General features: G+C 37.8%; 2 protein-coding genes and 2 pseudogenes across 16 annotated transcripts; 2 read left to right on the top strand and 2 right to left on the bottom strand.

Moving 5' to 3' along the window:
- The first annotated feature begins 33,863 nt into the window (after positions 1 to 33,863).
- On the top strand, positions 33,864 to 110,224 carry SUN1 (Sad1 and UNC84 domain containing 1). 13 transcript variants are annotated; one of them, XM_072597786.1, is made up of 22 exons: positions 33,864 to 33,992; positions 64,274 to 64,370; positions 68,392 to 68,577; positions 70,174 to 70,367; positions 77,976 to 78,002; positions 78,104 to 78,292; positions 83,025 to 83,222; positions 83,791 to 83,874; positions 84,202 to 84,312; positions 85,700 to 85,798; positions 86,420 to 86,513; positions 88,172 to 88,230; positions 88,398 to 88,543; positions 89,519 to 89,605; positions 94,776 to 94,819; positions 95,670 to 95,805; positions 99,910 to 100,161; positions 100,741 to 100,825; positions 103,886 to 104,001; positions 105,962 to 106,129; positions 107,114 to 107,206; positions 108,430 to 110,224. In XM_072597786.1, the coding sequence occupies exons 2-22, from the start codon at positions 64,294 to 64,296 to the stop codon at positions 108,541 to 108,543; spliced, it is 2,559 nt and encodes an 852-aa protein (XP_072453887.1). In that variant the 5' UTR covers positions 33,864 to 33,992; positions 64,274 to 64,293; the 3' UTR covers positions 108,544 to 110,224. The 13 variants fall into 13 exon arrangements, with proteins under 13 accessions (XP_072453887.1, XP_072453883.1, XP_072453885.1 ...); XM_072597782.1 differs by having other exon boundaries at positions 33,864 to 34,015; XM_072597784.1 differs by lacking the exon at positions 33,864 to 33,992 and adding an exon at positions 34,075 to 34,139.
- On the bottom strand, positions 48,132 to 49,937 carry LOC140532230 (transketolase-like; annotated as a pseudogene).
- Positions 110,225 to 111,849: 1,625 nt separating the features above from the next.
- GET4 (guided entry of tail-anchored proteins factor 4) lies at positions 111,850 to 134,674 on the top strand. 3 transcript variants are annotated; one of them, XM_072597795.1, is made up of 9 exons: positions 111,850 to 113,690; positions 121,761 to 121,839; positions 122,712 to 122,793; positions 123,783 to 123,932; positions 129,153 to 129,291; positions 130,981 to 131,121; positions 131,206 to 131,281; positions 131,552 to 131,624; positions 131,976 to 134,674. In XM_072597795.1, the coding sequence occupies exons 1-9, from the start codon at positions 113,533 to 113,535 to the stop codon at positions 132,062 to 132,064; spliced, it is 987 nt and encodes a 328-aa protein (XP_072453896.1). In that variant the 5' UTR covers positions 111,850 to 113,532; the 3' UTR covers positions 132,065 to 134,674. The 3 variants fall into 3 exon arrangements, with proteins under 3 accessions (XP_072453896.1, XP_072453898.1, XP_072453897.1); XM_072597797.1 differs by lacking the exon at positions 111,850 to 113,690 and adding an exon at positions 113,920 to 114,050; XM_072597796.1 differs by lacking the exon at positions 111,850 to 113,690 and adding an exon at positions 119,192 to 119,265.
- LOC140497166 (alpha-enolase pseudogene) lies at positions 126,458 to 127,882 on the bottom strand (annotated as a pseudogene).
- Positions 134,675 to 137,201: the final 2,527 nt, after the last annotated feature.

Raw genomic sequence — 137,201 nt, 5'->3', positions numbered from 1 at the left:
AATAACAACTCAGTGAAAGCATGAGTGGGTAAAGAACTTGAGCTATGAAAGCTTGGGTTATCAGCAAAGGCAATTGACTTCCCTGATCTTGGACAAGCCATTAACTCCTCATTCAATTTTGCCATTTGTTCCTGGAGCTGACACTCATTTATCAAGGCAGTATATTAACTAGTGGTTCCAAAAATGGTAAATACCGTAAAATATACTCTACTTAATATTAGTGGAATAAAATAAGTATTGAATATGCCCCAAATAGCCACTGTTTCAAAGAGTAAATGTGCCAAATTTCACAATCCTCCTACCCACACAGAAAAAGATGGACAATAGAAGAGAAGAAAAAAATAAGGCCAGCAAGGGAAAGTTGATAAACTAAGTAACTATTGGCTAATAAAAATCATTCAGATACAAAATGGGAGACTGTTAGAATTACCTACAGCACTTTCCTCCCTCTGTTATCTAAACAGATACCACAGTTCCCTATCTGGCCTAAAGAGAAAAAGAGTGGAATTGCAAAGAGGAGTATTATACCTTTATCACTAAAATAAGATGAGAGGATATAAAGTTAAACTGATGAACGCCAACCAACACCTCATTGCAACTAACACCTCATTTGGGTAGTTGCCCTCAGATGAAAGGTGGAGCTTATTTAAGGTAAAATGTTTACAAGCAGAATTCCACATGTAGCTGACTGAGAGAAGCAATAATAGAAAATAATGCCTTTAACTACCTTTTCCACAAATACGTAATTCTTCTTAATTTTTAAAACCAGCATAAAACTCCATTTAGAAAGGTAAAACAAAAAATAAACCCCTAAGCGCAAAATAAGTACCCTTGTCATCACTGAACTGCTATAAAGCTTCTCTTATCTAGCTATTTACTTTCTTTTTTTAACCAAAGGAAGTCAATTTTTTTTCTGTCTCCAGGATTACCCTTCCTCAGTTCTTGACCTTGTTTATTCTTAGCCCTTGGCTGCTCTTCAAAGGAAAGGTGTTAATTACCTCCTTTTAACACTTCTCTTTTTTCCTCTGTGAATAGTAACTGTTTTTAATTTCTCTCTAGCTGTTTTAGCTCATTCAGCAGACCCTTCCTCTTGGTGAATGGTTTCTTCATTTTCTAGTCTGACTTCTTTTTTTTCCTCCAAATATTATTATTTTTTAAATTATTTTATTTGTATTCAGTTTTCTACAATCACTTCCATATATCTTAGATTTTTTCCCCCCTCTTTTCCCTCTTCTTTACCCCTTTCTTCCCCCCTCCCTCCCCACTTCCTCCCCGAGATGGCATGCAATCTTATATAGGTTCTACACATACATTCTTATTAAATACATTTTCACCTTAGGCATGTTGCATAGAAGAATTAAAACGAATAGGAGAAACCATAAAACAAAACAAAACGTAACAGAAGAGAAAATGGTCCGCTTCATTCTGCGATCCAGTTCCATAGTTCTTTCTCTGGCTGTGGAAGGCATTTTGCTTCAAGAGTCCATTGGGAATTTTTTAGATCCTTGCATTGCTGTGAAGGACTAAGTCTACCAGAAAAATTCCTCACACACTGTGGTTGTTGCTGTGTACAAAGTTCTCCTGGTTCTGCTCCTTTCACTCATCATCTGTTCATATAAGTCTTTCCAGGCCTCTCTGAAGTCTTCCTGTTTATCATTTCTTATACCACAATAGTTTTCCATTACATGCATATACCACAACTTGTTCAGCCATTCCCCAATTGATGGGCATCTTTTTGATTTCCAGTTTCTGGCCACCACAAAGAGAGCTGCTATAAATATTTTTGTACTTGTTGGACCTTTCCATTTTTATGATCTCTTTGGGATACCATCCTAGAAGCGATATTGCTGAGTCAAAGGCTATGCACATTTTTGTAGCCCTTTGGACATAGTTCCAAATTTCTAGCCTGACTTTTTAATGGAGATAGATATCCTTTTTAAAAATATTTTTAATGTTCAATAAATGTTTTTTTAAATATCACCAGTATTTCCCAATGAATCATTTCCCCACTAGCCCCAGAGAAAGGAAACCTGTATGTTGTTGTTATTAAGTGTTTTTTCAATTGTGTCTGACTGTTCGTGAACTCATTTGGGTTTTCTTGGCAGAGATGCTGAAATGGTTTGCCATTTCTTTCTCCAGGTCATATTACAGATGAGGAAACTGAGGCAAACAAGGTTCAGTGAATTGCCCAGAGTTATATGTAGCTAATAAATGTCTGATGCCAAATTTGAACTCCGGAAGAGGAGTCTTCATGACTCCAGGTCCAGCATCTTATCCACTACATCACCTAGTAAGTCCTTATAACAAAGAAGAAACAATAGATCAGCAACATTAACCAACATATAGAAATATACAGAATATACATATATATACATGTATAATATTCTGATATTATATGCATTTTTTCCACACCTGTGTTCTCCCATATCTGAAAAGAAGAGGGAGTAAAGTGACTTCTCATATTTCCTGTTCCAGACCTGCTTGATTTTTATAAGTTTGCATCCAACTTCGATTTTTCTGTTTTTCTTTCTATTTAAATTTTTGGAAACATTGTACATATTTTTTACCTGGTTCTGCTTACTTCACTTTGTATCGTGTAGATGTCTTTCCATGCTTCTCTGTCTTCATCATATTTGTTGTTTCTTATTCCACTACATTTACAGGCTACCACATACTTATTCATTCTTCAGTCAACAAGCATTGTCGTTGCTTCCAATTCCTTGCTAGTACAAAAAGTGTTGCTGTAAATATTTTGCTGATTATAGAGCCCTTTTTTTGCCTCTACCCTCCTAGGATATATACCTAGCAGTGGAATCTCTAGGTTCAGCTGTAGGTATTTTAGTCACTGCACTTGCAAAATTCCAAATTTCTGTCCAGAATGGAACTCCTTTATCTTTTGAACATTAAAATTCACTAAGTAAATAGAAAATACTTTGGGAAAGGTTACCGAAGAATGATAGATTTTATAACTGGAAATAAATTGCTCATTTTCTAGATGACAGTCCCATTCTAGATCAGCTGCCCTGCTGAGTCAATTTTTTTTTTTAGAATGAATGCTTTATTTTTCTAAGTATTTATATTACTTTCTATTTTCTTTATCTGTTTTCAGAATATTTGTATTCAAAGTTACCACTTGGAGTCCCTTTAGTCTTTTTTATTAGTTAATTTATTTTTAGTTGTGTCAAATTTCTATGTTCACGTTTCACTAGGAAACTCAAAAGACAGACCCAACAATTCAGCTTCCACAGTGCCGTCTTTCCTAGTTAATTCCTCTGGAACTAACTACAGTATGGACTGCATTGCCATTATACTGCCATGGGACTTTGTCCTTCCCCATCCCTCACTGTAGTCACATTTTGTTACCTGAAGAGTCAGTCAAAGGGCCTCCGTCAGAAGGTGTTTCTTTTTTGGTTTGTTTTGAATCTTTTAAGGTTGGGTTCTCCCTTTCTCACTCAGGCTGGAAGAACAGGGGCTACTTATCCTTACATATCCCACTATTAAAACCAAGACCAGTTAGCCCTTTCTTAGGTAACTTGGTGGCCCCTAGTTCTGGGGCTTATCATACTGGTGCTGAATTTTGTGCAGACACCTGTCAGCACAGCCCACTGCATCCCAGAACTCCCAGGCTCAAGAGATCTGCCCGCCTCAGCCTCTGTGATCACGGGGTAAGCTGATAAGTCTTTAACAATCAGCCCTCCAGGAACAAGGAAATGTGCACTGAACCCCTTTAAGTTTAATGGGCTTTATTACCATTTTCACTATCATTTTCTTGTTGACAATCAACAAAACAATAAATCAAGCCCTGATTTGTAGCATTTAACAATTTACTCTCAAGAGCCAGTTAGAGCTGGCTTCAGCACACTCCTGGCTATGTGTCTGCCTTATTTTTAAAGGTTCCCCCTGGTTGTGATCCTATGTACTTTATTTCATACGTTAAAAATATTATTCTGAGAAGGGCTGACAAGATGGCCCAATAGTCCATCACATAAAAAGGATGGAGGCTCTTGCTCTAGTGCTAGTAGTTGGGGGAGGGAGAGGGTGTGTGGGTTTGGAAAAGTGAGCAGACGTTTAAGTGACCACAGTTAGTTTTCAGTTGCATGCTCCTAAGAAAATTGTCGATATGTCCAAACAAATTACTGGCATAGTGGACAGACAGATAGCCTCAAAGTCAGGAAAACTCCATGTTGTAGGCAAGGATACTATGAAGCAGATCCTGAGCAGCTCAAATTAACTTCTCTCAGAAGAGAGTTCTCAGGCCCACTCTACTATTGGATTTGGGTTTCTCAGACAATGTGGAATTTGTATCTGTGCTGCTTTGGGGGAGGGAGGGGTAGTCACTGAACATATTTATTCATAGACTAAAGATAGCTGGGGCAGCCCAGTGGTGCATGGCAGACCTGGATTCAGTAAGACTTATCTTCCAGGATTCAAATCCAGCCTCAGATACTTACTAGCTGTGTGACTCTGGGCAAGTCCCTTAACCCTGTTTGCCTCAATTCCTCATCTGTAAAATGAGCTTGGAAAAGGAAATAACAAATCACTCCAGGATCTTTGCCAAGAAAATTCCAAATGGGGTCACAAAGACTGGAACACGTGAACAACAACAAAGATAGCTGCGCTCAGCTGCTCTACTTAGTAAAATAATTGTTTACCTGAACAGTGGAAATAAGAAAGGTCCCCTGGGTCATCAACCCATCTAGCTCAGCGGCCAATCTTACTCAGACATTGCCAGACCTTGCTTATGGTTAAAAGAACCCTTCCTCCCTTTCCCCCAGAAACCCCATAAGATTCCAGAGCAAACTGGAAGCTGGCAGAGAATATACATGTTTTGTGTAACCTACCAGAAAGGGGAAATCTAAGCATGTTCCATGACCCCATTACAGTTAGAGCCACAGAGAAAAGCTGTCCAAGTTCAGATTAACATCCTGGAACCACATAATGGGATGTTTACCTTATGCAAAACTAACTGCCCCCAAGGGAAAGAGATAGGGATAAGGATAAGGAAAGGAAAGGGGATTAGGGTAGGGAAAAGGAAAAGGATAGGGTTAAGGTGTTTTCCATTGCCTCAAACTGAACTGACACTGCTGATCTTGGACTCATCAATACCAGTTCTGATCACAATGGACCCAACTAATAATGCTGGTGGGTCAAAATTTATTGTGCATCAAGATTTGTTTCTCAGATTTAGAAAGTCCAGAGTTCATCAAAAAAACCAATCAATTAGGCTAATGACACTTTATGAAATTGATTTATAAATCAGCTGATAGATTAGTCTGATTCTGGATTTCAATGAATAGAAAACAGAGCTGCAAATTCCTAAGAACTAACACTACAAAGTTCATTGATATAATAGACAAGCCACCAGTGATAAACAGGGAGGAAAAGGTACAATGTACAAGGATACACACATGTGCCAATCTGCTCAGCTGTCCTGAGAGTCAGGACAGTCAGCTGGCCCTGTGAGGCAAAATAGAGCACATTCTAGTTAGGTCCTGGAACAGTAGCCCTGTCCAGAGCTGAAGGGAATACTTAGGAACAGCATTGTTTTTTCTCAGAAAGTCAAAGGGAGACTGGTCTCTTTCAAATGCCCCAGAAGATATATAAAATTGATAAATATTGGTGGAATCCCTTCTGGGCCTTAGTCCTCTGAGGGCAACCTCCGTGTACTTTTCCCCTTTCCCCAGTGCAGTACTTTGTTCTGGCCTCTTTCCTCTTTTCAAAATCCCAAGCTGCAGCTCAGCTTCAGCTTTACACTCTACCCTGGCCCCTTGCCCTTTCACAGATCTGCCCTTACCAAACTGCAGCCCTAGATAACCCTGACTCCTACTCCTGCTCATGTGCTGAATGAAGAAATCACTCACCAGTGCCTCGGGTGCACAAGAAATATTGAACTAATCTCAACTGGCTGCTCTTTGCTCACCACAATCCTTCTGCCCTTCCCGGTAATCACACTTACTCAGTGCTCAAATGAATCCATAATCCCAATGATTTGGGAGTTTCCTCCAAGAACCTCAACTTATCCATGTCTACCTGTCCATGTTCTCCCCAAAGAAAATAGGAGGGGGAGGGATGATGGGAGAGGTTTACTTACTATGTGCTAGGCACTAGGCTAAGTGCCTGCCTATCTAGTATGACCCCAACCTACATTTTCCCAAAAGAACATGGTGGGGTAAGGGTGGTTTGGGTGGGGAGGGGTGCTAAGGATGTTGGAAGGGGAGATTTACTTCTTAGGTATCAGGCACTGGGCTAAGTGCTTGCCTATCCAATGTGACCCTAATCCATGTTGTCCCCAAAGAACATGGTAGGAAGGGGTGGGGTGTGATGGTGAAGATGATGGGAGGGGAGTGTCCTGGAGGTTTTTCTTGCTTTCTATGCTTTCTCTCAATATCGCAAAGTTTCCAGCACTCTGATTGTCCCTCTGTCATCTCCCACTTTTGCCATGAAACCTGTCCATCTTCTTTCCTTTTCATACAATTCCTTGATGACACTTACCTTCTCCTGGAATTCTTTGAAGTTCATTATATGTTGTAGCCTTTTGACATGCACAGAGGTTTCAAACACACAGTGGATAGAGCCCTGGGCTAGCACTCAGGAAGACCTGAGTTCAAATCTGACCTCAAACACTTACTAGTTGTGTGACCCTGGACAAGTCACTTAACATCTGTCTCCCTCAGCTTCCTGACCTGTAAAATGAGAATAATAAGAGCACTTACCTCCCAGGGTGTTAAGTGTCAAATCAGATGAGGTCATATTTGTTAAACATGTGGCCCAGTGCCCTGCACAAAGTAGGTGCTTAATTACAGCTTTTTTCCTTCCCTCTCCCATAGCAAGCTACCCTTCCAAAGAAGCAAGTGTGATCGTCTGTGTGGCCCTCTGATAGAGGCATGAGATATTGCCCCCACTTCCAGGATAAGCTGGGAAATTCATTCTCTGACATGACCCAGAATGTTGTCATCAATTGTCCTTACAAGCAAGCACATGTTCACAAGGCTCAAAGAATGAATAGGATTATTTACAGGTCAATGAAATTCCTGTAAGGAATCACAGGAAATAATGACACTTGTTTATGAGTAAGGCTTTCTGAGAGGCCTCTGTTGTCTCAGTCACTGACACTGCCCTGAGTAAGGTTTCCAGTGGGTACTCCTTCCAGTGCAAAGGTTCTTAACCTAATTGTCCTGAGATCCCTTAGGTTCATGGATAGATTTCAAAGTTTTAACTAATTTTTAAAAAATAGTTTGATAAATTGCTTGCCTTCTCAGGGAGGGGGAAGGGAAAGGAGGGAAGGAAAGAATTTGGAATTAAAAATTTTTAAGAAACAAATGTTTAAAAATTGTTCTTACATGTAAGTGGAAAAAATAAAATATTTTTAAAAATATTTTGATAACTGTATTTCAATATAATTGGTTTTCTTTGTGATTCTATATATTTTGTTTAATGCAATTTAAAATATTTGTAACCCACAGTTCCCAGTTTACCCACAGTGCAGGCTCCAGGAACTGAACCAGTGAGACAGCTAGGGCTTCCTTTCCCATTCTCCCTTTTATTCTGACTTCAAGAAATGACCTTTGGGATGCTTGTTTCTGTTCTGTATTGTTCATCCTCCTCAGTATCAGGAGCCAGGGGTCATCCCCATGGAAGCGGGCGTTCAAGCCACAGCAACCTTGGAGCCAGGATTATAGGCAGGATGGTGTAGCTAGCCTGCCTGGCCTGAAGCCTTGAGAAGCCAGGGTGCCTGGGACTTGATCTCAAGGAGATGAACCTGGAACTGGGACCTTCATCCTCTGAATCAAGCAAGAAAGAATAGTAGAAAAGAAGTGGCTGAAAAGAAAGCAGAAAAGTGATAGGAAAAATCGGCTAGAAGAAAGTGACCAGCTCAGTGTGGCCAGTGGCATGGAGCCAGTCAAAAGAGGCTACTCTTGCTCTCATAGGAGGGGATGAAGAGGCCTTTGTGTTATATGATCTGGACACAGGCAGCCAATCAAAGGAGGCTTCCCCCACCTGTGTGGTAGGGGATATAGAAGCCTCCAATGTCAGGCAATTTGGACATGCTTTAATGACCTCTCAAGGTCCCTCCATGTCAGGCAAACTGGACAAGACCAGACAAGCCCCTGTTGTTCGGTTCTGGCCCATTTTGGGTTTTCTTGGCAAGGATACTGGAGTGGTTTGCCATTTCCTTCTCCATCTCATTTTACAGATGAGGAAACTGAGGCAAACAGGGTAAAGTGACTTGCCCAGGGTCACTTATCTTTGCCAACTCCAGGAAGAGTTAGAGCTTAAGGAGTTTACAGTCTAGTGATTGGACCAGATCATATTAAAAATAAGAAATAACCAACTTTAAGTTATAATTGGAGTAGGATAAGGAAAAGGGGAACTCTGGGAGGGGACACTTCAGAGAAATATTTAGTGGTCTTGAAAATTATATTCTGGTTTAAACCACCCTAGAGAGTAAAACTTATGTCATTCTATTCAACGTGACAATGTTAGTCCCACTAAAGAGAGTCATTCTACATGACTTGACTAGGTATAAAAGAAAAGTGACATTTATTCCAGGAAGACAAAAAAAGGCTTTTGATATTTTTCTGGTATGAAATGATTCATCCATAAAACTGATACAATGTTGGGGGTGTAAGCTCAGTTTCACGTGGACAGTCTCGGGCAGGTAAAGGTGAGGACTTCTAAACCTCAGAGTTCTCATGAGGCCCCCCAGGGAACAGCTGGGAATTGAGGTGTGAGACATGGGCTATCTTGTGCATTTCTGCCTCTTCTCCGTGGGAAACTTGCTGGGGAGAGCATCCCACCCTTGAGATTGGTCCATGGTCTGAGCACACCTGTTGTTGACTAGCTAAGGGCTGAGAGCAGGCACGGTATTCACGTGCAAACTATGCGGCGGGAGAGCTTAAGTAGGGACAGGAAAGCCTGAAGGCGCTCTTTGTGCTGAGGGGCCCTTAGAGGGCAGAGGGTCCCTCCCCTCTCCCGCTCCCATCCTCTTGCTGTACGATCTTTGCCCCTTGGGAGGAGGAGGATTCCTCTCTCCTGAGGAAGAATTCACCCTGCACATGTAACTAAGATCCTGAATAAAGCCTAACCCTTGTTCGACTTTGGAAAGTCTCTTCTCTCAACACGTTTATCCGGTTGATCCCTGAAGACCTGGATGACAGGTAAGAAAAGGCTTGGGTAGCCCTTCGGCCTTAAGGCTGAACAATACAACACACAAGACGAACTAACAGCTAATTATGTGATGAGGAACACAAAATAAAGTTTGAGAAACTTAGAATTTAGCTATCATTTTTCAACTTTTTTATTGAGAACTGAAAAAGTTGTTATGAAGTAAAAGATTTTAAATAATTTGACAAAACAAAATAAAACCTGTAAAATAATGCCTTATCATGTGGATACTCAGTCAACATAATCTGAGGCCATTAAATGTCAAAGAGGATAGACTGCTGCACCTGGGATGGAGAGGATGAGTTCCAATCCAGCCTCAGACAGGAATTAGCTGTGTGATTCTGCGTTGTTGTTGATGTTTCATTCCTGAAGAAGACCAATGGCACCAGGAGGGGAATGTCTTGACTTGCGAGCAAACTGGATTGAAGTGAGGCAGGGCTGGGCTATGACACCAGCCTCACTCACTCTTTCCTCCAGAGTCATCGGAGTCCAGTGACAAGACATAAATCACCTAAGTGACTTATGTCACTTAAGATGAGTGGAGATGGCCCATAGTTACTGAACCACTGCCTGCCTCAGTTTGCTCATCTATAAAATGGGAATAATAACAGCGCCTACCTACTATGATGACAGTAAAATGAGATACTATTTGCAAAGCACTTGACAAAGCTTAAGGGTGAGGCTGACTGATGCGGTGGATAGAGTAGAGGGCCTGAAGTCAGGAAGACTCATTTTCCTGATTTCAAATCTGGTCTTAGACATTTACTGGCTCTGTAACCTTGGGCAAGTCACTTAACCCTGTTTGCCTCAGTTTCCTCACCTGTAAAATGAACCAGGGGAAGATGACTCCCATATCTTTGCCAAGAAAATCCCAAAAAGGGTCATAGAGAGTCAGAAGTGACTGAAACAACCGAACAACGACAACAGAAGGCAAAGCTTAAAGCTCTTATTTAATGATGGATCTTCACTGTGGATCCCTGAGGAGTGGGTGTAGATTCTGAAGATCAGGCCTGCAGGTCAGAGCAGAAATCCCCAGCTTCCCCTTACAATGAAGACAAATGCATTACACAGATGCTATAATATCCGAAAAGCTCGTCTCTCTCTCTCCTCCTTAGTGAGCATAGATGAGAGGCGATAAGGGGCAGAGGATGGGGCAGCCCCATACTATCTCATCAGCTTGGCTGTCACTGTCACAAGTGTGCTGGCAGCAGAGAGAATGCCAAGATGCTAAGACAAAGGCTTCAGCAGAGCTATTCAGAAGGCATGGAGAACAGATGCGGAGTAGATGGCACTATTCCTGTTTCTGAGAATAGAACTGGCAATGCCCTCCTTTCTAGTCCCTTGAATCACCCTGACTCCCATACTCTTCTGGGAGAGTATAGAACCTGGATCCCCAATCCTTGCTTCCTAGGAGCTGATTTTGTATTTTGTTTTGCTATTTGCTTAAAAGAAATCATTTTCCAAAAAAAAAGAAAAAGAAAAAAACAATTTGCATTAGATAATAGATATTGATTTGCGTATATCATTATGGGTACATTCAGTATAGAGTGAATCACTAGATGGTAAAGAATTTAGAGAAGAGATTTTCATAACTGCTAGGGTCTTCCCAGCAGGAAGTTTGAGCCGAACAAAACAATTCTTCATTCACATTTTTATAGCCTCCCCAAAGTAGGGAACAAGGAGACCTGAATTCTCCTAGGCAAAGGAGTCAGTAGTCCTGGTGGGGGAAAGTTTGTAAGTGAGATGGAGTTAAGCCTTTCCAGGAGCAGTGTACCTCAGGCACTTCCTAGTCCTATCCTTGGAGTGTTGTTTTTTCTTAATTTGGTCATTTTTCAGTCATGTCCAACTCTTTGTGATACCTTTTGGGGTATTCTTGGCAGAGAGATATTGAAATGGTTTTACATTACATTTATTTCACAGATGAGGAAACTGAAGCAAATAAGGTTCAAGGATTTGTGCAGAGTCACACAGCCAGTGTCTGAGGCCAGATTTGAACTCAGGAAGATGAGTCTTCCTGACTTTAGGCCCAGCACTCTATTCATTGCACCATCTAGCTACCCTCATTGTTGGTGCAGTGGGGGAGGTTAGGCAAAGAGCCTCAGTTATTATTTACAGAAAAAATTCTGCCTGAAGGGAGGAACTGGGAAAACGTGTCATCCAGGGAGCAAATCAGCTAAAAGATCCTCATTCAATCACCAATACTCCTTCCCTCTTCTCTCTTGAATCTGGGATCAAACATATTGGGACCAATCGACATCTAAATGTATTAATTACTTAAAAAATGGAATCCTTGCTTTTTGTGTTGAGACTCCTTTACACTGCAAAAATAACACTTAAAATCACATACTAAAGACATCGTAGAACAGAGCCTGGCTTGTTCTGCTTCCAAATACAAGCTCAGTCTGGGAAAGCTTAATTTTCCTTTCAAATACTTGATGGCAAAGAACAATGCAGAAGGATTCAGGTAGAAATCGCAATTTTCCAGAAATCAAACTATTACCCTACATAATTTACTTGATGACTTGTCAACATTTTCCCTATAATAAAGCGAGGCCTCAGAATCTTTATCTGCATTAGTTTCATAGTCGTTTCGGACGGTACTTTTCCAGCAGCAGATCATATTAAGATGGTGCTATCACTTACAAAAGTAGCATCAAAAATCCACCTCTTTTAGTTTTCCTTTCCAATATGCCACAGCCTTAATGTATAAGTGGGGATCATTATTAATAATTATTCACAATCCTTCAGAACAGGGATTCTTAACCTGGAGTCTATAAAACTTTAAAAATATTTTGATAGCTATTTCAGTATAATTGGTTTCCTTTGTAATCTAATGAATTTTATTTTCTGTCTTTAATACTTTAAGACATTACCCTGAGAATGGGTCTGCAGGTTTCCAGACTGCCAAAAAGGGTCTATGAAACAAGATTAATAATCTTTGATTTAGGGGCAGTTAAGTGGTGCAGTGGATAGAGCACTGGCCCTCGAACCAGGAAGACCTGAGTTCAAGTGTGGCCTCAGATACTTACCTAGTAGTGTGACCCTGGGCAAGTCACCTAACCCTGGTTGCCTCAAATTAAAAAAAAAAAAAAAAAGAAGAAGAACCTTTGGTTTAACACTTCAAAGTTTACAAAACCCTGCAAGGTAGGTAGCACAGTTGTTATTCTCACTTTATTGATCAGGAAACTGAGGCTCTAGGTTAAGTGACTTGCTCAAGGCCACATTAGTGAATGCCAGAGCCAAGATTCAGGAGTCTTTTGACTCTCTTTCTACCAATAAAAGAAAATTTTAACTTTTCCCCTAATTACATGTTTTAACAATTACAATTTTTTTAAATTTTTTTTAAATTTTATTTTATTATTATTATTTTTTAATGTTTTACAATCACTGCCATAAAATTAAGATTTTATCCCCCCCACACCTACCCTCCACTACCCCCCTCTCTCCCCACGACTGCATACAATTCTGTATAGGTTCTACATATACTTTCCTATTGAGTACATTTTCACTACAGTCATGCTATATAGTCGAACTAAAATAAATGGAAGAAATCATATAACAAATCAAAACATGATACACAAAAACACACACACACACAAACATGATCTGCTACATTCTGCGAATGACTTCCATATTTCTTTCTCTGAGTGTGGAAGGCATTTTGCCTTAGAAAACCACCATTGGGATTTTTTTTTTAATAAGTTCTTGTGTTATTACGAAATTCCAAGTCTACCAGAAAAAACTCTCACACACTGTGGTTATTGCTGTGCACAAAGTTCTCCTGGTTCTGCTCCTTTCACTCAGCATCAGATCATATAAGTCCTTCCAGGCCTGTCTGAAGTCTTCTTGTTCATCATTTCTTATGGCTCAATAGTACTCCATTACATTCATATACCATAATTTATTCAGCCATTCCTCAATTGATGGACATCCCCTTGACTTCCAGTTTTTGGCAACTACAAAGAGTGCTGCTATAAATATTTTTGTACATGTGGGACCCTTTCCCATTTTTATGATCTCTTGGGGATACAGTCCTAGTAGCGATATTGCTGGGTCAAAGGGTATGCACATTTTTGTAGCCCTTTGGGCATAGTTCCAAATTGCTCTCCAGAATGGTTGGATGCGCTCGCAGCTCCACCAACAATGAGTTAGTGTTCCAACTCTCCCACATCCTCTCCAGCATTTATCATTTTCTTGTTCTGTCATGTTTGCCAATCTTATAGGTGTGATGTGGTACCTCAGAGTTGTTTTGATTTGCATCTCTCTAATCAAAAGTGATTTAGAGCATTTTTTCATATGATTATAGATATCTTTAATTTCTTCTTCCGAAAATTGCCTGTTCATATCCTCTTGACCATTTATCAATTGGGGAATGACTAACAATTACAATTTTTAACATTTTTTTTTTAAGTTTTGAGTTCTAAATTCTATCCCTCCCTCCCTGAGATAATAAGAAATCTGATATAGGTTCTACTTGTAATAATTTATTTTTAGGTGATATAATTGGTAGATTGCTGGGTCTGGAGTCAAGATGGTCCCAAGTTCAAATCCAGCTCCAGGCACTTATTAGCTATGTGACCCTGGACAAATCACTCAACCACTGTTTGCCTCAGTTTCCTTTTCTATAAAATAAAGATAATAATAGAGCCACTTCACAGCACTCTTGAGAGGATCAAATGAGATAATAATTTTAAAAGTCTTAGCACTGTGCCTAGCACAAAGTAAGTGCCATATATAAATGTTAGCGATTATTACTATATTACTTTAAGGTTTAGAAAGTATTTTTTTCCACTATAACCCAAAGTAACCTATTGCTTGGGCCCCTTTTTCAAATATCCTGAGTTCCTTACTCAAAGGTGATCACTTTTTCTCTTTGTCTGATGCCTGGTTAAACTCTTGATACTCCAGGGAAATCTCCTAAAAAAAAAAAAATAAAAAGGTTAGGTTTCCCTAAATGTGGGCAAACAGAGATGGGGATAGACATTCAGTGTACAGTCTAGCTGTCAGGTGTGGGAGAGCATCTATTTCATCTGCTGCAGAAAATGCATAAACTGCAAAAAATTCACTAGGAGAATCACTGGACTCCTCCAGGAAGTTAGATGCCTCTCCGGGTTGCTGAAACAACATTTCCCATTCACCTTCTACTTGCGATGTCCAAATCTCAAATCTCAAATCTCAAGGGTCCAGAAGAGCCCTCAGACAGGGCCCCAGTGGAGTTCCAGTTTCAGAGTGCAGTAGGTTTAAGGTTTTGGGAAAGGACAGGACAGGAGAGAGGAGGGGAAAAGGGAGGGGAGGGGAAGGAAGGGGAGGAGAGGGGAGGGGAGGGAAGGGGAGGAGAGGGGAGGGGAGGGAAGGGGAGGGGAGGGGGGGAGCTTCGCTGTTTCCCACCCAGCCTGAAGTCTTTCTTTTTCTTGATCTCATTAAAGGGGCCATGCCCCTGTTCCTTCTTAAACAGGCCTATTCAATGAATGGGTGTGCCTCACCCCAAGTAAGTGCCTGCAAAGACCTTGGTCTAAAGGGCCCAAGGTCTCCCATTGCATCCTGGGCTGTCTCCAGTCATCCTGATGAATATCTGGTCACTGGATTCAGATGTTCTGGAGGAGAAGTGAGGCTGGTTACCCTGCACAGCCCTCCCTCACTCAGAACAAAGTCAAGTGCAAGTCATGTCATCATGTCTCTGATGGCATGGTCTTCTTTGGCAATGAGGGACAAACACAACAACAATGTCCAAGTAACTCAAGAGGGTCTGCAAGATCTCTGCTAAAGACCCTCCCTTCCTTCTCCAAGGATAACAGCTAGCATTTAAGGATTGCAAAATGCTTTATATATATATTATCTCATTTGAGAGATGTGTCATTACAGAAATCTACCTGTGGGAGTCTAGTGCCTGACTCTTCAAATCCAGATTACTCATGAGTTAACTACCAAGGCTAGAAACATCCATTTTAAGGACCACTAGTCTCTGATCTAAGCTCAGAAAAGAAAACATTGGCAGAAGGTGGTAGCCAGATCCAGGAACTCTTCTCTCAGACTTGCTTAACAAGGGCACACTCACCATGGGCTTCTCTTACAGGTCACCATTTTCTTTTTCTGGAATATTGTGGGGAATAAATTCTCTTCCCTCTCCTTTCCTCCCTAGTTATTTTCTGGTCTGGAAGTCCGAAAGAGATAGCATAGGGAAAAAAAAAAGATTGAGTCTCAGAGGTGGCAAAGGGAATGATAAGAGTCCTGGACTTGGACTAAGGAACATCTGAGTTCAAATCTTACCTATTCAATAGCTGTGTGACTCTGACAAGTTAATAAATCTCTCAGCCTCGGTTTCCTAATCCATAAATTGAAAGGTATTGGACTCAATATCCTCTAAGATCCCTTCCAACTTGAAATCTTTGATCCTATAGGATTCTAGATCATAACTCATTTTATTACTACTAGATATTTGTTACCTGTAGCACTCTACACACAAGCCCCTTAACCACTTTGAGCTCTCCATGTCCTCAAGGGTAAAATGAGAAAATTTGACCTATCTGCCTAGTCTACCTATATCACCTATGATCAAGGGAGTTCGCTGATCATGTTAATAAGTTTTCCTCTCCTCCCAGTCAACTTGATGAAATTACAAGGTGCCAGTTTTGCCCTTCGCTTCTGAAGGAGACTGCCCTGATTGAATTTAAGAGATTGGGTTTGACCCCTGATGACTGAGACTCAAGAATTTGGACCCTTATTAAAAGATTTGTCTCCCACCTCCACCCTTATTTACCCCATGATTTCTATCAGAGTTAGGATTTAAGTCCAAACATCCTGAATCCAAGTACAACTATCCTTTCACATCTTTTGGGGGGTAGGGGTATAGTGCTTCCATAATAGTAAAAGTAAAAACTTTTGGCCCTCCCTTCATACCAAAGGAAAAGTTTGAATTAAGATGATACTAAAAGATAAAATATGTTGATCTTATATAATACTATACATATATTTTATCCATTTGTGAGTTTCTAAACTTTCTGTGCTGTCTGCTGGTCTTTGCATGTCTGCAGCTTCCAAAAAACTCCCCAAAAGTTCCTATTTAATTTCTTATGCCAACCTATGAAATATTGAAACTGTGATGAGGAAAGTTGAGATATGGAAGGGATAACTGGACAACATTTCTAAGGTCTCCAAGGTCATCTCAACCAACCCGTTCTTTTCATTTGTTCCAATATATCACTGCCCCAGGAAATATTGATTTGGTTCTTTGGCTATTTTATTCATTATTCAGTGGGATGTATACTCAGGAGGACTAGCACCTCTTGTGTAGGAGCTTGCTGAGCCTTTTCAGAGCTGCTCATCCACCTTTGGTGTCGGCTTGCTTCACCCAACTCTCACCTGTAGCTCCAAGAAGCTGTGTAGCATGTGCAGTGGCCACACCTTGATAAACCATCTTGGTAGACAGGTTAAACCAGGTTGAGGGTAACTAAACAGGCCCCAAACCTGCCGATGAATTAGGGGGATGTCTATCCTAAGCAAGTGAAGATTTCCCTTGGTGAAATGGGTGGATGAGAACAGATTGTTCCAGTGGCCATCCAGCTGATGCAGGCTCTATGGAATGCTTAGAACTTGGGTAGATGCCAAGGTTAGGTCCTATATCAAGTACTATCACCAGTTGTCCTGATTTTCGTCTTGTCATTGGACTTCAATGACTCAGAAAGAGAGGCTGATGACTTTGTGCAACTCTGCCTCATTTAAATCCAGTTCACACAGAACTCAAGACATCATCCCATGATGTCATTGGTCCTCTTCTAAAACAAAGAACAAACAACAATTTTACTCAATGTTCTCTTTAAGATGATTTTGGCACATTATTAAGTTTGATTTTTGTTGTTTGATTGGGGGGGAGAGGAAGTGGTTAGACTCAACCTATTAACTTTAATGGGATTTAAATTACTTTTAAAATCTTGAATCATAGCTGTTGTTAAAGCACGTCCTATCAGTTTTAGAGAAAGATGGCTTTTTAAAGATTACTAAAGCAACTCTTCAGACTAAGTACAGTGGCTTTGTTGTGAGCTCTCTAACCTCAAATTATCTTGGATTTACTTATCTGTGTAAAACTTGTATTTCCAACAACCCCACTCTAAGCCCTAAATATAATATAAGCTCTTTCAAGGGAGAGACTGCTTATTATTTTGTCTTTCTATCCCTAGCATCTAGTACAATGACCTGTACCTACCATAATAAACGCTCATTAAGTTTATTTACTTATCAAGCAGGCAGGATAAGAAAGGAGAGAGATATATCTCTTCTGGTTTAGTTCTTCTTACTGCCTATCACAAAAAGGACAGCAAAGTCACTTTGTAAGCCCAAAGTCTGAATTCTATTAATTTCTAGAACTCTGTCATAGGAAATTATATACCAGGAAGTATCATATGCAGGTTCAGAAAAGAATAGAAAAATTATATTTATTATTATTTATTTGTATTATTTTATTATTCATTATTACATTATTATTATGCTTATAAAGCACTCTCCTCTCTGATACTCTTATTTAATTCATCCCTCCAACATTTCTGTGATCTGTGCAGCATTCACTGACATCACTGCCATTTAACCTAGAATGAAACGGAGGAAGAGATCATTTAAATGACTTTGCCCAGAACACACAGCAACTTGACAGAAGCTGGGGAACGGAGAATGAGAGGTAGGGAGGTGAGACAACGGATAGAGTACTGGGTCTGGAATCAGGAAGACTGAGTTCAAATCCAACCTCAGACACTTACTGGCTATGTAACCCTAGGCTAGTCACTTAACTGCCACTGCCTCATTTTCCTCAATGGTAAAATTTGGAAAATAATACTACCTACTTGACAGGGTTATCCTAAGGATCAAGTGAGACAATATTTTTAAAGTATTTAGCACAATGCCTGAGACATAGTAGGCATTTAATAAACTCTCATTCCCTTCTTTCTTTTCTGAAACAGTTCTTCCAAAAAATTGCCAACTAGTAATAGCCACATAAAAGACTGCTTGGAATTATTAATAATAATGTAGTTAGGAGTGTACCCCATGTAGCATACTTGGTGAACCTGGAAGGGTGAACCTAGGAAGTATCCACCACAGATTCTCTGACAGCTTCCAAGGACATGTGGCGGTTAGTGTTAAAAGCGTTGAGTTTTGAAATGATTAAGTAACCCTCTTATATGAAGGATGGGAAAAGCCACTGATGCAGTGAACCTTAAAAAGCGAGTGACTGCCCCTGTCTCTCTCTTCCTTTGACTTTCCAGGTAGCATTGTGTGACTCTGGAAATCCCTGTGAGGGCTAAAGGGAGAGTACATAGTGACTGCTCCCTAATGACAGTGGGAACAGTTTCTCAGCTAGGTAAAATAAGCCTGGGGATTGGGGGTTCTGGTTACCTTTTCTGCTTTGTGTTTCCTTCCCTGAGAATAGATGACAAAACAGCACTAACAGGCGGGATGTGACAAGCCTTGGGACAAGTATGTGAGATTAAAAGGACTGGAGAACATGTACAAAAATATTTATAGCAGCTCTCTTTGTGGTGGTCAAAAACTGGAAATCAAGGGGATGCCCATCAACTGGGGAATGGCTGAATAAATTATGGTATATGAATGTAATGGAATACAATTTTGCAACAAGAAATAATGAACAGGAAGATTTCAGAGAGGCCTGGAAGGACTTATATGATCTGATGCTGAGTAAAAGGAGCAGAACCAGGAGAACTTGGTGCACAGCAATGACCACAGTGTGTGAGAGTTTTTTCTGGTAGACTTGGAACTTCATTGCAATGAAAGGACTTAAAAAAATTCCCAGTAGTCTCTTACGGCAAAATGCCTTCCACATCTAGAGAAAGAACTATGGAATTCAGTCATGGAATGGAGCAGATCATTGTGTGTGTGTGTGTGTGTGTGTGTGTGTGTGTGTGTGTGTGTGTGTGTGTGTGTGTGTGTGTGTGTGTGTGTGTGTGTGTATTGCGTTTTGGTTTGTTAGACTATTTCTCCTCATTTTAATTCTTCAACACAGCATGACTATTGTGAAAATGTATTTAACAGGAACGTATGCATAGAACCTATACAAAATTGTATGCCGTCTCAGGGAGGGAGCGGGGAGGAAGGGAAAATAAATAATCTAAGTTATATGGTAGTGATTGTAGAACACTGAAAATAAATAAAATTAATTAAAAAAAATAAAAGGACTGGAGGTCTCATGCCCTTTAACGGAAGCTAATTGGTGGCAGGGGAAGTTTCTTCATAGCAGAGGATGACAGGACAAAGAGATGAACCCTTGGCCTAGCTTAACAGAAGACATGGTTCTATAGCGAACTGTTTGGACAGTACGGAGCCAAGGAGAAATGTCAAATACCTATACATCAGTCCTAGGACTGAAGTTTGTCCCAGCCTCCTGAAAGAGTATAACTGTGTTTGTTATAAGGTAGTACCGCTGCTTCTTTAAGGTTTATTTTTTTCTGACATGGATTTGTGAGTCTTCTGTGTTTTTAGCACTTCTTTTATGTTGATGAAATAAAACACTGCCCTATATCTGATCTATACATTGAATGCTTTTCTGTTCTTTGCTTTTGGGGAGACCCTAGACATGGACTAAAATCTAAACTTTAAGCACTTTTCCTCAAGATTCTAGGGTGGGAACGTAAAGAATCAGAGCAGGAGAAATGAGTCTGGCCCTCTTCCTTTAGAAGCCAGAAGCCAGGATCCTCTAGAACTGGAGTTTGTCCAGTCTGGGTCCAGAGCTGAGAGAGATCTCTGAAGAAGGGCAGAGCAGCTCCTGGGTGAGTAACAGGTCTTATTGTTATAAGAAGAAAAATGCAAATTAAAACAATTCTAAGGTTTTACCTCATTTTCAGCAAATGGGCAAAGATGGTGTGAAAGGAACTATGATTTTCATATTAATCAATATGATATGTGTAATGAATATATTAATAATTTAGATTTCTTAAGAGCTGCCTCTCTAGCTTGGGAGTCAGACTTAGAATGCAACTTGAAATGATCTACCAAACCCTTGACAACAATCTCACAATCACTGCATTTTTGTGCCTGTGTACTTTAAGTGAAGCAAATCAAAGATTATAGAACCTTGTTCCCATCACAGAACTTTGGTTCTGTGACCCATGACTCCCATGAACCTGAAACAATGTTGTTCCCACAGGACTTCAGGACACCTGTACCTTAGAGACTGTGGGAATTGTGGACTTGTCGTGGGTCCTGGGAAACAGTTGTTCTTAAACAATTCACCTTTCTATGGTGATTTATTTATATGATCTCTGTTTTCACTTCAGCAAGGTGGAATTCTGATCAGGACAGTTCCTGATTTGCAAATCTGTTCCTCATAATGGAACTAATTAATTAAGCTACTACCCAATTTCTGGCACTTTGTCTCTGGCCTGCTGTTTTATCATTTTCAGGTTAGAGACTGGCTCAGTAAAAATCTTGTTAATAATGATAAAAGATGGAAAAAGTCAATGTTGGAAGGGCTATGAAAAGACAAACACTAATAAATTCTCAGCAGAATTGTGTGTGAATTGTTCCATCCATTCTGGAAAGTAATTTGGAATTATTCAACTCAAAATGCCCTTTGACTTTTGGGTCACACTGCCTGGCATATACCCTAAGGAGGTTAAAGAGAAAAAGTCCCAATGGACACCAAAGTATTCGTAGCTGCACTTTTTGTTATAGGAAAGAGCTGGAAACAAAGTGGATACCCAGTGATTGGAAAATGGATAAAGAAACTGTGGTTTCACCAATGTAATGGAACATTATTGTGCTGTAAGAAACACAGGAAAACATAGGGAGACATGAACTGAGGCAGAGTAAGCATTGCTCAGGAAAACAATATAGATAATAACAACGTAGACAGAAAGAACAAAAACGTGAACGTGGTGACTGGTTTTAATGAGCCAATTTTTTCCTCTTTTAAAATCTGTTATATCATACTCATCTCCTGACAGAGAGATTTGTTGTGGTGGTTCAGTTGTTTTTCAGTGACTCTTTGTGACCCCACTTAGGGTTTTCTTGGCAAAGATACTGAAGTGATTTATTTCCTTCTCCAGCTGATTTTAAGATGAGGAAACTGAGGCAAACAAGTTAAGTGACTTACTTGCCCAGGGTCACACAGCCAGGAAGTGTCTGAGGCTGAATTTGAACTCAGGTCTTCCAGGTCAGGCACTCTATCTACTGTGCCACCTAGCTGCCCTCAGACAGGTGATGAACTTAAAATGTAGAAAGAGACAAATTTTAGGGATGTGGCTAATATGAGAATTTGCTCCATGGAGGGAAGTAGGAGGGACACATTCGATTTTAAAAATAAATACTTACTTGAAAAATTAAAATACTATTTAAAAAATCTCTGTCATAAAGGATGACTGACTCAGTAGAGGAGGAGGAAGGAATATATTTGGAAATCAAAATGACAGGAAAATGAAAGATATCAATAAAAATAAGACTTTTTTTCAAGGAAGCTGAGAATGGAATTCTAGTTAGTAGATGCCCACATCCCTCTCTCCTTTTTACTGTGGGGAGCTCTGCCTTTTAGGTCAAGCTGGGCAGAGTAAAGAAGAAAGAATATTTACCTCTTTCCAGGAGGTAGTACTGTTTTCTTGGTGAGTTCACTCTTAGGACTGGCTAGCAGATTCCCTTTCTTAATTGTAAACACCTACCTGACTCCTGAGCAAGGAGTCTCAAGACTAGCTAAGAAATAGAATACTTCATTCTTTGTGCATCAAGATTAGGAAAGCTGGAGCAGGACCAGAAGGCTGAAGACTCTAGTTTCAGGTTAACCAAAAAGAACTGGGCTCTGTTTGACCTAGAAACCACCTTTTCTCAATGAAACAATTTTGCAGTTCTAAATGATGAAAGCTCATTTAGTGTCCTCTTCTGGCCCTGCTTTATACCATATGAAATCGTGGTGTTTTGCTGCCAACTGTAGTAAATTGTGGTCAGTTGAGGATGTTTTAAAAGGATGTCTGTGGTTTTGTGCAGAGTGAATGCTTCCTGAGAAATGCTTGGACATCAAAGGGACTGGATAGAATTAATTCAAGGCAGCCGGTGGGAAGAGTCAGAAACACTTTTGGCCAAAACTTGACAAGATTTTTTCTTAAGTTTTCCAAAATCTCAGAGAGCATCACAACAATGTCCTTTATTTATATATTTTTACACTTTTAAATTCTGAAGTTAACAAACAGCAAGTGATATGAGCATTTCCTTATGCAAAGCATAGAAAAAGATCCGGATTATCACCACATGCAGCTCATTCTTCCTTCCAAAGTACACGACAAATTCATCATGTAACTTTTTTTTTCCCCTTTATTAAATGCCTATTATAGTTTACCAATTAGGCAGCTAAGTGATGCAGTGGTTGGAGGCCTGGGTCTGGAGTATTCATCCTGCTGAATTCAAATCTGGCCTCAGACACTTACTAGCTGATCCTGGGTAAGTCACTTAACCCTGATTGCCTCAATTTCCTCTTCTGCACAATACTCTGGAGGAGAAAATGGCAAACCACTCCAGCATCTTTACCAAGAAAATCTCAGATGGGGTAACAAAGAGTTGGACATGACTGAAACGACTGAAAAACAACAGCATATACCAGTTATTGAAGATACAAAAAAATCCCCAAACAAGCCAGTTCCTGTCTTCAAGGGGTTGATGGCCTACTAGAAACTAGAAACGGTGGTATAGTAGGAAGAACACTGGATTTGGAGTCTGAGGACCTAGCCTCAGATGTAGATTCTTCTACATATTAATAACATTGTTTTGGAAGAGTCACTTACATTTTCTGGACTTGTTTCCCTATATATAAAATGAGGATGACGGGACTAGATTACCAACATCTCTCTCAGCTTTAAAATTTAGGATGCTATGAAAGCACAAAGGAACTAAATTGATGTGGGTTGGAGTTTTTTTGGGTAACATTTCAACATGTAACTTTCAAAGCTGCCTTGCCTATTTATATCCTCCTCTTGCCTTCCCTCTTTTCTACACATTTTAAAAAATGATTCAATGACCATTTCTTTCCTTTCCTTCATTCCTTCTTCCTTCCTCCTTCCCTTCTCTTTCTTCTTTCTTCCTCTCCTTCTTCCTTCCTTTCTTTTTCTTTCTCTTTCTTTTTTTCTCTCTCTCTTTCTTTTTTCTTTCCTTCTTTCAAACTCTATATCCTACTTCTATTCCAATCCCCTCTGCCAACAAAATTTTTTTATAAACAAAAAAAATCAAACCTTTGCCACAAATACGCATGGTTAAGTAACACAATTCCCACCCTGATGATGTTTAGAAATACATGACAAATTTTACATCTTAATTCTATCACCTCTCTAACATAAGGGAGGGTGGTGTGTGTGTATGTGTGGGGGGAGCAATGTTCCCTGGAATCTTGGTTGTTCCTTGCATTGATTAGTTTCTTGAGTTTTTCAAAATTGCAAAATGATTTACTTTCATCATCACCATTCCACTATGTATTGTATTTTAGGAAACAGTAATTTAGTAGGATACAAAGTATTTAGCCAATAGGAGATATAGCAGGAAGTGAGCTGGCTCCGGAATCATGAATTCTAACCACCCCTTTGATGCACCGTACTGATCTGACTTTAGAAAAGCGCTTTAGTCACCCTTGAGTTTCAGTTTCCTCTTCTGTAAAGTTTGGGCTAGTGAACCTGTATGATTACTGCAGCCCAATAGCACATGGTTTTATATCAGTTGTTTACCAGATTAGAAAGCAATAGTCATGACAGCAAATAACATGGAGTTAACTGGCTATCCTAGTGAGGCAAACTATGTAATTATAGCCATTCTATTGCAGGTAATGATGCATACAAGCATTGGTGCAAAATCTGACAGTTGATGTATAGGTGGTCTAAATGAAATATATTCTATAGGACAATCTGTTTTAAATGGTGTACTCCAGAGATATCAAATAGAGGGCCAGTCCCCAGTGAGCAGAACGAGATTAAAATCCAATTGGGAAATATTTAATAAAATTAATAAAATACAAAAAAGCATATATACTATTAATATGTGGCTGTCTGACTCATCATGTGGCCAGCAGGGATCTTTATGTATAGTTTAGTGTGCTTTTTCTACTTGAGTTTGATATCACTGGTGTCAAACTACTACTGGAGTAGTCTATTAACAGTTGAAGAGAGTAGGTATGTTGTCAACCATTCTATTTAATTTCTTGCACTCAGAATCTCCAGTGGTTGAAATGGACATATAACAGTATATTTTTGTTGATTAATAACAAGAAGAATTAAATAAGCCCCAAAGTTCCAGTGATCTACTTTGTACTCTATCCTGCTCAACCTTGTCCTGCCCTGAAGTGATATACCTACCTGTAGCCTACCCAAAAGTCTAACTAAATTCTTACAAGAAGCCTTTCCTATCCCTCTTAATTCTAGTGCCTTCCCTCTGTTGATTATTTCTTATTTATCTGGTACACAGCTTGCTTGTACATATTTGTTTGCATGTTGTACCTGGCACATACTAGGCATGTAATTAATGTTTACAGACTGACTGGTTAATCCAGCTCTCAATCCCAATTCAGTAAGTTCTGAGTAAGTGTTATAGCATTTTGGATAGTATGCTGGACTCAGAAAAACCTAAATTCGAATCCTGCCACGCTAGTTGTGTACCTTTGGTCAGATCATTAGACCTGCTTAGTTTCATCATCCTAACAATCGCTACTATTCAGTGTTGCTGTTGTGAGGACTGAATGAGACAACATATGTAAAGTGTTTTGTGAACTATAAAGAACTATAGAAATGCAGGCTAGTTTGAGTGTCTAGGCTAAGCTCTCTCTCTTAGGAACAGGGAAAGAGCTTGGGTATTATAAGAATTGCGGATCCTATCTTCACGGTCTGTATATATACTCAGTCCCCTTTCCTCCACTCACACAATTAGCTGTAGTCATAGATCAGGCCCTCATCATTTCTTACTGGACTCCTGTATTAGTTTCCTAGTCGATTTCTCACTGTCTCCAGTCTCTTCCCTCTCCAATCTTCCACAGTGTTGTCAATTGATATTCCTAACTCACCAAAAGTACAAGATATGATCCTTCCTCTAAAGAGCTTAATTGAGGAGATAAAACAAGAAAAGATAAAAAATTAAAAAAATAAAACCCCACAAGATAAGAACCTAATAACAGCCAGCATTTATATAACACTTACTGTGTGCCAGGTGTCGTGCTAAAGCACTGTACAATTATTGTCTCATTCGATCCTCACAAGAACTCTGTGGGGTAGATGCTATCATGATCCCCATTCTATAGTTGAGGAAACTGAGGCAAAGGTAAAGTAACTTGCTCAGAATCACACAACTAGGAAGTATGTGAACCAGGATTTGAACACAGATCTTCCTGATTCCAAGTCCAGCACTCCAACCACTGTACCATCTAGATGCCACATAACAGGTGCCCAATAAAATATTTTTTATTGATTATAGGAGAGTGGGCACAAATTATGGAGGCCTTTGAAAACCTGGCAGAATTAAAAGCAACTGTTGTTTCTAGAAGAGGTAGTAAGAAAATTAGACTCATGTCCACCTTTAATCTGGCTATACAATATTTTCTTGGTACAAGCCATTCTGGATTGCTTTACAGTAAGACAGTGGGCAGGATAAAGCAAAGGAAGGTAAGGAGAGGAGAGGACAGTAGAGATGTCTAAGAGAATGATGATAAACTGCTATCTCCTGATCAGTGTCCTTTACCTCTTCTACCTGGAGACTTTTGTGAAGTCAGTGACGTTACACTCCCAACACTCTCATGAAAACACACCTATTAACATATCTTCCTGTGAAAACCTGTGCAAAGCACATAACCACCACTTAGGTGGTTCAGTGGATAGAGCATTGGGCCTGGAGTTAAGAAGACTTTAGTTCAAATCCAGACTCTTACACTTATTACTTGTGTGAACCTAGGCAAGTCATGAAACTGTCCAGTTTCATCAAAACTCAGTTTTTCCATCTGTAAAATGGGGATCAGAACAGCACTTGTGTTGTTGTTGAGGATCAAATCAAAAGAGATTTTATTTGTAATGTATATTGTGCCTGGTACATAGTAGGTGCTTAATAAATGCTTGTTCGGTCCCTCTCAGAGATATAAATAAAACACATGTAAATAACCAACCAAAGCAAATATATTCCTTTGGTAATGTAACTAAGGCAGCTAGGAGGCTCAGTAGATAGAGCTGGGCCTGGAGTCAGGCAGACGAGTTCAAATCCAGCCTCAGACACTTACTAGTTGTGTGACCTTGGGCAAGTCACCTAACCCTGTTTGCCTCAATTTCCTCCTCCGTAAAATGAGTTGGAGAAGAAAATGGTAAACCACTCTAGTATTTGCCAAGAAACCCCCAAAATGTGGTCCCAAAGAGTTAGATATAACTATGGGGATTGAGCAACAACAGGAACAATTTGCTTCTGCTAAAGGAGGCAGAATAGTTTGAGCCAAGAAGAGACTATTATATTTTAACAGATTAGGGGTAGAAGTGAGTCTAATCTAGTTAAAACTCCCACAGCATCTAGTTCTGCCCTCTGGGTCCAAGCAGAACAAGTCTAATCCCTTTTCCAAGTGACAACCATTAAAATACTTTCAAATAGCTACTTTGGTCTGAAACAACCCCTCTTCCCCCTCACATACTTGTCTAGGCAATGATGTCTTAATGGATAAATCTGATGCCTTTTTTCCACCCTCATTCTTCCTGACCTCTCTGCACATTTTGACACTGTCAGTCATCCTTTCCTTCTGAATACTCTTTCCCCTAACATTGAATGCTTTTGGTTCTCCTTCTAAGAGTCTAAGATTAGGTCATGCCTAGTAGCCATGCTTGTCACTGAAGGCTCTATCCTGGGTCCTCTCCTCTTTTTCTTCTGTTCCATCTCACTTGGTGATCTCAATAGATCTACATATCCAGCTGTCTCCAGAGCTCTGGTCTTGTATCAACTGCCTTTCGAACACCTTGCATTGAATACTGCTTAGGGATCTCAAACTTTAAAAGTCTAAAGCAGAACTCATTAACTTGCCCCCCAAATCCTCCTGCCTTCCAAAGTCCCCTATTACTGTTGACAGCATCACCATCCTCCCAGTCACCCAGGTGTGCAATGTCAGTCATGCATGACTCTTCATTAGCACTAACCCTACACATCCAACCTGTCGGCAAGTCTTCTTGCTCTCTTCACAGCATCTCCTTCTCTCCACCATCCTCATTACCTCTCACCTAGACTGTGGCAATAACCTTCTAATTGGTCTCCCCACTCAATTCACCCTCCACTCAGCTGCCAGAGTGATTTTCCTACTACAGAAGAGGTCTGATGTCCTCCCATCCCCCCACTTAATGATCTTCAATAGTTCCTATTACCTTCAAGACCAAGGGCACATAAAGCTCTTCACAACCTGGCCCAATCCTTCTCTTCTAGTGTTCTTACAATTCCCTCCCCCCTCCCCCCAATATAATCTATCTAGACTTACCTCCTTGTAACTTGAACAAGACACTATTTACTGGGCATTTTCCCTGGTTGTTCCCCATACCTGAAATGTTTTTCCTCCTCATCTCAGCCTCCTGGTTTCTTTTAAGATTCAATTCAAATCTCACCTTCTGAAGGATTTGCCATTTTCATCCCAACAGTCTTTTCTATCTCCCTTCTACCAGAGACTTTCCTCAGAGATTACCTTCTTTCGAGCAATATATAGCAGGTAGATGTCCCAGTGGATAGAGCACTGGGTCTAGAATCAGGAGAACTCAATTTACTGAGTTCAAACTTGTCCTCAGACATTTATTACCTGTGTGATCCTGGGCAAGTCATTTAGTCCTGTTTGCCGCAGTTTCCTCATCTGTAAAAATGAGCTGGAGAAGAAAATGACAAACTAGTCCAGTGTCCTTGTCAAGAAAACCCCAAATGGGATCATGGAGTCACACACTGTAGGACAATACTTAGTATATGTTGCCTAAGGTAGTTAAATTTGCATACTGTCTCCAATACAATGTGAGCTCCCCAAGAACTATATTTTTGCCTTTCTTTGTAAGTATTCTCAGGTTTAGCACAGTGTCTGGTACCTAATAAGCACTTAATAAGACAGCTTGGATGGATCATGAAGATACATTCCACTATCTTCATGTTTTAATCAATCATCAAGTACTTATAAAGCACTTACTTAAATGCTTATTAAGGTTACTATATATCCTCCAGGAACTAGGGATACAAATTTTTAAAAAAGAGATTATAGTCTATCTATAGTCATATGAAAAAATGCTCTAAATCACTATTGATTAGAGAGAGATGCAAATCAAAGCAACTTTGAGGTACCACATCACACCTATCAAATTGGCTAACATGACAAAACAGGAAGATAATAAATGTTGGGGAAGATGTGGGAGAGTTGGAACACTAATTCATTGGTGGTGGAGCTTCGAGCTGATTCAACCATTCTGGAGAGCAATTTGGAACTCTGCCCAAAGGGCTACAAAAATGTTCATGCCCTTTGACCCAGCACTATCACTTCTAGGACTTTATCCCAAAGAGATCATAAAAATGGGAAAGGGTCCCACAGGTACAAAAATATTTATAGCAGCTCTCTTTGTGGTGGCCAAAAACTAGAAATCAAGGGGATGCCCATCAATTGGGGAATGGCTGAACAAGTTGTGGTATATGCATGTAACAGAATACTATTGTGCTATAAGAAATGATGAACAGGAAGACTTCAGAGAGGTCTGGAAAGACTTATGTGAACTGATGCTGAAAGGAGCAGAATGAGGAGAACTTTGTACACAGCAACAACCACAGTGTGTGAGGAATTTTTCTGGTAGACTTAGTCCTTCACAGCAATACAAGGACCTAAAAAATTCCCAATGGACTTTTGAGGCAAAATGCCTTCCACATCCAGGGAAAGAACTATGGAATTGGATCGCAGAATGAAGCGGACCATTTTCTCTTGTGTTATGTTTTGTTTTATGGTTTTTCCCATTCATTTTAATTCTTCTATGCAACATGACCAAGGTGAAAATGTATTTAATAAGAATGTAAAAAAACCCCTTTTATCATTATTACAATGTGATAATGTTTAATATAAAATTTTGGAATAATCTCTTTGTTCTCTCTGAAGCAAACTCAGAGAATGCCTCTTCCTACGTCAGCAAAAGCCAGCCAAGGCTGACTCTACATTCCTTAGGAGACCTTTAACCTAAGACACTATCTTGAATAATGGGACGTTTTGCATATCTTAGTATTTGTAGACATATACTATGTTATGGCATATTAATGGTAAAGAAAAATAGACATCTTAGGTTGTAATTTCTATTGAACATTGTTTACCCTTTCCTATGTCAGTTATCTGTTTAGGGCAGGAAGCCTCCCACTTACTAGTGGTGGGATTTCTTTCCTTATCACCGAGATATATGCTTACCCAGCCTGAAATCCCAAGGCCTGACTGACATTGCTTTGTTAATTGTCCTGTCTTACTGAATTTATGATTTGTTCAACTAGGAGAGTTCCTTTCTCACAGCAAAATGTATATAAGCCAGAAGATTTCTGCACTGGGTAGCCAGAACATTTCTGGCTCCATAATGCATTATGTTACCATTTTCTTTAATAGGGAATTGATTAATTAATTAATTAAATCATAAAATGTATGCATTTAGCCTGTTGCCTTTTCTTTAACCAAGTTTTCAGGTCAACAAATGAAAAGTGTAATCATTTTAAAAGCTGTTGATACTTAAAACCAAATTCTAGAAGTTGGCACCAAAAAGAGAGAGAGAGAGACAGAGAGACAGAGACAGAGAGAGACATTGTCTGTACCTTTAAGGACTTTTCCTCCCTATCAATCAATGAAAGTTTATTAAGGGCTTACTATGTGCCAAACACTGTGCTGGGGATACAAAAAAAGGCAAAAGACAATTCCTGTCCTCAAGGAGCTCACAATCAAATGGGAGAGATAACATACAAAGAAATATACATAAAGTATACACAGGCTAAATAGGAAATAATTAACTGAAGAAAGACACTGGAATTAAGAGAGGTTAAGGAAGGCTTCCAGTAAAAGATGGGATTTTAGTTGGGGTTTTAAAAAAGCCCTGGAGATTAGCAGTCAGAGCAGAGGAGGTAGTGTTTCAGGTATTTGAGATAGCCAGAGAAAATGGTCAGAATGGAGAAGTGGAGTATCTTGTACAGCTGAAGAGTATGTGGTAGGAAATAAGGTGTAAGAAAGATTGGAGAGGTAGGATGGGGGTATGGAAGGAAGGGCTTTGAATGCCAATCAGAGCTTTCTATATTTGATACTGGAGTCAATAGGGAGCAACTGGAGTTTGAGTAGGGAGAAGGTTTGTGCTTCAGGAAAATCATCTTAGTGGCTGAATGGAGGATGGACTGGAGTGGGGAGAGACTTGAGGCAAGTACACCCATCAGTAGTCTATTGCAATAGTTCAGGTATGAGGTAATGAGAGGCAGTCACTACTGTCAAATACAGGTTATATACAAAAATACTTTACAAGGGAAGAAATTGAAGCCCAGACTGTACAAGTGAATTTGCAAATGAGTATACTAACCACCTCAACTTGTCTGAGGTCCCCAATTACCCAGGTAATCAAGAGCTCTATGAGGACTGGCTGTAGTAACTAAGATACAGAGTGGCCTGACATACCAACAATCCTTTGCTGTGAACTAGAATCAGCTGGAGATGCAGATAATCATCAACACTACAGCCAATTAAGTTCACCGGCCTTGAAGCAGACCCAGAGTCATTTGATGGTTTATGAAGCTTCCAGAAACATCCTCACTTTCAGAGACTCCCCTAGCTGTTGTTTATGTGGCTCTTAGACACATCTTGTTTTACGGTTTTGGAGGACCCCTTATTCTTATTGTTTATGCTCAAACTTTGAACTCTCAGGATTACTTATCCCAAGAATTTTACTTCCCTGCTTAATAAAAATCTTCTTTTTCACAGGTATTTTCTTCCTCTGCTTTTCTTCCCTTTGAGGAAAAGGGGGATTTCAATCTCGACTACAGGCTTTTTTATCCTCTGGGTAACTTCCCTGGGGTTGAGGGGAAGGGAGATTCAAATTCCCAGAGGCTGTCTGCCTTGGCTTAAAAGACAAAGGAAGTCACTTGCCTGAGGTCATATCCTGTTCTTGGAGTTGTACACAGCATAATAGTGGAACACAATATAAAGTCACAAGGCTTAAAAGCATAGTCAACCATAGGTTAATCACAATTAATTACACCTCTCAGCTCACACAGTCCTGAGGGAGGAATTACATCAAAACACTACCTTATCCCTTTCACATCTGGAGGTTAGGAGCACAGTTTCTGGTACTCTCACCCATCTGGAAAATCTACTCAAAATTTTCTGGCTCTCCTGTCGTACCAGAGAAGTCTGATTTTTTTCTTTTTCTCTTATAGGATGTTTGCAGTATCTTATTGCAAGATCTGGTTCATATTATGCAATGCTATACATATATTTTATGCATTTCTGAGTTCCTAAACTTTTTCTGTATCATCCACTGGCCTTCAAGGGTTTTCTGTGGCTCCCCCAAATTCCCATGTAATCTCTTATGCTGACCTGGGATATATTGAAACTGAGATGGGAAAAGCCTCAGTGTAGAAGGGAAAATTGTACTCAGTGATTCTTAGAAGATACCTCCTTGCCAAGCCTTCTCCACTTTGTGATAAATAGTTCCCCAAGCTCTTTATATATAAGCATATTTAATTCGTACAGCAGTCTTCTGAAGTAGGTGATATTACTGTTGTTTTCATTTAGTCATTCAATAAACATTGATTAAGTGCCTACTATTTGCCAGGCACTGTGCTAAGCATCAAAAAGAGGTAAGACAGCTCCTGCCCTCAAGGCACTTCCAATCAAATGGGAGACAACATGTAAGCAAATACATGCAAAGCAAACTATATGCAGGATAAATAGGAATTTTGTTCCCCAATTTTTAAGTATTTTTATTTGAGGTTTTGAATTCCAATTCTATCCCTTCCTTCCTCTTTCCCCTCCCCCCTCCCTGAAATGGTAAGCAATTAGATATGGGCTCTAAATGTGCAATTATGTAAAACATTTCCATATTAGTCATTTTGTACAAGAAGACAAAAAAAGGAAATGAAATATGAAATATGCTTCAGTCTGTAGTCAATCAATATCAGGTCTTTCTCTAGAGGCAGATAGTATGCTTTCTCATTAGTCCTTTGGGATTGCTTTAATTGTGTTACTGAGAAGAGCTATCACACATATATTTAATCATTCCTAGTTCTTTATCTAACAATATTGCTGTTACTATGTACAATGTTCTCCTGGTTCTGTTCACTTCACTATGCATCAGTTAACATGTTCTCAGGTTTTTCTGAACTCATCCTGCTCTTCATTTCTTACAGCACAATAATATTCCATTATAATCATATACCACAGCTTGCTTAGCCATTCCCCAATTGATGGGGAATCTCTTTGATTTCCAGTTCTTAGTCACCACAAAAAGAACTGCTATGAACATTTTTGTACAAATAGATCCTTTCCCCCCTTTTTCTGGATGTCTTTGGGATATAGATCTAGCAGTGGTATTGCTGTATCAAAGGGTATGCCTTTTAAAAATAGTTTTATAGCCCTTTGAGCATAGTTCCAAACTGCTCTCCAATTGGATCAATTCACAATTCCACCAACAGTGCATTAGTGTCTAAGTTTTCCCACATACCCTCCAACATTCATCATTTTCCTTTTTTGTCATATTAGCCACTCTGATAGGCATGAGATGGTACCGCAGAGTTGTTTTAATTTGCACTTCTCTGACCAATAGTGATTTAGAGCATTTTTTTCATGACTATAGATAACTTTGATTTCTTTGTCTGAAAACTGCTGGTTCATATCCTTTGCCCGCTGATCATTTGGGGAATTATTTGCATTTTTAATAAATCTGACTCAGTTCTCTACGTATTTGAGAAATGAGGTCTATAGAGGAGATACTTGTTGCAAAACTCTCTGCCCCCAGTTTTCAGCTTTCTTTTTTATTTTAGTTGCATTGGTTTTCTTTGTGCAAAAACTTTAATTTTATATAATCAAAATTATCTATTTTACATTTTGTAACACGCTCTATATCTTCTTTGGTCCAAAATTCTTCCCTTATCCATATATCTGACAGATTAATTACTTCATGATCTCGCAATTTACTTATGGTATCACCCTTTATGTGTAAATAGTACCCATTTTTAAAAATTGTTTTGTTTTCAGTTTTCTACAACCACATCCCTATATCTTAGATTTTTTCCTCTCCCTTCCCTTCCCCCTCCCTCCCTGAGACTCTGTGCAATCTTACATGGTTCTACACATACATTCTTACTAGATACAGTTTCACCTTAGTCACGTTGCCTAGAATCATACCCATTTTGACTTTATCTTGATATATGATATGAGATGTTGGTCTTAAAGGGGAAATAATTAACTGGGAAGACACTGAAATTGAGAGGCTGGGGAGAGGTTTTCTGTTAGAGGTGGAATTTTAGTTAGGGTTTAGAAAGACAAGGAAGAGGAGGCTGGCTGAGAGAAGTTAAGGTACTGATCCAAACTGGGAGGCTAGGTCTCTAAACCCCAAACACGCACCACCTGGCATCCCGGCTGGGGCAGAGATCTCCCAGGACGGCGGCTTGGCGGCAGCCGCCTGTCTCCGAGCGGCCCCGCCCAGGCCCCGCCCCCTCAGGTAGGGCCGCTTTAAGTCGGCCCAGAGCGCTCCAGGTAGGCCGTCCTGGGAGCGGTCGGAGAGCCGCTCTCCCCTCGCGCCCCCCTCCCCCCACCCAACCCCAGTCTCGAGAGGGGCCTGCGCCCGCGGCTCGGCTTCTCGATCCGTTTTGGAGGAACGACCCGGCCGGGGGTGAGAGAGACCGGGAGGAGAAGGTGCCCGAGGCAGAGGAGGGGGCGGGGAGGGTAGGTGACGTTGCCAGGGGCGCGTGCAGGGCGTGACGGCATCTGCACGAGCCTGGGGGGAGGCGCAGAGCGGGCGGCGGCCGCGCCAGAGCAGGTGAGCGCCGAAGCGGGAGCGCGCCAGCGCGGGTCCCTTCTCCCTGCCCCTCCCGCCTTCGGCCCCTGGGGGGCAGGGAAGAGGCTGGGGCTTCCCCGGGGCCCACGGTTTTCCTCGGATCCTCCCGGGAAGGGCGAGGCCCGGCCGACCCTCCCACGGCGAGGAGAGGAGCAGGTTTTTCCCCTCCCCCTTACCCCGGGTGGGGAGGGACGCGAGCCGGCCCGGCTCTGGGCGGAGCTGGGCCCGGGCGCCGCCCCCGCCGCTAACAGCCGCCGGCTTGGCGCCGCCGACACGTCCCGGAGGAGGCGAGGGACCGAGCCCCGGCCAGGCTGGGGAGCGTCCTCCCGGGCCTGGGCTCCATTCCTCCTCCGAGCCCGAGCCCGAGCCGGGCGGGAGGAGGGGGACAGTAGAGGAGGAGAAGGGGGAGGAGCCTGCCCCCTGCCCCCCTCCCCCGCCCTCATTAGCTTCGCGGGGTTTGTGGTGGCCGCGTGCGGCCGGGAGGCGGGGCCGGAGCACCTCCTGGGGACACCACCCTGCGGCTTTTCTCGAGTTACCTTTTTTTTTTTTTTTTTTTTTTTTTTTTTTTTTTGCTTACTCGGAGCCTCCTTTCCCGTCGCTCTCGCCGGTACTCTGCTACGTCACGCGGGGGGGAGGGGGGTTCCGAAGCTTTGCTCCCACCTCGGAGTCCCTTCCCCTCCTCCTCCCCCTCCCCCGAGTCCCGTAATGACTTTACAATCCTTAGCCGGGGCGCCTCCAGGCACCCTGGGCAGGGCCGGCCCTGCTACGACCGGGCGGGCGTGCGGTCCGAGAATCCCAGACGGTTAGTTGGAAGGCTGGCTGGTCCCAGCTTGACCCGAAGTGGTCATCCTGCCCCGCCCGAGGACCTCCCGGGCCTGGGAGCCCACCTTACCCCCTTAAGCCCCAGCCCACGTGTGCCTCCAGCTTCTCCCGCGCTGCGCTCCTGGTCTGTGACACCGGTCTGGTCAGTTTCCTCCGCTTAGCCCGTACTCGGGTACCTGCGGAGGGCTGTCTAGACGCTCCCAGCCCCCAGGACTTCGTTGGTAAATTTGCTTTGGAGAAGTTGAGCATCTTCCTGATCCTTGCTGCCCGTGAATGGTCCTTTTTTAAAGATAACTCGTATTTTCAGAGGATAGGTTTTAGAAATGGCAGGACGTTGACACCTGGTTGTATCGTTACACAGTTGGTGTCCAGTTGGTAACATGACGCAAGTGTGCAGCGTCTGAATTAAAAATTTCCAAGTCAAACGTTGCCTCAGTGATAACCTTATTGAAAGCACTGCCCTTTCAGGTTTATTTGAGGGGTAAGGACTTTTTAAAATGGTATTAAATTGTTTTAGAGAGAGTTGGCAGATTCGGTCTAGTCTTGCCCCAAGCAACTCTAAAATGTTTGCAGAGAGATGCCAATGATGGGGTACGCACTCTGGGAACCTCCTCAAACTCTCCTTGAATCTTCCCACTTGTGATCTGGCAGTCTCTGGAGGATCCGTAGGCTTTTTGCTGTCACTATGCCCAAATCTTCCCACTCTTGATCCTTCCAATCTCATTCTCCAGGCTACTGGTCACTTCCATCAAGATTGTCCCTAGATTCCATCTTTATCCACCCCAGGGTACTGATCATTCCCATTAAGACCATACTTGGAACCCCCAGACTACTAACTAGACCACCCTCAGATTCCCTCCCACAGTCTTTCTGTATATAAGCTCCTTGTCTCCATGAACGTGCTCAGATTCACTCTAACTCAGACTCAAGTCTAGCTCAGATTGTATCTGGCCCACTTGTGACAAGCATCCCAAATGGTGAGGCTTCTTAAGAGTCAACCCAATATGGTGAATCTTTAATAAAATTTGTTTTACTTTGGCTGAAAGAAGGCTTGGGTTGAATTCATTCAAGCAGGACCCAGTGTGTTGGTACTTTGGGGTTTCCAGCATCCCAAACCTCAACACCACCTTGTATTGCTAGAAGGAGTTTAATCTTTGGGAGTTCTTTATACCAATTAAATCACCGATCAAGTGCCCATCTGTCAACTTGACTAGCTTGTCTAGGAGGGTTTCTCCCCCATCCTTGTGGTTCAGAGATTTTGGACACCTTTCAAAGCTGGCCACTTTAACACTTTAAATTACATTAGCATAAAGGAAAAGTAATTTCTGTGAAACCAATTTGCTAGTCATCCAGAATGGAGGTACTTTAATAGGATGAGAAGATACTTTAATATGATGTCTCAGCTCAGTGAGGCTGAAGAAGAATATCAGCTCTAATTTTCCAAGCTTCTGGGACCTCCAGGAAATTTGGTTTCCGTCCTTGACAATTCAGTCTACTACGTGTGTTTCAGTCAGTCATTTAATTAGTACTATTATTATATTTAAGGACCTTCAAGGCAGTCGAGCATACATCTGAACCTGGAATTCTGTGCCTCTACAATCTGATCTAGTTTTATATTCTTCCTACACTCTGCCTTTCATCTAAATTGCACTACTGTTGTTCCCTGAACTTGACCATCTTGATATGCGTTTGCATAAGCCACCTCTCCTTCCTAGAATGTGTTCCCCTCTCATTTTGATGCTCTTAAAAATCCTCATCTTTCTCATTCTGCAAACCATCCCTGATCCCTGTCCTGTCCTCCTATCCCCTGCCTCCCAATACCCTTTCTTTTTACCTCACCTCAAAGTACAAAGTGCTCTGGAAGTTCAGAGGTAGCAGAGATTACTTCTGACTGGGTGGATCCAAAAAAACAAACATGGAAATAAAGGCATGTGGGGTAGCCCTTAAAGAACTGATAAGATTAATTTTGTCAGATGGGTCAAAGGGCCTTCAAGAAAGATGGTATAGCATAAATGAAGACAGGTTGTGTTAGAGGAATTTCCAGAAGTTTAATTTGGCTGAAGTTGTAGAGGGGTTAATAGAGACGAAGCTTCTGTGGATCTCACTGTTCTGAAAATTTACTGGATTCCTAGCATACGAGACTACTAGCATTACATATCCTTATTCAGGATTTGATAGCAGTGAATGGGGTCTCTATGAGTGGTGAAACAGGAATTGTTGCAAAGCCTGCGTGTACAACATCAGGATTTTTGTATATTTCTGTGATAGACCATTTGGAGGTGGGATTTTGAACCAGAACTGTGGCTGTTCTTCTGAGATCTTGAATTCACTTGTGGGCCCTATTCTGAGCATGTAGTTAGTCTGTGACTTGGTAAAGTCATTGAATTTTTACTAGGTAGCTGAATAAAATTGAGTATAGAATGGAGTGCTAAAAGGATTCATCTTGTTTTTCTGTCTTCTTTCTTTTTTTGTTTACTTTCAGTCCTGAATTTTCTCCCTCCTGCCCCTAATTGAGAAGTCAGGAAAACCATTACAAATATGTGGTCATTAAAAACAAATTCTCACATTAGCCAAGTTTGGGGCAGTGTGGGAATGGGGGAGGGGGCAGGAAAAAAGAAAGAAAGATAATGTACTTCAAAATCTGCACTCCTGAGTCCATGACCTTTCTATCTGGAGATGGATGGTATGTTTCATCAAGAGTCCTTTGGAATTGTGGTTGGTCATTGAGTTGAGCAGAGTTCCTAAGTCTTTCAGAGTTGATTATCATTTTTATTAACTTCAACAATAATATTGTTGTTCAAGAGGTTCACTTAACACAGTTGTACCTTTCTGCCGTTTATTTGCCTGCTGAAGCAATGGGAATCAAAACTTCAGTAAAGTGACTTTTGGATTTGGGATTTTGCTTCTTGTGACCCTGGATAAATCATCATAAAGAACTTTGCAGAACTTAAAGTGCTATATAAATGTGAGTTGGCCTTATTTTTATTGTTATCCTGATACTAAGGCAGTTATCAACTTCAAAAATTGCCATGAAGAACTATGCTCAGAAGGCTATAAAACTGCAAATGCCCTTTGATCCTGCCATACTGCTACTAAGTCTGTATCCCAAAGAGATTTTTTTTTTTAAAGGTGGTGGGAAGGGTCATTTGTACAAAAATATTTAAAGCAGCTTTTTGGTAGTGACAAAAAAAAAATTGGAAATTGAAGGGATGCCCATCAGTTGGAGAATGGCTGTGAACAAATTGTGGTATATGAGTGTAATGAAATATTACTATGCTATAGGAAATGGTGAGCAGGCTAATTTCAGAAAAAACCAGAAAGACTTATATGAACTGATGCAAAGTGAAGTGAGCAGAACCAGAAGAAGTACACAGTAACAACAGTACTGTATAATGATCAACTGTGAGTGAGAAATAGCTCTTTTCAACAATACAGTGATCTAAGATAGTTCCAAAAGACTCATGATGAAAAATGCTATCCACCTCCAGAGAAAGAAATAGAGTCTGAATGCAGACAAAAGTGTACTATTTTTCACTTTCTGTATTTTTTTATGTGGGTATTTTTTTCCCTTTGGGTCTTTTTTCACAACATGACCATTGTGGTAATCTGTTTTGCATGATTGAACATATATAACCTCTATCAAATTGCTTACTATCTCAGGGAGGGGGAAGGTGAGTGAGGGAGAAAGAAAAAATTTTAAAATGTTTTAAATGTTTTAAAAATAAATGTTAAAAATTGTCTTTACATTTAATTGGGGAAAAAAATAAAATATTTTTTAAAAATTGCCATAAAGGCACCAGGTTATGGAAGTAATGTTGAGGTCAGGGAACCATAATGTTGAGGTTTGGGGTACTTGGAACTCTAAAATACTGACACCCCTGGTTCTGCCTGAATGAATTCGACCCAGACTTTCTTTCAGCCAAAATAAAACAAAGTTTATTAAAGATCCACCATGTTGGGTTGACTCGTAAGAAGCCTCACCATTTGTGATGCTTGTATTGACAAGCAGGCCAGATAGAATCTGAGCTAGATTGAATCTGAGCACCTTCCTGGAGACAAGAAGGATCTTGTATACAGACTGTGGGAGGGATCTGGGAGTGATCTAGTAGTCTGGGGAGATGGGAGGGAAGGGTTTAGGGCGGTTCCTGAGGAGGAGTCCAAGGAGGATCTTAATGGGACTGGGGTGACTACAGGTCTGAATCGAGAGTGGGATTCTGATGTGATCTAGGGTGGGAAACTAAACATTGGGTGACCTAAGCATTGTCTGCTTACCCAACGTTGGCCTGATTACCACAGCAGGTGGGGAATCCCACTATGTGGTCAAAAAACAAAAAAATGTACAAAATGTATGAAAACATCTGCAAAGATGATTCCACTCACCATCGGCACATGGAATGTGCGCACACTAATAAACAACACAAAATCCACTATACCTGAAAGAACTGTTGTTGCAAGAGACCTCAAGGTATCGCATCCAAATAGTAGCCCTGAGTGAAACAAGGTTGGCAAATGAAGATCAGCTTACTGAAGTTGGAGCTGGATACACCTTTTTCTGGAGTGGGTGCAGTGAAGGGGAGCACTGTGAAGCTAGCATGGGTTCTGCAATCAGAACTAATCTAATCAGCAAGCTGATATGCCTGCCAAAAGGAGTGAATGACAGGCTCATGACAATGCGATGGCCACTTGCGGGAATATGCCATGCCACCATCATCAGTGCCTGTGTTCCCACCATGACAAACCCTGATGAAGTCAAAGAAAATTTTTACGAAGACCTAGAGACCCTTATCGTCGATGTGCCAAAAGAAGACAAGCTTATAATTCTGGGTGACTTTAATGCTAGAGTAAGCTCAAACTATCAGACTTGGCAGGGAGTCCTAGGGAAGAATGGAGTTGGAAACAGCAACAGCAGTGGTCATTTACTGCTGAAGACTTGTACATCGCGTGACCTTCTCATCACCAACACTGTCTTCCGTTTACCAAAATGCAATAAAACTTCATGGATGCACCCTTGCAGCAAACATTGGCATCTAGTGTAAGGAGAAGAGAGACAAAATGTGAGAGTGACAAAGGCAATGTGTGGTGCAGACTGCTGGACTGATCGTAGACTTAATCCTTTCCAAACTAAATATTCGCATTCATCAAAAGCGCTGCCCCAAGGCAAAATGACTACCAGAAGAATTAATGTCAACAAATTAGAGCTTTTCTCTGAGTACGAACAGTTTGTTGCTGACTTGGAGGGAAAGTTGAGCCAACACACAGCTGGCAACAGTGAAGCAGAAAAGGAGTGGGCAACTTTCAGAGATTTGGTGTACAGCACTGCATTTGCTCATCTGGGTCAGAACACTTGCAAACACCAAGACTGGTTTGATGAAAATGGTGGGGAAATTCAGAAGCTGATAAATGGAAAATGAGAACTGCACTGGATTTACCAGCAGGATAGTTCATCCACCTCTAAGAAGGCAGCATTTAATTCCTTCAAAAGCAAAGTACAAGCAAAGCTTAAAGAGATGCAGGATTCCTGGTTCAGTAAGAAGGCAGATGAAATTCAGTTGTAAATTGTTAGTTACAATCCAAAGTGCTTTTATGATTCCCTGAAAGCTATTTATGGACCAAAAACCTATGGTGCATCCCAACTACTTAGTGCTGATGGAACCACATTGATTAGTGATAAGGACATGATCCTAGACAGATGGGCTGAACACTTCCGTAGTGTTCTCAACAGATCATCATCAATCAACGCTGAGGCCATTGGTTTACCTCAGGTTGAAGTCAGTCCCTCCTTAGCTGAACTTCCAACTGAAGAAGAGGTTTTGAGGCCATTAGGCTCCTTTCATGTGTCAAAGCACCTGGTGCTGATTTCTATTCCAGCTGAGATTTACAAGGTAGAGGCACCATTGCTCATATAAAAGTTGACTGAAATATTCCAGGTTATATGGCAAGAGGAGGTTATCCCCCAGAAGTTCAAGGATGCCTCCATTGTCCATCTCTTTAGACGTAAAGGGAATAGATTGTCCTGCAACAATCACAGGGGGATCTCTCTTAGTCATTACTGGCAAAATTCTTGCTAGAGTTCTCCTTAACAGGCTGAACCTTCACCTGGAAGATGGTCATATACCTGAGAACCAGTGTGGCTTCTGAAAGGGCCAAGGAACAGTAGATATGATGTTTGCTGCCAGACAACTCCAGGAGAAATGCCAGGAGCAGAACAGAGGTCTGTACGTAACGTTTGTAGATCTGACTAAGGCCTTCGACACTGTTGGTTGTGAGAGCTTATGGAAAATTATGTCAAAATTTGGTTGCCCAGAGAAGTTCATCAATATTGTATGTCAATTTCATGGTGGCATGTTTGCTGGGGTTCTGGATGATGGACAATGCTCTCCTGCCTTCCCAGTCACCAGTAGAGTGAAACAGAACTGTGTGCTTGCTCCCATGCTTTTTTTAGCATGATGTTTTCAGCCATGTTGACAAGTGCTTTCAATGAGAATGAACATGTCATGAAGGTCAACTACCGTACTGATGGTAAGTTCTTCAATTTGAAAAGGCTAGAAGCCAAGACCAAAGTGTAGGGACTGTTGGTGCATGATTTTCTGTTTGCAGATGATTGTGCACTCAATCCAGCCTCTGAAGCTGAGATGCAACAAAGTATGGATCAATTCTCTGCTGCCTGTGCTAATTATGGCCTAATTGGCTAATTAACACCAAGAAAACATAGGTGCTCTATCAGCCACCATCACACCATCCATATGTGGAACCATGGTTACAACAAATGGAGAAGTTTTGAATGCTGTGAATAAGTTCACTTATGTTGGTAGTGTACTTTTTAGGGATGTACACATTGACAGTGAGGTTGATGCACTCTTTGCCAGAGCTAACTCAGCGTTTGGGTGGCTCTGAAGAAAAGTTTGGGAGAGAAGAGGTATTAAACTGACTACCAAACTGAAGGTCTACAGAGCCATTGTGCTGACCTCATTGTTATATGCTTGTGAAACATGGACAGTCTATCAGCACCATGCCAGGAAACTGAATCGCTTCCATTTGAACTGTCTTTGGAAGATTCTGAGGATCACCTGGAAGGATAAGTTACCAGACACTGAAGTCCTTGCTCAAGTTGAACTGCTAGGTATTCAGACTATGCTTCAGAGAGTGCCACTCCGATGGGCTAGTCACGTTGTTCGAATGCATAATGTTAATGTATGCTTGCCAAAAATACTATTTTATGGAGAACTCGCATGGAGCAGGTGATCTCACAGTGGCCAGAAGAAACGATACAAGGACACTTTCAAGGTCTCTCAAGAAGTTTGGATTTGACTGTGCAACATGGGAGCCACTGGCACGAGACCACTCAGCATGGTGTATTGTACCCACATCAGAAAGGGTGCTGTGCTCTTTGAGCAAAGCAGAATTGAGACAGCACAAAGTAAAGGCAGGATGCGCAAAATTGGGATATCCAAATTATTCACATGGACTATCTGTGCCCAATTGGTGGTAGAGCATCCTGACCTCATATTGGTCTGGTCAGCCACAATGGGACACACTGAGATTTCGCTTTATCATGGTGATGTCATTTTGGTCCTCGTGGAAGAGGAAGGACAACAACCAACCAACCAACCAACCAGGGTGGGAAACTGCTGGAGGCAATCAGGAGATAACTAGGAAGGGCTGGGAGGGGAAGCTGGTGGGGGCCATCCTGTGGATAACAGACAATGGAGGTCCTGGCTAGGTTAAGGGTAACAGATTTGGGTGTGGAAAGCCAGATGAAGTGGGAAGATTCAAGGAGGTTCCCAGAGTCTGTACCTCATCCATAACAGTGGTGACAAATTGAAGTCAATATTTGTTTGCTCCTACCATTGTCAAAGACTTGTGTACAGACAACAGTATAGAAAGAGCACTGGACTTGGAAATGGGAGCCTCAGTTTACTCTGTGATAATGGTCAAGTCACTTAACATCTTTAAGCTGATCCTCTTCTGTTAAGTGGGGTTGGCAATAAAATTGAGTCACAGGGTTACCCTGAGGAAAATGCTTTTTCATCTGTAAAGTACTAGATAAGTGTGAGTTATTAGTACAAGCTAGTAGCTGGTTGATGAAAGTAGAGTTTTGGCTGTGCTTTAGTTGTGGATTATTTGCGTATCATAATTGCCTCATAGTATTTAAGTAATAATTTATCAATTGACTTTGCCATGTTTTTAGTACCTGTAATTGTATCACACTTGTTAAGTTGGATTTTTTTTCTCTGATATTCACAGTCTTGTATAAATTATTGAAGGGAAGGGAAGTGTTAAGTAGATAGAGTGTATATGGGAAATGCTTTTGAATTTTATGCTAAATAAAATGCACGTTATTTAGTATCAACTCAGAAAAACAGTCATTTTTTTTCCTAATAGTATTTTATTTTTTTCCAATTACATGTAAAAGATAGTTTTTAGCATTCATTTTTGTGCAGTTTTGAGTTCCAAATTTTTCTCCCTCCTCCTTTCCCTCTTCCTTCCCCAAGATAGCAAGCAGTCTTATATAGGTTATACATGTACAATCATGTTAGACATATATGTCCACATTAGTCAAGTTGTGAAAGAAGAATCAAAACAAAAGGGAAAAACCGTGAGAGAAAAAACAAAGCACCAAAAAAACCTGAAAGTAGTACATTTTGATCTGCTTTCAGACTACATGGACTCTGCATGTGGTTAGCATTTTCCATCACAAGTCTTTTGGAATTGTTTTGGATCATTGTACTGCCCAGAAGAGTTAAGGCTGTCAAAGTTGGTTTGCAAAGCATGTTGCTCTTACTGTGCATAATGTTCTCCTGATTCTGTTCACCTCACTCAGCATCAGTTCGTGTAAGTCCAGGTTGGGTTTTTTTTTGTAATCTTCCTGCTCATCCTAACTAGACAAGTAGTTCTTAGATAAATTCAAAAGAGCTTTTTTAAAAATTCAAAATATTGCAACAAATATTTATTAAAGGCCTAGATAAGAAACTGTCCATGATGACTAAAATGCAGGTACAGAAAGACAGACATTGCAACACAGAAAGAAATAACTATAATGTAAAGTACAGGTATTGGAGAACTAGAAATAAAGTGCTCTGAGAGTTCAGAGGACAAAGAGCTCTATTAAGAGACCAAGACAACAAGCTGTTGAAGTGTATTTGCTTCTTTAGAGGAAGTGTAATAGTTTCAGTCACAGGACAAGTGTCTGAGTCTGCAGGGGCTCTCCTGATCACTGAACAGTTCCCTTGGTGCTGACCTACTTGCACTGAAGTAACCGTCTTTGCTTCCACAGCCCAAAGCAGATGTGTTAAATGGCAATTTTGTGACCTTTTTACTGGGAACACATAACACATGGTACAGCGGAAGGATCACTGGCTCTGAATTTAGAGGACATGGGTTAAAAATCTTGCCTCTAACCCTACCTATGTGACCCTGGCAACTCACTTTTACGTTTCCAATCCTTAGTTTTCTCATCTTTAAAATGAGAGGGTTGGACTAGATGGCTGGAGGTGCCTTCCATCTCTAAATTTGTGATTCTACATACATAGGCCATGGTTCTGGAAATACTTTCCAGCTAAAGAGTCTTTGAGGAACCATAGATAATTTATACACAAAAATAGGGACAGACAACATATCCCCAAGGTCCAACCACGTGTCTGCTCACTTGTCAGAGATGATAATAGTTATTTATATAATATTATGTTTATATATTATATATGATATAATTTATATTTTAAAGTTTGCAAAGGGCTTTATAAATACCCACTCTTGTGAGTCTGGTAACAACTGGTGAAGGAAGTGCTGCAGGTATTATTATCCCTCTTAACTCAGAGGGTAAGTGATTTACACAGGAAATATTAGAGGACAGATGTGAATTCAGGTCTTCCTGATTCCAATTCTTGTGCTCTCTGTTTCTGAGAAGAGAGCCGGTGTTTGTGTGATGAGAGGAGCAACGTTCTGGAATCAGAAGATCCGCTTTGAGTTCTCCCTCTGCCCCTTAGTAGCTGTGGGGACCATGGCTAAGTCACTTTACTCATGTCAAGTGTCCTTATCCATAAAACGTGTATAATGTGCTTTTCTCACAGGATTGTTGTGAGGAAATGTGTTAGAACTGATGTACTGTTATCTTTCATCTATCTTGTATTTGCCCAGCACTTTACTATGCTGCTTTGAGATGACTTTGGCCAGTTTAGTAACACTAATGGTTTAACTAGCATGGAAGCTAATCTTCAGATAGCTTACCAGATGCCCTGGTTTTAGAATTTCCAGATGACACTTCACAAAGGTAATTCCTGTGTATCCAGTGCTTATGTCTTATTTCTAACTTCCTTACGTGTATGTGTGCTCAAAAGTCATACAGCTAGCTGTTAGTGGCAGACCTTGGGCTAGAATCCTGGTCTCCTGAATTAGAAACTAATGTAAGAGAAGACTGGAACTGTAACTTGGAAACAAACTATGAAAGTGATGAGGGCTGGAAGGGGGATGTGAGCCCCCCAAAAAGACTGGGGTACCAGGGACAGGTCATCTGGAGAAGAATTCACGAACTCAAGCATTGTTGAAGTCCAAGTAAAGATTTATTGCGCTTTTCAGTGGGCAAGACTTCCTAGACTTCCTACAACCTTAGAGGAGTACAGGAAAGTTTATATTGGATTTTCTATAGTATCACTTGTGCCAAATATGCTAACTAGGTGTTTTGGGGTGGGGTTAGGGAGTGGTTAAGGGGTGGTCAGTTCTTAAAGGAACATGCACTTTTGGTATCTACTGTGCAGGTATTTTATCCAAAATTCATCGGGAAATAGCCCAAGAGAGGGGCTGTTTGGAGGTATGGTTTTAGGCTTGAAATGTCACTAAGTCAACCAGCAGTCAGGGCAGGCTCAGAAAATACCAGATTGTTCTCATCAATTTCTTGTTGGACAAGATAAATGTAAGGGAGTATAGGTATGTCCAAGTCTAGGATACATATGATTGGTCAGTGAGTAGTAAATGTTGTTATGACCCAATACACAGCTGGTTAAGCCTAAAGAGTTTTGTAGGTGCATCTGGCTACTACAGCAGGAAGGGAAATAATGGTTGTTGCTATGGCAAGCTGTGTCCTTGGGTTAGGGAGAAACTGCCTGAGATAGTATTTTGAGGTGAGGTAGAAATGTAATTTTTAAAGAGAAATGTGATTTTACAATTGGGGTCCAAGTCCATGCACCCAAGCACCCCATCAAAAGGGCCTTGAGTATCAGGCTGAGGGGTTTGAATAGAAGTTGATAGATGCTGTGCAATGAAAAAGCATGAGATACCTCAGGGAGAGCAGAAAAAAGGCAATAAGGAACCATTGACTAGGAAGGTCAGAAAAGGCTACACATAGAAGGTGGCGCTGGAGCTGAGCCTTGAAGGAAACTAAGGATGGAACAGTGGGAGTTCATTCCAGGAATGGGGTGATAGGTCTTGCAAAAGCAGATGAGGAACAGTAAGAAGGTGAGTTTTCCTGGACCCTAGTGTGTATGAAGAGGAGTAATGTATAATAAGGCTGGAAAAATAAGTTGAAAGAGTAGAGTGCTGGGCCTGGAGAGAGGAAGACCCTAGTTCAAATCTGACCTTGGACACTGACTAGCTTGTGACCTTGGGCGAGTCACTTCACGCTGTTTGCCTTGGTTTCCTCCTCTGTAAAATAACATACCACTCCAGTGTCTTTGCCAAGAAAACCCCAAATGGGATCTTGAAGAGTTGGACATGACTGACCATCCCAACAACAAAGCCCATGGACATTAGATAACAAGGATGAACTTGCTCTTCATTCTAAAGAGCTTGGTGCATGGGGATGAGAATCTCTGACTTCAGAGTTGGGAAGCCTTAAAACCCTTAAAGAAACAGAATCAGCTTCTACTATTTTTAAGGCAAGAGCTTCTACTTTTTCTAAAAATCCTCAAATGTATCTGTGATTCCATAGAACCCACCTGGTGCCCATTTACGTGTGTCAGCACTTCTGTCTTTGCCCATCTTCTACGACTCTTCTCCATGTATTCATCTTATATAACTCCTGTCTGTGTCCTCCTTGAAGTTCATCACTTGATCCACTCAACATGGTGATGATCTTCCTCAAAACAAACAAGATTTTTGAGCTTTAGAATGACATGATTATACCTTTGTCATTTGGGAAGATTAGTAGTTCTATCTCCTTTTATACTAACTTAATTGATTCCCTATCTCACTCCCCATAGAATTTTTTCCAAACTTTATTTCCTCAACTCTCTTTCTCTGCAAGGACCTTGCCTCTTTAATGAGAAAATTAAGGCCATTTGAAATGATATCTCTTTTATCCTGTATTCTTTATTTTTGCTCCCCTTGAAGTCATCTCCATCTCTTTCCTCCTTTCTTCTTTCCAAGGCCAGCCTCATCACCATATGTTCTTGAGCTTTTCCCTCTAATAGATTATACTTCAATCATTTCTTTTCTACAGTCTTCAACCTCTCCTTACCTTTCTTAGTACCTTCAAATATGTGCAAATCTCCCTGATCCTTGTCAAAAATCTTCATTAGGCTTTACCATTTCCTCAAGCTATCTTTCTATATTTATCCTCTTTTTCTCAACCAAATGCCTAAAAGTTATCTACGTTCTACCTTCCTTTTTCCTGTCTCTCCTCAATCCTTTGTAGTCTAGGTTTCAGCCTAATCACTTGACTGAAACAATTCTCTCCCAAGTTACTGTGACCTTTTAATGGCAGAATTGGTCTCTTATCAGTCTTCATTCTTCTTGACTGATTGCTACATTTGATGCTCTTGACCACCCTCTCCTCCCACCTGAACTTTCTTCATTAGTCATATATGATTTTACTCTCTCCTGTTTTTATTTTACTTTTCTGACCATTCCTCTTCAGCCTCCTTTGCAGTTTCATTATCCAGATGATAAGCACCTGTGAGTGTTCCCCATGGCTCCTTCCCTTTCTTTTCTCTTTGTATAATGTTTTGGTGACCTCTTCACCTTTTCTGGGCTTAATTATCAGAAGGTAACATTTGAGTTCAGTCTTGAAGCAGAGTTTTATTTTGGTAATTATTTTTATTTTTAATTGATCCTCAGTGGAAACTAAAATTACTTAATGTATCTTAAGGTACAGGCATGTTTCTTTCTCTTCCCTTCTCCTTGTTTTGGTCTAGAACCACCAGCAGGCATTTCAGATAAGACCTAAGACAAGGATGCATTGACAGCGTGAACAAACATCTTCAGCAGTTTTGCCGGTTTCCCACTTCTCCGGACATTAGAGACCCCAAGCCAAGGAAGGTGATGCCAGGTTCATCCACTATGGGAGCAGCCACAGCCTCTCCTATGCCACCCTCCTGTGAGGTTTTCCACAGTCAAGATGCGAACATGGGTTGCTTGGGCACTCACCATGGGCTTAATTTAAGGGAATCAAGCACCTGGATGTTGATCTTTTCTTTCTTCAGCTGCTCTGCAGCTGCCAAGGCTTCATGGAGTGTCAATCCACCTCCAGTCCCAGTCACCTGGTCATCCTTGCTCTTCAGGACCACCTTAGCCTGGTCAATCTGGAAGTGTTCATTGTTGTTGTAAATGACTGCATTGTCTGGGCGACTGGTTCTTATGAAACAGATGTCCTTTGTGTTGGCAACTAACTCAGCCACCTTCTCGGTAGCCACAGCATCATTCAGGTAAAAGATTGTTCCACTGGGAATGCTCCGGAACATGGTAAGATCTTCAAGGTCCATCTGAGAAGGATCATCTTCACTGATGGACATCCCTCAGTGTGAGCCACAGAGGTTGACATTGCTCTCAGAAGTGACTGCCATACAGATCTGGTCAAAGGCCCTGGTGAAGAAGGTGGCAAAAGTGCTTCAGTAAAGCACGGTTCTGTCTTGTGTGGCCATATCCCATGGTGATGCTTACCATGTTCTATTCTGCAATGAAGCACTCAATGATGTGATTGAGATGTTCCTTCTTAAAGAGTTCTGAAAAGGTGGACTTCTTGGTGTCCCCATCTAGGGCAATCACATGATCACTGGCATTTTCCAGTTTGGCCAGGGCCATGCTATAGGCTTTGTGGGTGGCTAGCTTGTTTCCAAGCTTGTAATTTGGGTGAGATGGCTTCTGGAAGTTGGTGATGTTCACTGTAGGGGCATCTTCTTTGGGGAGAGTAGTTAGAATCTTCTGCTTGCTTTGGATTTGGCTGTATATTTCCTTAATGACCTGTTTTGCCATGTTTTTGGGAAGGGGCTTCCCATGCCAAGCTTCCTTATCTTCCACACCTGAGGTTTTTCTTACCTTATATGTCTTTGCAGTGATAGCCAGTGGCTTATTGTGGGCCTGGTCAAAGTCTTTGCAGAGTTCTTCCATACTGTGTCCATCCACAACCATGATGTTCCACCCAAAGGATTCTCATTGCTTCTGGTACATTTCCATGTGGTGCTGCAGTGGGGCAGGTTTGCTCTGGCCCAACCAGTTAATGTCACAGGTGGCAGTCAGGTTGTCCAACTTGTAAAATCCTGTGAAGGCCATGGCCTCCCATAGGGAGTCTTCAGACACCTCCCTGTTACCCAGCAAACAGTAGCTGACTTTGTCAAAGTAATTGCCTCTGTAGGCCATTCCACATGCTAATCCAAGCCCTTGACCTAGGGAGCCAGTAGTCGCATCTGTAAAGGCTTATTTAGGAGCTGGGTGGCCATCTGGAATGGAGATGATATTCCTCAAATTCACCAGCTCAGCCTCTGGCAGGAAGCAAGCCTTGGGCCAGACTATATAGAAGATGGGAGCTGCATGATCCTTGGACAGCATGAAATGGTCATTGCTGGGATCCTTGTAGTCCTGGGGTTTGTACTTTATGATGTGGAAGAAAAGGACCGCCAAGATCTCTGCCACACTGCAGCATGATGTGGGGTGGCCCAGAGCTGGCCACAGTGGTGGCTTGGATGGAGTTGATGCGGTGCTATCTTTCAGTGCCTGCAGTTTCTGTTGGTCCCGCTTATGGTAATCCTCCATGGTGAAGGGGGTTTGGCATGGATCCTGAGCCCGCGCAGATGAAGCAACAGTGTGCACAGAGAAGGGGAGGAAGAGCAAAGCAAACAGAGTTTAAGAAAGTGCATGCCAGGCATGGGATTCAGTGCAAAGACAGAGAGGTGGAAGATGACACATTGTGTGTGAGGAACCTATGTAGACTGGTATGGCTGGACTATACATTTCATGAGAGTGATTTTAATAAGTTAGAACAGGACAAGATTATGAAGAGCTTCAGATGTCAAACAGAAAATTTTATATTTGATTCTGGCGATAATGGGGAGCTACTGGAGTTTACAGAATCAACATAATGTCTTCTGCAAACCGGGGCACCTGGAGAACCTCTCTATCCATATGGAATCTCACTTCAGTTTGGGCTCTGCAGTGTCTCTCACAGTGGCAATCAATACAGCTCCATTGTTTTATACCTCGCCTGATATTTATAATTCAGAGAATTGCTAGGCATGATATTTCTTTTCTTCCTTTTTTTAGAAGTAATATTTCTGTTGTTATATCTTTCAAGGAATCTTGAGACACCTTATGAAAGAGCCCATCTGGCTGGATTTTTGTGTATTGAATCAAATGCTTTCTTTGTAATCAACAAGCAGCAAACATTGGGAATATTATATTCACTGATTCTTTCAAGTAATTGTAAAATGGCAAAAATACACCTTATTATTTTGAATCTCATTTGGAAAAGCCTATTTTCTGTCAGTGATAATAGCAGTTATGTAGTAAAGTTCATCAAGTGTTTTTACAAATATCTCATTTACTATCCTTGAGATTGCTCTTGATTTGTTTTGCTAGAATGAGACTTTACCTTTGAACAGTCTGAAAGCAAATACAATACACACAATCTTTTTCTGTAGTATGTGATTCTCATTAAAATTTTGTAGAGATAGGGTAATAGGCATATGCACTGTTAGTTACTGATGCTCTTTCATGAGGTTGCCTTTTTATGAATAAGGTCCCGGATTTTTTCCACTTGTTTGGTATCTGACCTCTCCAAATACCTGGCACATTGATCCCCCCATGATCTCACAGTTGTGTTGCTTCTGACACAGACCTTATAGCTACACTTGGTCCAGCACGTGTGCTTCTACTATTACTCTCTTTAGTGCCATTTCTCCCTTTTTTATAAGTCCTTGTAGGACAGTGATGTTAGGGGCTTCCTTGATGGAGAAAGCTGTTTGTTATACTGATGGTTTGTGGTCCTCCTTCCACTTCCCCCTAAATGCCCTTGGACTGGTTCTTTTTGGTTGTCTTCAAACTCCATTCTCTCTTCTCTGCCTTATGAACTAATATTTAATATTGTTCATAATTGTCCATTATCTTCACAAAATTTTATGATCAAATTTCTAGTTTATCTTTGTGATGTCCTTGGCAGCCATTGCTGTTGGGCAAATAAGTCAGTTGTTTGCTTACTGAAGGATTTGATTGGGCCTTTTTGTTGTAACTTCAGTTTATCAGTAGAAAGTGAGGAAAGCTCCCGGCACTTTGGATGGATCTCCTGTGTTGAGTTTGTGGTAAGACATCTCCAAGAGTCATACCGGACGGGCAGACGTGGATAGGTTGGCATCTGCGTCTTTGGACAGAACTCTTGAGTTGATGAAATCCCAAGTCTGAGTATTGCTGAGTGTTCTGGGGAATGTTTGATGTAAAAGGTCATCTTAAAAAAAATGAACTTTGTAGATCGAGTTAGTTACAATTCTTTTCATCACTTTTTACAATGCAAATAGCATGCCATTAGTTCATCCTTTGTATACAAGGACCTAAGTAACCTTTGGCAGGCCAGCCTGTAAAAGCTTTTAAGTACTGGCTAGTTGAAAGAAGACAAGCCTAGCTGAGTTCCTAAAACTTCAGTAACATTCATTTCAGGTTAGTAATTTTTTTTCCCTTCAGAACTGAGTCATGGAAGAGTTGAGATATGTCTCCTTGGAGGGAGAACCTGATCTAGTATGGTCTCTGACTTCATTGAAATGTCAAAATATGCATAAAACATTGTGCTAGGTGCTAGGAAAGCTGTAGTTGGGTATTTTTCCAAAAGAGAATGACTGTCAAATGTCTAGGGACCATAGAAAATTGTAGAGTTTTATTTATTGTAAGCACATAAAGCAGTATTGCCATGGGATTGAGCTGTCTAGCAGGAAGTGCTAATAAATACTTTTTTTTTAAAATACAGAATATTCTTTTGAAAAGTTTTTGCTACGGTAAGATTTTACCTCTATTAAATAGTTTAGTTCTGAAGCATGTACAATAAAGATTTTAATAGATTTCTAGATTTTCTGTAACCTTACATAGTACTGTGTATATAGGATATCTTTTGACCACTCTTATTTTACTCAGGTTAAATGATAGTGCAGTAAGAGGAAGTGGGATTTTACTGAAAAGACCTTGGAGAATTGATCACATGGACATGTAAGGATGTGATAATACACCTTAGGATAAAAGTCTTATTTTTCCTTAGAACTATTTCAACTTGGAGCTTTTTATACGTTGTAAATATGCCCCTACCTTTCCTTTTTTCTTGTACCTGAAAGAAGTTTGGGTTTGTGCACTGTGTGCGCTGAACCTAATAACTTACAAACCATATGCTTGAAAAGGGAAATTTTTTTAATAGAAAAAGTGTATGAATGTGGTTCTGACTTGCTGTATTTAATTGTGGAAGATTATCAGTTTGTCCTTAAGGGTTATTGACATTCCTCTGGAGAGAAAACATGGTGTCATGAAATTAGAAAAGAGCATGAGACTTATAGTCTGGAAGACTTTGAGTCTTGCCAGTGACACCATTATGTGACATAAAGCATTTCTCCCCTGCAGGTCCATTTCCTCATCTGTTAAATGGAGATGGTAATTCTCGTAGTATTCCTCCCTTGTTGCCTTGTGACAACCAAATGGAAAGCTTGAAGTTCTATGTAAATATCAGTTATTCTCTCTGCTAGCGTGAAGAATAAATTAACATTTTCTTTAAACCAACATTGCTTTACTTCTTTATATGTTTTCTATATGTAAATCAAATCCAGTTTGATTGGTTGTAGGAAGTTGTTTTGCAGATCTCTCTGCTTTAAAGAAAACTTTTTCATTTTCATTGATAACTTTGCATCTGTTATATAAAAAAATCATGCACCAAACCATAAAATGGTCTATATTTAACAGGGAAATTATTTTTAAATAGTTAATTAAATACTAACTTAAAAGGGGGAAGAACATAATCTTAATTTTAAAATATTAAAAAGTTAATCACATGTGTAACCCATATAATAATTAGATTTTGCATTTTATATACAATAATAGTTGAAATGGAAATATAAATGAAGCACATGTTATGGAAACTGCTATCTTTGTTTTGTAAATTACCTGGCTGCTGTTAAGATTAGATTCTAGTTTATCCATGTGAAACTTTGGGCAGTTTGAGAGGAAATTAATGGGTTAAATATCTGTGGGCTGGCTAAAACTGCAGTGTCCAATAAATTTAAAGGCTCCCTCTGATTGACAGTTGATGCTTAGAGAGGCTGGATCAGATTAGTCCAGGCTTCAGGCTTTGTTGAGACTGGGAAGCCATTTTAGGATTCTTTGGTGTGGAAGCGAAAACACGGTGCTGTCAACTTGCAAACTTCCCTCTTGGAGAATCGGTTTGTGTGCTTGCAAAACTTTTGGAATAGAAGCATGAAAATATGTAGGAGTGCCCTGAGCAGGTGATCTGAAAGTGGACCTGGAACTCTGGATAAAGAGGTTGGATAGGTTTATTGTTGTCATATTGAATTGTAATAAAGAGATTAATCTTGGTGCTTTCTAGGCACGTTTTAAAGAAGATTGATCTTCTTTTTGGTTGTTTTATTTGCTTTTACATGTGCTGCAATAATAAATTGTTAGAGCACTACTCTGTTACCTACAGTGGCCGGTGGAGATATATTTGTGGCAAGTTCAGTTTCAGTTTAACTCTACTTCAATGGGTGAAATTGTGGACCTGCTTTTATCTTTCCCTCACTTAATAAGTGACTCAGTTTGTTATCAGTGACTTATTATAACTAGCCTTTTCATAATTATAAATGTTCTTAGGCCTTCTAAATAGATTGCAACTTTTAACCTATTTTACTTTTGGAAGTAATACCTGGTGAAGTTTTCCATCAATTTTTGGATACTGTTTGTGTACGGTGTTGAAAATTTGTTATCTTTGTCATCTTTGAAATAAGAAGTTTATTGCCTTTTTCTAACATATCTTCAAAACTGATTTTATGATCCTATAACCAAATTTTGTTTATTGTGGTCCCATTTGGTTATCTTACTTTATAATATTGGCTTGAAACATGTGGCTGTATAACTTGTCATCTTGAGGGTACTTTGATGCATATCATTTTCTAAACTGTTACTTTCAACAGTTCCTAGACCAGTAGGGATGTATGCTTTCTGAATAGAACATATTCAGATTATATATGATAGGTGTTAAAAACTAGGCTTTCAGTCATATACCTTACTTACTCTTTTCGTTTCATAACAAACTTTGAAATGTTTATATTTGCATCTTCGGCTGTGAATTACCAAACTGTTTTATCATTCCTTTTGAAGGAGAAAAACTCCTAATATGTTTGAGATACCTTAAAAGTCAGGGAGAAAGTTTTAAATCTATGCTATAAAATTCTTGAATAGTCTTTCAAAATAAATTTGAAAGTTTGAAACTGGCATTTATTTCCATAATAGAATAACATACTGATTTATTGGTGTTGTGTTAATCTTTGAACTCTTGACATTAACTGTATTAGATCAATAAGACAACTTAAATGAGACCAAATAAATTTTTTCCTTGTGACTTTTATGTTCATTGTAACGGTAATGTTTTTTTCCTGTATGATAATGATACCAGTGATGCACAATTAGTAAGACTATACACTTTCAAAATGATTTTCCAGTTGTGGCAGAAGATGCAAATGTCAACTTTTAATTTTATTGTGAAATCAAAATAATATAAAGTTCCCGTCTTTCATCCACTTGCTCATCAGATGTGATTGTGTTGTGAAATGTAGATCATGCTTTGGGGAGCCTGGCTGGATTTAAGAATGAAACAGAGGGAGGCTAGCTTGTCCGTATACAAGTAAAAATCTGTCAGACTGTGTCATTATCATTGGTCTTTAATCAGCTGAGCTAAGCAGCTACAGACAGCAATAGTAATCTGAAACTCTTTATTTAAAAATCAAGGACTACTAGCAAAGGACTTTCGATGCTAAGGCTAGAACTGCTTGGGAATACTGCATGTGGAACTTGGAGGTTCCTGCATCAGGGTTTGGACAAATTTGTGCTACTAATTTTCATTGTAGGTCACATAATTCATTCTCAGACTTAAAAACAATATTACTATACATTAGTACAAAACTCTTTTTTCTAAGAAAGAATGCAGAGTTCTTTGTAACAATACAGTTTATAACTTTAAAAACTATTACAAAAAATAAAAAAGTTGAATGAAATGAGCAATAGGGTTATGTCTCAAACAGTCAAAACCTGAGAGTGGAACTTGCATTTGTATATCTTGATTTCGGACATAGCACCGCCCAGACTGCTAACTTAGGCCGGTCGGCATTCTTTAAAACATTCAGAAGGTTTTCCAGGCTCTTTTTCTTCTAAGTCCTCAGTCATACTCAAGATGTGTGGTATTTTAACTCTGAAAACTAGATGTAAATATCCATATTCAGTGATCTTTAACAGGCTTTTTTAGGGTGTAGGTCATGGGTAGTATGGCTTCCTTCAGTGTGGGATGCAAATGGCAAAGATATACTATTACGTTATCTCCTTTAATTAGCAGTGATATAAATGGAAACTGGCATCGGTATTTTTTTAAAATGATATTAACAGTGGTTATGTATTCCAGAAAGAATGGAATATCAATAGGTGATTCAAACTATATTTTTATTTTTAAATGTTCTACTGGATTGTAAAAAAAAAAAAAAAGGTTCAAATTTGCCACTTTAACATGTTGGCTACCAATGCTTAAAAAAAAATCTGGGCCTGTTACACCTGTGTTTTTTGTTCATTTCAGTAGTTCACACAGGAAAAAAGAATCAAGGGTCCCAATTAAGAAGAGGCTTAATTTTGGGAGGAGGGATGGGGCAGATAAATAGTTAACTTCTTTTTAAAATAATTATTGACAGGGAACACAAAACTTCAATAAATAGTTTCTGAGTAATATCATCCTCCTTGTCCTTTGAAAAGCTAATTGTGAGTAATAATAGTTGCTCAACCTTGGGGAGCTCTGCTCCATTCTGGATGGAGTAGCCATGATGGCATTCTTGTCTCTAGAGGCGCACCTAGGTGGTGCAGTGGGTAGAGTGCCTGGCCTGGAATCAGGAAGACACGAGTTCGAATTTGGCCTCAGACACTTCCTGAGTGACCTGTGCAGTCAGTACATTCTGCCTCAGTTTCCTCCTCTGTAAAATGAGCCGGAGGAGCAAATAGCAAACCACTCCAGTATCTTTGCCAAGCAAACTCCAAATGGGGTCATGAAGAGTTGGGTATTACTGAAACAAGTCAACAGCAAAAGAGGGGATAACTAAAGCAGTATTATCTTCTCTCCCACCCTGCACCCTTACACCCTTCTCAATTAAACCAACTGTCTGTCCTGTGGTCTGAAGGTCTCTAAGTTCTAATTTAGGGTCTGTAGAAAATAGCTTGTTCTCCTATTCTTTGCTTGGATTCTGAATATTATATTTAAAATAATCACAATTATTTAATTTTGTACTAATGAACTTTGCACAGCAAATAGGTAATGTTTATTTTTAAGGTGGATTTTCTGCTGCTTTAAAACTAGCATTCTGTTATCTTCCTTGCATTTTGATAGGTCACATTTTATTTCTTAATTTACTCTTCAATGAAATTGTGACCTTAGAACTTAAGGTAGCAAACCAAGTACCTTGTAACTCATGCAATAAGAAAGGGTTGTTTATAACAAATACAGACAATTTTAAAAGTAAATAGAGAACAGGAAGAATATAGCAGCTAATCTTTCATATAGTTTAAAGAGTCACTTGATCACTGTAACTGCTGCAAACACATTTCATTATGTTCTTCTTTTTCTCCTCCACCTCCAAATAAACAAACACAGTTTGCTTTCTCCATTTTTTCTTGTCATTGCCATTATGATTCCTGACCCTGGCATCTGTTAGAATTTAGTGCATGCTTAGAGGAGACATAAGCAACAGCTTGTCTTTTATTTGTACATTTTTTACAACATTCAGTGAAGTCTACCACTGGTTCTGTCAATAAAGATTTGCTATAGGATCCAAGTTATACCAGCACATTAGATACACAATTGATACCCATTTTTACCTTGTCTTAAAACTGGGCCAGATACAATTTACCTATAACTTAAGACCCAATTTACAGCCCAATATTAACTGTGAGTCCTACCATTTGGAATTTATTTTAAGCTTAGGCATTCTGGAATTTTTCAAAACCCACACAGTTACCATCTTATTTCCTGCCCTACTTTTGCCTGTGCTATTGTAATAACCTTTTGACTGTTCTTGCCTCTACGTTACTTCCTTCTCTAATCTATCCTTCCATCTTTAAAAAGCTGCTGAAATTATCTTCCTAAGACACAGGTCAGTTCTTATCACTGCCTTACCCAAAAACCTTCCGTGGTTTCCTATTTTCTCTAGTTTAAATACAAACTCCTCAGCCTAGCATCTCAAGTCCACTGTAGTTCCAGCCTACCTTTTGGGTTTTCTGTTACATTACTGAATTTCACACACTGTACATTTTAGCCAAACTGTAGTTTGTTTTCCCAACTCATTGGTAGTCTCCCACCTACGTGTGTTTTCACAAGGTGTCTGTAATGGGTTCGCTCTTTCAGAATTCTTATCTTCCTTTAAGCTCAGTTCATGTGTCTGCAAAATTCTTTCTGATTCCTCTGGTTTAGCTGTGTTCTCTCTGCCTCCAGACTGCCTTGCCTTGTATCATATTTATCTGTTTATCCATCATATCTCTTTCTCCCTGTTTATCCCCCACTCCCAGCAAGGTCCTTCAGGGCGGGGGAATTTTTTCCCTTTTTGTTCAGTTCCTTGCAGGTAGTAGGCCTTTGACAAATATTTTAAGTTGTATTGAGTTGTTACAGTGGGGGGAGCTCCCCTTCTCCCCTCCTACTAAAGGTGATAAGGTAGCTTAAATACTCCCTTTTTTTTTTTTTTTTTCAGTCAGCGTGGAATATTTATTGCAGTGCCAGGTACAATGTACATTATCAATCAATGCAGACAGAAAACAGGGATCACAATGTAAGGAAGAAAAATTAGAGACTTCAACAGATTGACAGAATTTCTTTGCTGCTATACCCTACAGTATCAGGCACATCTGGTAGTGCGGTAAATGTGACTTTGATTCCTCTTTTCTAAGTAACTGTGTAAGCAAGTAACTATATAAGGCTTAAGTAACCACATATGAAAGATTGAAGCACAAAAACAGCAAGAACGCAAAAATGCAAAGCTTTCCTATCCAAAGAAAAGTTCTACTTTCTCCAGGGATGAAACTTCTTTTATGGTTGGAAAAATAATGGTTAAATAAGAATTAAAAGAATTGTCTTAGAATCTTGACTCTGCTGTCGTGTGACCTTAGGCAAGTCACTCAACCTTCTCGAGGCTGAGTCATGTGTGAAACCAATACATCTTTTTTTTTTTTTATTTTGTAATGTTTAACAATCACTGCCATACAATTGCGATTTTATCCCTCCCCACCTACTCCCTACTACCCCCCTCCCTCCCCACGACTGCATACAATTCTGTATAGATTCTACATATACTTTCCTATTGAGTATATTTTCACTGTAGTCATGCTATGTAGTCAGACTAAGATAAATGAAAGAAATCGTATAACAAATCAGAACATGATACACAAACACATACACATACACAAACATGATCTGCTACAATATGTGAGTGACTTCCATATTTCTCTCTCTGAGTGTGGAAGGCATTTTGCCTTGAGATCCTCCATTGGGATTTTTTTTTTTTTTTTTGGTAAGAAGTTCTTGTGTTATTACAAAAATCTAAGTCTACCAGAAAAAACTCTCACACACTGTGGTTGTTGCTGTGCATAAAGTTCTCCTGGTTCTGCTCCTTTCACTCAGCATCAGGTCATATAAGTCCTTCCAGGCCTCTCTGAAGTCTTCTTGTTCATCATTTCTTATGGCACAATAGTACTCCATTACATTCATATACCATAATTTATTCAGCCATTCCCCAATTGATGGACATCCCCTTGACTTCCAGTTTTTGGCAACTACATAGAGTGCTGCTATAAATATTTTTGTACATGTGGGACCCTTTCCCATTTTTATGATCTCTTGGGGATATAGTCCTAGTAGCGATATTGCTGGGTCAAAGGGTATGCACATTTTTGTAGCCCTTTGGGCATAGTTCCAAATTGCTCTCCAGAATGGTTGGATGCGCTCGCAGCTCCACCAACAATGAATTAGTGTTCCAACTCTCCCACATCCTCTCCAGCATTTATCATTTTCTTGTTCTGTCATGTTTGCCAATCTTATAGGTGTGATGTGGTACCTCAGAGTTGTTTTGATTTGCATCTCTCTAACCAATAGTGATTTAGAACATTTTTTCATATGATTATAGATAGCCTTAACCTCTTCCTCTGAAAATTGCCTGTTCATATCCTTTGACCATTTATCAATTGGGGAATGACTTGTATGATTATACATTTGGGTCAGTTCTCTATATATTCTAGAAATGAGGCCTTTATCCCCGAGCTTAGCTGTAAAAATTCTTTCCCAATTTACTACATCCCTCCGGATTTTGGTTGCATTAGATTTGGTTGTGCAAAAACTTCTCAGTTTAATGTAATCAAAGTTATCCATTTTGCATTTCATAATGCATTCTATCTCTCCTTTAGTAAAGAATTCTTCCCTTCTCCATAGATCTGATAAATACACTATTCCTTGCTTCTCCAGTTTATTCATGGTATCAATCTTTATACCTAAATCATGTACCCATTTGGACTTTATTCTTGTGTACGGTGTCAGGTATGGGTCTATGCCTAATTTCCGCCACACTGTTATCCAGTTTTCCCAGCAATTTTTGTCAAACAATGAGTTCTTATCCCAGAAGCTGGGGTCCTTGGGTTTATCAAACAGAAGGTTGCTATATTCCTTTCCTACTGCATCTTGAGTGCCAAGTCTATTCCACTTGTCTACCTCTCTGTTTCTTAGCCAATACCAAGTGGTTTTGATAATTGCTGCTTTATAGTACAGTTTGAGGTCTGGTAGCGCTAGGCCACCTTCCCAAGCATTTCTTTTCATTAGTCCCTTTGATATTCTGGACCTTTTGTTTTTCCAAATGAATTTTGATATTATTTTGTCCAGCTCTAGAAAGTAATTGTCTGATAGTTTAATTGGTATGGCACTAAATAAGTAAATTAATTTAGGTAGAATTGTCATTTTTATTATATTAGCACGGCCTACCCATTAGCAACTAATGTTTTTCCACTTACTTAAATCTGACTTTATTTGTGCAAAAAGTGTCTTGTAATTGTGTTCATATAATCCCTGGGTTTGTTTTGGCAGGTAGACTCCTAAGTATTTTATACTGTCTACCCTAACTTTAAATGGGATTTCTCTTTCTATCTCTTGCTGTTGGACTTTGTTGCTAATATATAGGAATGCAGAAGATTTGTGTGGGTTTATTTTGTACCCTGCAACTTTGCCAAAGTTGTTTATTAATTCTAGTAATTTTTTACTTGAATCTCTGGGATTCTCTAGGTAAATCATCATATCATCTGCAAAGAGTGATAACTTAGTTTCTTCTTTGGCTATTTTAATTCCTTGGATATCTTTATCTTGTCTAATTGCTACAGCTAACATTTCTAGTACCATATTAAATAATAGTGGTGATAATGGACAACCTTGTTTCACCCCTGATCTTATTGGGAATGCATCTAGCTTATCCCCATTGCATATAATGCTTGCTGAAGGTTTTCGATAGATACTGCTTATTATTTTATGGAAAGTTCCCTTTATTCCTACATTCTCCAGTGTTTTTAGTAGGAATGGATGTTGTATTTTGTCAGAAGCTTTTTCTGCATCTATTGAGATAATCATGTGGTTTTTGTTAGCTTTGTTGTTGATGTGATCGATAATGCTAATAGTTTTCCTAATATTGAACCAGCCCTGTAGTCCTGGTATGAGTCCTACCTGATCATAGTGTATTAATCTCGTGATAAGATGCTGTATTTGCTAGAATCTTATTTAAAATTTTTGCATCTATATTCATTAGGGAAATTGGTCTATAACTTTCTTTCTCTGTTTTGTCTCTTCCTGGTTTGGGTATCAAAACCATATTTGTATCATAGAAAGAATTTGGGAGGACTCCTTCTTCCCCAATTTTCAAGAATAGTGTATGTAGTATTGGAATTAACTGTTCTTTAAATGTTTGATAGAATTCAATCCATCTGGCCCTGGAGATTTTTTCCTAGGGAGTTCATTGATGGCTTGTTCAATTTCTTTTTCTGAGATGGGGTTGTTTAAGTATTCAACTTCCTCTTCTGTTAATCTGGGCAATTTATATTTTTTAAAATATTCATCCATCTCGTTTAGATTATCGAATTTGTGGGCATGGGCAAAGTAGTTTCTAATTATTGTTTTAATTTCCTCCTCATTGGAGGTGAGTTCACCCCTTTCATTTTTAATATTAGTAATTTGGTTTTCTTCTTTCTTTTTTTTAATCAGATTGACCAAAGGTTTATCAATTTTATTAGTTTTTTCATAAAACCAACTATTGGTTTTATTTATTAATTCAATAGTTTTCTTAATTTCAATTTTATTAATCTCTCCTTTGGTTTTCAGTATTTCTAATTTGGTATTTACTTGGGGATTTTCAATACTCCTTTTCTTATACTGACAGAAAGCTCCAATGTTTTCCCTTTGAGGACTTTAGTATAAAAAAACCATAAAAATGGTCAAAGCAATATATTCATACTGCCTTTTAAAGGGAAAATTAGAAATAGGGCATAACTTTTTATATCCTGAAGTTTTATTCTCCAGCATTTAAAATTCTTATTATTAGGGCCAATCCTCTTCCAAAGAAAAGCTGACTAATTGTATCTAGGAAATAGTCTTCATATTGTGGCACCTGTGACAGATTTCAAAACTAACAGTTAACCCCATCTAGAAATATTCAGTAATAAGTATGTGGAGCAGAAGGTTAGTTTATTAAGTGCTCTGGTGAATCAGTAGGGAAGTCTTTTAAGCATGTAGAGCCCTCCATGACTATTCTTTTGATTTCCCATATTGTGTAATTGTGGCTATATATGAAACATTTCTAGAAATATCACTAGTTTTGTAAGTAAGGATATAAAATACCCTTGCCAGAACTTTTTATTAATGAAAAAGTGTCAATAAGTATAGATAGAATGGTGGTGATGGTGGTGATGGGTGGTAGATTTATTTCCTTTGAATGAATGTACTTTAAATTAAGCAATGATTTGGGAATAGGAAAGTTAGAAATGTTTTATTTTTGCATTATTTGAATATATGAAGTAGTGATCGTTAAATAGTTACATAATCCAAAGAATGACTGATAATAAGTTGTGCAGTGCAGCGTCTATTGCAGACCTGCACACCTTGGCAGTAGGTAGGAGCCAAAATGAAAATAGACTAAACTTCTTTGAGCCACAGATAGTCTAGTCCCTAGAGACAGACTGACTGTGGTTGGTTGCCTTGAGTCACATAACAAACAGGAGAATGCACAGTGACAGACCAAAAGCATTCATTACATCTTTTCTTTCTTTTTCATTTTTCTTGGACTGCCTCAAATCCTTTGGGGGTCGGGGTCCCTAAATGACCAAGGGCCATATGTTGTGCGGGCCTGATCTGTTGGATGCTTAGGATGTCACTCAGCAGTCAGTCTGCAAACATTTCTTAGATAGCTGCTAAATAAGAAGGTTAGAAGCAGTTTGCTGTGGTTCTAGTTCTCTGTTAAGGAAGAATGAACTTTTTACTTGAGTGAGTGTGTGTGTTGTTGAAGCTACTTATAGATGTTGAAGCCAGAAAGTACATAAAATTGGGGGACAGTTTTTTCCTCTTTCCTTTCTGATTCCTTAGATTTGTTGCATCCAAATCTAAATTTTCATTGTTCTCTTATAAAATCTTTTTTATTGTTTTTGACTGTCAAGATCAGTTAATATTATGGACAGAGACAGGTAAAAAAGTAAATATAGATAAATGAACAGACTAAACATAGTATACTATATCACAAAAGTACTGTACTACTCAATTACATAAGTAAAATAGCAGTATTGAAGTGCATATTACTGAAGTTTCTAGTTGGAGCCAGGGCCTTCCTGGAAGGGAGCTGAAAAACGTGATAGATGGGAGGGGGGAAAGTAGCTTATAATTATTTTGTTAACCAAGCTGATATATTTTTAAACTTGACCAGCCCCCTTAAATTTTCACAAGAATTGAAAATAAAAAAAGGATTAGTGGATTTATCCCTCAGCCTTTCCTAAAGGAGCAAGCAGTTTCAATTAAAGTAACAACTTGCTGTTTTGTACACACCAGGTGGCTCTTTGTTCCGTTTCTACCTTCATTAGATTTTTCACCCATGTGGCGACTCACCACTTTGCTGTTTATGATTGTAGTAGTGTTTTTGGTGTGTTTTTACCCAGAAGGGAATTTGATTTAACAGTCTAACTGGTTTAACAGTCTGAGACATAAATAAGGTGATGACTTGTGAAGTAAAATACTCTTTGTAAGTGATTTTAAGTTTTAAAAAAAATTTTGATTTTTAGCAGAGAAGAAACAACTTTCTTGCAATTTAAGCTATTACGTGGTTTGTGCTTTCGTGAAAGCTCTTGCTATCTAGTCAGTTACTATAGTGCTAATTAAAAATAGAAACTGATTTCAGCCTTCTTTGATTCTCAAAAGAGTTGCAGTCAAATAATGTTTGAAGGTCTCTTAAACTGTACAGTTTGAAAAGTGAATGCAAAGTGTTCTGAGTATTCTTAAGAGGTTCATTTCTGAAAAGTACTGTCTTGGAGCTTACATACAGGATTCAGCATCTTTTTGTGAATATGGTTTTTGAGAGGGAAATATAGGGTAAATACCTAAAGCAAACCACAGAAAGGAAGTATTCTGGGGTTTGCAGCTTTGAGAAATCTGTGTTTTAATAGAGTTACTACCGTTAAAGCTAGATGAGTCATGTGTTCCAAGAGAGCATGGACAGTGACATTGTAGCTTATCACTTGAAGCATGTTTTAGGCAGGTTTCTTTAGGATGCATTTTCATTTTCTAACACTTTTTAAAAGTCCATTATTTTTTTCTTTACCTATTACAGTATGATTTGAAATCTTGAACATGGATTTTTCACGTCTCCACATGTACACTCCTCCTCAGAGTGTGCCAGAGAACACTGGCTACACATATGGACTCAGGTGAGTGTGTGGTGTGTGTGTGTGTGTGTGTGTGTGTGTGTGTGTGTGTGTGTGTGTGTGTGTGTGTGTAAGTGGTTTGGGTTTTTGATTAGGAATACTTAGTTATCCATATTACTGTAATTGTATAATGTATATCAAGGTTTTCTTTCTTTTTTAAAATCTATATAAACACTACCATGGAAAATTAGTTTACTAAACTGATTTGGAAATTTTTTTGCATTTATTTTGAAAACTCCATAAATTTTTGAGCCAACAGATTTCCAGTGACTCAGTGATTACTCATTACAAATGAAATGCTATTCTAAGACTCCACCCAAAGTGACTTGTCTTAATATAAAGAAAAATCTTTGTATGAGAGGATTGTCGGTTTCCCCTTATCTGTAAAATTTGGGTATTTGATTAGATAGCCTCCTTGGGCCTTTCCAGTTTTATATCTATAATCCTCTAATAATTAATTTTATTAGAGTATTCAAAATCTTAGAAAAATTGTTTTTCTTCCCTTTGTTGTAGTCACATGATATAAAAAATAACCACATAAAAGCTATATCAATTGAAGAGACTAATCATTTTAGCAGAAGGATAGGTTGCAGGAACCCAACTTTTTAAAATAAACTATCCACATTCTATGTTTTAGTGTATTATCATTTAAATCATTCTATACTAAAAACTCAGTGCATAGAGGTCTGGCCTGTGAGTCAGGAAGACCTGAGTACAGGTTCTGCCTCTGATGTACTTGACTCTTTGGCCCTCCCTGTTTCCCCTAGCAACTTTCCATTACTCTGAGTTGCTTAGGAGTTGCCCATCTTCATCAGTTAGAGAAGGGAGTCAACCCTTTTTTGTGTCATGAACTCCTTTAGCAGCTTGACAAAACCTGTGGACCCCTTCCCAAAATAATGTTTTTCAGTGCATAAAATATATAGGATTACAAAGGAAACCAGTTATTTTCAAATATTTATAAAAATTCTTTAAAAAAAAAAAAGTTCATTGATCCCTGAGTTGGAGAAGCACTGGCACTTGCAGTTACTATACATCAGTGAAATCATAAGTCTGGTCCTCCCCAAGTGCTAAAATTGGTAAGTTAAAAAAAGATTTTTTTTTTTAATCTGAGATTGTGGATCATAGACTTTTAGAAAGGTCAAGAAGGACCTTAAAATTAGATTTTTTAACTTATTCATTTTATGAATAAGAAAATTGATGCATATCTATCTAGGTTAAGTGATAATTGCCAAGCTAATGATGAATCTGGAATCAGAACTCATACCTCTTAACTTCCAAACTAGTCAAATATTTGTTCTACTGTATCTCTTTCCAGTAGAATGTCGAATTTTTTGTACTCAGAATGTGCTTGGTTTCAGGAGGAAATATGGGAAGATACCTTTCTGGACTGATGAGAACTTGATTTTTTAGAAATGTTTTGGTTGAATTCAAGAGCAGTATGTTTATATTTATGTTCACAAAGAGCGTTTTCATTACAGGTTCTTGTAAAACATGACTCTCTAAAGTATAAAGAGATTTAATCTTTACAAAAAACTTTGGAAGGCATTTTAGAAGGATTTTGTTTGAGAATTTAGAAGAGTATACTATCTTAAGTTCAATTCTCTTCGTTATTTTTTATCTGATTCATAATTCTGATTGACATCACATTTTCCATGGCAACAAATTTTGTTTACATAAACAGAATTATAGTTTTCCATGGTGGAATGAACAGATTAACTCTACTAAACTCCGGTTTTTCTTTTCCATGCTATGAACCATAACTAAAGGTTAGTCTTCATATGTTATATGTATTTATTAGTTCTGAAGAAATTCTTTTCAGAATTATTTTTAAAACTTTGTGATCAGGGCTATGTTAGGAAAGCATCATTGGTGTTTCATGGTTGCCTAAAAGTTGAACATTGATGTTTTTGTAAATTTAACATCCCTCTTTCCTTCTGGTATAGTTGTAAGTAGATTTGGGGCTTGTCCAGTTGCATATGAAGTTGAAAGGTAAAAGATGATACCCTGAGAACTTGAGAGAGCCTAAGAATGTTGGACTACTGCTATTATCAAAGAATTCCTATTGTATGTTTAAGTTTGTGTGTCTCCTCAGTCCTTGTCTATGTGCTCCCTTTAAAAATTGGATGTATTCCTAAAAAGTCTTGTTAATTTAATTTTTGTAAAAGTCAATCAACTCATTTTAAATATTGTAGGGTAATGAATCCTTTTGTAAAGCAGATGAAGAAGCATTCCTCTGAGTTTTTTTGTAGGGTAATGTGAGTTATAGATCTGATTTGGTGTTAAAATAGATATATCTATAGGTTATGTTGTTGTAGCAAAATCTCTGTGTAAAAAAATTTTTACAAGCTATATCTATTGCCTATTTATATCAAGTAGTAGCCAATAAAACAAAATATTTTGGTTAGATCTTGAGAGTTGTGCCAGCATTTGACCTACGCTTTTATTTGAACCGCACAGTTTATTTTACCCGCATGCATTTTTTAGTTGCTTTCTCATGGATTTGAGGTTAAATCTAGTTAGAGAGAGTTTCATTTATATGTTGGTCACTTAGTTTGTCATTTGGCAAGTAGTCGACCATAGTTACTGAATGCTCCCTGCAGTTCCCATCAGCTCGTAAAGTTGCATTTATTGGATGGAACAGTTATTTGAATAGTTTTGTGTGGTTCTGGTTTTAGATTCTGGGGAAAATATTTTAGCATTTTTTACTTAATGTATATCTAAAAACCAGGAAGTAGAAATTTCGTTAAAAAATTAAACACTCTTCATGAAGATAATAGTCCAAAATTAAAATGTTTTACTCTATTTTAGGACTAGATTAGGCCTTTACTATTTGAGTCTTATTCTAGCTAATGTTCCTTATCTTTTATATTGTTTGCTAAATAAATATGAATATACTTTCATGGCATCCTTCCCTCCTCATTCAGAATTAGGACATTTTGATTGCTCTGTTTTGCTTTTTCATCCCAAGTCATTTCATAGAGACCCAGGTAGTTCCCTTTTTAGAGTGTGCTGTGTTCTGAAGGCTTGTGCGTTTCTTAGAACTCTGAATCTATTTTCCTGTGGAAAGTGTTGTGTTATACATGGATGATCATTGCTGCACTGCCCAAGTGCTGCTTCATTTCTGTAACCTCTCGAATATTTTGACACTGAGAATCTATGATGCTAAGTCTTGCACTGAGGCTAAGAAGACCAGTGCTGAAGATGATGTGTATGTATGCCTGTAGGACATAGCTATGAAATAATTTTGTTTAAAACGTACATCTGCCACTCTGTCAAACATTTGGGTGTTAAATTCCTTTTTGGGATAAAATGTCTTTATTAGACTGCTTTGATTAATGTTAGATAACATTAACATTAGTATTGTTTGTCATATCCTGCTCAAAGAAATCTGGTTATTTTGGATTGCGTTTAGGATCATAGATTTAGAAAAGTCTGTTTCAACACCCTTATTTTATCAGTGAGGTAACTGAAACCCAAAGAAGTTAAATCTCGCTCAGGGTTATATACATAGCAAGGGGGAAAGGCAGGATTTGAACCTGGTTCCTCTGACTCTAAATCGAACATTTTTTTCACCACATCATGCAAAGTATTCTGTTTTGTGGTGTAAGCTCTTTTAAACTAAGCCTATGTACTAAATATATATTTCAGCATGCAAATTTGAAAATATTTTGTTACCTTGTTGGTTTGTGTCAGTACTTTTTCCTAATGCCTTAGATTTAAATACTTAGGTGTTTAAGATACCTCTTGTTAACCCATGAAGAAATATGTTGTTTGTTTTTGAAACGTAGAAGTAGTTAGAAGATGTCAAGAATTGTGCTGTCCTTTTCTATGTTCCAAGTCACCTTGATCTTAAAGTAAGCTTTTTATTAGAATAATTATAATTGTCTTTAATGATTAGTAGTTCAAAAAAAAAGGTTTGGCCAAACATACTGGATAATATGTCTGTTCCAGTAAGTCTTTTTAAGCTTTAAATCAAATGACATTCAGACTTGATAACTTTGTGATGAGTTTGTTTCCATTGTAGTTCAAGCTATTCTTCGGATGCCCTGGATTTTGAGGCTGAACATAAACTGGATCCTGTGTTTGATTTTCCAAGACTGTCACGTCGACGCTTGCATTCAGTCTCTACAGCATACACCAGTGATGACGGTCAGATGGAAGACACTCACTCCTACACTAGAAATACTTCTCACAAAGACAAGATTTCAAGGTAAGCAGTTTTTGATTTTTAGAAATTATTCACTATTCAAAATCACATGTATTTGTATCTTGTGTAAAACTTTGTCTTAATAAATTTCACATGTTAAGTATTAATATTATATTACAAATTTTTGATATGATAGAAATGTTCAGGTAACCACTTCTAGAATTTATAACATTATTGCCCTTCTACAGAATTAAGCATTGATATTTTGTTCAGTTGAAGTCTTATTCAGTTATATTTCAGAGGGTTTAAGAGACAGCTGCCACCCAATAAAGTAGCTACAGTTCCAGATATAGTACTAATAGTCATGGTTTAGAAAGTTTTATTCATTCAGTGTAATGAGAATTGAACTTCAGCTGTCTGACCAAATGTCATGGAAAGCGAAAAGGGCTCATGCCAAAACAAATATGTTACAGCTCAGCTCTGTAATAATATTAGTGATTAAAATAGATTTTATTAAGTCTATATGTGCATTCATTACAAGATTTACATGGTAGATTAAGGTCTATGAATGCTTAGTAATTCTCATATATATTCAATTTATGGCCTTTCCCTGTTTCATATCACCACTGTACTGAAAAGTATGGGATGATTTTTATGCTTTGGAGAAGAATTAAGGTAGCAGCTTTAACCTTTTCAAATCTGAATTATGGTCTATCATCACAGATATTCAGTAACAAAGGTGATAAAAGGGAAGAGAAAAAAATGAGTGGCATTTGTAGGAGAACAGACTCAAAAGGGCCAGCACTAATGTTTTGTATTGAATTGTTCTTTTATGAATTATGAGAGGAAATCATACAAAATTTCTTTACATTCTGATCAAGTTATAAATTGTTATTTTATGATCTTATTATGTATGCTTTCCCTAGTTGATCCGTTATGTAAATACATATATGTAAATTACACATATATAATATGCATTTACATATAATAATATATAATATAATATAACATGTATATATATAAACATAAATCTTATTATATATGCTTCCCCTAGTTGATTTGTAGAAAGAGCATATGCTTTCTAAATATTAAACCTTTAAGTTAATTAAACATGTATACTAAATGCTTTAATAAAAATAGCCTAGTAGAAAAAGCTGACAGTTCCATCTTTTCTGGAAGGATGGGAGGATTATGGGGAGCAGTAGGTAGGGGAAATCAGGGCCTGTGATTTTATATGTATAGGAAGCTTCTGGTATGGAAACTCTCTTCATTGATATAAATCAGCAGCTCTGGCATTTTTCTTATATAAGGTTGAATTTTGATAAACGCTTGTCTTTGAAATCATTTTTGTAGTAGATGAAGAACATAAATGCAAAAATCCATATTCCAGATGTTCAACCTGTCCTTGATTCACTAGCCTAAACACCAATATTGCTTGTCCTTGAGAAATAATGTGAAGTTTCTCGGTTGGTATTGGTGAAGTACAAAAAATATATTGTATAAATTTATAAAAAGTTAATCACTTAAATGATTTAAAATATTAGTTACTTAATCTTGAATTTATGATCGCTTTGCATCATGATTAAGTTTATCATTAAAGTCTAATTGTTTTGTATTTGTCAGAGAAAATTTGCAGATTTGTTTCCTTGTTTTGAATAGGACATCAAAACATCATAGAAACACAAACAAACAGTCTTTGGCTGTAAATCATACAGCAAGAAAAGCTGCTTCCAACTCCTCCTCCCATCTCAGCCAGAGTACCTTTGATAGCCATGCTAGTGATGCGTCGTTAAGATCCTCTGTCCTGGATGAGTCCTTAATTCGTAAGCAGACCAAAGTTGTCCATTTCTGGGGTGAGTTAATGTGTGTAACTTTTGTATGCATGTAAGTTTTATGTAATATTTTCCTATTGCCTTTGGAATAAATTATGTGACGTGTGTTTGTGTATTTTAAACGTGTGTCTTGTTCGTTCATAAGAAGCTCAGACTATGTCATCTACATTTCAGTCATTTTTTTGGAGGATCCCTAGGAAGTAAATAGGTCACATATCAACCACTCTTTCCATTTCATAGCTAGAGAACTGTGTGGTTGTCCTTTGTTTTCTTTGTTATTGAAGAGGACCAAAATGACATTACTAGAGTCAAATTTCAGCGTGTCTAACTGTGGCTGATCAGACCAATACGAGTTTGGAATGCTCTATCACAGGTTGGGCACAAATAGTCCATGTGAACATTTGGGGTGAATTCTCTAAATTTGTGTGTCCTGCATTTCCTTTGAGCTGTTTCAATTCTGGTTTGCTCATAGAACGTGGCACCTTCTCTGATGTGGATATGTCATGCTTAGTGGTCCTGTGCCAGGGTCTTCCAAGTCACACAGTCAACTCAAGAGTTCTTTTTTGTTTTTTTTTTCAGGTTACATTTAATTTGTTTATTCTTATTTTTAAAATTTATTTATTTTTAGTTTTCAGCATTCTCTTTCACAAGACTTTGAGTTCCAAATTTTCTCCCCATCTCTTCCCTCTGCCAGTGCCAAGAGAGAGTGCATTCTGATTACCCCTTCCCCCAATCTACCCTCCCTTCTATCACATCCCTTCTGTTATCCCCTTCCTCTCCATTTTCTTGTAGGGCAAGATAGATTTCTATACCCATTGCCTGTATGTCTTATGTTGTATGTAAAAACAGTTTTTAACATTCGTTTTTAAAACTTTGAGTTCCAACTTCTCTCCCTTCCTCCCTTCCTCATTGAGAAGGCAAGTAAAAGTCAACTGCAAGTCATGTCATCATCTTGATGTCATGATCCTCTTTAAAAATGAAGGACAAAAACACAACAGTTTGATATAGGTTATACATGTGTAGTCATGCAAAACACTTCCATAACAGTCATGTTGTGAAAGACTATATTTCCCTCCATCCTATCCTGCCCCCCATTTATTCTGTTCTCTCTTTTGACCTTGTCCCTCCTCCAAAGTGTTTACTTTTAATTACCCCCTTCTCCCATTTGCCCTCCATTCTGTCATTCTCCCCACTCATCCCCTTTCCCCCTACTTTCCTGTAGTGTAAGGTCAATTTTCATATCAAATTGAATGAGGATGTTATTCCCTTCTTAAGCCAAGTGCGATGAGAGTAAGGTTCACTCTTTCTCTCTCACCTACCCTTTCTTCCCCTCCACTGAAAAAGCTTTTTCTTGCTTCTGTTATGTGAGATAATTTACCCATTCTATTTCTCTCTACTTCTCCCAATATATTCCTCTCTCACCCCTTAATTTTACTTTTTAGATATCATTCCTTCATATTCAACTCTGTCTATGTGGGATTATATCCCTTTGTCTATATCTATATAATCCCTCCAAGTACCCTAATACTGAGAAAAGTCTCAGGTATTCCAAGTAAATATTATCTTTCCACATAGGAATGTAAACAGTTCAACTTTAGAAAGTCTTTTATGATTTGGCTTTCCTGTTTACCTTTTCATGCTTCTCTTGATTCTTGTGTTTGAAAGTCAGATTTTCTCTTCAGTTCTGGTGTTTTCATCAAGAGTGCTTGAAAGTCCTCTATATGATTGAATGACCATTTTTTCCCCTGAAGTGTTATACTCAGTTTTGCTGGGTAGGTGATTCTTGGTTTTAATCCCAGTTCTTTGACTTCTGGAATGTCCTGTTCCAAGCCCTTCAGTCCCTTAATGTAGAAGCTGCCCGATCCTGTGTTATCCTGATTGTATTTCTACAATACTTGAATTGTTTCTTTCTAGCTGCTTGCAATATTTTCTCCTTGACCTGGGAACTCTGAAATTTGGCTATAATATTCTTAGGAGTTTCTTTTTTCGGGTCTGTTTCAAGAGGTGATCGGTGGATTTCTTCATGAAGGATGATGTCTAGGCTCTTTTTTTGATCATGGCTTTCAGGTAGTCCCATAATTTTTAGATTATCTCTCCTGGATCTATTTTCCAGGTCAGTTGTTTTTCCAATGAGATAGTTCACATTCTTGTATTTTTTCATTCTTTTGGTTTTGTTTTGTAATTTCTTGGTTTCTCATAAAGTCATTAGCTTCCGTCTGTTCCACTCTCATTTTTAAAGAACTATTTTCTTCAGTGAGCTTTTGAACCTCCTTTTCCATTTGTCTAATTCTGCTTTTTAAAGCATTCTTTTCCTCTTTTTCCAGTTGAGTTAGCCTATTTTTAAAGGTGTTATTTTCTTCAGCATTTTTTATGGTTCTCCTTTAGCAAGCTGTTGACTCACTTTTCAAGCTCTTCTGTGGCCTGAGACCATTGCATATTTATTTTGGAGGTACTGGATGCAGAAGCCTTGACTTCCTCTGATGGTATGCATTGTTCTTCCTCATCCGAAAGGATGGAAGGAAATACCTGTTCACCAAGAAAGTAGCCTTCTATGGTCTTATTTTTTTTTTCCCCTTTTTTGGGCATTTTCCCAGCCAGTTACTTGACTTCTGAATCCTTTGTCAAGGGGAGGGTCTTAATGGTCCTCCTCCCCCAGGACCATGCTCAGGGCTGAGACTCAGATCAGCTGCTCAATTCCCCCAGCGGCTTTAAGTGGAGTGCTTCACAAATGGACGCTGCAGCTGCTGCCACCACTGCTGCTGCCACTGCCTGAGGCCAGTGCTAGGGGGGACCCTGCTCCCCTCTCGCCCAGTTGGGAAACCCCTCTCACTGACCTTTGAAGCTTTCTTTGGTACTTGTGGGTTGAGGGATCTGAGGGATTTGCTGGGAATTTTGCCCTGGAGGCCTGTTCTGGTTCTATTCCTCCCAGTGCTATGTGACCAGGGCTGGGCTCTGTGCCCCTTGTGATAGACCTTTCCTGTCAGCCTTCCAGGTTACCTTTGGCTGGAAGTCTCTTTCACTCTGTTGTTCTATGGCTTCTGTTGCTCTAGAATTTGTTGAGAGTTATTTTTTACAGGTATTTTATGGGCTGTGGAGGAAGAGCTAGAGTATGTGCATATTTCTACTCTGCCATCTTGGCTCTGCCCCCTCTAGGCTCTTTTTTTGGTCATGGCTTTCAGGTAATTCAGTAACTTTTAAATTCTCTCTCCTGTATCTATTTTTCAGGTCAGTTGTTTTACCAGTGGGATATTTGACATTGTCTGCTATTTTTGGTTTTGTTTTATAATTTCTTGGCTTTTCATAAAGTCATTAGCTTCCATTTTGCTCAATTCTAATTTTTAAGGAATTATTTTCTTTAGTGAGCTTTTGTATCTCCTTTTCCATTTGACCATTTTTACCTTTTAAGACATTCTTCTCCTCATTGCCTTTTTGGATCTCTTGCCATTTGACTTAGTCTACTTTTTAAGGTGCTATTTTCTTCAGCATTTTTTTGAGTCCCCTTTAGCAAGCAGTTGACTTGTTTTTCATGATTTTCTTGCATCACTCTCATTTCTCTTTCCAATTTTTCCTCTATTTCTCTTAATTTTCAAAATCCTTTTTGAGCTCTTCCATGGCCTGAGACCAAGTCTTATTTTTCTTGGAGGCTTTGGATGTAGGAGTTTTAATTTTGTTGTCTCCTTCTGATTGTATGATTTGATCTTCCTTGTCACCAAAGTAAGATCTATAGTCTGATTTTTTTTTCCTGTTTTTGCTCATATCTCTAGCTTAGTTACTTGACTTCTGAGCTTTTTGTCAAGGTAGTTTTCAGCTTCCAGTCAGGGTGGGAGTGTCAGCATCTTTATCCCCCCACAGTCTGTGGGCATAGAGCTCCAGAGGCAGCTACTGCCCCTGAGGCCAGACCACTCTACTATCTCAGACAGGTCCAACAGGTTTTTTCACTGACCTTCCAATTTGTCCTTGGTGTTTTGGGGTTGTGAAGTCTGGAAACCACCACAGGTACCAGTGATTCAGTCCCCTGAGGCTTGCTCACGTCCCTTCTATGATGGCACATCCCACACTAGACTGTGCTTTGCTTCCATTGTGGTACGATAGCCACTTCCTGTCTACCTTCTAGCCTGTCTTAGGCTAGAAATTTACTTCACTCCATCATTCTGTGAGTTCTGCAGCGACAGAATTGGTTTAGAGTCATTTTTTACAGGTATATGATTGGGCTTGGGGGGAGAGCTCTAGCAAGTCCCAGCTTTTCCTCATCCACCTTGGCTCTGCCCCCTAAATTCAAAAGTTCTTTAGAGGGACCTTGAAAGTGTCTCTGTATCACTTCTTCTGGACCAGTATGTGAATGCTTGCCCTGTGTGAGTTATCCATAAAATAGTCTTTTTGGCAAGCATACATTTTGCATTTGAACAATGTGGCCATCAGAGTTGCACTCTCTGAAGTAGAGTTTGAATGCTTGGCAGTTTGGTTTGAGGAAGGACCCCAGTGTCTGGTACCTTATCCTGCCAGGTGATCTTCAAAATCTTCCTAAGACAATTCAAATGGAAGCAATTCAGTTTCCTGGCATCTGAAGTACCAAAAGTTTTAATGATTTGCTTATGGAGGAGAAGACCCTTATTTGAATACCCTTTAGTCTTCCACTTTGCTCTGCTTAATTTCCCATGAGGTTTGGAATATTTGTTTTTGTTTTTATCTGGACAATTAAAGTAATATAATTGGGTGTCATAACTAGATCTGTTTTTTAAGTGTGGTGTCATGGGAATCACCTGTGAGCAGTCTTGGCACAAAAAAAATCAAACTAGTTAATATAGTGATACACTAGAAAGCTTTGAAATTATTATATGAAATAAAAAAAATTAAAGCTTAGGGATTTTTATTTTAAAATTCCTGAGCCATTGGAAAGCAGTTGTATTGTGTAGGTAACATAAGTATGCCCTGGAGATGATTTCTGATTTAACCCTCTGGGCTTAAGTGTCTAGTTTTGTGATTTGCCCTCTTTTTTTTTAGAAAAGTGATATCATAGAGACTACCTAAGTAGGATAAGATGATAAGTAAATTTTATATATACCATCCAACAGATTGAGATTTTCTAGGAATTGTGATTTCAGGCTTGTTAAGCTACTAGTTTCTACTATTACTGTAATGGCAGAATAGTTAGTGTTATGATAAAAAAACAATTTTCTTTATACTCGTCTTATCTCACTTTTAACCTCCAAATTTCTTTGGCAAATGGAAGAAGAATAAATAGAATGAGATAATAACCACAAATGTCTCAAGGTTCTGTCCTGGTTCCTTTTCTCTTTGTATACTACTTCATTTGCTGATCTTACCAGCTTTTAATTACCATCTCTCTGCTGATGATTCTCAGATCTGCTTCTCCTGCCTCAGTTTCTCTATTGACCTTCATTCTTGCATCTCCATCCAGAAGACATCTTAAACAAATCATGTCTAAAACAGTTCATTTTCTTTCCCCCGCTTGTGCCTTCCTGTGTTACTGTATAGGGCAGCACCATCCTCCTGGTCTCTCAGGCTCACAACCTAGGAGTTAATCCTAGACCCTTCACTGTCCTTCACAGCCTCCTCCCTCCACCCTCCCACCTCCATCCAAGCTATTGCCAATGCCCATCAGTCTCATCTCTGCAATATCTCTGTTCCCTTCGCTCCTCTGATATTGCCTCTAGTCTAGTGCAAGCCCTCTAGTGTGTCACTTCAATCTTTGACTATTAGCAGTAGCCTGCTGATGGGTCTACCGACCTCAAGTCTCTCCCCATGCCAATCTATCCTCTCCATTCAGCCACCAAAATGATTTTCCTAAGTGCAGGTCTGATCGTGCCACCCTCCTAATCGGTAAACTCTTGTGGCTCCCCATCACCTGCAGAATCAAATACAGAATACTCTGACTCGGCATTCAAGTCCTTTCCTACTTTTCCAGTCTTCTTATATCATATTCCTTGATTCAGTGACTCTGGCCTCCTGACTGTTCCATAAACAAAATATTCCATCTCTTGGCTCCAGACATTTTCTCTTTCTGTCTCTTATGCCTGTCTCTCTCCTCAGCTCCACCTACTGACTTTCCTGCCATCCTTTAAATCTCCACTAAAATCTCATCTTTTACAGTAAACCTTTCCCAACCAACCCCTCTTCATTCTTCCTTCAGGTAGTTTTTTTCTCTTTATCCTCCTGTATGTGGTTTACTTTGAATGTTTGCATGTTTTTTTCCCCCATTAGAGCATAAGTTTCTTGAGGGTAGGAACTATCTTTTGCTTCTTTATTTATTCTCAGCATTTTAAATGCTTAACAAATTTTTATCAGTTTAGATAATTTCTCATAGAACTAGGTGTGGGAATCTGAATATCCTTAGTGTTTATTAGCAGCACATTTTTGGACCATTTAAAGATTTTAGATTTTAAAATATTAATTATCTTATTTAGCAAGAGTTGATGCCCCTTTGACTTCGCTAGTTTTTTTGTTTGTTTTTTGTTTTTTTGCTGTCCTGGTTGGAGTTCAGGGAAATTGACTAGATCCTTTCAGGTTTCCTTCTAAGCCAAATTCGTCATTTCAGTTAAATAGTATAGTTGTAAGTTTTAATCTAGTGCATGCTAGGTAGTACAGTGGATTGGGCCTGGAGTCAGGAAGACTGGCGTTAAAATCTAGCTTTAGAAAGTTCCTAGCTGTGTGACCCTAAGCAGGTCACTTAACTCTGCCTCAGTTTCCTCATTTGTGAAATGAGCTGGAGAAGGAAATGGCAAACCACTGCAGCGTCTTTTCCAAGAAAACCCCAAATGGGGTCAGGAAGAGTTGGACATGAATGGAATTGACTGAACAAGAGCAAGAAGTTTTAAAATCTGATTTGTAAATATAAGAAATGAGACTTTTATTAAGAATTTCAAAAGTTTTCCTCTCAGGTGGTGGTAAATTTTTTTTTCTATCTGTAGTAATAGGTGGGTAGAACATCTTATTTTATAAGGGAATTGTTTACATTAAATGTTTTTATTTTATGAGATAATGTGTTAAAGTGCTTTTCAAACCTTAAAGACCTACATAAGTGTTGGTTATTATTGTCATTTCAGCTTTCTTCAGAAATTTCTTATCTTTCTGTGACTTTCAGTGCTGGATCCTTTCTCTTATACTGCGATTTGAAAGATTTGAATAAGTTTCCAAAATATTATATGCTAATTTTGGCAAGAGTTGGTATTCTTGTTTCACTGTGCTGTTTGTTCTGGCAGCAAAAGTGGTTACCAGGCAACAGAAGCAGCATGTGCTACTAATTAATGTAGCTTTCCCCAGTAGTCACATGGAGGAAGCAGGAAGAGATATGATTTTGTTTCTTATTTCCTTATACTTCTTCCCATATCTCTGACAGATGACCATGCTTATTGTAAATGTTTTCTCTTCAGTGTAAATTGTTTTCACATACATATATGTCTCACCAAAGTTGACTGTAATAAAAGATAGTAATTGCAAGTATGTAGCTGCAAGTATTTCTATTTTGAGAACTTCAGAAAAATTGGGAAGTGGAAACTATAAATGCTGTTTAATATGATGCAATATAATTCTAATTTTTTAACTATTTTTATTTCTTATTTTAGTTTGTGTTGTTTTCAATGGTAAGAATGTGTTTTGTTTTGGTTTTAGGTCTTGATGATGATGGTGATCTTAAAGGTAATTAGTCCATTGTCCTTTCTTTCTCCAAAATACATTTATTTGTTAAGATAATTCATAGCAAAATAAACAATTTTAATCTGTTTTTAAAAAAAATTTAGGTGGGACTAAAACTAAAAATTTCCAGGGAAATGGTGACCTAGCAACTGAAGAAGTAGACACAACCTTGAACAATGGTTATATATGCAACGATTGCAGTATGCTTTCTGAACGAAAGGACGTACTCACAGCCTACTCTACTTCCCATGTGCCATCTTCAAGAGTTTATTTTAGGGATGGGAGTCAAAAACGTAAGTCTAGTTTTTTGAAGCAAAGTATTAGGATAATAGCTTTACGAAAACCTTTGGTTCTACAGAATGATGTGTGTTTATTCAAACCATTTCTGCTATGGAGTTTTGAGCTATTTGTGCTTTAAAAAACTAAGCAATGAAATAACTGGTATGCTTGCAATTGGATAGTATTTTTTCTAGAGAATATTTATTACTCATTAACATTACAGCATAACATTTTGGATATTTCATTGAGCAAACATTCTTTCCAGTTTTTTTAAAAGTATAATAGATTTTTTAAAAAGTTTTTAATATACTTTCAAACTGCTCTTATTAAAATAAATTAGACATTATGCCATTATTTCTTGCTTAGTGCCCCATATGTGCAACATCTGAATTATCTGATATAAGGGAACTTTACATAATGACAAACATTATGTTTGACAGTTAAAAAATGTTTTCTGTAGTAAAAAATTACATGAAAATTGTGGTAGGAAAAGGAGGCAGAAATGTTACTGCTGAATCAAGCCCTTTATTCTGACAGGTCTATAATTATTTCTGTGGAGGAGCAAGAGAAAAGTTTTGGTGGGGCAGGTGGAAAGATGGGGATATTTACTGAATTCAGATCATGGAGAGACCTGATTTTATATTTGTGATGACTGCTTTTGTTATAGGAAAAGCAACTCCGTTAATTGCCAAAGTTAATATTAGTGTTACAGCCTGATTTACCTGGACTTGAATTCAAATTGAGAGGTACTCCAGAAACATCCCCACAGAATGGAGTATAAATCTAGGGACTTTTACTACTGGCAGATCCATAAGGAAGTTCCCAGAAAATCCCACCTGTGCATACTTTGAGAACCTCTTTCTGCCAGCTTAGCGTATTTGAAAGTCAGTACCCTTCGTTTTCCTAGGCAGTGACTGTAGTCATTTCTTCTACAGGATAATTAGATTGTAAAGCCACATAACACAGAGTGGGTTCTGTTGGATTGCCAGATTGGCTAAGACGGAGAGGTTGCCCTTGGCCCTTCAGGTGGAATAAGAGATAATTTGGTAAAACCTGTTACCATTGAGAGTCCCTACCGTGACTATCACTTTTGCTGTGTTCCTTTAGCCTCTGTACTCTTAAGAGTCTTTCAGGAGCTACTTGAATAATAGCTTTAGCTATTGTCAGAAAGGTTTAATTCTTAAATACTACATAGCCAGTTAAATTCAAAACATACATATTTTATATTTCTTATAAATTTAGCTTTATTTCTAGAGGTGTTTTTGGAGAGGCTGAAAATGCTTGCTTGATAAAAGTTGGAATATGTAGGGTGTACCTTTGAAAGAGTATTGTAGCATTCTTATGTCACAGTGGGCAAAATGAGAGTATCCGTTTTGTTTCTTCTTGTAAAGTTGTTCACATTGTTAATATAATAAGAAGGAATGAGTAAAAAGTAGGTGTGGAAGTAAAATGTTATGTGAAACATATATTTTTATTTTTATTTTGTGAGTAGACATTATCAATGTTTTCTGAGTTGAATCTGAATTTAAGATGTAAATACAGTTGTTCCTTATTATTAGTCACCTTTGAGTTTTGTTTTTGCTCAAAATGCAATTTTTTACACTAATCAAATTCTCAAGTCTTTTCATCCCATACTAGATAAATTACCAGAATCTGTTTGTCATAATAGGGTGGGATAGAAACAAAGAATTCATTGTAGAGAAAATTTAGTGAACTTAGCTTTCTTTCTCTAATTTATAGACAAGTCAACCCATTGGTCAGAAACCAAAGGGAGTCAGAACTTTTGGGGGGATTAAGGGGCAGAGTGGGAAATGCTGTGTATTGTATGTGAAGAAAGATGTAGAAATATATGCAAATATCGTTAAATTACTAAGCCTCAAGATTGAGACTGACTCTCTGTTGGAGACATTAGGGTGATTGTCCAGGGACTGAATTCAATAAACATTTATTTAGCTAGCTGATATGTAAAGCTCTTCACTGGGCACTCAGAACGTGTTGCTAAAACAACATTTATGGAACTTAAGTTTTGATAAGGGAATCTGACATGATATGTAAATACATAACTAGGCAGGTCCATTGAGGAGAGGTACAATGAAGCCTACTTTGAGGATTGTTGAGGGTAAAAAGATTGTGGGTGGGTTGATCATGGACAAGTTGGTCATGAAAGAGGGAACATTTGAAAATATTAGGATTCAGGAGGCAGGATGGGGAGAACAAGCTATACTAAGTAAATGGAATATTATAAACAAAGGTTGGCATTACAGAAGTTGTATTCCAGAAGAGTTTTTCATTTTGGCTTAAGTACAGAGTACTTGCCAGAAGTTGTATTAAGGTCAGAAAGGTCGGATGATGCCAGAATTTGGTCAACCTTAAGTGATAAATGAAGGGGTCACTGAGGATTTTTTGAGCAGATAAAAGGTGTTGACCAGAGCTATAAAATAAGATTGACAGTGTCCCAAAGGATGAATTGGACTAAGGGATCGGTGGAGAGTGGCTCCATAAATAACCTGTTCTGAAATCATTGGGGTAATCCAGATAAGTGGCAGCGGGAATAGTAGAATGATAAACTCCTTGAAGGCACACCCTGAGGTTTGTCTCTGTCTGCAGTGCCTAAAATAATGCTTGTTGAAAGGAGGTTAACTATGAGTTCCGTTCTAACCTTAAGATTCTGTAATTCTGATAAAGCACCAGACCCTACAAAATAATGATTTGACAGAATAAAATAAAACTTTTTGTCCTGAAAACCACATGACTCATGTGATTAGATCCAGAGAAAAGAGTTGGTAAAAGAGTAAATTAAAAGGTTCAAGGAAATGAGTTATTTCTAATTAGTGAAATGTGGATGAGATAGTACCTGAGCTGAGTGAAAAATGTTAATAGGCAAAGAGATTGATTTTTGATTCATAGATTGAGAGCTAGGTAGGAGTTATCAAGTCATGCAGGTAGTATAATCTCTATACTTTACAAATGAAAACTGAGGAGAAAGTTAGTTCTGTCTATGAAGTACATCATGGACACAGACATGAAGTCAGGAGAAGACTTGAAGAGGCCTGTACTTTTAGCAACCAAAAAACTGTTAAAAAAAAAAAAAAGGTAGTTTCTGATAATTTGGTTTTTTTACAAATTCTGCTGAATCTAATAAAAACAGAAACCAGCATAGCTCTTTGTATATAGTTTATGTATCCCTAGAAGGTTATTCTAATACTCTTGAGGTAGGCAGGGAACTCATGTCTTTAGATCTTAGATTTTTGCAAGCTATGTAAAGCCTTTTTTTTTTTTTTTTTACAAGAGAGAGATCCAAGGGAAGAGATAACTCTAGTTACCCCAGGTAGTGATGCACTTTTCAGTATGATTTCTGATTATAAAGGCTAGTATTAACAAAACTTAGACTGTATTTAGCTGTGATGTAATGTAAAAAGATGGTACCACCAGGGCATGGATATTCCATTTAACAACTGTTTCTTTTCTAGCCAACCTGGAAATCAGCATATTTGATTTGAACTAATTTGGTTCATATAGTTCCATATCTTAGAGTGTTAAGACTATATATGTATTCTATATATGTACTTTTTTTCTGCTATGAGAATATAAGCTCTTTGAGAGCAGGGGTTATTCCATTCCATTATCCATAAGCACCTAGCACAGTGCCTTGTATCTGGTAGGTACTTAGTTCTTGTTTGTTGACAGTTGAATGTTTGATTAAAAAAACCCAAAAAACTAAAATTTTGGTTTTAGTTTTATTGTACTAGGAAACAAATGTTGACCTAAACTGAACACCAAAGAGAATTGATGAGTGTAAATGGTCTTGTGTTTCTCTACATCCCCTCTGTAAGTAGTTTTACTGGAGGGATTTAAATCTACATCTTAAAAAATACCTTAAGAATAAAAATCTCTAGCAACTTTGGTAGAATAAATAGGACTATGCTATTTTTCCTCTTAGATTGTGAATTCCTTAAGGGCAGGAACTCTCATTTTTTTAAATCTCCCTTCAGCATGTAGAAATGTATTGCATATAGAATGTCCTAAGTAAATGTTTGTTGAACGTATATAAGTAAGAGTAACAAGATCAGAAATCACCAATTCTTTTCTAGAAGTTGTTGCAATGCTAAATACCAAAGAAATATGCATGCTGAGACTGTTGATGGCCTTCCAGGCTCAACAGGAAAAGAGCTTTTTCTCTTCTTACTGCTACTTAGTGAACCTAATGAAAATCATGGCTTATCCTTTGCAGGAGAGAGTCTGTTAGAATGAAACGGTTTCATCTTGGATCAGGGGTGGGGAACCTGTGGCCTCAAGGCCGTGTGTATCCCTCTAAGTCATCAAGTGTGGCTCACTGACTTAATCCAAATTTCACAAAACAAATCCCCTTAATAAAAGAATTTGTTCTGTAAAACTTGGACACTGTCAAAAGGCCACACCTAAGGACCTAGAAGGCCACAAGTTCCCCCATCCCTGTCCCTGGATGATATTTTACATTTGTTTGCTAGTATGAGATCCTTGGTGTTGATAAATCTGGCATGTTATTTTTATTTATGCCAGGATATTATATTTTGCTGGAATATAGCTTTAAAAATAATTTCATTTTAACTTTTAGGGCCATTTGTTTACATTTATATGAATTCTTTAAAATCCTTTAACTAAAATGGTTTTATCTGATCAAGTAATTCGCAAGGTGATTTTTTTTTTCTCAATGGAGAGTGTTAGTCTTGTGGAAGGAAATAACTTGTATTCACACTTTTTTAATAGGAGGTGCATCTCTCCACATGAATAGAATTTCACGTCTGGCCAAACACACAGCGGCATCGTTTTCATCACTCTTAGTTCAACTTTTTCAAGTTGTTTTAATGAAGTTGGGTTACAAATCAAAGAATTACAAATTGAAAAATTATGAATCTAAAGATTGTGAATCAAAAAGTTATAAGACGAAAAGCCATGAATCAAAAGGTATTTAATAAATTCTCTTCTGTTCCCACCTTTAGGTGCTTTAGAGGTGGAGAAAATACTGTACTTTTTCTTATGGCTTTTCATCTACAATTTCTTCTCCTGAAGTCAGTGCTATCTTCTTGTGGCTGTTTTTTCTGAGCTTACTGATACTAGTTTGTCTTATTTTTAAAGCTGAAAATTGACTGTTGCTTAAACAGTTGTGTCAAAGTATACTGCTATAATCTTTTTTTCAATATTATTATTCCTTGATTCATTTTACCTTTTTAAAACAAAGGTAATTGATTAAATGAATTGATTTTTAGTTCAGGACCTCTGTGCTGTATTTCTAAACTTTTTTCAAACAAGGTTTTCTTTCATTTGCTGCTGGTTTGGGGAATTCAGTTTACCAGTCAGTGCTTTTCTTTTTTTTAACCTTTCAATAATAAAACCTCACCAGCATTCACCTGTATTAGGTAGAGCTTCAGATAACTATTTTAAACTATCTCATTGCACTGGCTTCATGTAAAGCTAGAAGAATTTGAACTTGAGAGAGATGAATTTTTCTAAGCCTGTTTTGCATATATTGCAGCTCATTCGAATTACTGTGGGTGTGTGAATGTAAAAGAGTTTCTCAGAGAGGATGGTCACCTCAGTGTAAATGGTGAATCACTGTGTAAGTATGGCTTTATCCTATGTGTGAAAACATAGTCTTTGGCTCAGTTCTGCACAGGTTATAATTTTTTAGTGGCCTGATTGTATTATATTACATGAGTGACACATGCCATATGTCAATATCCAGAGCTAATATCTACTATTAGGTTAAGAAAGGAACCAGCTGTTTAAATACTTACTTATAGAAACAACTACCAGATTTCACTTACCTGATTGTTTTTGTTTTTTATTAATTGCTATTTTGAAATGACTGGACACAGGTCTTTTGATTGACTTACTTGCTTATTAATTTGTTAAATTAACGCTTAATTGTTACCACAACCAACAGGTGATGACTGTAAGGGGAAGAAACATCTTGAAACATATACAACCACCCACTTGCAATCTTCAAGGTCAAAAAGGGTAGCAAGGACCATTTGGCACACCTTTTCTTACGCAGGTTTACTCTTGAACATTTTTTGTTTGTTTTTTCTTTTTCAGCACTATTTCACAAATGTTAATCATTCATTGCTTTGTTTTCGTAAAAACTTTTAAGGATTTGAACTAATAGTAACTCACTTTTCAGTAGTCCTCTGAAGTTTGTAAAGCAGTTTCCTCATAACCCCTCTGTGAGAGAAGTAAGTAGTAGCTTCAGATATAAAGCACAGTCGAAATAGAAACTTGAGCTAAAAATATAGATAAATTGGTAGGGTGACTGTTTGCAGCTTTGATGGATGGAACTCAATTTTGTAGGGAGGTTTAAGTAAAATCAAGTTTAATTATTCTTCTGAGATACAATATTATTTTGCAAATAGACATATCTGAATTGTGTAATGTAGAACTTTTATATTAAACACATTTTGCCTTATATTTGCAAAAATTCAATGCTACTTTCAGTCTTAATTGGCAGTATTATAAAAGTCAGCAAGGTGTTATTTCATGAAAGTATGTGCTTTTCTGTTTATTTTTGATTCATGTATTTCAGAGAGAAAAAAATAGTAACTTTTTTCCTGTAAGGCTGCAAAAATTAGTTAAAATAAAATTGTTTTGTGAATTATCAAAAAAACGAATAGAAGGCTTCTTTATGCTTCAGTAAAAGCCAGTTATTACTGGGACCTTTTTATACTTTGAGTGCACAGATTTCAGGCAGTTAAAATTAACATGTATACAGCATTAGTGTCACTGTGAAAAAGGAACAGTAACTAAGGACTCTCATAAGCAGCCGTAGACTTTACAGACGTGTCATTTTAATGTAAAGGTATTTATGTTGTGTTTTGTTGAGATGTTTTCCCTCCCTGGGGAGAAGCCATGAAAAATTAAAAAAAAATACATCAGGTTTAAAATTCTGTCTGTAAACATCATTTCCCCAAGAGTGTTATGCTGATTTTTTTTTTATGGCTTAATTTACCATAGAATGTTGCATTCTTGTCATAAAATTTGGTAGTACTATTCTCAAATATATAAAAGAATTCTCCAACAGAATTATAAAACCTGGATTTTAAGAAATACTTTTTAAGATGACTGGTATATTGTAGATATTTTAGTTGGATAAGATATGAAAAAGTATAGAATTGAAAAATTATTCTGATTCATAACAAGTGCTTTTTCATAATGCTAGTCAATTTCAGTGAATTTCTATCCTTGATTTATGAATAATTATTTTATTGAAAGCAAGGAAAATACTTTGATTTTATAAAAAGAATGGTAAAATTTTAAAATAGCATCCAAATTTATTGGTTTGATAGGTTTATCAAGTGGAAGAAGGTGTTTTGTTATGTATTTAGAGGATGGTGTTGTGGTTATGTTGTCTGTGTGTGCACTCTGCATACACCTTTTATCTGTTGTAGGTTACTTTTTGATGCAAACACTACAAAAGATTGGAGCTGCAGGATGGTTTGTGTCCAGGAAGGTGTTGTCGTTTCTTTGGTTGGCTATTGTTTCCCCAGGTGGTTATTTTTGGCTTTTTATGCTAGCATGACCTGAACGACTTTTGGCAAATTAAGTATTTTTTCTGTGTGGTCTGATGACTTTCATTTTGGCTTCTTGAAATAACATTTTTCAGTCATTAGAAATGCTAATACCCTAGATTTGCTAGTTGCATAAGCGCGCGTGTGTGTGTGTGTGTGTGTGTGTGTGTGTGTGCGCGTGTGTGTGTGTGTGAGTGTGTGTGTGTGTGTGTGTGTGAGTGTGTGTGTGTGTGTGTGTGTGTGTGTGTGTGTGTGTGAGTGTGTGAAAGATCCGAGATATCAAATTCATCACTAGCAGCTTGATTTCAATGTAATTGAAGTGCATGGATTTAATGCTTTAAATAAATGTTTTTTCTTTTGCATCTTTTCTTGTGCATTTATGTATGGCCTGTGTTTTACTCTGTGGTTTTACTCTTAACCACTGCTGTATGACTTAGCCTTTTGTGGTGCATGTAAAAATCCTACTCACAGATTTTCTTTGATCATCTACTTTCAAAATAATCAGTGATTTTTTTGTTGTTACTTGGTTGTCACTAAAGTATTCCACTTAGATGCTTTGATTTCCTCAAAATAGTTCTACTTTTTATGTTTTATTTTTAGGGAAGGCAGCCTCTGGAGTATTTTGGTGGTTAGGAACTGGATGGTACCAATTTGTTACTTTGATTTCTTGGTTAAATGTATTCCTACTTACAAGGTAAGGAAAACTTTCCTCTAACATCAATTTTAGGTTTCAAAAGGGAGGGAGTCATTTTGTTATTAAAATTCACTCACTTTAATTATGGGCTAGGAATCATGGTTTGGTAAAAAGTATTGGAGCAATCAAAATCAGGTTATTTATATTGGAATCTCATAGAATAGGGAATAAGTCAAGTCATTCATGGACTTTTTTCAAAAAAGTTTTAATCACTCAGGTAGTTCTTTTCCAGTACCCCACAATTGAGCATGTAGCGTCTGACATATAGTAAGGAACCTGTTGATTGAATGATGTCTTAGACAATCCAAGGCACCATTATAGTACTGTCAGAAATGTAGCAATGCGTCAGATACATGGAGGAGAGGAATTTAGAACAAAGCATCAGTATATGCAGAATTCTAGTTACCAAAAATGTGTTACCTGAGCAGCTTAACGAAGCTGAAGATTTGTGCAGGTTAATGTTCGTTCACTCCTCTGATGCCTTTTCTCATCTGTACATAGTTGGTGTTATCAATAGTTAGTGAACTTAGGCAGATACTAGTCTATAATAATAATTACTGTGACATTAGAAATTTATACTTGTCATTACTGCATTTCTAGATTATGTTTCTCAGTTTATGAAATTGAGCAGATGGATAGAAATCAAGCTCCTGTAGGAAATAGCAGTGTTTTTTAAGGGCAAAGGTATTTTATATAAGATGCTTAGAAGGAAAATCATTGTGGTGAATATTATTGTATTCCCCCCCACATCCCTTCTTTCTTCCTAACTTTTTCTCCCAATCATTGAGACATGAAATTTCAGTGTTATCTTCCCCTCTTCTCTAAAATCCCTCCATATCCATTCTGTTGCCTCATCCTTTTCATTTTATCTTTTTAATATCTTTTGTGCGTTCCCCCTTCTCTCCTTTACCACCACCAACCTGGTGCAAGGAGTGTGGAGTCACCTCAAGCTTGGATTATAGCAGTAGCCTTCCAATTGGCCTCTCTTCCTCAAATTTCCCCTTACTTGAGTCCATCTTCTACTAAGCTATTGAAATGGTATTTGCAGATCAAACCATGTCATTCCCTAACTCAGTAAATTCTAATGGCACCCTGTTGTATTCAGGATTTAAATATAAAATCCTTTGGGTTTTAAAACCCTTTTAACATGACCCCTTCCTATCTTTCTAGCCTTCTTTCCTCTCCAATCTACATAGTCTTCATTCAGTGACACTGGCTTCCTTGCCATTTCCTTGCATATGGCGCTCCATATCTCAGCTCCATGTGTTTTCCCTGGCTGTCCCCCATGCCTGGAATCCCTTCCTTCCTCACTTCCACTTACTGGCTTCCCTGGATTCCTTCTAGTCTCAAATTAAAATTCTACCTTTCTTCATCTTATTTTTAGTGTTTTCCTTCTGAGATCATTTCCAGTTCTCTCTTACAGAAAGATATAGATGTAGATACATGTACACCCCCCATGTCTTACTTGTTCATAGTGGTTTACATGCTGCATCTTCACATTCACATGTGAACTCCTTGATGGTAGAGGCTGCTTTTACTTTTCTTTGTATCCTAAGCACTTATACAGTGCCTGGCACATAGTAAGTACTTAATAAATGCTTGTTTTATTTTTCAACTTCTGTTCGCTGCAAGTTAAACCTTTTCATTTTTATTTCCAGGTGCCTTCCCAAAATTTGCAAGTTGCTACTGTTACTTATCCCACTTTTACTTTTGCTAGGTATGTGATGTTTGTTTTCATTTTAAATTGATCATTCATATTTATTTTAATAATTCATGTTGAATTTTTAAAGATATTTCCCCTTAATTTTCTAGTTAAATATAATTTCTTGTATACTTTTCTGAAATTAGTTTTTTAAACTTTTTTTATTTTTGTTTTTATCTAAGGGATAGGCCTTTATTTATGGAACATGGAAAGTTTCCTTTCACTCTTGCCTATATTTAATTGGACAAGCATACACAGGACACAGAGGATAGATGAGTCCAAACACTTCTTTAAGCCTGATTCTTTCCACATTAATCAGCCTACAGAGGTAAATTGTTTATTTGACTTTCTTATGACGTGACTTTGTTAGATGGTTGATTGAATGTTTTACTCCACGCAGTAAATTAGTATAATTGTTAGCCAATAATAAGGTTCGGAGTGGAGGGAACACTGTTCTTTGAATTTATTGATAAAATTTTCAAATAAAGAAGCTTTTTGCCTTCTTTCGTGTTCTAAAAGAGTTCTGACAACATTAACATTCCTACTCCTACCCCCGTTATTTAGTTCATGTTTGATTTCATTAGCAATTGCTATTTCCTTTTTATTGGAGGAAAGTCCCTAAAATGTTTTGTAGACAGCCTTTTAAAAAACAAAAACCTTTGTTTGCTAGGGTTTTAACAATGGATTTTCCTATTTGAACTATTTTCTAGTATTTTACCATACCAGAGAAAGGACAGGTAAATAAGAATTCTTTGATTATATCTAAGATCCTTTTTGGTTTGGACTTTTTTTATAAAAAGAAACTTTGTTATTAGCCTGTAAAATGTCTTCAGCATTATCTTTGATTTGAAATCACTTGGAAATAATACCGTAAAAGTATCTAGAGTTGCATCTCAGTAATATTTGTAGCAATAATCTGAATAGTCAAGTGTTTTTAAGGAACAGACTGGGTTATGAAGTAGGAAACTTTCTTCATTTTATTTTTCCAGTTCTGTCAGAGACCTGCTCAACAGACCAAAGCATGATTTTTGGTAATTTCTGATACTGCAGAAAAGATTATAGGATTTTTTATTGATTTTTTTTTTAAATATTAGAAGAAAATCCTTTCGTGATCTTTAGCTTAGCTGTAGGCTGCTTTTACTTTCTCTCTAAAGTTAGAGATATTAAAATGTATATTATATTACTTTCTTTGTGTTTGGTAGGATAAATTGTGACCAAATGAAATTAGTGTTCAAAAATTTTGTGTGTTTTGAGATCACTTACTTTAAATTACCATTCAGTGAGTGGTTTTTTTATCTTTAAGATGGATTTTATGACTTTCCAACAAGAAAACGAATTCCGTATATTGAAACTGGAAGATCTTCTTGGAAAACTGTATGAAAAGGACAAGGTACTTAGTTTTTCCATTTTAACTTATGACTATTTTTCATCTTTCAGAATGACAACCAATAATCAACTTCAGTTAAACTAATTTTTAAAAATTCCTTAGTAATTATTCAAAGAATTTAAAACTTTTTTTGTTGTTGAACCTTTTATATTGTCCTTATGAAAGAATGTTAGTCAAAAACTCTTAAGACTAACTTGGGGGCTACTGATTTTCATGTTCAGTAAGTAGTTTCTCCTTTTCTTATTTCACGATTCTCTTCCGTTTCAGTTAATTAGCAAGTATAATTTTTGAGTTCATACTGTGTACCTAGCCCTGTGCTAGAAGCTGTGGGATGCAAAAAGACTTGCAAGATTAGGTATCTGTCCACGTGGATCCAGTGCCAGCACTAATAAATGAAGCTTCTAGTACGGAAGTTAGTTTTTTCGTTATAATACGAGAGGTTGTCATCTGCATGAGTGTATGTGCTCTGTCTTGTCATCATTAAACAAACTATTCAACAAGGATTTATTAAGTACCCTACTATGTGTAGGAACTATCTATTAGAAATATACCTATACTCCTCCAACTCTAAAACAAATTGCAAGTTTGGAAATGAGAGAGCATTTATAGGATATCACTAGCCATGCTCACATGTTTTATAACGTTGGCTCTCATAAAACATGTATGTCCAAGAAAAAAAAGATATGGAAGAAAATATTCTTATATTTGCTCCCTGAGTCTGTCAGTTCTCTGTCTGGAGGTGGATGGCATGGTTCACCATGAGTCCTTTGGAATTATGATTGGTGATATTGTTGATTAGAGTTCCTGAGTCTTTCAAAATTGATTATCTTCCAAACTGTTAAACTTTAAAGCTGCTACGACGTACATTTCTCTCCTGGTTCTGCTCACTTTACTTTGCATCGGTTCAGACAATTCTTCCCAGGTTTTTCTGAAACTATGCCTGTCATTATTTCCTTTTTTAAAGAAAAGTTCAATATTATTTTAAGTTGAGATTCTCTCCCTCTCCCAACCTCTCTCCTACCCATTGAGCATGCAAGAAGTAAAAAAAAACTCATTGCAGTATGAAGCCATACAAAACAAATTCCTTCATTAGCCATGTTCTGTAAAAAAGGAAAAGGAAAAAAATATAACATTTGAGTCTCTCAGTAGGTTTCTGTCTGGAGGGAGACAGCATTTTTCATCATAAGTTCTCTGGATCATGGTGGTTCATTGTGATCTGAATTGCCCAGTCTTTCATAGTCAGTTATCTTTACAATATCATTGTCATTGTGTAGACTGTTCTTTTTCTGCTTACTTCACTTTGCATTAGTTTATAAAACCTTCCAGGTTTTTCTGAAACCATCCCCTTCATCATTTCTTACTGCACAGTAGTATTCCATTGTATGCACATACTATCACTTGTTTATTCATTCATGGGCTTTTTCTTGGTTTCCAGTTCTTTGTTACCACAAAATGTGTTGCTATAAATATTTTTGCCTCTATGAGCCCTTTTCCACTTTGATCTCTTTGGGATGTGGATGCGAACCTAAAAGTAGTATTGTTGGATCAGACAGTATGTATAGTTTAATAGCTTTTGGGGCATAGTTCCACTTTGCTTTCCAGATTGATTAAAATAGTTCGCAGCTCTACCAGAAGTGCATTATTGTGCCTATTTCCCCTTCCCCTCCAGGATTATCCTTTTCTTTTTTTGTCATCTTAACCATCTGATTGGAGTGAGTCAGTTGTCTTAATTTGCATTTCTCTGGTTATTAGTGATTTAGAACATTTTTTCCCCATGGCTAATGATAGCTTGGAGTTCTTTCTCTGAAAACTGTCTGTTCATATCCTTTGACTTTTTATCAATTGGGGAATGGCTAGTATTCTTATAAATTTGACCTTGTTTCCTATGTATTTTAGAAATAAGACTTTATCAGATAAACTTTGCTGCAAAGATTTTGTCCCAATTTCTTGTTTTTAATTTTTGTTGCACTGGTTTTATTTATATAAAAACTTTTAATTTTGTGTGATCAAAATTATCCATTTTGCTTTCTATGTCTTGGTTTGATCATGAACTCTTCCTCTGTCCATTGATCTGGCAGTTAATTTCTTCCATGCTCCACTAATTTGCTTATGACATCACCCTTTATGTCTAAATCATGTGGCTCTTTTGAGCTTATCTTGGTATATGGCATATGGCATGAAATGTTGGTCTATGCCTAGTTTCTGGCATACTACTTTCCCATTTTCTCTCAAATTTTTGTCAGTGAGTTCTTGCCCCAGCTACCAGATCATTGGGTTTATCAAACATTAGTGTACTGTACTCATTTGCTTCTATATATTGTATATTTTGTCTGTTCTACTGATCAACTTCTTTATTTCTTACCTGCTGCCAAATTACTCTCATAATTACAGCTTTGTGGTATAGTTTGAAATCTGATATGCTAGTCTCCTTTCCCATTTTTCCATTGATTCTGTTGATAGTTTTGACCTTTTGTTTCTCCAAATAAATTTTGTTATAATTTTTTTCTAGCTCTACAAGGTAATTGACAATTAGTATGACAATAAATAAATAAACTAACTTAGGTAGTTTTGTCATTTTTATTGTATTGACTTGGCCTTCCCATGAGCATTTAATGTTTCTCCAGTTATTGTGATCTTTCTTTATTTGTGTGAAGAATGTTTTGTAATTGGGTTCATATATTCCTGTGTGTTGTGGCAGGTAGACTCTCAAATATTTTATGCTGTTTTTGATCATTTTAAATGGTGTTTCTCTTCTTACTGTTTTTTGTTTGTTTGTTTTTGTTTTGCAGTATATAGAAGTACTGATAGTTTGTACAGGCTTATTTTATGTCCTGCAACTTTGTTGAAGTTTTTAATGCTTTCAGTTAGTTTTTTAGTTGACTCTCTAAGGTTTTCTAAGTAAATCATCAAATTATCTTCAGAGAGTGATAGTTCTGTTTCCTCACTACCTATGCTTATTCCTTTAAAATCTTTTTCTTACCTTATTGCTGCAGGTAAGCATATCTAGTACAATATTGAATAGCCATGGTAATAATGGACTTCCTTGCTTCCCCTTCTCTCCCCATCTTATTAGAAATTATTCTATTTTATCTCCATTATAAGTAATGCTTGCTTTTGCTTTTAGATGCTATTTATAAGAAAAGCTTGATTTTATTCCTATGCATTCTATGGGTTTTTTCCTCTTAATGGGAATGCATGTTATATTTTGTTAAAAGCTTTTTTTTATATCAAAAGAATAATATTTTTGTTATTTTTGTTGTTAATATAGTTGGTTTTCCTAATAACTGTAGTTTTCCTGCAGTCCTGGTATAAATCCAGTTTGATATTGTATGATCTTTGTGATATATTGCTGTAATCTTAAAATTTTTGCATCTATATTCGCTAGGGAAATTGGCCTGTAGTTTTCTTTTTCTGTTCTCTTGGTTTAGATATTAAGACCATGTTTATGTCAGTAATAGAAGGAATTTGGTAGGATTCCTTTATTTTTTTGAAACAGTTTATGTGGTATTGAAGTTAATTATTCTGTAAATGTTTAGTAGAATATACTTGTAAATGCATCTGATCCTTGGGAGTTTGTTTATAGCTTGTTCAATCTTTTTTTTTTTTTCTAAGATTTATAAGATCTAAGAGTTATTTAAGTATTCTATTTCCTGTTCTGTTAATCTTGGCAATTTATATTTTTGTGGACATTTATCCATTTCATTAAGATTGTCAGTTTTGTTTTATTGCTATTTGTTTGGGCAAAATAGCTCATAATGATTGGTTTTATTTCATTTGGTTGTCAATTCAGCTTTTTTATTTTTGATGCTGGTAATTTCATTTTCTTTTTTAAAATAAATTAGCCAATGATTTATCAATTTATTTTTTCTCCAAAAAATCTTAGCTCCTGTTTTCATTTCAGTGGGTATTCAGGTTTTTACTTTTAACTTTATCTTATTTTTTCCTTTTTAGGGTTTCTATTTTGATGTATAATTGAGAGTTTTTAATTTGCTGGGTTTTTTTCAGTTTTTTTGATTGTATGCCCAGTTTGGTGATCAGTTCTTTCTGTTTGAGTTCAGAAATATAAATTTTCCCATATCCTGCTTTGGCAATATCGTCCATATTTTGATGTCCTGTGTCATTGTTGTTAACTGATATTCTTTAAATGCAGGAGGGAAATGAAAGGTATATCAGTACATTTAATTTTCTCCATTTTCTGTAATAATTGCTACCTTTTATCTGCTGTTACGTAGTTTTTTTAGGCATTTTAAATAACTTGTTCAATCCCTGCACATATGTCTTTGCAGCTTTGTCTAAAAGAAGTGTCAACTGATATTTAAAATAAGTTTTTTGAGAGCAACGACTGTTTCATTTTTTCTTGGTATAATCAGTGGTTAGCATAGTGCCCTGGCACAGTGCTTAATAAACTTAAGTTTATCTGTTGATATGTATTTCAAAAGGTATTACAACTACAGTGGACTTTATCACCAACTCAGTTAATCCACGAACACCATTGTGTTGGCTACATTGTATTAGATTTTAGATATATAAAGTGAAAAGACCAGTGTCCTTAAGCCACACACCAAAATATGATAGTTTATAATAAAAGGAGAAACTTCTTCTAAATGATAGGGCATAAGGATTGATCACATTCTTAGATTTCAAGAATCAAGGAATTGGAGAGATTCTTATTCCATCTTCTATTTATCCTCATAATCTCACTTTTTCAGTTATGATTGTAGATTTAATCTGAGGGTCACAGTATTAAGCCTTGTCATTGTTTAAAAGAAAAATTTCACTATGGTCTAAGATATCCAGCTACGTAGGGTGGACATAGTCCATTAAGAACCAAATTATTCACAGTAAATAATGCTGACTCTAAAGATAAAAGTATAATTTTTGTCTCTTTCCTACACTTTGACTTATCCTAATGGCTGCTTTTTAGTATATTAAAATTGTGATAATAAATTCAATCAGATTACTTCCATCTTTGGTTGAAGTGGTTTTATTTCAAGAGTTGGAGAGCATAGACAGGCAAATAGTTTTTCATTATAGATTTTCTGTAGATTCAACCTTATTAGAACTTATGCCTAGCTTGGAATATGTATCTCCCCAAATTAGCTAATACATACTTAAGATGTTAAAAGATAAATGTGTACATTCTGTCTTTGGTTATTGTTTTTATGTTTTTCAGCTTATCCAGGAAGAATTAGATCAGACCAAGTCAAGAATAATTAGGTATGAATATTTTTAATATGTTTTGATTCTTTGTTACTTTTTTCCTACTTGAGAAAAACTGGTGATTCTTATTATTTGTGTCAGGCTTGATTTTAATTGAGGCCATGACATGGTTTATGAGATCAAAGCACACCTCAATCCCACTTTGGATGACACCCAAAAAGACTGAGCTTTGGGGCAATTTTATTTTTTGGTACTGCTTAAGGTTTCTGTTGATGGAATGTCTTCAGAGTTTTTTGGATTACTGTGAACAAAAAGTAGGATTAATCACAAGTGCATTAGAGAATTACACAATGAAGATTTTGACTCTGTAGCAACTTTGTAAATCTACTGGACCTGTTCTAATAAAGATGGAGAGACTTGTTCTAAAATCTTTCTCAGAAAAGATGTTGTGAGGAGAGAAGAAGAGAGAAAGAGGAAAAAAAAGTGAGGCAGAGAGGAGAAATAGAGTAAAAGAGAGAGGAGAGAAAGAGGGGAGGGAGGGAGAAAAAGGGGGAAATTCTCATCTTCAGAATGTAGATTGAATTATGAATTCCCAGAATATTGCTGTGTCCTTCCCTCTATATAAGTACTCAAAAACTATGTTTTTATTGTCCCTTCTGTTTCTTTAACTTAGCATTAATAATTAAGGGTTTTTTTAAGGGCATTATTGTTACACATATTTATAAGAGTTTTCATTTGTGGACAAGATGTTCAATTTTCATAATGTGATCTTTTTTTTGTAAGATGTATTCCATCCTCTTAGTCTTCATTTTTAACAGCTTCCTTTATTTTTGATATTTAACGTAGTATTGGAGTAAATTTAACTTGAGGTTTTGTAACATGTATTTTCTCCATTTGGTTTTCCTAGTGGAGTTGATGAACGACAGCGTCTTCTGTCCAAAGTTAAAAATCTAGAGCTGGAGCTCGGTCATTTGAAATCCGAATTGTTAACTTGGCAAGGCTTGAAGACGAGCTGTGAGAAAGCAGAGGCAGTGCATGAGAAAGTAAGCATTTGGTTACTGACCAGTTTATGATCTGAGATGCTCAGAGTGTGTGTAAACATTTCTTAAATTCATGAAGTGAAGTTCTATGTTAATTATTATTGCATGTGTAGTTTCCAGTATTATATTATTGAAAACTGCTAAATGGATTTATGGATTTAATGGTGGAAGGAACGTGAGAGATTATTCAGTCCCACAACTGAGAACCAGAAAGGTGAAGGGATTTGCTTTGAAGTCATACACGTAGTAAAAGGCAGAGCTGGACTTTAAAAAAAAAAAAAAAAGTATTGACTTCAAATCCAATTCTGTTTGTACATACTGTATTTTGTAATTGCAAACTTTTCTTTTCTGTCAACATCAGTGGTATTAAGGCTAGGCTATATGTCCTGTAAAGGTGAATAGGTGGAATTTTTTTTTCCCTGACCTTTTGAGCATATTGAGTTATTAAGCAGTGAATGCCAGTTGCATAATAAATTGGGAGCAGACCTCCTCAGCTTTGCACTGGACCTGGAATACAGGGGTACATTGATTTTTGTGCATTAAAAGAAAACAGTTAACAAGATATAAACCAGCACAGAAGATTAGTTAATCTGATTTCTAATTAGAGCAAAGATTAGGGACTTTCCACGTTGGGAGTGAAAGAGTGTAGTTCCCTGAAATTAGAAAAAGAGGTTTCTCATTCCCTCCAAATATCTGTATTCAATCAGAGGAAAAAGGAAATGGTAAATGATTGACCAGTATGGGCCCACTTTTCAGATATGACGTATGGGTTATTTTTGACATAATTGTAAGAAAACTCATTGCATTAATCTTTGGATCTGACTGAGTTTCTGGTCCGTATAACCTAGGTTCTTAGTTAAGGCTCCCTAAGCGGCAGGTAGAGGTGGTCCAGCTTCCCAGCTAGACAGGACTAGGTATAAACAATGCAATAAAGTTTTCTCACAATTCCCATAATTGAATAAAGCTTTCTCACAAGAAATTGAACTAGACCTATAATTGAATAGAAAGGGCACTGAGCTAGAATCCAGAATGGAATCACAAGATGGGGTCAGCATGGTTCACACAATTCTGTCAATGGTCTTTCTGTTGGGTGTGTGTGGGTGTGGGGGTGTTGTGGGTGTGGGTATGGATATGTGTGCGTATAACTGGTACAGAATTATGGGAGATTGCGTTGTTTTCAGGAAGGTCGTTGAAAGTATCCCTAGATCCCAGGTCTCTTTGGACTTCTTTCCTTTTTCTATCTCCTACAGGGAGTCCTCAACTCCTGGAATGACCCTTCAAATTCTGTCTCCTCCTGTTTTCCTCAGATGAGAATTTCCTGTACTATGTAACAGATAACTTTCAAAAATATTGAGATGGTAAAATGCTCTGAAAATAATGAGTATCAAATTTTGGGCTATATCATTTCAGAAGTTAAAATTGATTCCAGAATGCCAGCTAACAATTTGAGCAGAATATCTGTTAGTCAGTACATTTTAGATTTCTTTAACCATTATAAGTTTATTTCAAATAGATTTTGTGGTGAAAGTTGAAGACTTTGTGCTGATAGTGTATCATCTTTGGAGCTTTCATTTTAGTTCAACATATCTGTTAAGACAGTTGCTATATAGAGCATGCTAGTGATGAAGATTGTTAGGACACAATTCTGTAATATAAATAGGTGTAGAAGTTAGAGAGGGAGTGTAGACATGCAGAGTACTGCTACAAGAAGAAATGGGATAGATTCAAGCCCAGGCAAAGTGTTGTGAGAAATTGGGGCTGGGGGTAGGGAGTGAGTCAACGAGCATTTATTAAGCCCTGCTACACTTGTATGTATATGCCTCACACACCACACACGTGATATGCATGTAAGCAGATGAAATACCTGTATATACATGTGTAGGACAAATATGTACATACATTGTGGTATGTGTATATCATCCCATATTGCCATATAGGCCTTATACTTGTGTATAGGCCATTCTGTGTGCTAAATACAAGAGATACAAAGAAAGGCAAAAGGTAGTCTTTATTCTAAAGGAACTCACAATCTAGGGAGGTGAAAGTATTGGGGAAAAGGCTTCATGGAGAAGGTGGCTCTCAAGATGGAGCTTCAAAGAAGACTTCAACAGACGTGGGAAGAGTGGAATCTGTTCCAGGAATGAAAGATGATAAAAGTTTGTTTAAAAAAAAAAGTAGAGACAGCAGGAAGCAAGATGATTAGGGGAGTGAGGAGTACTCTAGGCTGGAGTAAAGATTACATGAAAGAGAATGAATAGGTTAGAATGAAATAAGGCTAGAAAGGTACTTTGGAGCCAGATTTTCAAGAGCCTTAAATGCTAGGTATAGTTTACCTTTAATTTCAAAGAGGTAGCACTGAAAGTTTTTTGAATGAAGGAATAACCTGATCAGAATAGTACATTGGTAACATTCTTTAGACAGTGTCATGGAAGGATAAGAGAAGGAGCAATACTAGAGACAGGAAATTAAAGGAAGCCGTTATAGTGGATTAAATTGGAAGAGAGAGGGCCCGAACTATTGTGAGCAAAGGAGTATAAAGGACATAGAGTAATAAAACAACAACCAAAAAGTGAACTGTGACTTTAGACTTTAGAAGAAATAATGGCAATAAAAGAAAAGAAGAATTGAAAGGAACGCAAAAAATCATTAAAATTATATTTTTGTTAAGATGAAAATGGAAATACATGGGATTTTGTGCCTTTACTGCTTATTGTAATCATTTTATATTTATTTTTTTGTACTTGTTGATAATGTTATCAGTTTTTATAAGAATTTTTTATGTTTTAAAAAGGGAGGAGATGGATTTGAATGAGAGATTTTGATTGTAGAATTTGACAGGACTTGGGAAATCATTCAATGTGGGGAATAAGAGGTAGAAAAGAATCTTATGTTTGAGGTTTTGATCCTTTATCACTAGGAAGGTGGTAATGTGTTCAAGAGATAAAAACAAGTTGGAAGAAACAAACTGGGTTTTTTGGGAGGGGAAAACTATTTGATTTGAACATACTGGGTTTCAAAATGGATGGGACATCTAGAGTGGAATATTTTGCATTAGATAGGAAATATAGTATACAGGTCTATAGGTAGGTTAAGGTGGAACTATAGAGTTGGCAGTCATCTTCATGGACATGATAGGTGTAGCATCAAGGGAAATCACCAAGTTTAAGAATGTAGAAAGAGGTAGAAAAGGTGAGGACCAAGGGCAAAATCTTGTGGGATACCCACATGGAGGAAGAACTAGAAAAAGAGACATGAACAGTATTTTAAAAAGTAAGAAGAAGAATTTAACTTATTTCTGGTTGTAAATACTGTATTTCCATCAACTTTAGAGGCTGCTCTGTTAGGAAAACCTATATGTGTAAATTCATCTTTAAAACATATAAACTAAGAGGTTGTTAATTGGCTTATTTTATAGAAAGTTTATCATAGAGTTCCTTTAGTCAATTCCTAAAGCACATGTATAATATGAATTAAATATATAAATAGAATTACACAGATGTTTCCAGAACTAAATTTGTTGTATAAAACATAGTACTTTTTTTTCCCTAAGAAACTCAAACATTTCATTTCTTAGTCTTTTATTTGTACCTGGAAATGATTTCTTCTTTCAATTTCCATACTGAACCCTTCTGTCAGCTTTCTTTTAAGGAAATCATTCAGATTCTTTTTGCTGCCTTTGTGTTTAGGACAATTAAAATAAGAGGCATCTTGACGTTTTGGAAAAAGCACTGAATTTAGAATCAGAAGATCAGGTACCAAATCCTGGCTCTGCCACTGACCACATATGTGATCTCAGCAAAATTACTTAATTTCTGGGCTTTAGTTTCCACATCTGCAAAATGAGAAAGTTGGATAATATGGTTCTAATCTCTACACTAGCTTTTGATTTTAAGGCTTGATACACTCCTCTGTATTCCCACCAACCCACATGTCATTGCATGATTTTTTTCCATGTTGCTGTTTCCATTAAGATTTTTCTGCTTCCCCAGGAGGACTTTTAAGTGTAGGAAGAAAACTATTTGTTTTTCATAATTGCTTTGATGATTTTAAATGAACAGGTGAATTAAATTCACAATTGCCTTGCACTGTTTTGTTTCTTTTAACTAGGTAGATACCCAAATCCGAGAAACTATCAAGCTTATGTTTTCTGATGATCAGCAAGATGACTCTCTTGAATGGCTGCTACAGTGGCTGTCTTCCAAATTTGTAAGCAAAGGTGACTTGCAGATTTTATTAAGGGATTTAGAGCTGCAAATTCTAAAGAATGTTACGCTCCATATGTCCATGAAAAAAGAGATGCCATCTTCTGAGGCATTGGTAGATGCTGACACTGTGAGAATTTCTGGCATAACAGAAGCGGTAAGTAAAAAAGTAATTTTAAATGCTAAAAAGCTATATAAAGAAGTGGATTGTCTTTGTCTTAAGAAAGTTCTTGGAGTATCCACTATTGTTACCAAAGCATTTTTTCCTAAGTGTAGGGAGAACATTTTGAAAAGAGCTCATTTTTTGTGAGTGAGATGCTGTTTACCTATGTGGCTGCCACTTGTTCTTTTGTTATATGCACATCTTCCAATAGCATAGTGCAGCTAACTATATTTCATGACAGTCCTGGTGCTACTAAAGTCACCTCAAAATCTACTTTTATTAGCAACGAAGATACTAGTTCTTTGAAATAGGCATTCTCAGAAATGCCCAATCTGTTGATTTATTTTATTTAGCTATACATATTTGATATAAGCAAGTATTTCTGCTTAAAGTGGACAGGAAGGTGGGTTAATCTGTAGCAGTGGACAGTTTGAAAAAAGGACCATTAAAACATTTTTAAATGCGCAGAAGTTAAGATAATTATTCTTTGTGTCTTGTTTAAAGAAATTCCCAAACTAAAAAAACCGAAATGTTTCTTTCCTATTTCCCCTTTATGTTGCCATGCACATCTAGCAAGCACATGTTATTGTTAAAAATGCTCTGAAGCTGTATTCCCAAGACAAAACAGGAATGGTAGACTTTGCTTTAGAATCTGGAGGTAAGTAAAATCATGTTCACATCAAAAATTGACATTTTATTCATTGCTAAGATCAAAAGTTGCTTTATTTGTCCTTGAAATGATGAGAACATCACCTAATGTATTAAGAAAAGTTGTGGAATAATGAATTTTCGTACAGCTTTAAATTCAGGAATTATGTTTCAGGTTTTCCTAAAGAACAGCAAATTAGAAGTTTTTTTAAAGTTAGAATTATAAGTTTGTTAGTGCAATCAGAAAACCATCTAAACTTTGGCTCATGTTATGTTGTTGACCTACTGCATACTAAATTGTCTTATTAGACCACTAGTCTAATAAATGGCCTGGGCATGTTTAATTTGGTACATGGTGCAATAGTGTTGTCTTTCACTATGAAATTCAGTACCAAAAACCCTGTGTTCTTTGTTATAATGGGACTTGATCTTGTTCTTTGATTACATAACGATGTTGAGAAAACTGATGTTTATATACCCCTTTAAGGTTTGTAAAGCATTTTATGCATATCATTTCATTTGATCCTCACAACAAACCTGTGAGGTAAGCAGTACATATTATATATTATATATATATATTCATATATTCCTCAAATAATAATCATCTTCTATGTTCATGAGACCAGTGCCTAGCATAGTATCTGGCACATAGTAGGTGCTTAATAAAAAAAAAACAAACTGAATGTTAGGAACAAAGAAGTATGAAACACACTACATATTAAAAACTTAAAAGTTTCAGTGACAAAATAAGAAAAAATGGTAAAATACATGTTAAAAAGGCAAATATCCGTGAGGTTAAAATATAACTGGAAAATGAGCTGTAAGTTCATAGTAGGAATTCAGATGAGGGAAAACTGATTGTAGACTGGTGTATTTATGACTGTAGTTTGTTGTTAGAAAAGCTTTTCTGAAACAGAGGAAGCTTGAGCTTCCTCTTGACAGATGGGATCTGTTTAAATAGGTGGAGAGAAGAGGAAAGGACATCTTCTGTAAGGAGAACAGTATGATCAGAAGCAATGAGCAAGGTCTGTTTAGGAGACAACAGGCTGATCCGCCTGCATGGAGGGCAGCATTTGTGTGGACAGACTGTGACACTTTATACATACAGATATATACAACACACACACAGTGTGATGGTTTTTTATAGTACTTCATAATTCCTGCCTTATTTTAACATAAAAGATTTGACTTAGTAGTTAAGAGTGGTTAAAACTTAATTTTGTTGTGTTTCAGTCATGTCACCCCATTTGAGGTTTGCCATTTCCTTCTCCGGCTCATTTTCTAGATGAGGAACTGAGGCAGACAGGGTGAAGTGACTTGCCCCGGGTCACTCAACTAGTAAGTGTTTGAGGATGGATTTGAACTCAGGTCCTCCTGACTCCAGGCCTAGCATTCCATCTACTGCACTATCTTGCTGCAGATTGCCAAATGCATGAGTATAATTTTGACATCACATAAATGAGCATGCATCACTTAACTTGTTTTAAAGAAATGTATCCTAACTTCATATGCAACAGAAGAAACCTAACAATTTGAACCAGTTTGATTCTCTAGGGATATTTACATTGAGCCAAAAAGGACAGCAAAATAAACTCCCTTGGATCCATTGTTGAAAAGCCATAAAGTTGGTCCCAGATTTTGTGAAAATCTCTTGTAAGTTGCCAGCTAAAGTAATAATTTTTTTGAGGCAATCAGCATTAAGTGACTTGCCCAGGGTCACTCTGCTAGTGTCTAGAGGTTTGAACTCAGGTTTTCCTGGCTGCACCTAGCTGCCCTATAGTAATCATTTAAGAATTCAAAAATTGGGACTTTCATTAGTATGGATACGCTTCACCAGTGTGGCTCATAGTCCTTTTGTAATAATATCATAGACAGTCTTTGAGAATTTCCATGGCTGAAAAAAATTATCACTCCTTCATCTATTTTGATGATGACTATCTCTGACCTTGGACTGATACTTGGATAATAGATATAATAATAGCTCCTGTCACTGATAACTCACATTTATGTGGTGTTTTAATGTTTGTAAAACTGCTTACTTAACTCAGGCTTTTTTGAGGATCAAATGAGATAATACTATGGATCATTTTATACTTATTTTAGAGATGAAGGAAATGAGGCTCTCTGAGTTGTGACCATGAAACCAGTCACTTAACTGCTAAGTCAGAGGAGAGATTCAGTGCCCAGATCTTTCAACTTCAAAGTCAAGTACTTAATTCACTAAACTGTTTTACTCTTTCCCCAAAGACTGCCTTGTAAATTAAATTCTATGATAATATGAATATGGTTCTTCACTTGATGTTTTGTTGAAGCAAAAATGAGGTATAAAATTAGGAAGAAAGTCATAGAAAGCTTTATATAGCTCTTAATAAATTTATTGCAAATGATATAGTAAATAAATATTTGACTGCTCTTTTTTTCTCTGACAGATTTATGTTTGTATTCCTATTTATATATGGATTTATGGCTTCTCTGTAAATATACTGATAATTGTTTAAATTTGGTGTCTATGATTATTTTTTATAAGAGGCTGAAGACCATGTGCATCAGATTCAGAGCTCGAAGACCAGGAACCTAAGAGATTTACTAGTTACAATTCTCATTTTATTGATATGAAATTGGGGAAGGGCCAGGATTCAATGCAAATCTTTTTAAATCCAATCCTGTTATTACATCATGTTACCATCAGATGGTCAGGGACTCATACTTGACTTAGGTCATTTAGGCAGGAACTCATACATGACTTAGATCATTTAGGGATACAGCATTCCTTAGACTATCTTTCATCCTAGTTAATTCAAAGTAATGGAATATTTACTAAGTTAAAATCATTTTTTAAGATAAGTGCTTATTCTCATTCAAATCTTACAGTATTAATGTTGAACCTTTAAAATTGTAAATACTTTTAAACTTGGTTTAAAATAGATAAATAGATAAAATAGATACATTTTCAGATTTGAGAAAAATTTACTTGAAAACAAGATTTCCCATAACCAGCACTTTATATTTCTTCTCAGTTGTCAAATATGAATGAATGTCAAAGATGAAACAAAATGATTTTGTTTTTAAGGTGGTAGCATTCTGAGTACTCGTTGTTCTGAAACATATGAAACCAAAACTGCATTAATTAGTGTGTTTGGAATTCCTCTGTGGTACCACTCGCAGTCTCCCCGAATTGTCATTCAGGTGAGTGAATTTTATCTAAAATACGGTATTGTTCTCTGTAGTTGTATTCCAGTTTAGATATCCAAATACAATTAAAGTAAAATGTCAACCAAGCTACTTTTCACACAGATGAATTGACACATTTTTCAAGAGTTAAACTAAAGCTAATAAATAGGTGTGAGTTAGAGACATGTACATTAGAACCAAACATAAAGATCCTTTCCATAAGGTGTTTTTTTGTTTGTTTGTTTATTTGATAACACTGTCCATTTCAGTGGGTTATTTCCAATCCAGTTTTATGGAAGTACTTTGGATAAAGGTTTTGTCCTTATTAGGATGTACCAGCTTTTTTATACATTATTTTAGAAAGTTAGTTATGTGAACTAATTTGGAAAAGTCTGACAGAAGATGCTAACTTGTTAAATATGTTCATTTGACTATAATACTGAATATATTCAAGTATGTAATTGAATAACTTCCAGGGTGTGAGTCAGTCCTATCTCCCTACAGTTTTCCTGGCCACTCCATGGCTCCCATGATATTTCTTTACTGATTGGGAGCCCACTGTGCAAGTACTGCTCCATCATGGCCCCCACATAGAAGGACACATACTCCACAGTTGAATTGTGACTGGCCTATCTTTGTGCTCTGGGTCAAATTCATCCCTCCATTCCATTAGCTTCTTATTGTCTCCAGGATAAAATACTAACTTGTCTTTTAAAGCCCTTCACAACTTGAGTACTTCCTACTTTCCTAGCCTAATTATATACATTTACTCCTTTTCCTAATATGTGTGTGTGTGTGTGTGTGTGTGTGTGTGTGTACACACATATATACATGTATACATACATATACATATATACATACACATACCCACAGATATACACACACACATACATCCCTACATGAAACTGGCCTTATTATTCCTTACATTCCTTCTGCATAGGTGGCATAGTTGATAAAGCACCAGACCTGGAGTCAGGAAGACCTGAGTTCAAAAACCTTGTTTGAATTCAGACACTAACTGTGTCACTCTGGGCAAGTCACAACCCTGTTTACTTCAGACTGCTGGTTTTTCAAAGGGAAATAGAGTACTGTGTGAGATCAACCAATATAATTATAATAAGAAAATATTGCCACTTCCTTTTTTTACACGTTTTAGACATATTATGAGGATATCAATAATACTATTAATCATTTGAGTTCTGTTACTATACTATTTAAATTATTTGGAACATCATGTGATATTTTAAAAAAATGAAAAAATTATAAAAGCTACCAAATATATTATAGTTACAAAGAACCTCAAAGTCCATCTAGTCCAACCCTCCTTTTATAGATGAGGAAGAGGAGGCACAGAGAAGGGCAGTGACCTACAGAGAGGGGCAGTGACCTGCATAGAGGTTTTGAGCATTTGAGGTGGGACTTTTTATTCCTGTCTTCTGTCTCCAGAGTCCATGCTTTTTGCCCTGCACTATACTGTACTATTAATAACTACATTACTAATGGGTCACAGTTTTGAAGTTTTCAATACTATATTTGCATAAGAAAATCATGGTTTTTGCTATTTACTTTTGGTTTGCAGTTATTTACCAAAATTGAATGTCTTAAATGTTAGAAAATATTTCATTTTCTTATTTGTTACTCTTTTTGACTGTCTATTAAGTGTACCATATTGACATTAATGTGGAATTTTTCTTTAATTTGCTCATTTACCGTGAGGCAGCAAAGAAGTAAAAAATAATCAGTGGTTAAAAATAGCTTTTCAGTAAGTTAGCTGATTTTATATTTTTTACTACTTACAAAACTTGATAGTTTTATAATTTTTACCAAAATAATCCAGTCATATTGTATTAGCATTTATACTTATCCTTTTGAATAGATGAGGAAGAATCTCACCTACATTTGATAGATTGCAATATTTTATGAATTGTAAAAATTGTTTTAAAGTCTTAAATTGTCAGTATATTTTTTTTCTTAGCCTGACATATATCCTGGGAACTGCTGGGCATTTAAAGGATCTCAAGGATACCTTGTTGTGAGACTGTCAATGATGATCTATCCAACAGCTTTTACAATAGAACATATACCAAAGATACTTTCACCAACAGGCAACATCACTAGTGCTCCTAAAGATTTCTCAGTATATGTAAGTATATTTCTTTGTCAATATTTGTAGATAAAATAGGAATTTGGAAAATTGAAGATAGAAGTAAAACTATAGCAGGGGTTTCTAAGACTTTGTTGTATCATGGACACAGTCTGGTAAAGCCTGTTTAAATCCATAAAATAAAATACATAGATGACAAAGAAAATCAGTTTTATTGAAAATTTTCATAGTAGTTTAAAAAACAAGTTAATTGAACTCAGCTTAAGAACCCTGGGACTCTAGGAAGATGAGAATGGAGGGGTTTGGGTAGGACTCAGGAGTAGGGAGGTGTCCCCTTCCTAGGCCGGGCCTTACTGGAAGGAGACGCAGCTTCAGGGACTTTACTCTTCACTGTTTCCTAAACCACCTCACACTTTGCTCTGAGCTGACCAGTGATGGGAATGAGGGGGAGGCAAAATGGAGGAAATGGCAACTCCTATGGCCAAATGTACTTTTGGTTGAATTCTCACCCTCCTCCAACCCCTACTTCTTAACTATTTGAGTAAAACTAATTATAAATGTAAGAAACGTTAGAATACTTTCACCAGAAGATAAACAATGTGTCAAAACCTAAAGGTGTTTGCATCTTCTCATATGGTATGCTACAAAGATCAAGTTACTGTGAGACTTTGATTCGATTGTTTTGATTTAGTTGCAAAGTACTGTAGAGATCAGCCATCTTGTCTAGATCCGTCATTTTACAGATAAGGAGACTGTGTCCCAGAGAAGTGACATGCCCAAAGTCACATGCACTTCTCAAATCTGGGCTTTGAATCCAGGTCGTCAGATTCCTAATCCAGAAATACCAATATGTCTGACACTTGGGTAAACATGGAAAAAGTGTACCTATCAGCTTCTGACCACCTGAATAAGATATGACTTGTTGGCTAGTTATTTCTTCATTTCTTTTTCATATAAACTCAATGTTTGAAAAAATTCTAGCTAACATGGTATTCTTATTTAACAATTCTTCTTGGTTTATAGGGTTTAGACAGTGAACATCAAGAAGAAGGAATGCTTCTTGGACAGTTTGTTTATGATCAAGAAGGAGAATCACTTCAGATATTTCAAGCAATGGTAAGGGTCTCCATGTACAGATAGCGTAGATGTGTTATAGATAAACTTTCTAAAGCTTAAAACTGTACACCCCATATGTATGCCAAGTGTAACTGAATTTTAGTTTTTCATATACATATTCACAATAAGGATATTTGGCTATTTCTAAACACCAGCCCCAGCAAGTAGCCTGATGTTTTGCCATTGAGAAATAAATATGTTTGGAGCTTTCCTCTTTGAAAAGACTGTATTTTGGTACATGTTGGTAAAGTCCCCTGAATTGATTGGATTGATCCTATAAGCAAGTCTGTGACTAATAGCCAAACTCTTACTACTGGCTTTATTTTTGGTATCCTCACTGTTCTGTCATTGGTTTAGGGAGTATTCTACCATATGCATACTGGCATCTGCTCTGCAACTTGTAGTGTTAGATATTTTCAGGAGGTGACTGAGAGGTTAAGTGATTCTCCCCCAGGTTCGAACAGCCAGGATGTGTCAAGAAGTAATTTGGGTTTTTTCTGACACTGAAACCAGCTCTCTGTCCTCTGGGCCAAAGGCTTCAAACACAAGGCCAGCAACATTCCTGAGTGGGACCAACCAGATTTAAATGTAATTGTGAAATACTTAACAAAGTAAATAAAAGTGCAATTAAAATGAAATATCATTACATTTTAAAACTACGTCAGGATGTTTTTGGCCTGCTGGTATCCTTAGTATGCATCGGTAGCTGCAGTGTCTATTGGAGATTAACACCACAGATCTAGGTCATGCTGCCTCTTAGTGATTTTGTTAAGTATTTTATTTAGATTATTAACTCAGTTGTGAGACAATTAAAAAACAAATTCTGACTTGGCTAAAAGAAATGAATCATAGTATTCTCCCCTGGACCCCTCTAGCCAGGTTTCTGAGTTTTGGAGTGAATTCTCCCTTTGTTTAACATTAAACATGTATCAGAATGCTGCATATATTGAAGGAGCTAAGTAAAGAACAAAATAACAATCTTTCATACATGTATTATTGATTTGAGGACCCCTTGAAGTAGTTCAGGTTGAGAATCCTCTCCCCGCTCATCTTGGCTGATGAAGAAATTCAGGTTAAGAGAAGTTCTTTAGTTAGCTTGTTAATTCAAGATTTCAAGGACTCAAAACCTTTATATCCTAAATCTCAATATAAATGATTGGTGAATTTTTTTATTAAAAATATGAAATAATGCAAGTTTTTTTTTGTTTGTTTGTTTTTTTAAGAAGAACCCTGGAAAAGCTTTCCAGATTGTGGAACTTCGGATTTTTTCTAATTGGGGCCATCCCGAGTACACATGTCTCTATCGATTCAGAGTACATGGAGAACTCATCAAGTAAAAATACTATCTGCATTATTGTTCTTGTACATTTTTGTATATACCAAACAACCTGAAACACTGGATGAGGGCATGGACAAAATTATCCTCTGTAATAAATTTCACAAGACTGCCAGCAAGACAGTACATGAAAATTCAACTGATAAATTGTTCTCCATGCTCAGCTTGCTATTGACAGCTTTTTTTTTTGTTTTTAAACAAATGGTCATGCTGAGAAGCTGCATGCCGAATACTCTGGTTCATAAAGACCAGTTAGCAGAAAAGGTGATGTCTCTTGTATGAAGTTTGAATTGTATTGTTAACAAAACCACTCACTTTTATTTTTCACCTTTAGAATCTATTTTAACGTAAAGTTCATCTATATACTTGTATTTGCCTGGCATCTGGAACAAGGCAAGTAGATATTAAAAGGTTCCTTAAGATTTTAGTCCCAGTACTTTGGCTTTTTCATTAGATTTTGAGGACTTTTTTTGGTATATGTATTTTATGTATTAAGCCTTATACATATTACTGTCAGGGAAAAATAATGCAACCAAAATGTCTTTAATTATTTATCAGCAGCTTAAACTCCTATTCTTCAGGATTAGTGAGTACTTGCCTTAACCCAGACATAGATAATACTTTACTATATTTGTGGGGTTGGGAGAGGTGGGGTGGGATGGGGTAGAGATTGGGTGAGGGAGCAATACATTTCAAGTTTGTTTTCTGGTTTGCTCTTATTCTTGAGCTAGTTTTCCAAAGTAAACACTGTCTCCTAATATTGATTGAACAAAATAAGGAAATTTTATTTCATTTGTTAGTTTTTAAGGATGAACTAGATCTAAATAGACAACTCAGATCTCAGATCTAAATGATGCTTATTCCAATTAAATTAATTGGTTTAGTCTGGGTTATACACTAAAAAGATAAAATTAGGATCAGAAAAAAAGTCGAATATTTTGGTTTTGAATTCTTCTGTAGAACCAACACTGATATGTTCTTAACAGTTGTATTATTTCACTGGTCACATGATAGTGAAAGTTTATTAGCTAAAGTAGTAAGCAAGTTCAGCTGCCATTATTACATTTTAAGGCCTTTGTTTTTCCCTACAAGAGCATTTTTACTGGATATAATTGGGATTTGTGTTATATTATGCAACTGCATGTAGCATTCCTGCTTGATTGATCTTAGAGGCTTATTTGGTTGTGATTAACACTTGTGTTATCAACATAGGTATTGCATTTTCAGAAAAGGCTTGAAATGATGGTGCTGACTGGTTTTCTGAATAGAGTTTTATGTATATTGCACAACAGTCCTCAAATGTATTTAAAAACTCCATAAATTAGCATTTGTTCACTGTTTTTAGAAGTCGACTAATGCCTATACAGAGAAGTTGGATAAAATATGTACAGGTATTTCATATATTATAGGTTAAATATGTAAATCAAATTATCCTGTGTAAATTAAATTTGGGGACCGGGATGGGAATATTTTGAATACTAATTTATTTTTAAAGATGCAAGATAGGACTTTGTGCAATGTATTTTTGTAAATGCTTTTCAAAATATTTGTCTTTGGTAGTGTTTCTTTTGCTGCCTCCAAATTCACAAGATGCTATTGAGATGTTTAAATAAAGAGTTTGTAATTTTTAAAAGTGCATGTAATATTTCAAATTAATAATAAAGAGTATATTTCTTTTCTCAGTTTATGTTGCTTTTGCCACAGAATGTGTGTGGGGGGGTGTCAGTTAATGAATAACTTTAAATTTATAATATTCATCCAATAGACACTTAGGAAATCCTTTCTTGCAGCTTATATATCAGTACTACAAAGAACTATCAACTGTGAAACAAATGACCAAAGAGTCACAGAGGTTGTGAAAATACCAAAGGATTCACACAGGTTATCACAACCACAGTTAACTCTGCAAAATGAAATAAGCTAAAGAGCTAACAGTGATCACAAGCAAAAAGCTTTCATTATTTTGTTGGAGGAGGGAAACTACAGGTGCATGTACCTGGGCCTCTGACAGAGTCCTGCTTTAGTGCGGGCAAATCTCAATATTCCTGTTAATTGCTATGCAGTGAACATTGCCCTGACAGTGAGGGGCAGTGGTAACAGTGAGACAAGCTTGATTCATAAGCAGGGCTCCAGGAGAGGAACATGAGGTCCTTCAGGTGCTCAGGGATCACCTGGTGCTGCAGATGAGTTCAGCCAGAAGGTGAGTGCAAAGGATTGTTGTTATGCCAAGCTTGCTTGCTGGGCCTCAACTCTGGAAAGCAGGGTGTCTCTTAGTAGTGAAACGGGAAAGGTAGTCTTTGCATGGGGATCCTGTTCTTGCTGTATTTGTCCTCCACTCTCCAAGAGGACCATGACATCAAGATGATGGCATGACTTGCAGTTGACTTTGATTTGAGTGAGGGAGGGCTGTGCAAGGTCACCAACCTCACTATCTTGTCCTGAGCCATCTATGTACCAGGATGACTGGAGATGGCCAGGATGCCACGGGAGACCCTAGTCCTTTCAGACTTCACATTCTCACTTTGAGTGAGATACACCCATTCAATGAATAGGCTTCTTTAAGTTATTCAAGGAATGACCTGTTTAATTAAAAAAAAAAATCAAACTGGGAGGGGAAGACCCTCAGGATTCCAGGGTGAAAGAGAAACAATTACTATTTAGCTATTACAATCACTCTGTGCTAGGTGGGTGGGGACTTGTCCAGTCTATGAGCTCCAGAGTGAATTGGGTTTGAGGCTTGATCTTTGGGTAAGAAATGTAGCCAGTAAACTCAAAGGAAAGAAGGCAGCTTTGAGGTTGGGACCCTGGGAGGTTGAGGTTGAGGAGGAGGAGGAGGAGGAGGAAAGCTGCTACTCACAGGTTGTGTTTCTCCTTTCTTAAAGAGGACCATGACATCAAGATGATTACATGACTTACTGTTGACCTTGATTTGAATGAGGGAGGGCTGTGCAAGGTCACCAACCTCACTTTCTTCTCCTGAGCCAACCACCTGGATCCTGTGGGCTGATATTCATCAGAATGGCTGGAGATGGCTCAGGATGCAATGTGAGATCCTGGTCCTTTCAGGCTAAGGTCTTAAAACATTCTCACTTTTGAATAGGCTTCTCTTTAAGTAGTTGCCCAAGGGATGGCCCCTTTAATAAAAAAAAAAAAATCAAACTGGGAGAAGACCCTATCCTGACACAACAAATGACTGCATAATGTGAATAAACAACTAAAATACAAGCGTACATCAGATTTAGGGTCATCCAGGTCAAACGCAGAACAGATATTTTATATTAGAAGCATAATCCCTTACCAAATCCTCTCCCTTCGCTTCACAATTCCTCTCATTAACTTAAGTGAAAAGGTAAAAAGCTGTCTTGAACAACTGGCCCCCAAAGATAATAGCACTTCGACTTAAAACGCTGAGCGCTGGTCACAAACATGCTTAGTGTGTGGTTTATACAGAAGTCTCAAGTGTTACAATGTAACCATAAATAAATCCAAAGGAGGGCTTTCTTATACTATGTAACATTTATGTAATCTCTTAAAATTACTTTCAATACAGAATATATCACTGACTATGAGAGCTGAAAAATGCAATCTTACTCTCCACTTTTTCAGAAGGAACTCGGACCCAGTGAAATTAAGTGACTTGTCCCAACAGGAAATTGGACTCCTGGATTAGAACCTGGATCTCTTCACTGTTCTTTTCACTATACCACACTATGAGATGACATTTCCTATAAAACTGAACGATGATGTTGGGGGATGCATTGTTTTGTGTGTACCCAGTGGAAAGTATAGACAACCTAATACTTCCCTACAAATGCTATTTGTTCTACTGAGTTAACCTGGATTATCAAAGAACTCCCTGCTTCTTTTTTGTGAATACCTTTTTGGATTCATGTGCTCATACAAGAATGGCAATGACTTCCACGGACTTGCTTTTGAACTATGTAAGTAAATACTGAAAAAATCTGAGGAAGCAGTCTTATCTTGGAATTCAGCATAACCATTATGTATGAGGGGGAAAATTACAAGCCAGTGGAAACTGCTTCTGGGTTTTATTTTTAACAGCACACTACAAAATGGCATCCAACTTTTTATACAAGTTTTATTCTCCACCCATCTCCTTTTGGACTTGCTTTTTCTAACCAAAAGAGACCTTGCTACTTTGGCAAAGATCCCCTGTTTCCATCAGGGAAGTAACTACCGCTGGTCTCTTTCAATAGCTGTTATTTATGCCATGAACAGTCTGAAGATACGCTGATGGAATAACGAAAATGTTCAAAACTAATGGTATTCGAGTCGTCCTACAGCCGGGCACGGTGGTCACTAGGAAGAGGATGAACTAACTACGCAGCTTTGCCGTTTAAGCCCAGCCCTGGCGCAGTATTAAGTGCGAGGTTGTTTTTTTCGTTATTTAATGCTCACTACGGAGGTGCATGGCAGAAGCGAGCAAGAGTATAGTTAGAAAGCCCTCCAGAGATCGAGACAGACCCCGGATTGACTCTGGTCACCGGCGGGGGGGGAGGAGGTGTTCTAGGTGGGTCGCGCAGGAACCCCGAGTGCAGCGAGAAGCACGACCTGGACGTGTATGGGGGAGGGGCGGGGCGGCTCCCGCCGGGGGAGGGCCGAGTTCTCAGAACGTGGGCGCGCGATCCCTTTAAGCCCTGGGGCGCCACCGCCTTCACATATGGGGATTGTGACGTCACTCGCCTCCCCGTCCCCCGTCTTGGGGCGGGGCGGTTGTAGCCCCTCCTCCGTCGGGATGCGGCCCGCCCCAGTCGGCCTCCTCCCTCCGTCTGCCGCCGTCGCCACCTCCCCTCCCATGAGGTCACGTGGAATGGCACCTCGCCGACACGCCCGCTGAAGCGCCTTCGACTGTTCCCTGCCAGCCACCGTAGAAGCCCTCGGGCCGCCGCCAGGACGGAAGCCGGGGAGGTTGGAGGGTGACTACGGGCTGCGGCAGCCTCAGCGCCTGCTCTCTGCGCGGGCCCCCGGGATGGCGGCAGCAGCTGCGGCGATGGCCGAGCAGGACAGCTCCCGGAACAGCGCCCGGAACCGGGGCGGGGTCCAGCGGGTGGAGGGCAAGCTCCGCGCTAGCGTCGAGAAGGGCGAGTACTATGAGGCGCACCAAATGTACCGGACCCTGTTCTTCAGGTAGCCGGAACTCGCGGCCGGACGGAGGGCGCTCCGCCCGTCTGGGGGCGCCGGCCTATGCTTTCCAGAGCTTTCCGCCTCGTCAACCTAACCTAGCACCGGCACCGCCCTCCTCCTTTTCCCTATTGGTGGAATGGAGACTAGCCTGCCCTCTCATTGGCTCGCGCGAATGCCTGTCTTGGGGGGAGGGGGTGCAGAGGCCCGGGGTTAGTGTGATCAGGGCCGGAGAGATCCCTAAAGGGGGAGCCAAGGGATGGGGCATGGGGCTTGCGGACCCCCCTTCCAGGGCCGGGCCGGGAGGGCTGCCAGGTTCCTACCCTGACCCAGCCGGGCACCGCCTTTGGGGCCTCAAAACCCCGGGTGGGTCCACACCCCTTTCCGCCTCCCTCCCGGTCTTGACCTCTGCAGGTAGCCGGAGCGCCCCTCCCTCTCCCCGGGGCCCAGCTTGAAGACGAGCCCCCTGCCCTTCGCCAGCCCCGTACCCACGGGCCGGAGGTGGGGACGAGGGGCGGGGGCAGTGTCCGAGCCCTGTCGAGGGTCCGTCTAAGCAGGCGTTGATTTTGTTGGCTGGACACATACGCCCATTTCAGGACCATCGCTGTCCCTCGGGCCGGCCGCCTTCTCCCTGACATAACCCCCCCCCCCCCCCCCCCCCCCCCCCCCCGATCTCTCACCGTCCGTGTCCCCGCCCCGGTCCAGGAGAGAGAAACGACTACCATCCACCTCCCACGCCGAGCCCCCCGCCTTTCCCTTCCCAAGAAAATGCGTTTTCTCTCTCCAGGGACTTCTTAGTTTAAAGAGGGCAGGGAGTTTCTTCACACCTAGATTTCCCCCCTGTCCTTACTCTTGGGGGTCGTGCATAAAAAGTAGTCCATCTTCGAGGATCTTTAAGGTTTATTAGGTGAGGCCTGTCCATTAGCCTTGTAGAATTTAATTGGCTAATTTCCTTGACGCAAGGCTTTACTTGACCGTGATTAGGGTTTGTGAAATACTGTGTGGCAAGCGTGGTTTAGGGTTAGGTCATCTTGGTGAGACTTTGATTCTTTCTCAAAAGATCCATCTGTGTTGATCTGGCAGGACTAAACTAATATTAGAAATGTTTTCTTTGACCTCCAAAATAGGGGAGAGTGTGTGTGTGTGTATTTGAATTTATCATGCTCTTTTTGGTCTTAGCATTACTTTTCAGTCAGGAAAACCTTGATCATAAATGATTTTTTTCAAAGATAGTTAAAATGCAGTTTCCTCCCAAAATAATCAGATTGAGGGTTTTAAAATCCTTTTCTCTATTATGCACTGCTATCTTTTATAGGTTTATTTGCTATATCAGCTGGGAATAATAGGCATACACACACACACACACACACACACACACACATACATATATTTGTTATAATGTGGCCACAGGAATTTTCTTTGATGGGTAATATTGTGTGGTCTTTGGATATGGCTTCAGAGCACCTGGGTTTAATTTCTCATCTGGTTGCTGACCCGCATCATAGAATCAGAGCAGAAAGCTTTCCTTAGCAGTCCATTCCCCTCATTCACCTGATGAGGAGCTTCATAGTGCTCAAAGAACTTCAAGGACTTACCCAAAGTCGTAACTCCGCTACCACATCCACTCAGTTTTGTTTAGAACCGAGGTACCTTAACTCCAGACCCAGTGCTCCTTCCTCTTACATCAAGGTCCAATGACTTCTGTCATTCTGTGTGACCTTGTGCAAGTCAGGAAACTTCCCTTTTTTGGGCCTCAAGCTTTCTCATCTGTAAAAATAGTAAAAAAAAAAAAAAATAGGTTAGATTAGCAAAGGATAATCCCAGAATCATACAAGCTTAAAATCCCTTATCTTAGGGTCAGTTCCAGACTTGCTGTCATTAAAGAGGGGTTACATGAACTTGTTGGTTGTACTGGAATTTTCATTGTAATATGAGTTAAAAATAAGTGAGCATTGATTAGAGGTTGGAAATATTTTACGGTGATTCCTACTCCGATAGGATTTGGCTTATACTCTACATACGTAAACATACATGTATGTACATTGTCATTGCTAAAGCCTATAAATGCAAATTTTAAAGGTCATTTGTACCCATTTTTATTGCTTAGCCCAATTTACATCGACATAATTGGAAAATAAGAATAGTATTTTGAGTTTTTTCAAACATGTTTTCATTTAAATTATGTCTTATTTATTAATTTGAACTTAGTAATCAGTGTTATCTAATGTGCTCTCAGATTATGTTCCAGGGACATTTTGAGCTTGTTTCCTCTTAGGATAAGTAATTAAGTGAACTTTACTAATACCTTTATTAAAATAATATTTAATGTGAACTGATAGCATTGCCAATTCATGTGCCACCAAAAGTTTTGTAAGTGTGATCCTTCATGTTTGTTCAAGGAAAATAAAAAAGGAAGGTTTTTAGATAAAGTGACAAGTCCCATATCTTCTTTTCTAAGAAGTCTGTAATAACCTGCTTATTCCTATGGAATATCTGCAGTCCCATGATAAAAAAGGATGTTAATCTCTCCATTTGGTCTTAAATTGAAGGCAAATTTTTTTTAGACTCTTGTAATGTCTTAATTTTTTACTGGTAGCTTTGGAATTTCTACAAATTAAGCTACATTTAGTGTTTTTATCATTTTTTTGCTCTTTAAAAATAAAACTTTTTAGTTTTACATGAGAGTAGTGTTTCCCAGTAGTTTAAAATAGCTTATTTAATTGGCCTGATAGAAACCACAAGCTAATGCATTGTGTTTATAGTTGTTAATATTTGAAACTAAATATTAGGTGACAAATGGGAGGGGTTATGGTGAGTTAGTAAATTGATTCCCTACTTCTCTCCCAAAAAAGTAAACTAAATAGGTATTTAGACATTAAACTTAGTTTTGTGTTAGTTAGTCTACTTTCGAGTGTGTCAGGAGACAGACTAACTGGCAATCAGACATCTTTAGTAAATGTCAATATCAGTTATAAAATCAGAGTAAATAAACCTCAGAGTTTTAATTGAGATTGATTTCTGTGCAAGCATTTTTTCATATGTCTGGTTTTTTTTTTTTTTTTTTGAAAAGCAGTTATGTTTCAGCTTATTCTTTACTTTCAATTGAATCTGAAGTTACTAATATTGGTTAATTTACAGTTATTAAATAGATACATTCAGTTAAGGATAGACCAAACCTTATGGTAGTGGTGACATAAGTAAGAAAATTGAGTGACATATTAAGTTTGAATTCCAATTTTAGGACCTAGATTAGTGATCCCAGGATGTTTCCCAATTGTCCAGCTGTGAAATTCTGAAAATTTTAACATTTTAATTAACTTTATTTTTTAAGTAAGTTTTTATTGATTTTTTTTACATCATCAAAATTTCCTTCAGTATCTTTCCTCTCTGCCACCCAGAGAACCATCCCACATAACAAATAATATTTTTAAAGACAGAAGAAAAAAATAGGCAAAACTGATCTACATCCAAAAAGTCTGAAAAAAATATATACAGTATACCACCACATTGGTGGATCTCCCAAGGGTATCTTTTGGCGTATATTTTCATGTTTCTCATTTGGGGCCATAGTTATTCTTTGTAATTTTGTAACATTTATTTTAAAAGTTTTATTTTTGGTGGTTCTTTCCCTTTACTTTGTTGTAGTCATTGTATATATTGTTTTTGTAGCTTCGTTTACCTCACTCTGCATCAGTTCATGTAGATTTTTTCATGCTTCTGTTTATTTACTGTATTTATCATTTGTTGCAGAATGGTAATGTTATGTTACATTCAGGTACCACAATTTGTTTAGCCATTCCGCAATTGATGGACTTTGTTTCCAAATCTTTGCAACCACAAGAAGTCCTGATAGAAACATTTTGACATATTTGGGAAGTTTCTTCTCATAATGACCTCCTTGAGGTCTAAGATTAGTAGGTTTCTTAGTGAGAAATTATTTTATCTAAAGCACATAATTCCTGCTTTGGAGAGATTTGAGAGATTTTAAGGATCTGAGAAAGGGTCCCAGAAGTCCATTGTTATTTAACTTTATTTTTAAAAAAGAAGTAGAGTCATGTCATGTCATGCCATTCATTCATTGATTGAATAGTCATGTCAATAGAGTATTTATTTGGGTTGTTATGAAATCAAGCCAGTGGGGTGTGTCAGTTAAAAGAAAGGATCAGAACCACTAGCTCATATATTAGGGATCAGAGAACGTTTCAGAGTAGTCTGAAGCATTTTCTATGGTTTTGGGGTGTGATTCAAGTAACTACATAAAACCATTAGCCGTGCTGTGTTTAATTTGTGGCCCCTTTCCCTTCTCCTCTCCATTCTAAGATGAATACTTGATTCATTCTTAATGTACTGAAGGATCAGCACAAAAATTTCAGTTACTATACCCATTAGCCCCAAGAGCTCAGTCATTACCAATTGTGTGAAAATGTTCCTAAAGTACAGATTCTGTACTTCAAGTGAAGATTTTCATATTTTTAGAGTGATGGAATCTTTCTGTTTGTATTTGTCTTTTTCAAATCTACCAATGCCTATACTGACATATCCTATCGATTCACTGTAAGTAATTTAGCACTCACATTGACCATACTGTCTTTGATATTAGAACTTCCAGGGATGGATATCTTGTGGAATTGGGTAGTTCTGGAGAGCACAGAATTAGGACATATATGGATTCCATTACAAATTACAGATTCTTCTTGTTGACAGTTGTCTATATAAATGGTTGTGGTTTGGATATTTGTACTTGATCCCAGATTTCTGATACATTGCTGCTTTTGCTTGTGCATATTGATCCATTTGTTTGAGAATTAGAGCCTAAAGTTGGCCCAAATTACTGGGTTTTATTTTTTCTTAATATAAATTTTTCCTGTGATATTTTTGGAAGAGTATCTCCTTCTGTAGCCAGATTTTTTGGAGATGATCTAAAAGTATGAAAGAGGTTTGCATTTTTCATTTAGTCACTGTATGTGATTTATGTTTTAAATAATGTTTTAAAAGACCACCTGGAACTGAAAAATGAAAATAATGTTTCTAAAAATTACCCTAAAGAGGTTCTGAATAGTAGTTTTGTAACTCTTCTAAGATCTTGTAGTGTTTGCTAAGTGATCTTTCAACATCTATAGCATGTTATATGCAGTGCATTTTAAAATATCAGATAACCATATTAAATACATAATAAATCAATTGAAAGATATGACAGAAAAGAAATCAGCTTTGTAGTAAAACTGTTGTATTATCTTATAAGCAGACTATGAAATATAAAGATAGTCCCTCTGCTTTTACAGACACATTTCATTATTCTTATTTGATCCTGTATTTACTGAACTTTCTAACTATTGAATCATTCATTGATTGAATAGAGCCTGGTAAGGTAAAGTAGACCTATACCCAAGTTTCTTGAATTCCTTCCTTAAATTCCTACATCACCACCAACATGGCAGTGAAACAGCTAAAGGCATTTTGGATGTTTACCTGATTTAATGTTTTTCTTTTCTCACCACAGTTATGTAGATTTTCCCCCTAATATGCAGCAATATTTAGTTCCTGGATTAAATGGAAAGTTAAAAGACTTTGACTGTTTCCCGTAAGTCAGTAACTAAGAGGATATAAGATTATATGGGTTTAGATTTAAGTTAAAATGAGTATATGGGCTTATGTGTTAATATCTTGGTAAGAACTAGAAGAGATAATACAGAAAGTGTAAAGAAAAAAAGACTAATTTTTTGTGTGTATAGTCAAACCAATTTCTCTGTAGGTAAATCTGTTGTTGTAATTGTGTGGTGGCATAGTAACACATAGTAGGCAACCTACTCTATTATCCTGTAAGCAGGCTTTTAAGTATGAAGACAGTCCCCTGCTTTCACAGATATGATGTCATTCTTATTTAATCCTCTATTTACTAAGTTTTCTTCTCTATTGAAGTCTTTCTGTAATGCTTCATCTTGTTTTTGAGGTGATTCTAGTTTCAAAGGCTGTGCCAGTGGGGAATGTTCACAATTCCTACTTGTGCAGTTTCCAGAGAGGGGCCACAATGAAACACAGGATAGCAAAAAAACAGCCTTCTATAGTTACGTGAATCATGCCCAACCCATAGAAAATGTTGCCGTTTTCCACACTAGAGAAACTTTGAGTCTGTGCCCTGTGATGTAATGTATTCTGTGACTGCCACCAGAGGACCAGAGAGTTGAAGTTGATTCCTAGATTTTACAGTTGTTAATGAAGACCACCTTCCAATGAGTTACTTACTAGTTTTATGACTCTGAGCAAGTCACTTATTTTTTGTCTGCTGCCTAGCTTTCCTATAAAATGGGAATAATAAGAGCAACCTAGGGTTGTTGATAATATATAAAAGTACTTTGCAAACCTTAAAGTACCATATGCGTTTATTATCTTTAGAAGCCTAGAGGAGCTTTAGTCTATAATAGAGAGATTCTTTAGAAGTGAAAAGTAGTTCTTATTTATGGACACTGCATATGTCCTGGAAAAATGAGAGAAGTCAGTTTATCTCTAGTATTACTTGTCTGGCTCTCCCAAAAACAAGAAACAAGTTATGTTTGTCAGAAGATTTTGAAGGATGTAAGTAAGGCTAAAGACATTCTCTTTTTCTTACACAATAGAACTTTGAGTGGAAATTAAGTACAGAGGAGTGGCTTTTTGCCACTTCTAATGCTGTTGACCTAGTGGGATTGGTTACTTTGTTCCAACTCAGAACAAGCCATTGTTCCTTATTTCCTATATTATAATTTATTTCCAGTACTTTTCTCTGTATACTTGCTTAAATCTTTCATCCAGAAATCTCACTTTGGTATTATCCTGCTTCAAGGCAACTTTGTATCCTTAGAATGTCATTTCCCCCAGCCTGTTAAACTTTCAGTCTCCTATTATACAAATAGCTGAAAATTTGCGCGGTTTTCTAAGACTAATGAAAAATGGAGATGGCTAATTCCTTTCAGGGTTTGAACTCTTAGGTCTACCTTTCTCACTCAGCTCTCCATATATATATATATATACATATATATATATATGTAGGGACTGACTGCTGATACTATTTACGTGTTTGATATTTTACTTCCATTGACTTTGTGTCATCTCTGGTTTATCCAGATTTGTGGTGCATGTCTGATGGTAAACCTGGAGAGGGCAGAGATCTTGTTTCATCTAAAATTCGTGTGCAAATAGATGCTGGATAATAAATGTTTTTAAATTAATAAGAATGTGCTACTTCCTTGCTATTGTCCTTCCCTTCCCCAAACAGTCTTTTGGCAGTGTGTGAGAAACTCAGAGCTCCCCTTCAGATTTTTGGTAACACGTGTGTGTCAAGAGACCATGGCCACTACATTCGCTTGAAGGCTGAACTATGGGTGATCTAAAAGTATTATGTTAGGGACAGAGCCCCTGTGGGAATAAAAGCCTCCTAGGGGCTTATGGGACTTCACAGAAATCTTTGAATGTTAGAGGAAGAAGGGGCCTTAGACATCTTAGAGTCTTACTCTCTCATTTTATAAATGCAGTGGAGGCTCAGGGAAGTTAATTAATTTGCCTGAGTTACATAGTAAGTGGCATGGGCAGGACTTGAACTTTGGTCTTTGGATTTCATATCCATCCCTAGTATAAAATTGTGTATGCAATAAGTGAAAACTTGATACTGGCTTTTTTGTTGTTGTTTAGTTGTTTCAGTTGTGTCTGACTCTTCATGACCCCATTTGGGGTTTTCCTGGCAAAGATACTGAAGTGGTTTGCCATTTAACTTCTCTAGCTCATTTTATAGATGAGGAAACTGAGACAAGCAGGTTAAGTGACTTGCCCAGAGTCGTCATACAGCTAGTAAGTGTCTGAGACCAGAAGACAAGTCTTCCCGACTCCAGGCCTAGTGTTCTATGCACTGTGCCATCTAGCCATCCAATTATAACTTCTTTGAAAACTTGTATGTGTTTATAAAGTCTTTGTTTTGTGAACTTGAATGAAATTGTTAGACTCTGTCAGTGATGTTAGGAATGTAGTCCTCTTGTCTATTTGGAACAATTTGGATGCACAGAGTAACTTGACTGTTTCAGTGTTGTTTTTTCTTCATTATTATAGGTACATGTCACAAGGCAAACACATAGAAGCAAGAGAACTAATGTACTCAGGGGCATTGTTGTTCTTCAGTCACAGTCAAGTAAGTGACTTTTCATTTCTATTTCTGTTCTAGAAGAAACTGAAATGTGAATGCTAAAGAAAAAGACTAATAGGCGGCACTCTGTGGGCTGGTGCTATGCATTCTGTCCCATTTTAATCAGTTTTGACAGCAGTAACCTGGTTGTTCCTATTGAATAGAAACCCACATCTGCAATAACAGCCACACGGAGCCTGCCTTATTTCGTGTTGCTTTCACAATTTTGGCTCCAGCCTTTGTGGGTGCTTCATCGGCAGTGTTATAGTTAGAACTGCCTCATAGATGTTCACTGAAATGGTAGCCAGTGGGGTAACCCTAAAGGTCTTTCCCTCCCAGATCTGTTTTGTTTTTTTTTTTTTTTTGATTAGGTAAAGAGGCCATTCTCTTCCTCATTTTTTATTAAGCCTTAGTCAACTGAATGGGCATTGCCTCAGTCAAACTGAGACCTGTTAAAAACCTGAGCTGGAAAATGCCATGGTCCCCCACTGCATCCTGGGCCGTCTCCAGTTGCCCTGATCTATATCTGGCCACTGGACCCAGGTGGCTCTGGAAGAGAGAGTGAGGCTGGTGACTTTGCACAGCCCTCCCTCCCTGTGATCCAGTTCACTTGCATGTCATGGCATCTGTGCTGTCATGGTCCTCTTTGAGAACAAAGGACAAAGAATAGCAGTAGTCAGTTGCAGTGCGTCCAGTACATAATGACTCTCTCTGGAACAGCTTCATTTATCCGTTCACAGGTTTTGAATCATTTGAAAAACTGGTTAGCACCCCTTTTAAGCACGTGTCTGAAAACCAAAGCATCCCGGTTTTGTTTCTAGAAACTAATCAGAGCTTCCTGACTAACAATATGCTTCTTGTTTGTGTATGTTTTGTAGCAGAATAGCGCTGCCGATCTTTCCATGCTGGTCTTAGAGTCCTTGGAGATATCAGATGCCAAAGTAACTGATGAGCTCTTGGGTGAGAATTTTACTATGCTGAGCTTTACAGTGCTTAAAGTACATCCGCATTTTAGAGATTATTTGTAGCTGGTCACTGATGTGATGATTCCTTAAGTCCTTTGACTCCCCTTTTGGTGCCTTGAGTTGTGATGTGGTGTGGCGTTAGTTTTGCTGTAGAAGCATCCCAGCACTTCTCACAACTGAAGATCCTAGTCTCTGACTGACTTGGTGCTGAGCATACTGGCACACTTAGCAAACATACTGTGTTTTATAGGTGGAGCATGATTTTTGGCACTGTCCTCTCCCCCAACACAGGAGCAACATGTAATGTCTGCACAGTAATTGACCTCTCCGCCGCTTTGATGGACAGCGGCTTCCCATCCAGTCAGCGAGGTGATGTGCGCATTGCCCGCGAGTCGGCCATTTTGTCAAAGAAACTTGGCTTGGCGGACTGTCTAATTCGGTAAGCGTGCAGTTCGTGAAGCCCTTTTTGTGAGCTTCCCGGCTGGAAAGAATATGGAGAGGCCTAGCCACCCCTTGCCTCCACTACTCTTCCAGAGGCCTGTCGACAAAATGGAGAATAAAACTGAGGAGTCTATGATGTTTCTGTGACTCCATCCTGGCACACTGACTCCTCTGTCCCTGATAGTGTTGCCCCATTCTAGGTTTCATTCTTCCACAGGGGCCAACCTCCCCACTGCAGCCTTCCCCTGCCCCCCTACTTGATCATGTCTGGGCTAAGCAGTGAGGCAGGAAATATTTTTTTTCCCCTTCCTACTCACTAAGGGAGAGTGTGGCTTCTGGCACTGCAGCGGAGAGGTCAATTGGATGTTAACAATTCACAGAATTAGTATGAATTTAAATAGTACATTTGGTACATATATATCTTTTTAATGCTCGGCAACTTCCTTTTAAAGTAAAAGAGTTGATTTTTAAGCTGTAGTGTATTCACAGAACACTCAGAATGTGTTTTCTTTGATTAAGGATCTATGTTTATGTTGCTTTTAGAAAATTTGGCTAAAGTGTTTAGTTTGATGGATCCAAATTCTCCAGAAAGAGTGGCATTTGTATCCAGAGCACTGAAATGGTCCAGTGGTGGATCAGGGAAATTGGGTCATCCAAAACTGCACCAGTTATTGGCCATCACGCTATGGAAAGGTAAGAATCTTTCCTTTGGGTCATTTTAAAATTGGAGTGATAGTATGGAACATTTTGTGATTGGTCATAATTTCATATGTGTAAAAGGAGAACCCTAACTGCTTCAGGGGTGTGGGGCACTAGATTTGGAGTCAAGAAGATTTGGGTTCATATCCCTGCTCTGCTGTTTAATGCCTATGGGACTATTTTTGAATCATTTAACTTCTCTAGGTCTCAGTTTCCCCTTCTGTAAACTAAAAGGGCTAGTGTAAATGACCTTTAAAAGGATTCTTTTAGCTTAGATTAACTACAGATTATATGAAGTGAAAGGATGTTTGTGAAAGTGCTTAGAAATGTCATGTTACAAAAATGTAAAACAATGAGTTGATGAATAATAGAGATTAATTGCATAAATATAACCTTTTATAGACTATTCAGAAGGGTGTGGCCACTTGGCCTTTATTTTCATTTTTACTTTATAATTAAAATAGTCCATGACAACTCTAGACTTGGGATATGGAGGGTGGGATATTCTTGCCCTCCAAATCTAGGTGTCTATACTTTCTCCTTCTATATTTTGCTTCTTGGCATTCAGTAACCTTTTAAAAATACTTTGATTTGATACTTTAGCTAACTATGCTGAAACTAATTGTAACGTAATGAAATTTCCTTAATTGCCAGTCATTTGGAAGTCAGAGAGTTAGGCTGAAATTTATCTTTACATTGCAGGCTCTTCTTAATGTCAATTAATTATATAAACAAGTTGAGAGTATTTAAGAGAACAAATTTTTCTTGGACCCTCAAGTATTATACCAGTGATGAAAATGGTCATCACAAAGAATTTTTATATTTATTATAAGGAAATTGAAATGGATCTGACAGATGGATGTCCTCTTACAACCTGGAAGGAGTTGGGAAACCTGTAGCTACTTAGCTTTTCCATTCATTTTCCATATTTAAAGTGACTAATCTCTGAAACAAAAACCAGGACACTTGGTCTGGAGATATTTCTTTGGTAAAGTTTCATTAGAAATAGCCTTTCTTTTTTTGAAATAAGAACTGTTTTAGAAAATATGGGATATTGTCAATCATCTTTACCTTTCCTCAGATTTTTCTGTAAAGACTGTTTATTATTCTTGAAAGTAATGAAACTCAAAGGAAAAGCAACAGTGAAATTGTGGGTGTGTAATCTAAGGCCCTCCTCATTTTGGAAATGAGTAACTGAGGCCTAGAGAAGTTGAGTGACTTGACCAAGTGCACACCAAGGTAGTAAATTGGGACCCAGGATCTCTCATTCCACTGGCCTCCACTCTGCCTTTCTTCTTTAGCTCCATATTCATTATGTAAAATAATCTGTGCATCCCCTTGTCTCTCCTTACCACATGCAGGGGGGGTACTTGATCAATCTTTTTTGGTAATTATATGGTAGCCTTTTCAGCATTTAGTTAGAAAGAGGTTCAGTAATGAAAATAATTAACCACCTCTGAGCACAGTCCAAGTGACTTTTCCTTTTACCTTTTGTTTTTTAAGTTAAAAAGAGTATTTGGACTCTCAGGACAAAAGGCATTTTTTGAGGGAATTTTTCTTCCCTTTTTTGTACATTTCTGTGAAAAAGTTCTGATTTTTTTTTTTAAATTTTCTCAGTCATTGTACTGTGCCCAGGGTCAGAAGACATGGTATACATCAAGTAGGGCATAAGTGTCAGCTATTATCAAGACTGGTCCTGTGATTTTGTTGGGTCAGTGAAACTCATGGAAGACAAAACTGTTTCTGCCAGTGCAGCCCAGAGCCACCAGCGGTTAAATGTCTTGTCCAAGGCTGTAGCAGCCTGATGGTATGTGTCAGAGCTCTCTCTGAGCTTCAACCTAGGTCTTTCTGCCTTTGAAGCTAACTCTCCTCCCACTGTGCCATGCTGCCTCTCGTTATGATTAGATAATCTCTAACATGAGCTTTTTATTCCACATGCCATAAATAAACATTTTAAAAGCTAGGATTCAGATAGGCTGTATAAAGAAATTCTTTACCTGTACTACATAATTTTTATTATTTCTATTTTAGTCATTTCATAAAACGTGTCATCAGTGTTGTCTTATTTTGGCTTGACCTAGTTATGGATTCTGTATTGATAATTTTTTCCATCTTTGCAGTTTTAATTTTTTTTTATATGAAGGGTTTTCTGGATCTTCTATTTTCACTTTTTAAAAGAATTCTCTCTTTTTTTTTTTTTTGTGGGTTACTGAATACTTTTATTCTGCACATAGAAGCCACTAAGGATTTGGCCTGTGGGCTCATCAGGCTGCATCACAAGTACATGGCTGTACACATCAACACCAAGGTTGGGGGTGAGAACAAGTCAATCTAGCCCAATCACAAGATGATAAAGGGTGTTCTGACAGAGAGCCAGACGATCAGGTAGTCTCCAGTATAAGACAGTTCTAATGAAGCAGTGAAAACATCACAGAAAGGTTGAAGGGAGAGGGAAGTTAAGCAGCAGAGAACCCTGCCCCCAAAACAAGACTGGTCTAGTACTTGGTGCTGTCCATTCTTAGAACAGGAGCGGATATCTATAGAGGTGATTGGCGCCTGTGAGCTCTTAGGCCTCCTAGCCACAGAGCTTACTTGGCCCGAGGGTTTCTGAAGTTTCTTCCAGCAAATTTAGCCTTGCTGCCCAGCTCTTCTGAGAAGCTGGTTATACTTGGCCAGACGCTCAGATCGGCAGGGGGCACCAGTCTTGATCTGCCCAGTGCAGAGACCCACCACCAGGTCTGCAATGAAAGTATCTTCAGTCTCCCCAGAACGATGGGAAACCATTACTCCCCACCCATTGGATTGGGCCAGCTTGCACGCCTGGAGAGATTCAGTCACAGAGCCAGTCTGGTTCACTTTGAGTAGGAGGCAATTGCAGGCCTTCTCATTCACAGCCTTTTTGTTTCGCTTGGGATTGGTCACTGTGAGATCATCTCCTACCACCTGGATGCTGGCAGTAGCAGTAAAATTTTTCCAAGCTTCCCGGTCATCCTGGTCAAAGGGATCTTCAGTAGACACCACTGGATAATCCTTGATGAAGCTCTTGTAGAGGTCTCCAAGGTCAGAAGGGGAGATGTAACTGCTGGAATCATCAGGAGACTTGAAGTCTAAATCATATTTCCCAGATCGGAAGAATTCAGAGGCAGCAACATCCATGCCAATTACGACCTTATCAGTATAGCCAGCCTTACCAATAGCATCCTTTAGCAGGTCCAGAGCTTCTTTATTCTCCAGGATGTTAGGAGCAAAGCCACCCTCATCCCTTACGTTGGTGGCATCTTGTCCTTATTTCTGCTTAATCACACTCTTCAGGTTGTGGTAGACCTCAGCTCCAATGCGCATGGCCTCCTTACAGTTTGTTGCTCCAACAGAGAGGATCATGAACTCCTGCATGGCCAACTTGTTACCAGCATGGGAGGCACCATTGATCACGTTGAAGGCTGAAACGGGCAGGAGGTCAGCAATGTGACAGTATAGGGAGACACCTTTCTCAGCAGCTCTGGCCTTACAAACAGCCAGAGACTCCCAAAATGGCATTTGCACCAAATTTAGATTTATTTTTAGTGCCATCCATCTCTATCATCAATTTGTCGATCTTCTCTTGCTCCACAACATTCAATTTCTTGCTAATCAGGGTTGGAGCAATAGTTTTATTGATGTGCTCAACCACTTTGAGACACCTTTCCCCATGTAGCAGGTCTTATCATTGTCTCGGAGCTCCAGGGCTTAATGGATACCAGTAGAAGCACCACTGGGCACAGCAGCTAGGAATTGACCTTTTTCAGTGTAGAGATCAACTTCAACAGTAGGGTTTCCACGAGAGTCAAAGATCTCTCTTGCCTGGATCTTGTAAATAGACATGTTGAGTTTCTGGATGGGGCTTCCTCCGCAGAGCTCAGAGAACAGAGGCCGAGGGGTCTACCTACACTAAGAGGGAGCGTTAAATGGGCCAAATTCTCTCTTTTTTAGAGAATTATTTTATTCCTCTAAATTTCTCCTTTGCCTTTCTCTTCCCATATGTATGCTTTATGATTAAGTTTGGAAAAAATAATTCTACTTAAGAAGCTTGCACTGTATCTAAAGTCTTTCAGAACTATTAGCAAATTCATGAATTTAGAATTTCAACTTGTTCTTTTGTGAAGGAAAATCTCTTTTTTTAGCTAAAGTAAAGATCTTGTGCCTTGATTATAAATAGTAACATTTGAAAATATTGACTGGTTTGAGTCACTGTTGGAAAGTATTAAATTCAATTTTTTTGGTTGGAATCATCAATAACTACTGGTTATGTTTTCAGTATTTACTCCTATGTCACAAGATATTATTAGTCACCAGTGTAGACACAAGGACCAACAAGACAGGGCGCTGGTCCTCAGTAAATTGTAGTATAATAAGAGGACTACAACACACATGTAATTGTAGCTCAGACTTAAAAATGATGAAAGCAGAAGCATATAGTTTAGAAGAAGTATGGGACGCATTTCTAGCTGGGGGGGTGGAAGTGGAAAGGAGGTAAGTTTTATAGAAGAGACATTTGAGCTATGCCTTGAAAATAGGTAGAATTTCAAGAACTGAAGGTACAGTTAGGATGAGGATTGGTTGAAAAAAAAAACTAATAACCATTAGATAACTTCTTGATATCAGAGACTTTTTTCTATTTTGTATTTTTGTGGCTCAATTGTATATATTGAATTAGAATTGATAAAAAAATGTTAACAGGAACCTAATGAATGAATTTGCTTATCTGTTTTCACTGTTGTGGCTTTGAAATTAATTCTTTAGTCAAATTGTATAAGTCAAAGATAGATTATTTCTTATAGGGAAGATGGTTAGCAAACAATTGGGGTAGGGACTTAACATTATTTCTTAGTGAATTTTTTTCACATCCTAATTAGTTTTTAAGTAAGATGCACCTTTGTTTTTAGTTCAAGAACATCACTCTCAGTCTTTACTTTCAGCAGGCCTGTGAACTTCAAATTTATTTACATAGGTGGGAATGTTTTATATTCAAGTGGCCTGTTGTCATTAATTTTTTTGGCTGTAGAACTTTTATTAATGATCAAGCTAATTTTTCTTCCCTTTTTCAGATCAAAGATCTTAATTTGATCTTGAGCTATGCTATAAAATAATGTTAGCAGAAAATGTTTGACAAAAAATTTGTGCTATTTTAAAAACTATCAAAACAATACTAAATATTTTTCTTTTCCTCTTTTCTAGAACAGAATTATTGTGAGTCTCGGTATCATTTCCTGCACTCCACAGATGGAGAAGGATGTGCGAATATGTTAGTAGAATATTCTGCCTCTCGAGGATATCGCAGTGAGGTGGACATGTTTGTAGCACAGGCTGTCTTACAGTAGGTGTTCCTGTTTGGTTCGTTTCAAGAGCATTTACTTTGAAAAATATTTGATTATATTACCTAACTGGGATTCTGGAGCAACTTTAAAAAGTCGTTTGCGGCTTATCATTTGATAAGAATGATTTGAAATGCCGAGCGTTTGTGCCTTTAATGAAAATCTTAAGATGTAGGCTGTAGGTTTAATACTTTCTTTTCAGGAACCATGCCTTGCTAATGCCCTTTGAAGGTCAAAACTTTTTGCGAGTCTTAATTTTTGTGATAACTAATTTCAACTTCTAAGTCACTTTTTATTTTAATTGAGCAGCACAAGAATTACTTTGAAAGACATGCAAGTTAGATTAGTCTCATTTCCAAAATGTATTTGAAAAAAACAAAAGAAAATCATTACCTTTCTCTTCTAAGCCAATTTGTCTCTGAAAGGAAATGTACATTTAATTAACTATAAGAAATGCCGAAAGGTTTTCTTTTCTCTGAATAAGAACAACACCCTGAAATTTAAATTTGATTTTCTTACAAGCCTTTTTTGCTTGTAAATAGCGATTAAAATTCTGCATAGTATTGACTTTTATTAATTTTTAAAGTGTGATGATGGATTTACAGAAGTGGAAACTCCCTTAAAAGACAGAGGAAGCAAAGGCAAGAGACTAACTTAAATGTGTTATAGATTCTAAACAGGGCAAAAGTCATCAATCCTAGATGCTTGGGCTATGTGATTTTTTTTTCCAAATCTTCTTCTTTATGCATGATTTTCACATCTGCAATTTATTTTTCTATTCTACTAAAACTTGATTTGGTTCAGCAAATAGATGCATTTGAATAGGATTTACTTTGTATGAGTTCAAGTGCAGAACTTAATACTGTGGTGTGTACTTGCTTTGCTTAATACCTTTACCCCATGTAGCTTTTTGAGATAAAGGTATATGTTGAATATCTAAGATGTCTTCTTGCCTTCAAGCATTTTAGAACATATTGGAAAATATAAGCTATACAACAATACCTTGAAATTTAATTGGTATAAAAGTTTAAAGCATAGAGTTTTTTATTGGTCTAAATATTCTCTCTAGAACCAAACTTAATGTTTTTAAAGAATTCATTGATTATAGGTAACCTGTTTGTGTACCCCCAAAATGTTCTGGGATTATTATTTGTGGAGATTTTAAGATGAAAATTTTTAATGATATACAATTATATATATACAGCATAGAAAATAAAAAGTTCGTGTGATACTTTGACTATTACACAGAAGCTATTTATGCTTCTTATTTCCTGACCCAAAGGACTAATATGATCTTTACAAGTTATGATATATATGGAATTTGCCTGTATTATACTGGCATTGCCCTTATGTACTATGCAAGTGTAATATCCATATAGTATTTGAAGTTTTTCCAAGGGATACATCTTTTCATTGTTGTGTGCAGGAAGGTGATTGATGTAAGAGGGAATCCTTCTTAGATCTTTGGATTAGATCAAATTGACAAATGTTTTGTCTAATTTGGATCACTTCTTTTTAATTCCCTTTGATAGAGATAATAATTGCTTGTAAAAATGAATAAAAAACAAAGAAATGAATTCCTTTTGATAAACCATGTACTTTGACCTTTTTGTGAAATTTTAAAATAAGAAATCATATTATTTTTTATGCTTTTCCTAAAATAGAGCATTTTCTTAATTTTTTTTCCTTAGGTTTCTCTGTTTAAAAAATAAAAGCAGTGCTTCAGTGGTATTCACAACATATACACAGAAACATCCTTCAATACAGAAGGGACCTCCATTTGTCCAACCCTTGCTCAACTTTATCTGGTTTCTGCTGCTGGCCGTTGAAGGGTAAGTTTTACTGTGTTTTTATTAGCAGCAGCATTTTGGTTTCTGTCCTAAGATTTCATCATTCTTTTGTCTTTGTTTTTTCAGAGGCAAACTAACCGTATTTACAGTATTATGTGAGCAGTATCAGCCCTCACTCAAGAGAGATCCTATGTACAATGAGGTTAGTAGCCAGCTGTATTTTGTTTTAACAGTTGGATTATTAGACAATACATATGATTTAAAATGCAAAGTACTTCACAAACCTACTTTTGCCCTTAGTAATATAGAATGGTGTTACCCTTGTTAAAGATACAGATTTAACCAAAATTGACTGTTGAAAGCACTGGGAGTTGAGTCATGAAAATGATGGATGTGTGTGAGCTATGTAGGTCAAGCTTCCTTTTTTTCATTATTTATAAATTGACAGTAGCATCTCTTTCTTGTTTTTCAGTATCTCGATAGAATAGGACAGCTCTTTTTTGGAGTACCACCCAAGCAGACGTCATCCTATGGAGGCTTATTAGGTAAAAAGTCTGAGGGGAATTTATTTGCAAATAGTACTAATCTAACTACTCTTGCTTCACATTTGAATTTAAATCCATATTGTCATATATGTTTTGTTTTAGCTAGATGTTCCATCTAAGCACAAGATAGTAGCCCCATGAGAAATCATTTTTTCAGTGCCCAACTAAAAGGCATACTTTACTTAGGTGATAGCAGAAATTATGTTAAGGAACTGTGATTTCTTTTGGCTTGCTGTAGTACCTCATGTGAACAAGTACTATCACTTGTGTCTGGGAATAATGTAGGGACTGGTGAGGCTGTCTAGGTGGCAGCGGTGATTTTTGCATTATTCATTTCTCATTTTATTGTAGGGAACCTTTTGAACAGTCTTATGGGATCAGGGGAGGAAGAGGATGCAGAAGATGGCCAAGAAGACAGCAGTCCTATTGAACTCGATTGAAAGCTTCTCTCACTAGGAACTGCATGAATCAGACAGCTTGATAACTCAAAAGACATTTTCAGAATATGAGCCCTAAAATTTTGTTTTTCACAACTAGGAGGGCTCTCCATTCTGTTAAAAGAAGGTTGCTGAGATGTTTATAATGTTTGGTCTATATTATTTATGTAAAAAGGGTAGCCAGAAGAAGTGATTGGAGTGATTGTTAGCAGCCTTTCAGTATGCTGACCAGTGACTTTTGATTGAGTTATATAGTCATTTATGGTTTCAAATGCAGTATTCCTTTTCAGATTAATACAAAATAAAGCACAGGCATTACTGTTACTTTACCCTTTCAAAATCATTTTGTTTCAGTTTCTTATGGGGAAAAATGACACATTAACCTTTGCTGTCACAAAGGAATGTCTTGAAAGGCCAGGGTAGTTTTTAGCTTTTTCTCTGAGCCTGGTGCCAAATGTGTTTCAAGGCATGCCAAAAGAAAGGGCATTTCATTGGCTAGATAACATCCAGCTAAGTACCTTTTGGAGTGCAGCAGATTTTTGGAAAACAAAAGAGTTGGCTATCTCAAATCACAATGTAACTTGTGCCCATCAAAACTGATTTTTTTTTTAACCTTTCAAATGTGTGTGTTCCGAGTTTTGCTTTAATTTGAATGGATCTTTGTAGCATGTGGGTAAGAGTCTGAAGATACAGAATTCCATGCTACTGGTTTTATACATAACAGATTCTCATGTTGTTGATCTTACTCCTTCATCCATGGGAATTTGCTGCCTTTGATGGAATTTGACAGTGTTAGTTGTATATGTGTGTAAGGTGACAGTTGTGTTTAATAAAGCAAGCCAGCAACCCCTGCCTTTTTCTTAAGTACAACCACTTTTGAAATGTCATTTAAAGAAAAGGGATACTGCAGAACTTTAATTTCTATCTTAATGCAATATTTATTTTTATTGGGTGAATGATTCCTTTAACTTAACATTTTAGAGAAAAAAGACATGGAATTACAGGAATAACTGCAGACCAGGAATTAGCAAGTCTACATTTTATCACCTTATGATGCAGTGCAGTATGCCAGATATTACCAATATAATTACAGAAGGGGGTGGGGGGGGAAACACTTTATTTTTTCACAGTTAAAAGACGTAGATTAATACACAGTGATCATGCATGGGGAGGAGGGAAATACAATTTTATTTACTGTAAAAACAAATGAATTTAAAGGAAGGTTTTGTGTTAATGTTGAGTTTAAATAAATACTTTATACTGGGACTTGAAGCACTGTTGATTTTTGAAGTAGCTAAATGGGGAGGGGAGTGCCATTTTAAGCCTTTTTCTCTCCAACATGAAAACACTGAGTACTATATTCCATCAAATTTCTGATGGGTAGGAGCAGCAGTAGCTACATGCCGCTCTTTAAGTTGCCAGGCCTTACTTCTTTACCCAAGGCTAGGCTAGCTTATTTCAGTAAGCTGTAAATGTACCCCATGTCTGTAACACAGATACAGGTCTAGTGTAGGTTAGATGTTGAGATGTTTTTCTTTATTGAGCACTGATGGTACACAGAAAACATCACACACATACCGGGCTCCTGGGATTTAGAGAAGAGATTTTAGAGGCCATTTCATACCACTGCTGAGGGCTGGAAAAGGGAAGTGACCAGCCCGAACCCTCACATAGGTGGTGAAGTCTAGATTTGAATCCAGGATTTCTGATTCCAAATCCAGTGTTGTTCTTAATATACCATACTGGCATAGATGTTTTCTGTCAGTGATGCTTAAATTTATTTATTTTTTTAGTTTCCCCATTTCTGGTATAGAGCATCTACACTTAGAAATTATCTAGATAAGTATAATTAAAACTTTGGTGTGATGAAATGTCAAGATACTTAAGATAATAATGTAAGTACTTTCATTTGGTAAAGATCCTTTGAAAAATGTGTGATGTTCTGTATACTTGCTGTAAAAATTTAACATTACTCCATCCAGCTGCTAAGAGACCTCCCAGCAGCTCTTAGACTTATGGCTCATTAGTGGTGTCTACAAAGTACCCCAAAATTTCCTTGTTGTGCTTCAGTTAGGCACCCATCAGGTTCTCCAGAGAGTTAACGGCTTTGATAATGACTTCATTACCAACCCTACTGCTGTTTTTTTTTTTACTTTGGTGTTTCACTTGATTTTTAACCAGAAAACTTTTGGAAATTAAACCCCATTCATAGCCTTAGATGTTCATAAGATAATAGTGACAGGGCAAATTGGCCGTGTTACAATCACACAATCATGTACCTTGTACCATTACTGTAGTTTATTTAAGCATGTGCAGTAATAAGCCTGTCAATAAAACTTTTCCAGCCTATGAAGTGTGTGCAAGTTAGAGATATGACATCATCCAGTTGGACTCTGTGGAGTGATTGTACTAAGTGTAATGTCAGCATTCTGTTTCTTGCCACTTATTCCACTTCTGTACAGATTTTTTTTCTTCTGAAATGTTTCCTCATGGTCCCAAATAGATCACGTGCAGTTGTGGGAAGAATCCTGAGCATTCTGCAGTCAGAGAATTCTGCTTCACAGCTCCAGATCCAGAGATGTAATAAACCAATAAATCAGAATTTGAAACAAATTATTTGGCTCTATCCATATGTCGTTTCCTGCCCTTATTTTGTACCCTGCCTTACCTGGTCTTTTTTGTTGGTATTTTAAAAATTATTTGTTGATGCTTTGTTTTTAAATATCTGTGTTGCTGGCTACCTACTCCTTCATGTAGAAACCCCACTTGTAATGAAGAAAAATAGTTAAGAACAGACACATCAATCATGTGTGATATCACGTGTCATTCGACATGTATATTCAACCATCTCTGTCAAGAGATGTTTCAAAGTTGGTCGCTACATTCATCTGAATTCTGTTGTCTTTTGATTTGCTTTGTATATAATAGACATTATGTATATTTTGGTTCCGATTTGAAATCATTCTGCATCTGTTCATAGAAGTCATTTTTTAAAATAAGTCTTTACTGATGTCATTTGATTTTCTTGCATCATGGTAATTTCCTCCTGTATCTTTCCCCCTTCCTGAGAATCATCCTTTATAGCAAATAGTATTTTCTGAAGAGGGAGAAAAACAGCACAACTGATGAATATGTTGAAAAAGTGTGAAAGCAAGCGAAATATATAACACCTGTGGATCTCTCACCTCCACAGAAGAAAGGGGTAGGTTGGAAGTTTCATCTCCTCAAGTCGTACTTGATCTTTACAATTTTATTACATTCACTTTTAGTTTTTGGTGGTTGTTTTTCCAGTTTGTATTGTAGTTACTGTGTATATTGTTTTCTTATCTCTGCTTACTGTGTCAGTCCACGTAGTTGTAGATCTTTCCATGCTTTTCTTTAGTCATACATAATTTCTAAAGGCACAGTAATGTTCCATTAAGTTTAGCTCTTCCCCGGTCGCAGAAAGTGCTGCTATAAATATTTTGGAGTACATGGGGGCTTTCTTCTTATCGATGGCTTCCTTGGGGTATAAACCTATAATGGAGCCTCTGGGTCAAAGGATATAGACATTTTAATAATTTTATTTGCATAATTTCAAATTGCTTTCCAAAATGATCATACCATTTTATAACTCCACCAACAATGTATTACTGTGTCTGTCCTTTCATGACACTGTGAAATGGGTGTTTTGATTTGCGTTTCTCTTCTCATTAGTGATTTGGAGCATTCTTTTGAGAATGTTCAAACCTTTGACCATTTAAATGGTGGAGAATGGCTATTAGTCATATATATTTAATAGTTGCTTATATGTCTTGGATACCAAACCATTATCAGAGAAATTTGATACAAAGATTTTTTTGTTTGACAGCTTCCCTTCTTAAGGGAATAAGATAATGCATTAATTTTTGTCTGGAAAAACTTTTCAAATATCAAGTAATCAGAGTTATTAGTTTTATCCTTTGTAACTGCCTCTTTCTCTTGTTTGGTTAAGATTACATCTTCCCAATAGCTGTGAGAGTATGGTATCTGTTTATCTCCAAATTTTTTTATAGCCTGATCTTTAATATTAAGGTCCCATGTCCATTAAGAATGTATTGTAGAATATATGTTGATCTAAACCTGTTTTCTGCCAGACTCTTCTAGTTTTCCAATTTTTTTTAATCAAATAAGGATATGTTTCCTAGGTAGTTTATCTTTTCCATTTTTATCAGATACTGGATTATTGAATTCCATTTTCTCTAGTTCTGCTCTGTCTAGTCTGTTCCATTGATCTCTTATTTAACCAACACCAAATGGTTTTGACGACTGCCGCTTTATAATATAGTTTGAGGGCTGGAAGTACTAGTGTTTCTTCCTTGTCCCTCTTTTTCTTCATCATTTCCCTTGATAATAGTCTACTTTTGCTTTTCCAAATGAATTTTGTTATTTCATCAAGTTCGGTAAAATATCCCCTTGCTTATTTGATTGGTTCCCATTTATATTGTAATCTCTTTTGGCTGCCCTTGGGAGTGTTGTGGTCCATGTGTTTGACACTTGTATTCTGGATCTTTTGTTTTTCCAAATGAATTTTGTTATTTTGTCAAGTTCTATAAAGTATCCCCTTGGTAATTAGTATAGCAATAAAAGTGTAAATTAACTCTGGTAGTATTGTCATTTTTATTATATTGGCACTGGGTATTCCTCCAGCTGTTGTTTTTTTTATTTCTTTAAGGAACATTTTGTAATTAAATCTACGCAAGTCTTGTGTGCTTTGGTAGATTGATTCTTGCATACTTTGTGCCTTTTGGTGTTATTTGCAATGGGATATCCTTTTCTATTTTTGCTTCTTGGGTTTTGTTGTATAGATTTTTGAGAGTTTATTTTGTAACCTGCAACTTGGCTGAAGCTATTGTCTCAATTAATATCTTTGCTGATTGCCTAGAATTTTCCATGAATACCATTTTATCAACAAATAGGGGTAGTTTTGTCTCCTTTCTATTGATGTTTGTGCTTTAAATTTCTTTTTCTTGCTTCATTGCTGTTGCTAGCATTTTCATAACTATATCAAATAAAAAGTGGGGAAAATGGGTAATCTTTGCTTCACCCCCAGATTTATTATAAAAAGTTCTACTGTATGCTCATTGCATATAATGTTTGCTTTTGGGTTTGGTAGATGTTT

This window comes from Notamacropus eugenii, chromosome 3 (genome assembly GCF_028372415.1).
Source record: "Notamacropus eugenii isolate mMacEug1 chromosome 3, mMacEug1.pri_v2, whole genome shotgun sequence".
In the NCBI taxonomy this organism is placed as follows: Eukaryota; Metazoa; Chordata; class Mammalia; order Diprotodontia; family Macropodidae; genus Notamacropus; species Notamacropus eugenii.
This window is presented reverse-complemented; position numbering and strand designations above follow the sequence as displayed.

What these genes read in the sequence shown, in the direction of transcription:
- GET4 (XM_072597795.1), top strand. Translation starts at nt 113,533, where the DNA reads ATGGCGGCAGCAGCTGCGGCGATGGCCGAGCAGGACAGCTCCCGGAAC. An exon ending in TACCGGACCCTGTTCTTCAG is followed by an intron (nt 113,691 to 121,760) that starts GTAGCCGGAACT and finishes TCATTATTATAG; the next exon opens with GTACATGTCACAAGGCAAAC. An exon ending in TGTTCTTCAGTCACAGTCAA is followed by an intron (nt 121,840 to 122,711) that starts GTAAGTGACTTT and finishes TATGTTTTGTAG; the next exon opens with CAGAATAGCGCTGCCGATCT.
- SUN1 (XM_072597786.1), top strand. Translation starts at nt 64,294, where the DNA reads ATGGATTTTTCACGTCTCCACATGTACACTCCTCCTCAGAGTGTGCCA. An exon ending in GCACACCTTTTCTTACGCAG is followed by an intron (nt 84,313 to 85,699) that starts GTTTACTCTTGA and finishes TATCTGTTGTAG; the next exon opens with GTTACTTTTTGATGCAAACA. An exon ending in CTCCCCGAATTGTCATTCAG is followed by an intron (nt 104,002 to 105,961) that starts GTGAGTGAATTT and finishes TTTTTTTCTTAG; the next exon opens with CCTGACATATATCCTGGGAA.